General features: G+C 36.7%; 1 protein-coding gene and 1 pseudogene across 1 annotated transcript; one reads left to right on the top strand and one right to left on the bottom strand.

Annotated features, from left to right (window-relative positions):
* Positions 1-39,647: 39,647 nt before the first annotated feature.
* Positions 39,648-40,168, bottom strand: LOC123847569 (translationally-controlled tumor protein-like; annotated as a pseudogene).
* A 4,222-nt stretch (positions 40,169-44,390) lies between these two features.
* On the top strand, positions 44,391-123,283 carry TACR3 (tachykinin receptor 3). The gene is made up of 5 exons (XM_045879404.1): positions 44,391-44,926; positions 83,295-83,483; positions 86,152-86,302; positions 121,086-121,282; positions 122,971-123,283. Exons 1-5 carry the CDS (start codon positions 44,391-44,393, stop codon positions 123,281-123,283), a joined length of 1,386 nt encoding a protein of 461 aa, XP_045735360.1.
* Positions 123,284-144,179: the final 20,896 nt, after the last annotated feature.

Below are 144,179 nucleotides of genomic sequence, written 5' to 3'. Positions count from 1 at the left end.
GAAAAGCAAAGCCGGTGGCATCACAATTCCGGATTTCAAGCTCTATTACAAAGTTGTAGTCATCAAGACAGTATGGTACTGGCACAAAAACAGACACATAGATCAATGGAACAGAATAGAGAGCCCAGAAATAGACCCTCAACTCTATGGTCAACTAATCTTCGACAAAGCAGGAAAGAATGTCCAATGAAAAAAGACAGCCTGTTCAATAAATGGTGTTGGGAAAATTGGACAGTCACATGCAGAAGAATGAAACTGGACCATTTCCTTTCACCACACACAAAAATAGACTCAAAATGAATGAAAGACCTAGGAGTCCATCAAAATCCTAAAGGAGAACATAGGCAGCAACCTCTTTGACCTCTGCCGCAGCAACTTCCCCCTAGAAACATTGCCAAAGGCAAGGGAAGCAAGGGCAAAAATGAACTATTGGGACTTCACCAAGCTAAAAAGCTTTTGCCCAGTAAAGGAAACAGTCAAAAAAACTAAAAGATAACTGACAGAATGGGAGAAGATATTTGCAATTTGCAAATGACATATCAGATAAAGGGCAAGTATCCAAAATCTATAAATAACTTATCAAACTTAACATCCAAAAGAACAACTAATCCAATCAAGAAATGGGCAGAAGACATGAACAGACTTTTCTGCAAAGAAGACATCCAAATGGCCAAAAGACACATGAAAAAGTGCTCAACATCACTTGACATCAGTAAATACATATCAAAACCTCAATGAGATACCACTTCACACCAGTCAGAATGGTTAAAATTAACAAGTCAGGAAAGGACAGATATTGGCAAGGATATGGAGAAAGGGGAACCCTCCTACACTGTTGGTGGGAATGCGAGCTGGTGTAGCTACTCTGGAAAACAGTATGGAGTTTCCTCAAAAAGTTGAAAATAGAGCTACCCTATGACCCAGCAATTGCACTACTAGGTATTTACCCCAAAGATACAAATGTAGTGATCTGAAGGGGCGCATGCACCCCAATGTATAGCAGCAATGTCCGCAATGGCCAAACTATGGAAAGAGCCAAGATGTCCATCAACATATGAATGGATAAAGAAGATGTGGTATATATATACTATGGAATATTACGCAGCCATCAAAGGAATGAAATCTTGCCATTTGCAACGACATGGATGGAACTAGAGGGTATTATGCTAAGTGAAATAAATCAATTAGAGAAAGACAAGTATCATATGATCTCACTGATATGAGGAATTTGAGAAACAAGACAGAGGATCATAGGGGAAGGGTGGGAAATGAAATAAGATGAAATCGGAGAGGGAGACAAACCATAAGAGTCTCTTAATCTCAGGAAACAAACTGAGAGTTGCTGGAGTGGAGGGGGGTGGGAGGGATGTGGTGCCTGGTGATGGACACTGGGGAGGGTAGGTACTATGGTGAGCACTGTGAATTGTGTAAGACTTATGAATCACAGACTTGTACCCCTGAAACAAATAATACATTATATGTTAATTAATAAAAAAGAAAAAGAAAAGAAAAATGTTAGGTTGAAGAAGCAATTCCTTTCAGTCAGATAACCTGGGTTTATTCTGATGCTACTGCTCACTAGCTGTGTGATGTAGGAAAAAATTATTGTTCCTTAGTTTCCTCATGTCCAAAATAAAAATATGCCATCTATGATATTATCTAATATTTACCCCACAAGTCTGATAGAGCTACTAAAAGACAGAACAAATGAAAAGAGTTAGGAAAAGATTGGCACATAAAAAGTTCTCAATAAATTCTAGGTGCTATTGTTTTTGTTATTATTATTATTACCAAATATTTTTCAAGTAATAAACTTCAGTTGGTGTGCCTGGGTGGCTCAGCCATTAAGCATCTGCCTTTGCCTCAGGTCATGATCCCGGGGTCCTGGGATCGAGCCCCACATCAGGCTCCCTGCTCTGCGGGAAACCTCCTTGTCCTTCTCCCACTCCCCCTGCTTGTGTTCGTTCTCTCGCTGTGTCTCTCTCTGTCAAATAAATAAATAAAATCTTAAAAATATATATTTAAAAAAATCAAAATAAATAAACTTCAGTTGTTGATGATCAACCAATTAACCAGAATTTGGTGAGTTCTCCAATTAGAAGTTAATGGATCATCTCTGTCTACCCTTGGAAATTAAATTAGCAATTACTATTTGACTAATGGACCAGTGAAGACCAGGTAGGCTCTGGCACTCATACCTCTTCTGTCAAGAGAGGGAAGGTCTCAAGAGATTTGAAAGCACAGAATAAGTGACAAAGGAAAACAAAGTACAATGTAGCATAGCTGGATTTGAGCAGCTATGAATAATTCTAATCTTATGAATCTAGAGTACTGGCTTAAGTAGAGAGTTTGAGGAACTTCTCTCCCTTCTAGGTCTTGACAGATATCTTTGAAATCTACCAGAATCTGGTGAGCAACTTTGAAGAAGAGAGTAGAAGATAAGTAAGTAGGCTAGATGTTTTCCTATGTGGAAGCAGTGTGGGCCCTTCCCCACAAAAGTGAGAAAGACAACTCCATACCTGTGTGCACGACCTCCTTCACAATCATGGTCCAATCAGAGCCTTCAAAGCTGGACAATCTGTAACATTTCTTCTTTGGTGAAAAAAAGGCTTGCAACATCGATGGAGCAAATTTCCTTCCTTATTTGCTCCAGAGAACTACATAGGAACAAACTAATTGCAATATACAGCTACATTCCTCCAATGTTTATCATATAAAGTAAGATTATTCAAATTACTATGTCTACATAACAAAATACCTCAAAATTTAGTTGCTTAGAATAATTATTTTTTGTTCTTATGGATTCTGTGGATGGGGAATTTGGACAGGGCACAGCAAATACAGTTTGTTTTTGCTGAAAAGACTAGATGACTGACACTGATCATTGTTGCACTGCCTAGGATTGGAATCAACTACAGGTTTATTTACACATATGTCTAATAATTGATAATGGCTGTTTGCTGGGTCTTCCACATAACATTTTCATGAGGGCTGCACTTCCTCACAATATGACTGCATCAGAGTCATCAAACTTCTTAAATAGCATTCCAGAGCTCCAAAAACAAATATCACAGTGACCAGTTCATCACCTTTTCTAACATAGCTTTTGTAGTCATGATGCAATTGACTCACAAGCCTACCCAGAATTCAAGGTAAGAGGACAAGTGTCAAGATCACATTGGCAAAGAACATAAAGGATGGGATATATTAGTGTAGTCATCTCTGTAAAATATAATCTGCACAAAGATATAGAATTACAATGAAAGATTAATGAAATCATATTAAAAAGAAATTAATTGTCAAATTTTGGAGAATATACTATAAGCATCAATGAATTTCAGGAATTGCAGATATCAGTGAAAGCAACTCTAGCAGCAAATAACCTTATAGAAGAGACTGGCCCTGAATTGGGCCTTGAAAGATATGTAATATATTTTAACAATCCCTCTATACTTCAGAAAAAAAACATTAATATCCAGCTGGTCTCCATTTTCCATTTAGAACCAATTATGGTTTGCTAATTTCTTGTTAGAGTTAGTATTTAAAAGAAGAAGGAAACTTTGATATCATTCACAATGATAAATACAAGAGTAAGATCTTCTAAAATAGGCTAGAAAATAATAAAATAATAACTTTTTCCTAATATAGTTAGCACACAGGGAGAGGAAAAGATGGTAGAGGAGTAGGGGACCCTATTCCAACTGGTCCCTAGAATTGAGCTGGATATCTACCAGACCACTCTGAGCACCCATGGTATCAGTCTGAGATGTAAGAAGATATATCTGGATCTCTACAAACAATATCACAGGCGGTTGGTTTTGAGGAATGAAGGGGGGAGCTGTGATTCCATGGGCACATATCAGAAGATAAACAGAAGGCGGAGGGAGCCATGGAGATCCTACACCACTGGTGAGCAAGAACCTCCCACGCTGGGGACAGGGCATAGACTTGCAGACCAGTAGCTGAGGGGAAAGGACTTTAGGGCAGCCCTCTGACTGAAACCTGGAGCGGCAGGGCTGCCCACGCGAACTGGGGGCAGCTGGAGGTTTTAGAAGCACAAAGGGCAGAGACATGCCCCTGTGCCCTGACCTGGAGGTGAGGGCTGGGAGCACTGCTGAGGGGTGCACAACCCAGGATGCTGCAGTTTCTAGCAGCACAGACAGAAATGGAGATAGTGTGGCCTGGAGAGCTCACTGAAGAACAGACTGTGATCTCTCTGCTCTGATGCAGAGGGTTGGAAACAATCCCTTCTGCTCTCTTGGAAGAGACACAGAAAGCCCCCAGGGAAAGCCACCAGAGAACAAAAGCCCCAAAAAACAGTTTTCACTGAGCCCATTCCCCCCCCACACACACACAGGGGGCAGGGCAACTCTGCCCAAACAGGGTTGCCTGAGTAACAGCACAGTGGGCTCCTCCCACAGAAGACAGGCTGGGAGAACAAGAGGACAGCAACCCTAAGATCCCTATAAAACAGGTGCATTTTGCTTGGGTTATGGTCAATAATTTGGTCTCTGTACATTCCCTCAACCACCCCTCAACAGAAAGACTAAGGAAAGGAACCCCCAAAATAGGAAAGACTCACAGACTGTGACTTCTGCCATAGATTTACAAATGGATACAGATATAACCAAGATGTCGGAAATGGAATTCAAGGTAGTAGTTGTGAAGACAATAGCTAGAATGGAGAAATCTATTAATGGCAACATAGAGTCTCTAAGGGCAGAAATGAAAGCTGAATTGGCAGAACTTAAAAATGCTATCAATGAGATCCAATCTAATCTAGATAATCTAACAGCTAGGGTAAGCGAGGCAGAAGAATGAATTAGTGATCTAGAAGACCAATTGATAGAAAAGAAAGATAAAGAGGAGGCCAGGGAGAAACAACTCAAAATCCATGAAAACAGAATCAGAGAAATAAGTGACACCATGAAATGTTCCAATGTCAGAATTATTGGGATCCCTGAGGGAGTGGAGAGAGAGAGAGAGGACTAGAAGATATATTTGAGCAAATCGTAGCTGAGAACTTCCCTAATCTGGGGAATGAAACAAACATCCATCTTTTAAAGGCAGAGAGGACACCTCCCAAGATCAAGGAAAACAGGCCAACGCCCCAACATGTAATAGTAAAACTCACAAATCTTAACACCAAGGAAACCATCTTAAGGGCAGTTAGGGGGGAAGAGATTCCTTACATACAGAGGGAGGAACATCAGAATAACATCAGACCTATCCACAGAGACCTGGCAAGGCAGAAAGGGCTGACAAGACATATTCAGGTTACTAAATGAGAAGAACATGCAGCCAAGAATACTTTATCCAGCAAGGCTGTCATTTAGAATGGATGGAGAGATGCAGAGCTTCCAAGACCAGCAGAAACTGAAAGAATATGTGACCACTCAGCTGGTCCTGCAAGAAATATTAAGGGGGGTTCTATAAAAGGAGAAACACCCCAAGAGTGATATAGAACAGAAATTTACAAAGACAATCTATAGAAACAAGGACTTCACAGGCAACATGATGACAATAAATTCATATCTTTCAATAATCACTCTCAATGTGAACAGCCTAAATGCTTCCATAAAATGGCACAGGGTTGCAGATTGGATAAAAAGGCAGGACCCATCCATATGCTGTCTACAAGAGACTCACTTTGAACCTAAAGAGACATCCAGACTGAAAGTGAAGGGATGGAGATCCAGCTTCCATGCCAACAGACCTCAAAAGAAAGCTGGGGTAGCAATTCTTATATCAGACTAATTAGAGTTTAAGCTAAAGACTGTAGTTAGAGACACAGAAGGACACTATATCATTCTTAAAGGGTCTATCCAACAAGAAGATCTAACAATTGTAAATATCTACACCCCCAACATGGGAGAAGCCATCTACATAAGCCAACTGTTAACCAAAAAAAGGAATGATATTGATAACAATATGTTAATTGTAGGAGACCTCAATACTCCACTCTTAGGAATAGACAGATTATCTAAGCAGAAAAATCAACAAAGAAACAAGAGCTTTGAATGATACACTGGACCAGATGGACCTCATAGGTATATACAGAACATTCTACCCTAAAACAACAGAATGCTCATTCTTCTCGAGCGTGCATTGAACTTTCTCCAGAATAGACCACATACTGCGTCACAGATCAGGTCTCAACTGATACCAAAAGATTGAGATTATTCTCTGCATATTCTCAGACCATAATGCTTTAAAACTGGAACTCAATCACAAGAAAAAATTTGGCAGAAATTCAAACACTTGGAAGCTAAAGACTACTCTGCTTAAGAATGTTTGGGTCAACCAAGAAATCAAAGAAGAACTTAAACAATTCATGGAAACCAATAAGAATGAAAACACATTGGTCCAAAACCTATGGGATACTGCAAAGGCGGTCCTAAGGGGAAAATACATAGCCATCCAAGCCTCACTCAAAAAAATAGAAAAATCACAAATTCATCAACTAATTTTACACCTTAAAGAACTGGAGAAAAAACAACAAATGTTGCCTAAGCCACACATTAGAAGAGAAATAATTAAGATTAGAGCAGAGATCAATGAATTAGAAACCAGAAACACAGTAGATCAGATCAATGAAACTAGAAGGTGGTTCTTTGAAAGAATTAATAAGATTGATAAAGCACTGGCCAGACTTATCCAAAAGAAAAGAGAAAAGACCCAAATTAATAAAATTATGAATGAAAGGGAAGAGATCACGACTAATGCCAAGGAAATAGAAACAATTATTAGAAATTATTATCAACAACTATATGCCAATAAATTAAGCAACCTAGAAGAAGTGGACGCTTCCAGGAGACCTATAAACTGCCAAGACTGAAACAGGAAGAAATTGACAACCTGAATAGGCCAATAACCAGTAATGAGATTGAAGCAGTGATCAAAAACCTCCCAAAAAACAAGAGTCCAGGGCCTGATGGATTCCCTGTGGAATTCTACCAAACACTCAAAGAAGAAATAGTACCTATTCTCCTGAGGCTGTTTCAAAAAATAGAAACAGAAAGCTTCCAGACTCATTCTATGAGGCCAGCACTAACTTAATCCCCAAACCAGGCAAAGACCCCATCAAAAAGGAGAATTTCAGACCAATATCCCTGATGAATATGGATTCCAAAATTCTCAACAAAATCCTAGCTAATAGGATCCAACAATACATTAAAAGGATCATCCACCACGACCAAGTGGGATTTATCCCCGGGATGCAAGGGTGGTTCAACATTCGCAAATCAATCAGTGTGATAGAACACATTAATAAGAGGAGGGAGAAGAACCATATGGTCCTCTCAATTGATACAGAAAAAGCATTTGACAAAATACAACATCCTTTCCTGATTAAAACTCTTCAGAGTATAGGGATAGAGGGAACATTCCTCAAGTTCATAAAATCCATCTATGAAAAACCCACAGCGAATATCATCCTCAATGGGGAAAAGCTGAGAGCCTTTCCCTTAAGATCAGGAACACATTAAGGATGCCCACTCTCGCCACTATTGTTCAACATAGTACTAGAAGTCCTAGCAACAGCAATCAGACAACAAAAAGAGATAAAAGGTATTCAAATTGGCAAAGAAGAAGTCAAATTCTCTCTCTTCACAGATGACATGATACTTTATGTGGAAAACCCAAAAGACTCCACCCCCAAATTACTAGAACTCATAGAGCAATTCAGTAATGTGGCAGGACACAAAATCAATGCCTGACACCCAGGCACCCCTAAATGATTTTTAAATTTAAATTTGCGTACATTAAGATTCACTCTATGGTTGTAAATTATCACAGGTTTAGACAACCGTAGAATATCATGTATCCAACATTACAGTATCATATATATCATAATTTAACCACTCTAAAAATATCCCTTTCCACAAAACCCTGGCAACTACTGATCTGTTTACCAACTTCATGTTTTACCTTTTCTAGAATGTCATAAAAATGGAACTATATGGCACTTTCAGACTGACTTCTTTCACTTAGCAATATGCACTTAAATTCATCTATGTTTTTTATGGGCCTTGATAGCCTATTCCTTTTTATCACTGAATATGATTCCATTGTGTGGCTGTCTCACAGTTTATTTATCCATTTTCCTATGGAAGGACATCTTGGTTACTTCCTGTATTTGGTGATTATGAATAAAGCTGCTATAAACATTTATGTGCTGGTTTTTATGTTGGCATGAGTTTCAGATCAGTTGTGCAGCTACCTACGAGTGCCATTGCTGGATCATGGTAAGATAGTGTTTAGCTTTGGAAGAAATTGCCAAACTCTCTGTCAAAATGGCTGTACCATTTTCCATTCCTACCAGCAATGAATGAAAGTTTTTATCATTCTGCATTCCTTCCAGCAATTTGTATTGTTAACTTTTTGTAATGTAGCTATTCTAATATATATATGTAGTAGTTTATTTGGGGAGGATGGGATCTAGAATCTGAGTAGCTGAGATAAGTCATGTAGGTACTGCATGCTTGTGTGAATGATCTCCAGTAAAAACCAAGACATCAAGGCTCACATGGGATTCCCTGATTGACAACACTGATCATGTGTTCTCACATATCATTTCTGGGAAAACTAAGTGTATTCCTGTGTCACTCCCTGGGTAAGGATACCAAGAAGCATATGTCTGTTTTCTCCTGAACTTTGCCTCAGGTATCATTTCCTTTGCTGATTTTAATCTGTGGACCCTTTCACTGTAATAAACTTAATCGTGTATATAACATCTTTTTCTAGATCCTGGGAGTCTTTCTAGTAAATCAGTGAGCCTGAGGGTTGTCATGGGAACTCTATTACATGCCTTTAATATATTAATCATAATTATTTTGTATTTCCTTTCTGATAACTCCAACATGTGTGCCTTATCTGAGTCTAGTTCAGATGACTATGTTGTCTTTTCCCACTGTGTGTTCTTCCCTTTTTGCATGCCTTATAATATTTTGTTGAGAGCTGTACATGTTATCTTGGGTAATAGGAAATAAAGTAAATCGGCCTTCAGTGCAAGGATTTATATTCATCTATCCTTGGAGTTGGACTGTGTTCAACATATGTTGTAGTTATAGGTGCCAGAGGCCTCAAATTCTCCTAATGACCTTGTTTTTGTCTTCTGTCTTATCATAGATGCTTCCTAATTATTCCCCAGACAGAGTCTGAGCTCTTTCAATTGTAGTAATTATTATTATAGGAGAGCCCTTTTGCTATGGTGGTAAGGTGTGAGGGCGGGGACACTTTCTATAATCTTTTGATTAAACCTTAATCTTTTGGTGGGACTTTGATTTGGACTGTGTCCTTCACAAGTATGCCAGACCCTCCTCCATTTTATAGGTTTCTTTTTTTGATGTTTCTCTTCCCTGTCTGTGGCATTCCTAATTTATATCCTTAAAGCCCTGTCCCCTGTTGATTATAGTTTCTTCCCCATAGGTGAGACAAGAAAATAAGAGGGACTGCATTCGACAGGAATTCCTTTCACCCAGCTGAGATAGGGTTTCAAAATTTTGTTCAGGCAAAGATTTTTTTCCCTGGAAAGTAGGCTTTGGGAGTGTCTCACAATGGCTACTCTTCCCCTCACCCTGCCAGAGCCACAAGGGGAACTTTCCAGGATCGTTACAGTGAGCACCTGGTAGGATTCTTGGAGCAGAAGCCTATGAAAGCATGAGTCCCTCTAAGACTACAGTCCTATTCTCATGCTAGTCTAGTCTCAGTCTCAAAATTACCATCTTTCTTCAACTTAATGGCTCTATATGCTTGTGCTCCAGGTAAGCAAATCTTGGTTGCCATACTTTCTGGATAGTCCTCTTTTTCCAGATTTTGGGATGACATTTGCCCAAGACCTCAATTCTCTGATGGATCCAAATGAAGGCACCAATTTCACTTTGTCCCACTTGTTTTCATTGCCAGGATGAGAGTGAAGACTTCCAAGATCTTTACATGTCAGGGCCAAAACTAGAAGTCTTCTAATAAAGTTTTAGAGCATTTATTTCATATATTTATGCTATCTTTTGTGTACCTTCAAAGCAATGATTCTTGCTATGTATTGTTATATGTATGTATGTATTTCACAGTCTATTCAATGAAAAATTGTGTGTTAAAATGATTAAGTGAAATTAGAATAGACTACATTTCATAAGGATAATTAAAAATCAAGGCAGGTCTTCTAGAAAGTTGAAACAAAAATAGAAAAGGCAAAGTGTGTTTTAACACTTTGTTGTGTTGTTTTTGCTTGTCAAGGAAGGGAATGAGGCATGGTTGCTTAGTGAGAAATATAGTTTGCAGATGTAGGTAGTCCAGGGGGAGCAAATGGAGTTCTATTATTTGGAAAGCATGATGACAGGACTATGTCAGGTGGAAGAATGTAAGATGTAATTACACAAAGAGTAACAGGGTTAATTGCAAAGCAGGACTGATCATATAAACAAAGATTATAATGGTCAAGAAAAAAATTACATCAAATATTGGTGGATGAAACCCAGCTGTTGAAGAACCAGTATTTCAAAAATGGCCTATTGGCTAAGGCATCTTATCTGTGATTCAGCGTGCTTCAGCGTCCTTAGAATGTGTTCAGCAAACAGACATAACCATTCAATATAAGAAATAGCAATTTATGATGTAAGGTATTTTTAAGAATTGAAATAACTGGGCGCCTGGGTGGCTCAGATGGTTAAGCGTCTGCCTTCGGCTCAGGTCATGATCCTGGAGTCCTGGGATCGAGTCCCGCATCGGGCTCCCTGCTTGGCGGGGAGTCTGCTTCTCCTCCCTCTGACCCTCCTCCCTCTCCTGCTCTCTCTCGTTCTCTCTCTCTCAAATAAATAAATAAAATCTTTAAAAAAAAAAAGAATTGAAATAACTTTAGTTGTTTTATTTTTATATTTGAAACTTACTATTACTAATCTACTTAATCTACCCGTTACCAATTCATAATATGCTTGGACACTAGACAGTATATTCAGAATTGCTGTTCAGATAACAGTTTTCTTTATTATAAGCTGGTTTTTTGAAACTAATCTTTTCTAGTTTTTCAGAGAAAGAATGCTATATCTAGCAACTGATATCCAGAAAATATTTTTTTATAAAGTGAGTCATTTGTTTTGAATCAGATAGGCTGGCAGGATTTTTCATTTCTTAGGTTTTAAGTTACTTAAAGGTAATAAAGAAGTGTTCAAAAGATGTTTAACATGAAAATGGAAAATTCATTTATCAATAGTCTTTCAATGAGTAGCCTATAGTTTCCACCATTCCTTTTTTAATATATTTTCTTTTCTTTAATTTAATTTTATTTTATTATGCTATGTTAGTCACCATACAATACATCATTAGTTTTTGATGTAGTGATCCATGATTCACTGTTTTTGTATAACACCCAGTGCTCCATGCAGTACATGTCCTCCTTAATACTCATCGTGGGCTAACCCATTCCCCCTCCCCCTCACCTCTAAAACCCTCAGTTTGTTTCTCTGAGTCCATAGTCTCTCATGGTTCATCTCCTCCTCCAATTTCCCCCCCTCTTTGTTTTTCCCTTCCTTCTCCTAATGTCCCCCATACTATTCCTTGTGTTCCACAAATAAGTGAAACCATATGACAATTGACTTTCTCTGCTTGACTTATTTCACTTAGCATAATCTCCTCCAGTCCCATCCATATTGATGTAAAAATTGGGTCTTCATCCTTTCTGATGGCTGGGTAGTATTCAATCATATATATGGACCACATCTTCTTTATCCATTCATCTGTTGAAGGGCATCTCGGCTCTTTCCATAGCTTGGCTATTGTGGACATTGCTGCTATGAACATTGGAGTGCATATGGCCCTTCTTTTCACTACACCTGTGTCTTTGGGGTAAATACACAGTAGTGCAATTGCTGGGTCATAGGGTAGCTCTATTTTTTTATTTTTTGTGGTACCTCCCCACTGTTTTCCAAAGTGGCTATACCAACCTGCATTCCCACCAACAGTGTAAGAGAGTTCCCCTTTCTCCACAGCCTCTCCAACATTTGTTGTTTCTTTCCCTGTCCATTTTTGCCATTCTAACTGGTGTAAGGTGGTATCTCAGTGTGGTTTTGATTTGGATTTCCCTGATGGCTAATGATGATGAATACTTTTCATGTGTCTGTTAGCCATTTGTATGTCTTCTTTGGAGAAGTGTTTGTTCATGTCTTCTGCTCATGTTTTGACTTGATTATTTGTTTTTTGGGTGTTGAGTTTGAGAAGTTCTTTATAGATCTTGGAAATCAGCGCTTTGTCTGTAGTGTCATTTGCAAATATCTTCTCCCATTCTGTGGGTTGCCTCTTTGTTTTGTTGACTGTTTCCTTTGCTGTGCAGAAGCTTTTATCTTGATGAAGTCCCAAAAGTTAATTTTTGCTTTTCCTTCACTAGCTATTGGAGATGTATCTTGAAAGAAGTTGTTGTGGCCAATGTTGAAGAGGTTACCGCATATGTTCTCCTCTAGGATTTTGATGGATTCCTGTCTCACATTGAGGTCTTTCATCCATTTTGAGTTTATCTTTGTTTATGGTGTAAGAGAATGGTGGAGTTTCATTCTTCTGTATATAGCTGTCCAATTTTCCCAGCACCACTTATTGAAGAGACTCTCTTTTTTCCATTGCATATTTTTTTCCTGCTTTGCCAAAGATTATTTGACCATAGAATTGAGGGTCCATATCTGGGCTCTCTATTCTGTTCCATTGGTCTATATGTCTGTTTTTGTGCCAGTACCATGCTGTCTTAGTGATCACTTCTTTGTAATATAGCTTGAAATCAGGCAACGTGATGCCCCAGCTTTGTTTTTCTTTTTCAACATTTCCTTGGTGATTTGGGGTCTTTTCTGATTCCATACAAATTTTAGGATTGTTTGTTCCAGCACTTTGAAAAATGTCATTGGAATTTTGATCAGGATGGCATTGAAGGTATAGATTGGTCTGGATAGCATAGACATTTTAACAATGTTTATTCTTCCGATCCATGAGCATGGAATATTTTTCCATCTTTTTGTGTCTTCTTCAATTACTTTCATGAGTGTTCTGTAGTTCTTAGAGTATAGTATATATATATTTTTTTATTTATATTTATATATTATTTATATTTATATATTATAAATATATATATTTATATACTATATTTAGATTATATATAAATATATATATTTAGCTAACACTGAGTCCTAAGTGTGTGTCAAGCAGAAGATTTATGTGAAATAAATACAGTATCTTCTCAAAAACAATAATCTTAAAAGGCAGGTAACAGTAATGTCTCCTTATACAGATTAAGAAATTGAAGCAAAAGGAGATTGCGATTTACCCAGTGGTATACAGCTATGAAAAGTTCAGAAATAAAAGAAGTAAAACCAATGAATTACTGAAATAGTAATTAGTAAAGATTTATTGGGCACATGCCAAAAAGACAGTTTACAAACCTGGAGCACTCAAACCCAAACATTGGATGAGGCTGGGGGTATAGGGTTGTATATAGTGAGACAACAGTGACTGTTCTTCACAGTGATTTGTTATATATTAGAATTTTCCTAAATGATAAGGAAGTGGTCAGGGTTACTTCATATCAACCCTGGGAAACAGTGTAAGTTTTGCTTATGATTTCCAGAGGCATAAGCAAAAAATGACCCAGGTCAAGTTAGTCTTGCAAAATAAACTAAATTAAGCTTTGTACGACTAAACTGGTTTTGTCAACTCAGGGAAATCTCAAGACTGGTCTCCATTTATTTTTTAGTTCAACACACCTAATAAATAAGAATATCAAAATAGGGGGGCCTGGGTGGCTCAGTTGGTTAAACGCCTAATTCTTAGTTTCCGCTCAGGTCATGATCTCAGAGTTGTGAGATCGAGCCCTAAAACCGGCTTTACACTCAGCACAGTCTGCTTGTCCCACTCCTTCTGCTCCTCCCCCTCCAACCCCCACAGGCATTCTCTCTCTCTCTCTCAAATAAATAAATAAATAAATAAATAAATAAATAAATAAATACAATCTTCTAAAATAAATATCAAAATATAACTGATAAGATTATATCAAAGACTTGCACCTCTAAATTATTGTAGAAAAAATGCTACTATTGTTATTTGTTTTCTCAATTTTTAAAAATATTTTATTTATTTATTTGAGAAAGAGAGAGAGCAAGAGCACAAGCAGGAGGAGCAGCAGAGGGAGAGGTAGAAGCAGGCTCCTTGCTGAGCAGGGAGCCCAACTTGGGGCTCAATCCCAGGACTCCAGGATCATGGCCTGAGTGGAAGGCAGACGCTTAACCAACTGAGCCACGCAGGCACTCCATCAATGGTCCTTTTTTTTTTTAAAGATTTTATTTATTTATCTGAGAGAGAGAGGGGGAGAGAATGAGTGATGGGAGGGGCAAAAGGACAAGCAAAATCGCCACTGAACAGGGAGCCTGATGTGGGGTTCCCATGGGGCTCTTATGGGGTTCCGTATGGGACTGGATCCCCCACCTGAGATCATGACCTGAGCTGAAGTCAGATGTTAACCAACTGAGCCACCCAGGTGCCCTGTTTTCTCAATAGTTTTTCAATCTGTTCCCTACACACTGTTTCCAACACTTTCCATCCACAGCCATTTTCAGAGTTCAGTGCCCAGTGCTTCTCATTCAGATTTACAGTAACCTGTCATCAGCCCTCCTCACTCATCACAGCCTCAAAAAATTAAAAAAAAAAAAATGAATTTATAAATATGATAAAAACACTTGCATAAAAATGTTTAATTCTTTTAAAAAAGATTTTATTTATGTATTTATTTATTTGAGAGAGAGAGGATGAGTGCACAAGGACAGGGAGGGAGAGGGACAAGCAGACTCCATGCTGAGTGCAAAAGCTGATGCTGAGCTCAATCTCGTGAACCTGAGATCTTGACCTGAGCTGAAATCAAGAGTCAGATGCTTAAACGACTGCACCATTAGGTGCCCCAAAAATGTTTAGTTCTAATCTACCAAATGTAATGGCTCTCAAGATTTCATTCATTTCAACAATAATTATTAAAAGAATAAACTATAGCTTTTCATCTTTTAATAATTTAATGCTCAGTTATCTTGGTTCCTGGCTCACATATTTAAAAAACTAATGATTTTATATGGTACAAAAGGGACACAAATCTAATTGCCTAATGACCACATTACCTCTGAACACAACCATTTTTCTGTAAAATGGTTAAATATTGTCTTTCTCTTTTATAAATTATAGCTCATTTCTTTTGAAAGAAATAAGTGCAGTAGGAGAGAATATTATTGTCATATTTCATTAGGCAATTCGGAAATAACCATTCTGTGGTGGGTTCTTGTTTTTTTGTTTTTGTTTTTGTTTTTTTGGTTGAATATAGCTGTTGTCATGCTTTATCATATCTCTCCAAAAACTACTGAGTAGTCATTAAATAATGCCTACTGCAAGTCATGCTCCCAAGGAATCAATTTTATGATGAAGTAAATTGAAAATTGTCTGAATATAAGAAATATTTTTTTAAAAAAGAAATAATCATTTTTTAAACAATGTGTTTTTAAAAGAATACCTCTATGTGAATGGAATAATTAAACAATCATATATTTTTCTTTTTGTATGCATTTGAGCATCAATTGATCATGGTTGCCTAAATTAAATATTATATTGTGACTACAAAATGATGATTTCTCTAACCATGTCATTCCTTATATATGTATTTGTTGGCATTTTTCTGTAAAGAAAAGTCTTCTGTCCCACACCACTTCTTTTAGTATTAAACTTATGATTTCATGTATTCAGTACAGTGTATGCATTATATTTTTATGCTGATTTGGTGCAATTTGACCATTAGATGCCCCTTTGAGCTGGTTCTCTGTCCTTTTGCTATGATTCTATTAATTTTTTAGCACCTCCTTGCTTTCTCCATAATAAGACTGAATGGTTTTATCTTGTACTTTCCCTACCTTAGTTCTGAAAGCTGCTAATTCCCTAATAATTTGTGGTTTCTTTTAGTGGACAACAGTATTTAGAAACCAAGAGTTAACCTCTAGTTGTGCATATTGATAGTGGGATGTCATTGTTTCTAGGCTCCCTCTGTGAGCAGAAGGGAAGTTAAGTCAAGGGTTCACACTAAGTCAAGATACCACCAATTCAAATCCAACATTCTGAGTCCTCCCTATCTATCATTCAATATTTGTGTCTCCCATCTCCCATTATGAGAACCTTAGTTACAAATATATTTAATACTTATGGATTTTCTCTATCTTACAGTGCCTTTAGAATATAGGTTCATAATTACACAACTAATACCACTTACTAAGAGCCAATCTACTATGTAAAGTTCAAAATTCCCTTGCAGTTCTTTCTGTCCTTATAGTTTATCTCATTAATGGTTTACGGTCAGAGTCCAATACGTTGAATCTTTATTAATATTGATTCAAAGTTAGTGGAATGAAACAAAGGGAAAAATTTGATGGAGTGTATTTATTATGGCAGCAAAATCTGGAACATTTAGAACAGATCTCATTTTGCTCATCTTTGAATCTCACTTCAAGCATTTCTATTAATGTGTGAACCCAGTAACCTTCCAAAACAAACAAACCAAAAATTTTGCCTAAGTTAGAAAGAATTGGTTTTGTTGCAATCAAAGAATTTGATTCAATACAAATGAGGTACTCATAGCAGGACTAGTTAATATTCCCTAACCACATACATGCTTTTTTGTTGTCCTGCTCACTTACACTATCCCCTCCATCATAAATTTTTGTCTCCCAGTATCTAGAGAGTTAAATGTATGGTTACTGGAGCCAGACTCCTGAGTTTGGATCCTTCTTCATCCACTTAAATAGCTGCAAGTTATGTCACCTTAACTTCTTTTAAACTGAATTTTTCACCAGCCTGAATTTCACCATTATAAAATGATGATAATAAAAGCACTTAATTTATAAGGTTGTTATGATGATAGTAAGCTAATAAGTGTAATACTATCTGACACATTTATGAATGTCACAAAGTGATTATAAGCAACCGAAATGCACGACTTTCTATTTTTCTGATTCCTATTGTGACTTCTGTTAACATAAAATATATTTGGTCTTTTAATATTATATTTCCTAACAGTGCTAGACACAGAGTAGATGTTTCAAAAATACATGTTAAAATGAATTAATTTTACATTTGTTGACATAGTATTTAATTTTACTTCCCATAAGGACAAATTCTGTGCAATATGCATAATCATTTTCAATAATACTTGTTAAATTTAACTTAATAGAGACACAAAAGTGCTATATATCACTCTGGTGAAATAAAACTTTGATTCCATATAAATAGAAAAGGGTCTCATTTAACCAAAATCTGGGAGTAAATTGCTTACATTATTTAGTCCATTCTAGGCCTGAAAATTTTTACTGTGATAATCAGATAAGTTTCATCCAGTTTGATATCTGATAGACTCTTTTTATGGAAAGGATTAAAAAAAGTATAGTATTTGTTGAGAATTACTGAGCCAAATTATAGTTTTTGAGCTATATATGATCTCTTATATGTGCATATAAAATTATCAGTGGGCTCTAATATATAGCCTTTTTCTAGTCTCAGAAAGAAACAGATAATAACCCACTACCAATATGTCCTTTTCATTCCTAATGTAATCAATATAAAATTATTAAGATATTTTAACTATTTTCATAGTAAGTGCTTGAAGTCTAATGTGTATATTATAGCCACTGCCCATCTTAATTTGGACTGATGATATTTCAAGGGCTCACTCATGACAAGTAACTAGTGGCTACTATGTTGGACATGGAAGACTTAGTGTCTTAACATTTGTTTATGTTCTTGCTCAAAATAAAGCCTTTGAACACTGTTTTTTGTCTGTTTCCTTGTTCTCCCTATTGATATCTACTGAAGTTTTGCTTTAGACTAGGAAACTATCCAATTCAAGATGGTTAACTGCTATTCAGTTCATGAAATCATTTTTGTTCTGCTGAATTTCTCTGTCTTATATCTGTGCTACTCCAGTAGATGTTGTATTCTTGGCAATTGCTTTTTATCTACATGCTTTAAAAAGAAATAATTTAAATAATTTTTAGTGGAAAAAAAGAATGGCCCAAATCTGTAATAATCCTATGAAGCACTTCTAAATAACACTATTAAATATCCTCCTAGAAGAAAGTTAAGTGACATTATCTTATAATCACTTCCCAGGAAGAATAAATTTGATCCGATTTGAGCTCATCCAACTCTCCAAAATGTAAATTAATAATTTAGCTTTCTAGAATATTTAAAACAATTAATGTGTAGTTCTGACCAGCAGGTTTTGTTACTTACTCAGTCCAATTTGAATAGTCTCTTACTGAAATTGGTCACCATGACCTCTCTCATTTGAGATTAACAGACCCTCTCAAATACTGTTTTTAAACTTTAGAATGGTAGAATTTTTTTAAATAAAATATTTAAAGATGAAATCTAATCTTTGAAGAGAGAAAACAGAACTTCAATTCTCTTTCTCTTATTAATTCCCTCTGAGGCTTCAGAGAAACTCTCTATGGCATCCCCGTGGTGATGCAAAATACAGTGAGAAAATAAATAGTTTAGAGCAGTTAAGAATAAAATCACATTCAAATTTTGAATTAGGTTTCTCTCTTACTTCTTCAATCTTAGAAATTCATGTATACAAAGAGAAAATCTCCATTTTATTCCAAATCCCCCACGAGCAGTTGTAACCACATATGATATCCAAAACCAGATCCTATCCAGTTAAATATAATCTGCAGAGCTATACTTATGTATACTAACTATAATAGGAGCCATCACACAAATTTTTTTTTAAAAAAAATACTGTACAAAGTGGGGAAATAAAGTTGGCTATAACTAATGCCAATAATAACATGCGTTCTGAGATCAAAAACTCTACTTTTAAGAGCATTTATTGCTATTAATTTTCTTCACTATTTGATAAATGACTCCCTTTGGTAGAGTTATCCTAGTAAGTTAGTGGAAATATGATTTTGTTCAAAATACTATTTAGTTTCAATTCCATGGATCAAAAAAAAATCTTTAAAGAAATGTCAGATTTGTTAAAAAATAATTCAAATTAGTAAAAGATTTTTATATATTCAGTTCATGTTTCTAGGGAAATATTAAAGACTATTTTTATTCACATTATTATAGGAATTTAAACATACAAAAATACACTTAAAATATAATTTTTCATGTGTTTTTCTATCATACTTTGAAGCAAAACGTCAGAATACAAAAACTATGTGTAAATAGTTGTTTATATGTACAGGTTTCTTTGAAATTGTTAACTTGTCATAAAAAAGAAAAGCAAAAATTAAAGGGATATACATTAAATGAGGAAAAAATCTGTTTCAGGTAGCAGAGGCTTAATAAACAATTTTTTTAAATGATGAAACATAGAATGATCTTCATAAGTACTGTTTTGAAATACTGGCCTCCACAATCAATATTTATTTAGTTCTTAACATTGTATGCTGTGTATCTCCTACTGAAGAGGTAAAAAAAAAAAAAAAGGTATAAAGCTTATTCTCAGTCCTCAGGAAGATTATAAGCATATTCTTGAATTTATATTTACTTTCATATGGTGGCACTATTGAGGAAGATGTAAAGGGATTCTGAGAACAAAACTAAAAGCAGGCCTTCCTCCCTCCCTGCTTCCTCTCCACTCTCTATTTCTCTCTTGAACCAAATGGCTTCTGAGGCTGTCAGAATGAATGATTCAGGAGTTCTGGGGTCTGTTGGAGTCTCTATTGAGAACAAGTGCACTATTAACTTGTGGGAGAGGGGTGTGTTTGGAGACCACTCTGGGAGAGACACTATATTGCAAAGCCACAATTCACTGTCTGCACATGAATTTATTCCTAGAGATCTGCAGATGCCCTTAGGAATAGAATAATATCAAGCGGTTCAACCATGCCTAGTTTTTCTGACTCTAAAAAGGTAGTTAAGAATTGGAAGGAGTTACTATGTTGTTTCTGCTTCTTAAAATGGAAAGGTAGAAGAATGAAGTGGAGGAAATCGGAGGGGTAGACGAACCATGAGAGACGATGGACTCTGAAAAACAAACTGAGGGTTCTAGAGGGGAGGGGGGTGGGAGGATGGGTTAGCCTGGTGGTGGGTATTGAAGAGGGCACATTCTGCATGGAGCACTGGGTGTTATGCACAAACAATGAATCATGGAACACTTCATCTAAAACTAATGATATAATGTATGGGGATTAACATAAGAATAAAATAAATAAATAAAATGAAAAAAAAATGGAAAGGTAGAAGGAAATAGGCTTTTGCCTAGTACCTCAGTCAGCTGCCAAGGGAGAGATAAGACAGAAGAATATTCAGCAAAGTAGAGCTGATGGAAGAGGCAGCAACTTTAACTTAAGAATGAGGATGATGATGATGATGATGATGACGACAGGAACTTGAAAAAGTCTTTTTGAATCCAAAACCAACACAAAACAAAAAAACATGATTTGCCAGCTAAACAAGTCAGTGGATGAATTGAATGAGGAGATGGAAACAGTTGTAACTTAAGTTAATGGCTTGGAAAATGAAGTTTAAAAATATCTAAATCACAGAGCAAAATTGTAAAAAAATAAATATAACTGAAAAAAAAGATGAGGAGATTGGAGAATATATTAATGTCACTTAAAGTACAAATGATAGTAGTTTTAAAAAAGCACAGATGCAAAAGGATGGAAATTAAGCCAAGAATATAAGAAAATGTCCTCAAGATGAAAAGAAACATAGGTTTGAAAATTGAAATGACTCAGGCTGCATTCATGAAAAAAACCCACAACTTGTCATGTCATTTCTGAATTTTAAAAACTTCGAAACTTAAGAATAAAAAAATCGGGGCGCCTGGGTGGCTCAGTCGTTAAGCGTCTGCCTTTGGCTCAGGTCATGATCCCAGGGTCCTGGGATCGAGCCCCGCATCGGACTCCCTGTTCCATGGGGAGTCTGCTTCTCCCTCTCCCACTCCCCCTGCTTGTATTCCCTCTCTTCGCTGTGTCTCTCTCTGTCAAACAAATAAATCTTTAAAAAATAATAAATAAATAAAATCTTTTAAAAAATCATACAAGTTTACAAATATAAATAAAAAGCTTATCTATAAACATTAACCCCCCAAGTCAAATTTATATTGGAATTTTCATTTATAATACTAGCAGCTGAAAAATAATAGAATAGTATCTACAGACTACTGTGAAAGTGGAATGCAATCCATGAGACCTGATAAGGGAAGAGTAAGAAAAAATAGTGAAGACAAATGAATTTTGCAATATATATCAAATATATATCAGATATAAATATTCAAAGATACATAAGATGTATTGAAATTGATAATTAGTTTTCTGAAAACAGAGAGCTATATACATCAGGGGATATTAAAATAAAATTAAAGATCCAAATTACTAAACTATTTCATCAAAGAAGTTGAAACAATGCTGAAGAGGGGAGAGTATAGAAAGACTGCAGAGACAGAGACTGAGTCACACTTACTGCCCCAGTTTGACAGCCATGTAGCTTCTCAATAGCTTCCTAGATGATGGACAAATGATGACAGATACATGAACAAATAATATTACTACATGTTATGAAACATAATAAATACTATGTATATAGTATATATATTATATATATGTAGTACTATATATCACATGTAGTTTATCTTATATATTTATATAACCATAAAACATTTTTATATATTTAAAATGTACATACATATAGTTTTGTATATGTGCATTTACTATAAACAGGAAATTGCCTCACAGAAGAGAAAAAATCATTTTATTCTATCATAGATATGCTTAAATAAAGCAAAATATATGAATATTAATGAATATCTGTCTGCATAGACATAGTCTGATAGGAAAGCCAAATTAATTTAAGCCAAGTTATCCCTGTTGTCATGCCATAAATGTTATCTTTGGAAATTGCAAGACAGACAAAAATTTCTCGTATGTAAGATGTGATCTGTTGAATTGTGAAATAATATCATATTTAAGGACTTCTGTCAAAATGGCTATTATTAATCAAGCATTTTTTGTTATTATGGTATCCAAGGCACAATAGGTATTTCATTCTCTAAATGTTTGTCACCTTTGGTACCAAACTCAGAGTGATGATCACTGACTTTAACAAAATTTTACTTCTCCACCATAATAAAAATTCTCCTACAACATACAGTTAAAGACAAGGAAATAAGAGAGATCTAAAATTTCCATTTGATGAACTGATGAAGGAATAATAAAATGAGGGAAGGGAGAAGGAGAGGATAAAAGGGGAAAAAGAGGAAAAGGAAAGGTAAAGAAATAGTGGTGAAGTTCAGGAAAGAACCTGAAGCATTCAACATTTAGAGTCCATGAATAAGGAGAAGGTACATATAAAGACATAATGTCTCAAACTCTTAAGCGTACAAAGGTTGTTTACCAAAAAACCTCACACATATGCATAACTTTTGCTGTGATGATATACATTCATTAGAAAAGAGATTAAAAAGTTAATATCTTTCAAAAAAAGTTAACATCCTTCATTTCTGTATATTAGATGGCATTATAATAATGTCATTGCCAAATATTATAGATACCATAGAATACATGTGTTTATTCATTTTTGGGTATAACCATTAAATTTAATAATTATGAGATCATAAGCTTGTTTTTTTGGTTTGTCTTTTTTTTAGGGTCATAAAAGCAGTTTATTTCTATATCAGATTTATTCCAAAGAAGCATAAGCCTCATGTTAGACATTGTACATCAAACACAAGTTTGCCTTGAATCAAGTTGTTTATGTCATCTCTATATACAACACAGGTTGTCTTTGCATCCAATTTATTTTTTTTATTATGTTATGTTAATCACCATAAATTACATCATTAGTTTTTGATGTAGTGTTCCATGATTCATTGTTTGTGTATAACACCCAGTGCTCCATGCAGTACGTGCCCTCTTTAATATTCATCACCAGGCTAACCCAACCCCCTACCCCCCTCCCCTCTAGAACCCTCAGTTTCTTTCTCAGAGTCCATAGTCTCTCATGCTTCATCTCTCCCTCCGATTTCCCCCCCTTCATTTTTCCCTTCCTACTATCTTCTTTTTTTTTTTTTTTAACATATAATGTATTATTTGTTTCAGAGGCACAGGCCTGTAATTCAACAGTCTTACACAACTCATAGTGCTCACCATAGCACATACCCTCCCCAATGTCTATCACCCAGCCACCCTATCCTTCCCACCCCTCACCACTCCAGCAACCCTCAGTTTGTTTCCTGAGATTAAGAATTCCTCATATCAGTGAGGTCATATGATACATGTCTTTCTCTGATTGACTTACTTCGCTCAGCATAATACCCTCCAGTTCCATCCACGTCATTGTGAATGGCAAGATTTCATTCCTTTTGATGGCTGCATAATATTCCACATTGTGTGTGTGTGTGTGTGTGTGTGTGTGTGTGTGTGTATACCACATCTTCTTTATCCATTCATCTGTCGATGGACATCTTGGCTTTTTCCATAGTTTGGCTATTGTGAACATTGCTGCTATAAACATTGGGGTGCATGTACCCCTTCAGATCCCTACATTTGTATCTTTGGGGTAAATAACCAGTAGTGCAATTGCTGGATCGTAGGGTAGCTCTATTTTCAACTTTTTGAGGAAACTCCATACTGCTTTCCAGAATGGCTGCGCCAGCTTGCATTCCCACCAACAGTGTAGGAGGGTTCCCCTTTCTCCACATCCCCGCCAACATCTGTCGTTTCCTGACTTGTTAATTTTAGCCATTCTGACTGGTGTGAGGTGGTATCTCATTGAGGTTTTGATTTGGATTTCCCTGGTGCCGAGTGATGTTGAGCACTTTTTCATGTGTCTGTTGGCCATTTGGATGTCTTCTTTGGAAAAATGTCTGTTCATGTCTTCTGCCCATTTCTTGATTGGATCATTTGTTCTTTGGGTGTTGAGTTTAAGAAGTTCTTTATAGATTTTGGATCCTAGCCCTTTGGTTTTTTATTATTATTACATTTCAATATCCCAAATAGTGTCTGGCTAATAGCAGTCCCCAACAAATTTTGTGAATAAAAAAATGAACATACGACATAAAAATTCTCCTGCAAAACTCGTTTTCTGGCCTATTGTGTAAAAACACCAGAGTTACAAAAGAATGAGTAATTGTGATAAACTATTCCCTTATCAGACCAAATTGATTTTAGTGTTTTTGAAATCAAGTGCTTGTTCCCTTTTTTCCTTGTATCATAAGGGTCTGTGTGTGAAACAGTAATGATGATGGAGCTATCTTTTAGAAAGTATCAGTATTATCTCCCTTTTCTTTTTCCTTTAGCACAGCATAATGAAATAAATATTTAAAATACTCCCTTTTGGGGGAATAAGCAGACTGCTCCTTGGAAATTTTTATTTATTTTTTTAAATGTATATTTTTTTATTTCAAAAGAGAGATGGTGTAGTATTTGTAAAGAATGAGTTTATGTTCCCTAAACTTGACAAAATGAGACTATTCATTTTTCTATTATTCAGAATAAATATGATGGGTATTAAATATTTACATATATAGAAAATCCCAAACATATGTCATTTAACCAGTAGATTCTTCAAGATATATCTCTGGCATGGACTTTTAAAAAATACCACAACCATGCTACCATCACACATAGTAAAATTAACAATTATTTAATTAGATAATATTAATAATATCCAGCCCTTATCCACACAAATTGTCTCAAACATGACTTAATTTCAAGATTCAAACAAGTCCACACATTGCACATGGTTGTTATGCTTCTGAAGTTTCTCTTATTGTCTATTAGTTATTTCATTTCCTTCCCCTCAACCACCTCTTTTATTTATCTGATTGTTGGAGAACTCAAATGACCAAAAGACACAGGAAAAGATGTTCAGCATCACTCATCATCAGGGAAATACACATCAAAACTATAATGAGATATCACCTCGCACCTGTCAGAATGGCTAAAATCAACAACACAAGAAACAAGTGTTGTCAAGGATGTGGAGAAAGGAGAAACCTCTTACACTGTTAGTAGGAATGCAAACTGGTGCAGCCACTCTGGCAAACAGTATGGAGGTTCCTTAAAAAGTTAAAAATAGAACTACTCAAGGATCTAGCAATTGCACTACTAGGTATTTACCCAAGGGATACAAATAAACTGATTCTAGGGGTTTTATGCACCCAATGTTTAGAGCAGCACTATGAACAACAGCCAAAATATGGAAAGAGCCCACATGTCCATTAACTCATGAATGGATAAAAAAGAGGTAGTATACATATACAATGGAATATTACTCAGCCATCAAAAGAATGAAATCTTGCCAGTTGCAGTGACATGGATGGAGTTAGAGTGTATTATGCTAAGCAAAATAAGTCAGTCAGAGAAAGACAAATACCATATGATTTCACCCATGTGGAATTTAAGAAACAAAACAGATGAACATATGGGAAGGGGGGAAAAAAGAGAGTGAGGGAAACAAACCATAGGAGACTCTGTAAGACAGGACAAACTGGGGGTTGATGGAGGGAGGTGGGTAGGGGATAGGTTAAATCATTGTCATGATGAGCAATGGGTGTTGTATGTAAGTGTTGAATCTCTAAATTGCATACCTGAAATTAATATTACACTGTATATTAACTAACTGGAATTTAAATAAAAACTTAAAAAAATAAAAACATACTTAAAAAAGACCCATATTATAGAACTTTAGCACTAAAAAATATTTTTCTTGTCTAGATTGTTATTTTGTCTAACATCAAAATTATGACACTTAACTTTTATATTTTGTATCATTAATTTTGCATGTGCCTTGTTTATTTCATGGCTTTTGCCTTATTAGACGATCTGAATACTTTTACATTTTAATACACTGAGTTAGAGTCATTTATACTTATTGATATGACCAAATATTTGTTCTCAATTCTGTCACATTGTTTTATTTTATTTAAAGCCTACATCACATGGTATACTTTTTTTTATTTTGTCGTATCTCTTATTATGTAGATAAATTTATATTTTTGTTTTAATTATTGGCTTTATACTACTAATAATAATTATATATAATATTCTAGGTCTTCTCCTTTTGGCATACTATTTTATGATTCCTACTATCCACAATAATTAATTAGGCTAATAAAATCGTCCCCTTCTCTCCGTATTCTCCAGTATCTAATTAAAATCATATTATTTTAATTTTTATTGCCTATAAAATACAACTAGTAAACTTATTTTACTTCCATATACTCTCTCTCTCCTCTGCCAATTTTTGATGCTTCTATTATATCTACGATGTCAAAGCATATACATTTATAATTTTCTCATCATCATCCTAAACACTTAGCTTGGTTGCACAGTTGAATATACTTTATGCTTATCACCATACCTAATAATAAAACTTCTTTATGATTGTTCAGATGCCTGAAGTAATTATCTAGAAGATTATTCATAAATAGTTGATGGGAACAATATTAGTCAATTACTCTCATGTTCGTAATTGTCCATGACCTTTATATTTTGGCTGGATATAAAATCCTTGCTTCCTTGAATATCTTCAATAAGTTGCTCCACTGTATTCTATTAGGAAATATTATGTTCTAGAAGTCTTGTACCTATTTGTTTTTTTCCCCTTATAAGTAAATTAGTTTTTTTCCTGGTTTCCAAATGCCTTTTCTTAAAGATATTTCACATTCAGTAATTTTAATAGGTTATATCTTGGTGTTGATCATTCTCAATTGAAAGTCACATATAATATTGAAGTCTCCCAGTACATAGGTTTAAGTATCATTGTATTCCATAAATAGTTTCCTTAATGATAATTATTAGTATTTGTTCTAGTCCATTTCATTGTTTTTCACTTTGGCGATGCTAATCACAGTATGTTGGATCATCTTTGCATGTCTAATTTTCTCTTGAAGAGTTTTTTTTTTTATTTTTTAACTCTTACTTTCATTTTCCTTTAGAGATATTGTTATGAATCATATTTAAAAATCATTTCTTCCCCTGGAATTCATAAATGCAATCCAAGTTCCACACTATAGAATCAGGGACAGAAGGAAAAAAAATATTAGAACTGGGACAGACATTAATGCTATGTGCTTGTACTATCCCTCATTCCCTCTTCTCTATTTTCTGCACAATGTCTTAACAACCTATCCAATCATGAATCCCCTTTATATTCATATACATTAAGTTTTAACACACATTTATTCAATTTTGCAAGCCTTACTTATAACCTCCCAATGTAGTAAGTAGCTGTTTCAATTGCCCATTCAAGTTTCTAATTTTTGAATATTTTGTGGATGGTAAGATGTGATGTTTCTCAGTGCATTGTTCCACTGCACCTGCAATAAAATGAGTTCCTTCATCAAATGCTATATAAGCAGAACGTCCAAACTGAAATGTTTCCAGCTCTAGGCATTTAACAGTGTTAGAAGTATTTTCTTCAGTTGATGGATATGTAAATCTAAATTGATAACAAGTGTCTACACTGGTCAAGGCCCTTTGGTACCTACCCAGCTTTATGAATAATATGTCAATGTAATCTATAAACTATGGGCCTGCCTAGATCTACTCAAAATGCAACCATGGCTTCTTTTAGTCTCTAATGTTCCTGTTGACAAAAAAGCAAATACCGTAAGCTTCTAAGACAGTAGGACACATAGTTTTTCTATGTCAGTCAGTGTATTTCTTGGTAAACCCCCCCATGCCAACTCATCTCATGTGTCCAAGAGACCACTTTCCAGAACCATCAAGAGTATCTACTGGTTGGTTCCAGCCCCCTTCTGAATTTGAATGGCATTCTCTTGGTGGGTATCAATATGACCCACTTTCATTTCCCCCTCCTAAATCCACAACATTTTCCATAACATAGCACCCACTGAGATTCCTTTTGTCTTCAAATTATCTATGTTTCATTTTCTAGATATATTGCTGGTTCATTAGCTATTGCCCTATAAATGTTAAAAATCTATATCATATTATCAGTCAGTGCAAATGCTTTCCAGATTGTTAACCTTCCACTCTTGAGACATCTGCAAACTATGTTGCATTTTTAGCACCTTCAGATAACTGATCATTGGAAGGGGCCCATTTAGCCAGAATGTTAGGTAATTCCTCAGGAAGATCTAATGTGGAACCCAAAAAATTGCTGCTGTGTGTTCATTTATGTATCTGGTACCCTCAGTGGTTTCTTCTGTTGTATTTTCTTGAATATTTCCAAGAACCAAGAATATTTCCACCTACACTTGCTGAGGAACGTCTCTGTGCAATTCCCATCCTGCTGGGATGATGATCTGATAGAACACAGATCAAAATAGGTATTTCAGGTCTCAAAATAACTACATGCCATTCAACAATAGAAGCTTAAATTAAAACCCAAGAAGTATTTAACAATTGCTAACTGAGTATGGCAGAACACTGAGCACCAGTGTCCACCAATGCTAATAAAGTTTCTTCTTACCCCAAGCCATTTTACTTATACAAAAGCAAACGACTTCTCAACTCCTGGTGACTTAATTGCTCTACCTCTAAGGTATTTGAATTAAGTGATCTCTACAGTCCCTCTAACATAAGAGACCTTTGAATACTTAATTTTTCTCTCCTTTTCTTTCTTCTAAGCCCAGGGAGAACAGTTGGGTCTATAAACTTTTGTCTGAAGAGTCAGTTCTATAAATAAACTGCATTTTTCATAAGTTTGCTCTCTAAGATTTCAGAAACACAGTCTTAATTACAGCTCAGTAGGTAATACTTTTTATCATCAACAAATTGTAGCAACCAAAAAAGTACAGTCGTAATCACTGCAAAGGCTAAGATCAGAGTTTCCCCATTTTAAGAATGATTCATTCAGCCATTTTTCCTACCAAAATTATTACACCTGATTTCCCCTAATGCAATAAACCAAGAAAAAGTCAATAAATCTATTAGTTTAGTATTTCTAGAGAAATAATTTTAAATCTTTGGATAAAAGATTAATACCAGCTGAATAGAATGCAAGACATCAGGATTGGATTAAGGGTCTACCACAGAGTGGAAATTATAAGCATAATTTCCTAAGGTTAAAAAAATCCTTGCAGTAACCTTACTTTTCACACTACCACTAGGACTCAGAAAGGTGGCACAAACAAGAGAAAAAAATGTAGATTTCTTGTCGCGCCAGCATCTTTGTGTCCTCCTACTCTAAGCCAATGGGGGGAAATCCTCCAGAGACCAAAAGCAATGCATCTTCTCTGTGGCTGGAGAAAGCAGTGGCAGTGGGAGAAGAGACAGGAAAGGGAAGTATAGCATTAAAATCTTTTATAACAGATTTTCACCAATTAAAAATCAGTGAACACAGGGCATGCATGCATACACGTGATCATTACTGTATAATTTATACCTTTGTTCTACTATACTAATATATAGGTAAATTTTAAAATAAATACCAATAGCATAAAACAGTTAAAGGATAAGATAAAGAATAAAAATCATAAAAGTTCTAATATATCCCCCCACATCTTAATGTATCTTCTCTAGCACTACATGCAGTATATGCACCTCACTTGGACACCAATGGTATAAGGAAGAGATGCAAGGGTTAGAATCATTTATATTCATTTAGATGAAATAATGCCTCCATTTAATTGTTTTATAAATGTTATTTCTAGAGAATTTTAAACGTTACTTTCTGTCTTTTCAGATTTTCACACTACTTTATTTTATATAAACAACATATTTTCAAAATCCTATAAAAATTTTGAAAATAAAGATTAAGCTACCTTGGAAATTTTGCTTTGCCATAGAAAACAATAAAAATAATAAGATTGTGAGGGTTGTTTCTGAAATATATTGTGGGTTCGTTTCCACACCACCACAAGAAAGTGAGTATCACAATAAGGGGAGACAAATACATTTTTTGGTTTCCTTGTGTATATAAAAGTTATGTTTACACTACACCGTAGCCTATTAAGTAAGTGTGCAATAGTATTATTTCAAAAAAAAGTGTACACACTTTAAAAATATTTTATTGCTAAAAAGTGCAACAACAATGAGTTGTAATCTTTTGCTGGTGGAATGTCTTGCTTCAGTGTTGATAGCTGCTGACTGATAGGGTGGTGGCTACTGAAGGTTAGGATGGCTATGGCAATTTCCTAAAATAAGACAACAAAAAGTTTGCTGCATCAACTGACTTATTGTCACAAAAAAAAATTCCCTGTAGCATGCGATGCTGTTTGATAGCATTTCACCTACAGTAGAATTTCTTTCAAAATTGGAGCCAGTATTCTCAAACTCTGCCACTGCTTTATCCACTAAGGTTATATAATATTCTAAACTCTTTGTTGTCATTTCAACAATTTTCACAGTATCACAGAAGCAGATTCCATCTCAAGAAACTACTTTCTTTGCTCATTCATAAGAAGCAACTCATCTGTTAAAGTGTCATCATAAAATCGCAGTAATTCAGTAACATCTTCAGGCTCTACTTCTAATTCTGGCTCTCTTGCTATTTTCATCACATAGTTACTTCCTCCACTGAAGTCTTGAACCCTTCAAAGTCATCCATGAGAAATGGGATTAAATTCTTCCAAACTCCAGTTCATGTTGATATTTTGACTTCTTCCCATGAATCACGAACTTTGTTAATGATATGTAGAATGGTGAATCCTTCCTAGAAGGTTTTGAATTTACTTTGCCAAAATCCATCGGAGGGATCATTATCTATGGCAGCTTGATTCATGGATCAAGAAATCATTTCAACACTCAAGTCTTATTGAAAAAATACATTTTATAGCAGCATTATCAACAATAACCAAACTATGGAGAGAGCCCAAATGTCCATCAACTAATGAGTGGATAAAGAAGATGTGGTATATGCATACAATGGACTACTACCAGCCGTCAAAAGAATGAAATCTTGCCATTTGCAAGGAGATGGATGGAGCTAGAGGGTATTAGGCTAAGCAAAATAAGTCAGTCAAAGACAAATACCATATGATTTCACTCATGTGGAATTTAAGAAACAAAACAGATGAACATCTGGGAAGGAGAAAAAAAGACAGAGGAAAACAAACCATAAGAGACTCTTTAAGACAGAGGACAAACGGAGGGTAGATCGAGGGAGGTGGGTGGGTGATGGGTATTAAGGAGTGCACTTGTTGTGATGAGCACTGGGTGTTAAATGTAAGTGATGAATCACTAAATTTTACTCCTTACACTATATGTTAACTAACTAGAATTTAAATAAAAATTTGGGGGGAAAAAAAGAAATTGCAATGATCTGAACTTGACTTTGCAAACACAAAATCTTTAGAAGTTTCTCCAAATTTTTTCCACAAGTGGATTGATTCTGATTTATTCTGCACTGTTTCTCTTGCAAGAAACCTCTGGAGAGGTCTGTCTACCTGTCAGGTAGAGCATTTTGATTCATGAATGAATTCTCTTTCTAGAGCAAGGATAACATTAACAAATAGAAGAAAAACCTTATAGTGAAGAGAAACTTGAATTTCAATTTAAATAAAATTGTAAGAACAGGCAAAAAAAAAAAACTATCAAGTAAAATGTCCTCATAGGTCCTTTGTTTCTATGAGAAATTGATAAGAACTAATTTCCATTCAAAATATCTAACCAGTATGGTAATATAAATTAAATATAACCTGAAATATAAATAATTATAAAATATGCTCCCCTTTGCTTTCCCTTTATTTTGTTGACTTTTAAGGAATGCTGATGTATTTTTTTTTTCATTTCAGCCTGCGTATTACACTCTTTGTGATGATTTAACATAAAAAAAACACATTAGCTGTCAACGTCTAGTGCGTTGGGGTCCCTGGGTAAGGGTCTACGAAATCACCAGGACACAGGGGATGCAGAGCAAAGGCAGCACTTGCAACTGCATACTGCTGTTTATTACTCACATAGCTATATACTCGCAGTGATCAGATAAACATAACAATGTATACTTAAAGTATCAAGCCAACATCCCTGAAGTGAAATATACACGAAATTCAATAAGAACAAAATACATCCTGTTTATGCTTGCAGAATAAAGAATTCTCTTAGCCATCCTTCCTTTGGAGACAACATGTTCTTTGTCTTTAGAAAGAACACTTCTGTTTAGAAAGATACACTTTAAGCTAGGCAAGAGCCACTTCCTGCTGATCCAGGCATTTAGGACTTGCAACATGAGATAAGGGGAAGAGAACATTTTCTCCTCCTGGCCCAGGCCTGCCTGGCCGTCCTTAACCTCAGTGCAGTCCTCAAATGACCCGGGCCTGCAAGGGGCTTACAAGCCTACATCATCTCAATTAGCCTCTTCCAATTACTTTCCAATTAAACTGAGACCAAAGAGTGGTTGATTAAGGCTGTGGGGGTTGCTTTTGAAACATCTGGATTTGAATGCTGGCCCTGTCAGTTAAGTTTCAAATTACTTCTCTGTTAGTTTCCTCACTCATAAAATAGAGATGTTAACAATTATGGCACTACATTTCTATATACATTTTTGGACTATATACATGTCTATAGTTGACCCTTGAACAATGCCTGGCTTAGGGGCACTGATCCCCTACACAATCAAAAATCCAAACTTTTGACTCCCCCAAAACTTAACTTAATAACCTATTGTCTACCAGAAGCCTTACCAATAACAAAAGCAGTCAATTAACACATATTTTGTATGTTACATATATTATGTACTGTATTTCTACAATAAAGTCAGCAAGAGAAAAGAAAATGTTAAGAAAATAATAAGGAAGAGAAAACATATTTACAGTACTGTACTGTATTTATCCAAAACCATCTGCATATAAGTAGACCCATGCAGTTCAAACCCTTGTTGTTCAAGGGTCAACTGTACAATAATGTCTTATAGATGTACCTGAAAGACTTCTATTCAGGGAAAATAAATAGTTACATTTTTTAAAAAATCAGGGTATATGGGGAAAAAAGGATCAGGAACATTTCTCAAAATTTATACAATTTAGTTACAAGAGCACTATCAAAACATGCAATCAGTTCTGGGGGAAAGACTTTGGACTATTGAAACAAGCTGGTCAATATGACTGGAGGCAGCCTCAGCAGATATTAAAAATGCACCAACAGGGGGCACATGAGTGGCCAGTCAGCTAAGTGTATGACTCTTAATTTCAGCTCAGGTCATGATCACAGGGTTGTGAGACTGAGCCCCACATCGGACTCTGCTCTAGGTGTGGAGCCTGCTTGGGATTCTCTCTCTCCCTCTCCCTCTGTGCCTGAACCCTCTCTCAAAAAAAAAAAAAAAAATGAACCAACTTCCTAATAATAGAGTTATCTATCATTCCCCCAATTGTCAATCCCATGCAAACTAGCATCTACAGGTACTTCAGTATGGAGTGTTATATTTTTAATTGTTGGGACACCAAGGAACTCCAAGTGTTCCCAGGAAAGAGGATAAAACTTCCTAAGAAGAAAAAAGGAAAATATGTGTGTTTCAACCAATTAGGAAGTATATCAATACTATAAAAGTTAAGACAGCCATTTCTGAACACACCTGTTGACTCCCAACTGTGTAGGCAGCCATGGAATTAGCGGGGTTGCTAATAACTTGTTTGTACAGGTTGTGTGAGGGAAGTACCTATGCAACATTATTAATATCATTTCAAATTAATTACAGGAGAATTTTCATATCGATCACCAAATCTACTTTATGTGAATGAAGATTACATACTGAGATCCTACCTGTATGTTTAAAAACTATTGTCAATAGCTTCATCTTTCTTTATCATTAATATCTTAAATGTATATAATACATTAATGCAATAATGCAATATATAAAATTTGTGCATAAATACATATATATTGATGCTTTCTTTTCAGCTCTTGATCAACAGATGAATACTACACTAGTCAGTATATAATAGTACAAAGATTAGAAGGTAATTTGTACCTCAGAGTGTTAGCTATATTTGATTTTTTAATCTAAACCAGATTTAGATTAAACCATATAAAATGCTGGTTTGATTATAGATTATGTTCTTAGAAATCTTCTTAGAACTCTAAGAACATTTTGGAATAAATGTGTATCCAGAAAATTTTGTGCACTATTTTTTTTAAAGATTTTATTTATTTATTTGACAGAGAGAAACACAGCGAGAGAGGGAACACAAGCAGGGGGAGTGGGAGAGGGAGAAGCAGGCTTCCCGTGGAGCAGGGAGCCGGATGCGGGGCTTGATCCCAGGACCCTGGGATCATGACCTGAGCCGAAGGCAGACCGCTTGATGACTGAGCCACCCAGGCGCCCCAATTTTGTGCACTATTATGAACAAATTTTACCTATTTTCTTTTTAATATATTTCCATTCTTGTGGAGTTTATGCAGTGATCATATTTGAAATGAAAAATTATACTAAGCAAAATGAAGCATACATAAATAAAGATATCAGCTTTTCCTGTACACACTAATTTCTGATTCCTCCTTTAAATGATAGTAAATGAATGTGTAGCACAGAAATTATATACCAATCATGGAATCCTATAATTTTACTGATTAACTTTGATTTAATTAACAGATAGGAGTTCGCCAAGGAGCTCTTAATTTGAGAGCTAGAAAATGCTGAATTATCCAACTACCCCTACTCACACACACATTTAGCAGTTTTTAATTTAGAGTAATAGATACTTTAATGAGTTTTGAAAGATTAATTCTTCTCTTAATTATGTCACCTGTATCTTTTGAATCAACATGGGAATGCCAGTGTTTGTAGATAACCAACAGCTATCTGACCTACTACCCCATATTTATTTGAGTAGAACACTTTCTCCTCTTAGACAAAAAATAAATAAACAAATCTTGATGTTATTAGAATTCTTTTAATGAATTTGTATGAATATGTTTTTGTTTTTTTGGAAATTGTATCCAAATTACTTGAGGGTATAAATGCAGGTGGCAAAATTATCATCACTCTATAATTCTATGGAATTATATTATACATGCCTTTCATATTCTAAAATTCCAATAAACATACTTAGGAAATAAAGAAGGAAAGAGGTAGGGAGAAAACAAGGAAGGAGAGAAATAATTTACATTTTCAGGAAATGCTCTCCCCATTTTCTTGATTTTTTTTTAAATTTTATTTATTTATTTGACAGAGAGAGAGAGACAGTGAGAGAGGGAACACAAGCAGGGGGAGTGGGAGAGGGAGAGGCAGGCTTCCCGCGGAGCAGGGAGCCCGATGCGGGGCTCGATCCCAGGACCCTGGGATCATGACCCGAGCCGAAGGCAGACGCTTAATGACTGAGCCACCCAGGTGCCCCCATTTTCTTGATTTAGCATAGTCCCAGTGAGAAGAGGAGATGGGAGAAATGAATCTTCAACTCAGTCATTCTCACCTCTCATTGTGTAAAAGTTCTGCATGAATAAATATGATTCTAGTGTTTAAAATGTGCATTTTGTACCATCTGGACTCCAAATACAATCTAATGCTTTATTTTTCACTAAACTGAAGAAGCAGCAATAGATTCCAGTTTGAAGACTAGCTATTTTGTTCCTTAGGAATATGGTGTATGCATATATCATACTTTATAGGTGATATGGAGGATTCTCAAGGGCCACTTTGATAATGTGATTTTCTCTTACATACAAACTGTAGTAGCTACTCCTCATGTAATCTGTGACTATGTTGTGCACACATATGTTTAGAAATACTGGTAGTGAGGATACTGATCACCTCAAAGTCATCACTGTGGCTCAGACCCAACTCTGGTCCATGGCTCCAGTCTTAACTGATAGCTACTCCAGTCCACTTTTGTTGGCTGGGTTTTAGTTACAAAAAGATTATCTCTTTGTTTGGTTGCTTGCTTGTTGTTTGGTTTGTCGGAGTATTGTTTGTGTTCTACAAAACACTCAGCAGTGTTGTATCTGAGTCCCTGCATGTTTGAAAATGTCTTTCTGTTATCTGTATATTTGAAAAAGGGCTTACTTAATGGTATAAATTTCTTGGAACACATTTTTCTTTCCCGAAGGATTTTTAAGAATTCCTTAACACTCTTCCAGCAGGTAATATGTAAAATTTCAAGACCAAATTGATTTATTAAACTTACAGGTGATTTGACTATCTTTGCCTGTTGCATATAACATTATCTCCTTATCTATGAGTCCAGGGGTCTTGTAACTTCACTTGAATATGTCTTGACTTGATTTTTTTGTATAAAGGTTGATTGGGACATGATGAATACTTCTGAATTCTTAGTTCTTTGGTCTTTTTAGGAACTGTTTCCTGTTTTAGGTAAAATTTACATAACACAAATTCCACCATTTTAATCATTTTAAAGTGTACAATTCAATAGCTTTTAGTACATTCACAGTGTTGTGCAACCAACCCTTCTATCTAATTTTAGAATATTTAAAACATGCTCTTCAAATGATAGGATAAAAGTCCATCTTTGAAGATACTAGGATACAGTTTTTGGACATGCCAAAATTATTTTATGTTTATGCCTTTTACATCTTTGATCTCATAAATATAACTCCAAAATACATCCTTGTACATAAATTTTTGTCTGAATTTCTGATTACTCCTTAGATCAAATCACTAGGATTGAAATTATTGGACTTGAAGAGTGAGATTATTATCAAGATTCTTGATATATATACTTAATATCATATCATTTTTCCACTGCCATAGTAATTCATACACTGCATTGAGGGCTATTAACAACACTTAGTATTGAAGGGGGAGGGATTCATGGTTATCTTTACTCATAGTCTCTCTATTCATTGCTTCCTACCCAGCACTTGATTTACAAAATCTATATACAACAGATGAGCTGTCAGTTTCCAATTTAAAACCTTCCTTAAATATGACCCTCACTATTGTGTCCCTCTACTTCCCTCCACCAAATAAATTTAGTTCTTAATTCCCAGTACCTGTGAATATGACCTTATTTGGAAATAGAGTCTTTGCTATGTAATCAAGTTAAGATGAGGTATACTAGTTTAGGGTTGACCCTAATGCAATGACTGATCTCATTATAAGAAGAGGTTAATTTGAACCCAGAGAAGGTAATGTAAAGACACACAGGAAGAACGTCGTATGATGACAGGGACAGAATTAGAGTAATGCATCTAGAAGCCCAGGAACACCAAAGATTGCCAGCAACCAACAGAAACTAGGAAGGAGGCATGGAATAGATTCTCCCTCAGAATCTCCAGAAAGAACCAACCTTGCCCACATCCTGACTTTAGGCGTCTAGCCCCCTAAACTGTGAAAGAATAAATTTCTGTTGTTTTAAGCCACTCAGTTTGTGGTAATTTGTTATGACAACCCTAGGAAACCGATATAAATGTCAAATGCTAATGCTACAGAGAGGTCAAGGAAGTTAAGGACAGAAAATGACAGTTTAATTTAATACGCAGTCAATTGATAGGACAATGCATTGACAGAAGAGTATTAAATATTTAATACTTAAGAATATTATTGTGAGTGAGGAAGTGAAAATAATGAGTTTAGATATTTTGTTAAAGAAGCTCATGTGGGAATAGAAGGAGAGAGAGAAAAGTGGTAACTAAAAGGGAATGTGGTCAGAAAAGAGTTATTTTAATGTAGATTCTTAGATGTGTTTCAATCCTAAAGACAAAAAAAGAGATGCTGAAGAGAGAGAGAAAAGAGGAGTTGTTGAAAGAACAGGTAGCACAGATAAAAGAATGTTTTAGGAGAAGATCAACCACTTTCATCAAGATGATAACAAATAATGAAAAGATGGATGAAATGCACAGAAATGTGAAATTCATGGCCGATGTTCTTTTTTTTAAGATTTTATTTATTTATTTATAGAGCTGGGAGAAGGGCAGAAGGAGAAGGGGAGAGAGCAGCACCTCAAGCAGACTCCATGCTGAGCCCCAGTGCAGGGCTCCATCTCATGACCCTGAGATCATGACCTGAACCAAAATCAAGAGTTCGTCACTTAACCAACTGAGCCACCCAGGTGCTCCAATTTGGCTGATGTTCTGAATTTTTTTCAGATAAATTGGAAATAACTTCTGAGCAGAAGAAGGATGATGGAGAAAGAAGAAAGTTGAAGGAAATTTGGCATTTGGGGAAATGGAAACTGATAGATCCACATGAAAAGGGTGTCTGGCAGAAAACAAGTATTTTCAAGGCACTTGTCTACACAATTGAGTGGAGTTGTATCAATTGCGGATTATTGATTGGTTGCCAGCAATACTTAGTAGCCTGATTTTGTGGAAATGACCCAATGTAATTGCAAAGCAGTATGATGAAATAACAAAGGAAAAAAGTGCAAAGCAAGAGTCAAAGTGTGGACTATCAGATCTGAAATTCATAAGAAAGAAAAATAAATCTCAACACAGTGGAAACACTAACCATATCGAAACAAACTGTCAAAGAGAAGTTTGTTGTCAGAGGAATCTGGAATTTTGACAAACTTTTTCTGAAAATAACTCCTCCACTAGCCAGCACCAACACCTGAAATTCTACCCTATTATTTTTAAGAGGACTGTTAAAATAAAAATACAAGTGTGAAATATGCCATATGGTTTCATTGAGTTGTAAGGGAGAAAAAAAAGAGGAGGAGAAGGGGGTGCAGAGCATGTCATCAGTATCCATTCTATTATTATAAATTGTTAGCAAATTACTGGGGCTCATTACCAATATGTATTCTAAGCAAAAATATGGAGAACAAATAAAACTTGAAAGAAGTGTAATCTATTATAGATAATAAAATAGATAAACTTTTCTTGGTCATTAGGAATAAATAACAAACATTCATATAAAAATCATAATTTGGGGGCCCCTGGGTGGTTCAGTCTGTTAAGTGTCTACCTTCAGCTCAGGTCATGATCCCGGGGTCCTGGATCGAGCCCCACATCACGTTCCCTGCTCAGTGGGGAGTCTGCTTCTCCCTCTCCCTCTGTCCCTCCCCCTATGCTCATGCTCTGTGTCCCACTTTCTCTCTCTCTCAAGTAGATGAATAAAGTCTTTTAAAAAAATCATAATTTGTATTAATATTTATGCAGTCAAACCAAGATTTAATCACTATTATGTAAAACCTATTAACATCTCCTATGATACCATGCTTGGCTTATTTCCTAGCAGCCTCATGCTTTTGCATAGGTTTTAAATGTGCTCAAACACGTTCCCCAGGGTTTTTTTCCTTACTATATTAGTCTCTTTTTATTCTTTTGGTAATGTCATTGAGTTAACTACTACTTTTGTACGTGACGAAATGTATTAGGAGTCACTTCAAATGTTGGCACCACTATGAGCATGGTCTTTCCCTTTACTTGAACTCAGAATTAAGAGTTTTCATTCTTGTTTTTTTTCTATTCCAGTCCCAGAAGAAGTTTTCACTGTAGAAGTTATCTTTAGACAGTCTTACGCTTTCCAGCAGCAGTCCACAACCAGGCCCTAACTTCTCCAGGACACTACACAGGATCGACTTAATTATGTATTAAGCTAAGAGACATTCTCTCAAATGAGTTTAAATGCATTTTATCTTTAGCTAACCTACATGATATGTAAAAAAAAAATACGCCTTAAAAACAATGCTTCCGCTCCAAATAAATCAAGGTCAAAATAAATGAAGAGCTCAAGATGACATCAGGCCCATTTGTTTAAGTCCTGGTGTTGTGTGGATGAAGAGCAGCAGCTAGTTATGACAATAGGTGATGCATCCAAAGTAATGGCCAAATTCCTTAACATTTTTCCATTTCTAAACCGTTCTTAAAGAAACTCATATATAGGGTCACACCATTCTCACAGTAGTCCAGCAGAGCAGCCATGCCATCTGGATTTGTGTTTTCCCTAAAAAGAACTGGTAATTTTTGAAGTTAGCTAGGATTTCATAGCTTCATTTGTTCTTCAGCTCCTATCATAAAAGATTTTACTCTTTCTGGCCTCTGTTCTTTCAGTTTGCCTTTGATTGATTTCATGTAATCTTTGATGTACTTCTTGTAGGCTTCTTTTGTGAAGCTGGTTTCCTGAAAGTGATGGTCCATGACAATAGCAACATCAGTGATTACCGTGCTTCCAGTACCTTTGCCCTCAGGGACTTCAGTGGAAGCATTTCCATCATTAGTGAATCATCAATGTTACCCTCTGTCCTCCTGACCACCTTCCCCTCCACCTCCAGGCACAACCCATCTATGATCTCCCAAATCTTATAGATGTCGGAGAACATCTTATCATGGCTGAGGACGTCCTGGTAGATGATCATGAGGGCAGCTGGAGAGAGACCACTGCGGAGCTAATTTAGCCGGAGCCTAGAGCTCTGAGCTAGTGGTACAGCCTGAGCAGCACTGGCGGGCAGGAGGGAGTGGGCAGAAAAGCCACACTCCCAAGTTTTAAATGTAAGAGGATAGGATCCTTCTCCAAGAGTCACCTTCTGGTATGTTACCATTTCCTCTGCCTGTCCTCCTTCCCTCGGGAGTCCAAGACTAAGACTGTGGAATTCTTATAGTAATAGAAAGAGGAATTAGGAAACCAGCAGAGTGGACTCAGATAAGGGCAGGATTCAGATTCTGGAGCTATAATGAGTAGAGTATTCACCAAATTCTCTTAGGAAGAAGTCTAAGGAAGCTTCTTTCTTAGCCATTATCTTCTAAACCTTCCCATTTTTCAAGGCATAATCTTCTGACAAGTCTATTTTTTGGCAATTCATTTCATCCTTACAAATAAATTTTTGTTAATTGAAGTAGAGTCAAACGTAATGTTGCATTAATTTCACATGTACAACATAGTGATTCCACAACTCTATATGTTATGCTATGCTCGCCACAAGTGTGGCTACCATCTGTCACCCTACTTCACTATTACAATACCACTGACTATATTCCCTATGCTCTACCTTTCATCCCTGTGACTTACTTATTCCATAACTGGAAGCCTGTATCTACCACTCTCCTTCACCCATTTTGCCCATCCTCCCTTTTCCCGCTGGCAACCATCAGCTTGCTCCCTATATTTATGGGTCTGTTTCTGCTTTTTGTTGTTGTTGTTGGTTTCTTTTGTTTTTTAGATTCCACATATAAGTAAAATCATATGGTGTTTGTCTTTCTCCGACTCATTTCACTTATTATAATATGCTCTAGGTCCAACCATGTTGTCACAAATGGCAAGAGCTCATTTTTTATGGCTGAATAACATTCCATTGTGTGTATATATATACACACACACACTACACCTTCTTTATCCATTCTTCTATCAGTGGACACTTAGGTTGCTTCCATATCTTGACTATTGTAAATAAAACTGCAATAAACAGAGAGGTGCATATATCTTTTCCTTACAAAGAAATTATGTGAAGTTGACAGAATCCAGAATCCAGTGAACACAACATCCTCCTGTTCAGTTGAACACTCCCATTTTTCTCTTTACTTTCCTATTCCACCATCCATAACACTTGCTCTAATATCAAAAATATTTCTAGACTGCAGGCTCAGTGAGGACAGGATTCATATCTGGCTTATATCTGTAGTTTCACTGCTCCATCCTAGTACCTGGCGGAGCTCCTGAAAGGAAGTATACTCAGTACTGATGGGAGGAATGACTGAAGCAATGAATAAACAATAAATCCTCTACTGGGATACACAGACATTCTCTCTGTGGAAGGCAAATCTAAAAGGAAAGCCATGACCTGGATCCCTCTCTTCCTCTGAAAAGAAAGAACTAACTCATTAAATCCTTTTCACTGGTGGCCTGGGTGGCTTAGTGGGTTGAGCATCTGCCTTCGGCTCCGGTCATGATCCCAGAGTCCTGAGATAGAGTCCAGCATCCAGCTCCCTGCTCAGCGAGGAGTCTGCTTCTCCCTCTGCCCAACCCCCAACCTGCTCTCTCTCTTAAAAAAATAAAAATAAAAAATCATTTTTTAAATATACCCCTTTCATTGTAAATACTTCTAATTCTATCATTATCACTTTTTTTTTTCATATCATTTCCATTCAGGGAAAAATCCAATGAAGGCAGAATTACAGACCTGATACTCTATGGATAAGTAAAGCACAGAGTAAACTGAATGGATTTCTACACAACTAGGTAATTTTACAACGTTAAATATTTGATCAAAATATGCATAATTACCAAGCGACCACATGACTTATTTGATGACTGATGAATGTCATACAATTTTTTTTTTAATTCTTCCTTGATTTCCTTATGGAAGAAAGAGATTTTCATTTGCAACTCAAGTAATTTCTAAGTGGTGAATTGGCAGAAAGAAATAATCTGCCTTTCAAAAGAAAATGGTTTAGTTTAGAATTAGTAAAAAGGACATGTGGAATCTCATTAAATTCATTTATGATTTGTCACATATTTTCACAGGCCTTTCTGAGAAGAAATAGTAAATAATAACTTTTGATAATTATTATTTTCAGCATGCATTTATTTTGAAGCAGGGTTGTATCAATATATTTATTATCAGGTTGCCTCAAAGTTATTTCTATACACTACCTTGTGTGTCATAAAAACTACAAGAAAGAAAACATTATTCATTACCAGACATCCAGGTCTACTTGTATAATAATCACTGCAGAGTTTTGGAGAAGTATGTTCTACACCAGGAAACTAAAGAATACAGAATGTTCACAAATCACATGCTACCTTTTCTTGAAGCTAAAGAACTTTCTGTGCCAGTCTATTTTACCTGAAAATGTTTAGATGAAAAAAACAATGATAACAAGAAGAAAGGATGCTAACATGTATTGAGGTCTCCCTCTTGCCCCCTGTTGTTGAAAGTCTGTTGAAACTACTTGCCGCCTAATTATTCTGTAAATTAGATTTTTTTAATATTCACTTTCAAATGAGGAAACTTGTGTTCAAAGAAGTCAATGTTTTGGGGAGGTTGCTAAAATATGTTTAACTCCAAATCCCATTATTCCTGCCCCCAAGAAACTAATAAAGAGTTTCCTCTCTGGAACATACTGATAAATTGCCCGTAACATCCATCTCCAGCTTGCACTCCACAAACGCTGCTGCTCACCTGCTCCCAGCCAAGCTCAGAAGTCAGACCCTCCGGGTCTGCACAGGAAACAGGTTACTGTCACTCACCCTTATCAGAGTGTCCTCATGGTCAGCCTGAAAACTAAGGCGCCAAATGTCCAAAGCCATATACCAAATGAATGTGTTTAGATTGCTTACAAGATATGTTCACACCAGAGAAATGAAGAGATTCAAGTCTTGTCATCGTATTTCAAAAAAAAATCTGCATCTCGGGTTTCTGATTTACCCTCAGTGTGTTATGGCATTCCAACGTGAGCAGAATCCTCCAGGAGAAACCAGAGTCTCTGCCCGGGAGGAAGGCGGAGGAGACTGATTTCTGGTGACAGAGATTAGAAGAGGACAAATGGGTAGACTTCCGAAGTGTGTGAGGAAAAGGGATCTGAGAAGTGAGAACACACACACAAGCAGAAAGTGGAGCGAAATTCCAAAAGCCAGCGACACCTACCAAAGTACGCGTCTAGCTGTACCCGCAGCCTGCAGCAGGTTACACACACACATACACACACACATACACACACACACACGCTCTTGACGACAAATCTGGGATCGTGCCTCTGCTTTAGGGGTGAATGGTTTAATTGGTTTAGAAAAGAACAGCCCATAAGAAATGTCTGAGAGCAGGGACCTCAGCAAAATATCTTGAAGTTAAAAAAGGAAAAATCAATCACGTACAGATTTTATTTTATTTTATTTTTTAAGATTTTATTTATTCATTTGAGACGGATACGGAGAGAGAGAGCATGAAAAGGGGAGAGGCAGAAGCAGCCTCCCAGCCAAGCCAGGAGCCAGACGTGGGGCTCGATCCCAGGACCCTGGGATCATGACCTGAGCCAAAGACAGACGCCCAACCATCTGAGCCACCCAGGCACCCCTCATGTACAGATTTTAATTGCAACTGAGGAAGTGCAGCCCTTCCTGAGCGTCTCAACCCGCCACGCTCTCGCTGCGTGGCTACAAGTAGCGAATGAATGAAATGCGAAGGGCGCGACGGAGGAAAGGAGCGCAATCGTAGCCCGCGAAGGGGTTCGTCAGCTCCGCGGCCCCCACAACGTCACCAAAGCAGGGGACTGTACGAGACTATAAAGCCAGCTGCAGCGCCTGAACCTCAGTGCTCCAGCCAGGGCCCGGGAACCCGAGCAGAGGCAATCCCGGAGTTCTCTGCTGGTGACAGCTCCTAACGTCTCCCTTCCCTCCCATCTCATTCTTCCTGCCTGCTCGAGTCGGAAACTCCTCCGAGAAAGCGACTCCCCTGCTACCCATCACCTGCTGGCTCCAAGCATCTCATAACCAGCAAGGGCTGCGGTAGCTTCTCCACCTTGCTTCCAGGCAGGGCTGAGGTCCGCCCAGCAGCAAAGGGACCGGGAAGCGGAGAAGAACTTCGAGGGAGTCGGCTCCGGCTGGCGGCGGGGAGTGGGGAGATCCGGGGCTGCAGCCCCGTGGCGATGGGCACTCTCCCCGCAGCCGCGAACTGGACGGACGGCGCGGGCACCGCGGGCGCGGACGCCGGGAACCTGAGTGCGGCGCTCGCGGCAGGGGCGGCTGAGGCTGAGTGGCTGCATCTGCTGGTCCAAGCCGGCAACCTCTCGGCCTCCTCCTCCGCGCCGGGACTGCCTGCGGCCTCCCCGGCGCCTACGCAGCCCCGGGCCAACCTCACCAACCAGTTCGTGCAGCCGTCCTGGCGCATCGCCCTCTGGTCCCTAGCATACGGCGTGGTGGTGGCCGTGGCGGTCTTCGGGAATCTCATCGTCATCTGGATCATCCTGGCCCACAAGCGCATGAGGACCGTCACCAACTACTTCCTCGTGAACCTGGCTTTCTCCGACGCCTCCATGGCTGCCTTCAACACCTTAATCAACTTCATCTATGCGCTTCACAGCGAGTGGTACTTCGGCGCCAACTACTGTCGCTTCCAGAACTTCTTCCCTATCACGGCCGTGTTCGCCAGCATCTACTCTATGACGGCCATTGCGGTGGACAGGTGAGGAGAGAATAGGGAGGAATGGGGGGAAAGGGAGAGAGAAGAGCTGGGCAGTGGGATAAGGTTACCAAGGACATGGTGACAAGACGGATTTGATGAAAGGAAAGGGCCTGGGAAAGAGTTCTTGGAGAAAGGAGGTCACTAACACATGGGTAGTGCTCCAACTGGCTGAACCAGTTTCTGCTTCTAGGGCCTCCCTCACTCTCCCCAACCCCTGATCCCACTAAGGGCATCTAGAGGGACTGAGAAGACCAATGAGGGAGATGGGGAAAATCTGTCATTCCAAGAGGGACAAACTCAACTAGAAACAATACTAGCAAGCTTTCCCAAATGGCTTCAAACAATTGCTACAAAACTTACGTTCTCTGTAAAGGGAACTTTTTGGTCTTCCTTCTCTCTGTTAGTCACTATTCTGTCAGAGAAATGGACGATGAGTCACCCTCCACCCTTCCCCCCTCTCTCTGGTCTGCTGGTCCTCAACCCCACCCGCCCTATTCCCTATCCTTGCTCCAAGGCCAATATTGGCTTGGCCTGCCAGTCATGGAACATCCAATAGAGGTAACGATGTCTCTCTAAAAGACTGCTTTATGCTGAAAGTTTCCACAGTGACTTGGGTTAGATTTCACTTTCAGTAATCTGAGGAGGCTGGGTACACCTTGTTCCTGGAAGATTACATTCAGCCAAATGTTTCAGACGATGGGGGGGAAATCCTAAATAACGAGATGTACCACTTTATAGCTATTTAAGATGATTTTTTAGAATGTTCCCCCATCTACAGTGGGGATTCTGAGATTCTTAAACAATTAAAAGCCCGATAGACTGCCAATATTTGTTCTCATATTTAAGTTTTTAAAATTTCTGTTTGCATTTGCTTTCTCCTATGGAACATTATGAAATATGCATAATTGTGTTAAGACAATGGTAAACCCCTACTTATTACTGAAAGCTGGTTACACTAATTCAGTATTATTCTAAAACCCAACACCACCAGTTGATTCGTGTCTGTTCTGTGACTGGCAGCTGCATGGGGGATGTAGGGGGGTGATGTGACTTTAACTTCAAGCCTCAATGTTCTTAACTGTGAAAAGAAAAGAGCACTTTTTTTCTATATTAACAACCTGTTTCAAAATGAAATTTTGACTTAATATTCTTACTACATTAGCATTTTTAGAAGGCCTCTAAAACTAATCTTCCCTTTATCTCTGATCTTCCACATGTATCTCCTCCTTCACTTTTGTAGGAATAGGAGTGAGTGCAAAGAAGGAACAAAATCAGCTCCAAGTTGAGGAATAGGTGAAATTGACCCTAATTTTCTCCACCAAGATAGAAACAAATGTTCCTTTAGCTTGAGCATCTTCCCTTTTGTTTTGTTTTGGTTTCCTTTTCCTTCTTTTTTTAAATTACTTGTAAACATGTGATTTTCAATGGGATCAGGAAGGGAATTAGCGTATCGTATTATAAAATTCGCGCCATCTTCTTGAAATATTAATAATTCCTAATGAGATTTGATGAAATTTTAGTGTTGTGAAATTGGTATTTCAAGTCTGAGGGGCAAAAAGGGGTATTTTTCCAGTTATTTTCTGCCAACAGTTAGACAAAATCTGAAGTGGTCTTGGAGTTATTTTAAGATAATGCTATTTCATCACAGTCACTGATTTGAAATTAATGAATATTTTACTTCTTCTTTACTATTTCTTTAGTAGAAAACATTATTTAATCAGCAAAACAATACAAAATTTATCGAGCATGCAATTTGCAACAAAATTTGAAGCCTGCTCAGCTTAGGTACTGAAAATCTTTTAAAAAACTGTTATTTAAAGTAATACTTTGTGCACAGAATTGATAAAAAGAAATACAGACATATAGAAAAACCTGTTTAAGATAATTTTTAGAATCAAAGATCATTCAAACCTAACAGTTATTAGAATTTTCAATAGTTTACCATCCTGTGGAATCTTTCTGCACGTGTATGTTAGCAAACATGAACTGGAAAAGCTAGTCCTGTGGTATTTGCTATTACTTTATAGATTCAAGTTTGCAAGGTTTACCCTCTCTGAGAAATTTCAGGTGAGTCATGGTGCCTTTGGTTATGGTTGCATGGACTCCCCACCCCATATAGGATATAGGCAATAGTATGTACTCACAGAAATTATATTTTCCTGTATAATTAATGCTTTATTGAAATAATCATAAAGGTTGTTAGTTCCCTAATTAGTTCTTATTGATAAAGGAATACATAATTTAGACTGTGATGTGAATACTAGTCTTATTGAATTGTGTTTTCTATCCTCATTGAATATAAACTGAATTGTATTCTCCCAGCCTAAATAGAAAACATATTTAACTCACTCTGTCCCTCTGCATAAAATCAAAAAGATCCTCTGAGCTTGAAAACTACTTTAGCTTTGACTCAGACACAAATGGCTTTTCTTCAGCTAGAGCAAAATGGTTGCAATCTCCTATGAACTTGGAAATTTTAGACCTGACTATAGATATTCCCTTAGTGAACACATGTATTTTACAAATGGAGACCTTCAAGCTAACTGTCACACATTTTGTTTTGTTTTGTTTTTGTATAATTCTAGTAATTCTACCAAATATGTGCATGTGAGGTCACAGGTTCTGGTCTTATCCTGATACACGTTAACCTTCTGTCTTATCCTGATACGCGTTACCTTCTGTTTTGTTAAAAATTTCTGCAAAACTCTTTTTTATTGGCTCAGAAACCATCTTTCAGTTCTACACAGTTCCCTCTTGCCTGGAAGTCTACTTCAGCATCCCTACACATCAATACCCATACCCACACACATACACACACACACACACACACACTGGAATTATTTGCCAATCAGGTCACTGTTTCTCTTCACCATCCTTCCCAAATTTACCATTTTGAACTTTAACATTTAAACATAACATTTATTCAAAAGATGCTAAACTTTCCCAAGATCATGCAGTAGAGCCAAGATTCAAACCACTGTAACCCACTCAAGGGTCTGCTATTCTAAGCCTCTACGTTAGTAAAATGGCTCCTAAGGAATTCTGAATGTTGTAGAGTTTAATTAGACAAATTATTACCTTCATTTAAATTAGAATTTAGTGCTTGTTTATAATATATAAACTATATATCTATATATTATATATCTTAAATGTACATTTAACACATCTTACGTATATAGTACCTTTATTGTAATTGAGAATGTAGATAATAGAAAATTATTAATATAATACAAATATTGTCATCTTATTCATTTATGGCCATATACCACTTGATATGTGGGAATATATTAAAAAACAGAAAATATTTTCTTCCGTTTTCTAAGCACATTTTTGAGATTAAGTTAGAAACTCTAAGAAGGGTTTATTAATATATAGTAAAGGAAAATTTCAGAACTCATACTCCAGTATTGATTGTAATATTTAATTAGAGAATTTTTAAAATGACATTCACTCTTTCTTAACTGGAAACCTTAAGGAACCATTTCAATATGTCTTATTTAATAGTCCTAAAACATTAACAAAGACAGCAAAAAATACTTATATTCTTCAAATCCAGGGACACACCCCCAGCATGAATAGTTATAAAAAGTATTTTATCTAACTGAACTGTTTTATTTTTCATCCAAATAGATAAAAGTTGATCTTATATGCTACTCTTCATTTTTTTAAAAATTTCTTTAGGAAGATCCTTTTTAATAAAGCTGTTATGCAGAGTATTCATAGAACATCTATTTCTTTTGAAGTTTATTATGGACAAATAAAAAATATGTAGTTATAAAAAATCATGAGGCCTTGGGGCGCCTGGGTGGCTCAGTCGTTAAGCGTCTGCCTTCGGCTCGGGTCATGATCCCAGGATCCTGGGATCGAGTCCCGCATCGGGCTCCCTGCTCCGCGGAAAGCCTGCTTCTCCCTCTCCCACTCCCCCTGCTTGTGTTCCCTCTCTCGCTCTGTCTCTCTCTGTCAAATAAATAAATAAAATCTTAAAAAAAAATCATGAGGCCTCAATGTGATAAAAATTACCTAAATGTACTGTGGTTACTTTTACATCACTGCTACGAATATTATGGATATAAACACTTCAGTAAATTTTTAAAAACTCCCTCATCAGTCTTTAATTCTGGTGCCCTGAGCCAAACTCCTCATTCCTCTCTATTTTAGGGACAGCTACTATCCATGCAGGTAATATTCTTTATTAGTGTTATGGTAAGACTTGATTCAATATTTAACCCAGATGATGAATTGGATGAGTTTAGCCTAAGATTAATTGCTCTATCTTTGCTTTATTTACAAAATAGTAACTAAAACTATGTTTGGGGAAAGATTGTTTTTAGGGTATTTACTGTGAATCTTCAGCTCTTTCTACAATTTGTAGTTGTTATCTAAGGATTTTTAAATATCCCATTTATATCTACTAAAATTACTGCTGTAGTGAGCTGTGAACATTCTGTTAAAATTATAATGCAAATTCTTATAAAATTAATCATGAGCACATAGTGCAAGCAATAAATATACATTAATTGAATGGGTGAAATATACTATCATTATAGTATAAGATATAATCACAAGTGGCTCTTCTATAGCTGGCAGAACTCTAGTTGATATCAAGGTTATGTTCACCGCAATGGGAAAGACTGTTGAAAAAAAGTTTGCAGCATATTTAACAGACCTAGTGTAAAGACAAAACCTTAAAATATAACACATTCTTACACACTAATAAGAAGATACAGCATTAATATAAAAAGAACAAAAGACATAAACAGAGAGTTCATAGAAGAAAAAAATGTCTAACAAACATAAAATTATGGGCTACTTACATTCCATGTCTCCATTTCTTCACCTGCTCTTTGCTCCTCAAGCTACTCAAATCTGAATTCATCTCCCAAAACTCTTATCTGAAGATAAGTTGTGAAACCCAGTGGACATTTCATTCCTTAACTTCCTTGATTTTTCAGTAGTATTCCTATCAGGTAGCTCACTGCTTCTTGGCTTCCAACTTCCCAGGTCCCATCCTTCATCCTTGGTCTGTCTTCCATGCTTATATTTCTGATTCTCTGCCTCTATCTAGTGATTAAATACATAGGTTCCTCAATGCTAAATCCTGGGCCTGAGTTTGTCCTAACTTTACTCTCTCTCCCCAGGTAAGATCATCCAAGCCCATCACCTTATTTTTCACTTTTGAATAAAGAGCTCCCATTTTTTTCTATTATCTAATTGATTTTCTTCTGGATTATAAAGATACATAACAATCTGTGCAGTAGACAAATATAAATGAATGAAAAATTAAGACTGGAGAAAATACTAAAAAATCAGGGTGAAGTTATAACATAGACATTTAAGGTAAAGAGTTCTAATCATTAATGAAAAGTTGAGCTTCAGATATGTCTGCAACTCTTGATATACATGCAAAAAAACACAATTAGTAATATAGCTTACACCGTCCATAAAAACAGTACATACACATTCATTAAGGGCTAAGGAATTTCTGGTATTGAGTTTTAAGAAATTCTTTGTATGGGTAATAAAGAGGACACTGTCCTAACCCACACTGTCACCAATGTTTGTTAAGTGTTCCTCTGGGTGAGCTAAAGGCAGATACCAAACCAGAATTCAGTGAATGAAATCCTCAGGGTACCAATTCTCTATTTCAATAGTTTCCAGATGTTCAGGTTTGATGCACTGAAGAAATTACAAGAAGGGATAAAGTACATTTCCCCCAGAAGTATTTTTCTCACCTGAACTTTGGATATAGTTTGAGAAGCAGAGAACTCAAAGTTGTAAGTTATGGCTAAAGCCCTCTAAATCATCTTCCTTCCAGCCCCCAATCCCTGATCCTTATCTATCCTCTATACCAGTCTTTTAGTCCAATGTATTATTTCAATCATTCATTTTAAGAGGCACATATGCACAGTGTAAAAAATACAAAAATATACCTAACAATGAATCATGGATCACTACATCAAAAGCTAATGAAGTACTGTATGGTGACTAACATAACATAATAAAAAAAAAATAAAAATAAATAAATTTACATATGCTTATCCTACTCCCCACATATAGCTAGCCTATGATCTTCATATTCATATTTCAACTCTCATTTCTGTGATATATTTATATAATCTCACATTATATGTATGACATATATACACATCTCTTGTGCACAGTACATTATATACATGCATAAATGCAGATGTCTTTCCTTTAACTACTAAAATAATGTCACATTGTCATTTTTAATTTAATAAACTGTTATTAAACTTTTATTGAACAAATTATAAATCTTGGACATTACTTGATATGAGAATATAGAGATTTATCTTGCTCTATAATATTCTTTAAATTTTTAATAGACAATACATATATTTTGTTTAAAACTCAGTAAATGGCTCACAATTTAAAATCCTATATCTAAACCTTCTTTGAGCTCTGGTTATGTATATTCAATTATCTACTTGACATTTCCACTTGGATGTATAAAAAGCCCCTTAAACTCCACCAAATGCATTACTTTACCTCTAAACCTTTTCCTTTTCCAGTGTTCCCCATTTCAACAAACAGTACAAACATCCATTCAGTTGTTCAAATAGCTCCCAAATCTATTACCTTTTTTCAGTCTCTATCTCAGTTTCCCAAGTCCAAGCTACCCTCATGGTCACACAAAGAATGATGCTTTCAAAATATATGTAAGAACATGATTCTGCACCCCTGCTTAAAACCCCACGTTTCCTCATTACTCTTATGAGAAAAAGAATATTCCTTTTTTTAAAAAAATTTTTCCTCTCATACCGTAAATCAACTGAACTAATCTCTGTTCCACACACTCCTATCTTCTTTCAAGTCCCTGAACGTATGATGCTCTATTTTTGCCACAAAGCTTTTTTTGTTATGTTAATCACCAAACATTACATCATTAGTTTTTGATGTAATGTTCCATGACTCATTGTTTGTGTATAACACCCAGTGCTCCATGCATTACGTGCCCTATTTAATACCCATCACCAGGCTAACCCATCCCCCTACCCCCATCCCCTCTAGAACCCTCACTTTGTTTCTCAGAGTCCATAGTCTCTTGTGGTTCATCTCCCCCTCCGATTTCCCCCCTTCATTTTTCCCTTCCTACTATCTTCTTCTTTTTTTTAACATATAATGTATTATTTGTTTCAGAGGTACAAGTCTGTGATTCAACAGTGTTACACAATTCATAGTGCTCACCATAGCACATACCTTCCCCAATGTCTATCACCCAGCCACCCCATCCCTCCCAACTCCGACCACGCCAGCAACCCTCAGTTTGTTTCCTGAGATTAACAATTTCTCATATCAGTGAGGTCATATGATACATGTCTTTCTCTGATTGACTTATTCCACTCAGCATAACACCCTACAGTTCCATCCATGTCCTTGCAAATGGCAAGATTTCATTCCTTTGATGGCTGCATAATATTCCATTGTATATATATACCACATCTTCTTTATCCATTCATCTGTCGATGGACATTTTGGCTCTTTCCATAGTTTGGTTATGGTGGACATTGCTGCTGTAAACATCAGGGTGCACGTACCCCTTCAGATCCCTACATTTGTATCTTTGGGGTAAATACCCAGTAGTGCAAATGCTGGATCATACGGTAGCTCATTATCAACTTTTTGAGGAACCTCCATACTGTTTTCCAGAATGGCTGCGCCAGCTTGCATTCTCACCAACAGTGTAGGAGGGTTCTCCTTTCTCTGCATCCCCACCAACATCTGTCGTTTCCTGACTTGTTAATTTTAGCCATTCTGACTGGTGTGAGGTGGTATTTCATTGAGGTTTTGATTTGGATTTCCCTGATGCCGAGTGATGTTGAGCACTTTTTCATGTGTCTGTTGGCCATTTGGATGTCTTCTTTGGAAAAATGTCTGTTCATGTCTTCTGCCCACTTCTTGATTGGATCATTTGTTCTTTGGGTATTGAGTTTAAGAAGTTCTTTATAGATTTTGGATACTAGCCCTTTATCTGATACATCATTTGCAAATATCTTCTCCCATTCTGTCAGTTGTCTTTTGGTTTTGTTGACTGTTTCTTTTGCTGTGCAAAAACTTTTTATCTTGATGAAGTCCCAATAGTTCATTTTTGCCCTTGCTTCCCTTGCCTTTGGTGATGTTTCTAGGAAGCACTTGCTGCAGCTGAGGTCAAAGAGGTTGCTGCCCGTGTTCTCCTCTAGGATTTTGATGGACTCCTGCCTCACATTGAGGTCTTTCAACCATTTCGAGTCTATTTTTGTGTGTGGTGTAAGGACATGGTCCAGTTTCATTCTTCTGCATGTGGCTGTCCAATTTTCCCAACACCATTTGTTGAAGAAACTGTCTTTTTTCCACTGGACATTCTTTCCTGCTTTGTCGAAGATTAGTTGACCATAGAGTTGAGGGTCCATTTCTGGGCTCTCTGTTCTGTTCCATTGATCTATGTGTCTGTTTTTGTATCAGTACCATACTGTCTTGATGATTACAGCTTTGTAATAGAGCTGGAAGTCCGGAATTCTGATGCCACCAGCTTTGCTCCTCTTTTTCAACATTCCTCTGGCTATTCAGGGTCTTTTCTGGTTCCATACAAATCTTAGGATTATTTGTTCCATTTCTTTGAAAAAAGTGGATGGTATTTTGATAGGGATTGCATTGAATGTGTAGATCCTTGCTCTAGGTAGCATTGACATCTTCACAATATTTGTTCTTCCAATCCATGAGCGTGGAACATTTTTCCATTTCTTTGTGTCTTCCTCAATTTCTTTCATGAGTATTTTATAGTTTTCTGAGTACAGATTCTTTGCCTCTTTGGTTAGATTTATTCCTACACCTTTGGGTGCAATTGTAAATGGGATTGACTCCTTAATTTCTCTTTCTTCTGTCTTGTTGTTGGTGTATAGGAATGCCACTGATTTCTGTACATTGATTTTATATCCTGCCACTTTACTGAATTCCTGTATGAGTTCTAGCAGTTTTGGGGTGGAGTCTTTTGGGTTTTCCACATAAAGTATCATATCATCTGCAAAGAGTGAGAGCTTCACTTCTTCTTTGCCAATTCAGATGCCTTTTATTTCTTTTTGTTGTCTGATTGCTGTGGCTAGGACTTCTAATACTATGTTGAATAGCAGTGGTGATAGTGAACATCCCTGCTGTGTTCCTGACCTTATGGGGGAAAGCTCTCAGTTTTTCCCCATTGAGAATGATATTCACTGTGGGTTTTTCATAGATGGTTTTTATGATATTGAGGTATATACCCTCTATCTCTACACTGTGAAGAGTTTTAATCAAGAAAGGATGCTGTACTTTGTCAAATGCTTTTTCTGCATCTACTGAGAGGGTCTTATGGTTCTTGTTCTTTCTTTTATTAATGTATTGTATCACATTGATTGACTTACAGATGTTGAACCAACCTTGCAGCCCAGGAATAAATCCCACTTGGTCGTGGTGAATAATCCTTTTAATGTACTGTTGGATCCCATTGGCTAGTATTTTGGTGAGAATTTTTTCATCCATGTTCATCAGGGATATTGGTCTATAATTCTCCTTTTTGATGGGGTCTTTGTCTGGTTTTGGGATCAAGGTAATGCTGGCCTCATAAAATGAGTTTGAAAGTTTTCCTTCCATTTCTATTTTTTGGAACAGTTTCAGAAAAATAGGTATTGATTCTTCTTTAAATGTTTGGTAGAATTCCCCTTGGAAACCATCTGGCCCTGGGCTCTTGTTTGTTGGGAGATTTTTGATGACTGCTTCAATTTCCTTAGTGGTTATGGGTCTGTTCAGGTTTTCTATTTCTTCCTGGTTCAGTTTTGATAGTTTATACATCTCTAGGAATGCATCCATTTCTTCCAGATTATCTAATTTGCTGGCATATAGTTGCTCATAATATGTTCTTATAATCATTTGTATTTCTTTGGTGTTGGTTGTGATTTCTCCTCTTTCATTCATGATTTTATTTATCAGGGTCATTTCTCTTTTCTTTTTGATAAGTCTGGCCAGGGGTTTATCAATCTTGTTAATTCTTTCAAAGAACCAGCTCCTAGTTTCATTGATCTGTTCTACTGTTCTTTTGGTTTCTATTTCATTGTTTTCTGCTCTGATCTTTATTATTTCTCTTCTTCTTCTGGGTTTAGGCTTTATTTGCTGTTCTTTCTCCAGCTCCTTTAGGTGTAGGGTTAGGTTATGTATTTGAGACCTTTCTTGTTTCTTGAGAAAGGCTTGTATTGCTATATATTTTTCTCTTAGGACCGCCTTTGCTGCATCCCAAAGATTTTGAACAGTTGTGTTTTCATTTTCATTGGTTTCCATGAATTTTTTTAAATCTTCTTTAATTTCCTCGTTGACGCATTCATTCTTTAGTAGGATGCTCTTTAGCCTCCATGTATTTGAGTTCTTTTTGACTTTCCTTTTGTGATTGAGTTCTAGTTTCAAAGCATTGTGGTCTGAAAATATGCAGGGAATGATCCCAATCTTTTGGTATGGGTTGAGACCTGATTTGTGACCTGGGATGTGAGCTATTCTGGAGAATGTTCCATGGGCACTAGAGAAGAATGTGTATTCTGTTGCTTTGGGATAGAATGTTCTGAATATATCTGTGAAGTCCATTTGGTCCAGTGTGTCATTTAATGTCTTTATTTTCTTGTTGATCTTTTGCTTAGATGATCTGTCCATTTCAGCGAGGGGGGTGTTAAAGTCCCCCACTATTATTGCATTGTTGTTGGTGTGTTTCTTTGCTTTGTTATTAATTGCCTTATATAATTGGCTGCTCCCATGTTAGGGGCATAGATATTTACAATTGCTAGATCTTCTTGTTGGATAGACCCTTTAAGTATGATATAGTGTCCTTGCTCATCTCTTATTATAGTCTTTGGTTTAAAATCTAATTTGTCTGATATAAGGATTGCCACCCCCAGTGTTCTTTTGGTGTCCATTAGCATGATAAATGGCCTTCCACCCCCTCACTTTCAATCTGGAGGTGTCTTTGGGTCTAAAATGAGTCTCTTGCAGACAGCATATTGATGGGTCTTGTTTTTTTTATCCGATCTGATAGCCTGTGTCTTTTGATTGGGGCATTGGCCCATTTACATTCAGGGTAACTATTGAAAGATAGGAATTTAGTGCCATTGTATTGCTGTAAGGTGACTGTTACTGTATATTGTCTGTGTTCCTTTCTGGTCTATGTTCCTTTTAGGCTCTCTCTTTGCTTAGAGGACCCCTTTCAATATTTCCTGTAGGGCTGGTTTCGTGTTTGCAAATTCCTTTAGTTTTTGTTTGTCCTGGAAGTTTTTTATCTCTCCTTCTATTTTCAATGACAGCCTAGCTGGATATAGTATTCTTGGCTGCATATTTTTCTCGTTTAGTGCTCTGAATATATCCTGCCAGTCCTTTTTGGCCTGCCGGGTCTCTGTGGATAGGTCTGTTGCCAATCTAATGTTTCTACCATTGTAGGTTACAGACCTCTTGTCCCGAGCTGTTTTCAGGATTTTCTCTTTGTCTCTGAGACTCGTAAGTTTTACTATTAGATGTTGGGGTGTTGACCGATTTTTATTGATTTTGAGAGGGGTTCTCTGTGCCTTCTGGATTTTGATGCCTGTTTCCTTCCCCAAATTAGGAAAGTTCTCTGCTATAATTTGCTCCAATATACCTTCTGCCCCTCTCTCTTTCTTCTTCTTCTGGGATCCCAATTATTGTAATATTGTTTCATCTTATGGTATCACTTATCTCTTGAATTCTGCCCTTGTGATCCAATAGTTGTTTATCTCTCTTTTTCTCAGCTTCTTTATTTTCCATCATTTGGTCTTCTATATCACTGATTCTGTCCATTTATCCTAGCAGTTAGAGCCTCCATTTTTTATTGCACCTCATTAATAGCCTTTTTGATTTCAACTTGGTTAGATTTTAGTTGTTTTATTTCTCCAGAAAGGGTTTCTCTAATATCTTCCATGCTTTTTTCAAGCCCAGCTAGTATCTTTAAAATCGTCATTCTGAACTCTAGTTCCAACATCTTACTAATGTCTGTATTGATTAGGTCCCTGGGCAGTTGGTACTGACTCTTGTTCTTTTTTTTTTTTTTTTTTGAGGTGATTTTTTCCATCTTGTCATTTTGTCTAGAGGAGAATAGATGAATGAGAGAACAAAATGCTAACAGGGTAACAACAACCCCAGAAAAATATACACTAAACAAATCAGAAGAGACCTGAAACCAGGGGAACACAAAGGGAAAGGAAGAAAAAAAAAGAAAGAAAAGAAAAAGATTTTAAAAAAATGATCAAAATAATCAGGCTGGTGCATAGATCAGTGCCACACACTAGATTTTGGGCATATTTTGGTCTGTTAGAAGAAAGTGGCTCCTAAAATTTTAAAGAAAGAAAAACTTATATATGTACAAAAATAAGGGTAAATATGATAAAGGGATGGAATATGACTGTACAGATGAAAATTATAGAAGATTTTATAAAATGAATTGACAAGAACTTGGTTGAAAAAAGAAAGAGGAATTAAAAAAAAAAAAAGGAAGAGAATGTGATCAGGCAAGAGACTAGAACAAAGCCATACACTAGAGATTTAGGGTATATTTTGATCTGTTAGAAGAAACTGTATCCCAAAACTTTAAAGAGAGAACAATTTATATATATATATATATATATATATATATATATATATATACCAAAAATAATGTTAACTACTATGAATGGATAGAATATGACTGTAAAAAAAGGGATTGATAAGATGTTGGTTGAAAAAGGGAAAAAGAAAAAGTTTTTTAAATATAGAAAAAGAAAAAAAAAGAAAATTTAAAAAATTGACTTTGAAAGACTAAAGAGGGGCGCCTGGGTGGCTCAGTCGTTAGGCATCTGCCTTCGGCTCGGGTCATGATCCCAGGGTCCTGGGATCGAGCCCCACATCGGGCTCCCTGCTCCACGGGAAGCCTGCTTCTCCCTCTCCCACTCCCCCTGCTTGGGTTCCCTCTCTTGCTGTGTCTCTCTCTGTCAAATAAATAAATAAAATCTTAAAAAAAAAAAAAAAGAAAGACTAAAGAATCATGGGAAAAAAGCCATGAATTCTATGTGCAGTATTCCCCTAATGCTGGAGTTCTGCCATTCTCATTGATTGGTAAACTTGGTCTTGGCTGGCTGTTCTTGCTGATCTTCTGGGGGAGGGGCCTGTTGCTGTGGTTCCCAAATGTCTTTGCTGGAGGCGGAATTGCCCCGCCCTTGCCTGGTCCGGGCTAAGTCATCTGCTCAGGTTCGCTCTCTGGAGCTTTTGTTCCCTGCAAGCTTTCTGTTAGACTTTGGAGGACGAGAATGAAATTGGCAGCCTCCCAATCTCTGCCCCAGGGGAGCTGAGAACTTGGGGCCCCGCTCCTCAGTGAGCCCCCAGAGAAAAGCAGTCAATCACTCCCATCTCCCCGGTCTCCGGCCACACTCCGTGCTCACCCCACCTGTGACCAAGCATTTCTATCTCTGGCACTCGACTAGGTGTGGAGTCTCCAAACCCAGCAAATCCCTGCGGTGTGCTCCTGCGCCACTTCTCCCGGGAGAGGAAGGGGAGTCTCCCCGGATCTGCCGCTTGTTGGGTCCCTGCTGGAGGAGCAGTGGCCCGACTGTGCCATGGGCCACAGTTTATGATAACCCCGAGCTGAGAGCCCACGCCTCGGCTCCGTCTCTGCAGCTGGCTTCCCCGCTCCAATACCTGGGAGCTCTGCTGCACTCAGGCACCCCCAGTCTTTCTGTGACCCTGAGGGTCCTGAGACCACATTGTCCCACTAGGGTTCCACCCCCCGCTTAGCCACTGGAGCGACGTCCCTCAGCGGAGCAGACTTCTAAAAGTTCAGATTTTGTGCTCCGCTGCTCTATCACTTGCCAGAAGTGGCTGACAGAGGCCCCCTCCCCCGCCGTCTATCCTCCCAAATATCTCCTCGGATTCAGTTTTCCGCACATCCTACCTTCCAGAAAGTGGTCACTTTTCTGTTCAGAGAGTTGCTGCTATTCTTTTCTTCAATCTCCTGTTGAGTTCATAGGTGTTCAGAATGCTTTGATCCCTATCTAGCTGAATTCCTAAGAACAGACAAAATCCAGGTCTCCTACTCCTCTGCAATCTTGCTCCTCCCCCACCACAAAGCTTTTGAACACAATTTACCATTTCAAATTCCCTTCTACCAACTCCTCATTAGTTAAATGTACTCCTCTTTTAAATAATGGCTCAAATGTCACATTCACAGGTAAACCTGTGAGCCTCCCAATTTAAATTAGATGTCCCTTTATAGACTCAGCACATCTCAGTCATGGCATTTCTCATATATTAAATTTCATATTTATATTTAAGACTATTTGATTAATAATTTCCTCTAATAGACTTGTAAATTCTATAAAGACAGGTTCAATTCTGATCTTAGTGCTTTTTGTATCCTTATGCTTATCATAGTGGTTTGCACATGGTAAGGACACAATCAGGACTGCTGAATAAATGAATCATAAGAGTAATTAAACAAATGAAAATTAAAGTAATGAGATACAACTCTTTATTAAAATTGGCAGAAATTGGTAAGTATGTAATGAACAGAGCATTTTTACATATAATTTTAGATTGAGCCATATGCAATTGCCATTTTTTATAGTTTTTTTTTTTAAGATTTTATTTATTTATTTGAGGGGGGGAGCACAAAGGGAGAAGCAGACTCCCTGCTGAGCAGGGAGCCCAATGTGGGGCTCAATCCCAGGACCCTGAGATCATGACCTGAGCTGAAGGCAGATGCTTAACCGACTGAGCCACCCAGGCACCCCGCCATTTTTTATAGTTTAAAATGTCATATTTTATATCGTTTAGCCTAACAGTTGGATATATTTTGTCAAAACCTTTCAGGAGTTCAATTTGCCAATATATTCGGGGATATTTTTCTTTCCTCTTTCTCTCTTTTTTTTCTTTTTTTAGAGAGAGTGAGAAAGAGGTCGTGCACAGGAGAGAGCAGGGGATTTGCAGAGGGAGAGGGAGAAAGAAAATCCTAAGCAGGAGCCCATCACAGGGCTCAATCTCAGGACCCCAAGATTGTGATCTGAGCCAAAATCAAGAGTCAGACCCTTAACCGACTGAGCCATGTAGGTGCCCCTAAGGACGTTTTTCAAACCAAAATTAACTGAAAACATTAAAAATCCCTAAAAAAAGCAAATGACCAAATAAATGATGGGGTATCTATGAGGCCAAAATGAAATTTAAAAGTCATATGTTTGAATATATAACATCAGTCCTCTCAAGTCTCCAGGCACACATGTATAAATGTGGTAACATTAGCATAAATATCTAAATTTTTTTAGCTCATAACCTTTACTTATAAACTACTTCTTGCCAGTCTCCAGTAATTTCAGAATCCCTAGGGAGGTCTGATAACAGTTCATCAGTAGTCCTCTTTAGCACTTCTCATCTTCCCATCCCGCCCTAGGGGAAAAAGAGAAGAAAAAGCAGTGTCTTCACATTGGTACAGAGCATGACAGTTTCTCTGGAGGAGGAAGCCATGTCCTTCTCCAGATTGTTGTTTGGGGCACATTGCATCCAAATCTGTGAAACTCATAAGTTACAAACTTTATCCTTTGCTTGAAATTTTTGTGATGACTATTTGTGTTGAAAGAGAATTTAGAAGAATGATCTTGTCCCTAATCTTTCTTCCATTAACAATTTCCTAATGACCAATAGTCCTTCATCTTCTACTTGCAACTCTCTCTCCTTGGGGCTCAGCCATAAATGGTATGTCCAGGATAGGGAATTGTCCATACCTCCTCTTCCCCATGCCTCATCACTCTGAGCATAAATCATTTTTATTGAGGCTTGCTCACTGGTACATTAAATAAATGCTGCAAAATAGACAATTGGGGTTTGCAGCCCTACCACTTCATTAGACACAGAGTCTGAATCCCATTTTAGACTCAGCAGAATCTCTAACACATGAGGCATTTTTAGACTATGGATTTAACAGTCTGATATAATTCCATATGTACAACAAGGTTGATTTGCTCTGAATGGTGAGACTTTGGGGAATTTTATTTTGTTTTGTACTTTTCTTTTTAAATTATTTACAACATGCACTTCTTTTATATGAAACAAATTATTAATTAATTAAAGTTCTATAGATAGTGGTGAAGGAACATACATGTGAATGTATGTAATACCTGAACTGTACACTTAAAAATAGTTAAAATGGGGCTCCTGGGTGGCTCAGTTGGTTAAGCGACTGCCTTCGGCTCAGGTCATGATCCTGGAGTCCCGGGATCGAGTCCCGCATCGGGCTCCCTGCTCGGCAGGGAGTCTGCTTCTCCCTCTGACCCTCCTCCCTCTCATGCTCTCTGTCTCTCATTCTCTCTCTCTCAAATAAATAAATAAAATCTTTAAAAAAAATAGTTAAAATGGTAAATTTCGTGTATGTTTTACCACAGTACAAATTTTTAAAATATTGAGTATTTTTTAAAGAACCAATAGTGACTGAGATATATGCCAAACAAGTTGGGACTCCAGAACAGAACAACTTGATTAAGCTTTGTATAGACATTCTTGTGGTAGATGTTTTATGGCAACATTTTTAAACACATTTTCTAGGCTGGATTCAAATTTATGAAGAAATCTCTGGCAAAAGAGTACTGTTAACCTTATAACAGATTATTTTGTAGGCTGTGAAATCTTTTTCCCAAGCATTGTATAATAATATCTCAGATGTGTGGATAATATAAAAGCCTGGTTAAATATACAAGGATAAACTTAGTTTGGTATGTGACATAGGTTTTTAAATATTTGCTTAAATCCCCCATTTTGAGCTTTTATTATCACTTATGAGATTTTTTTCCTTCCTATCTGCCCAACTATCAAGCTTATTTAAAAGTCTTTTTTTAATGCACACCTGTTAGTAAGGAAAATATGTATATGATTTTGGGGGGTTAGAGAAGATAGTATCATTTTATTTTATTTTAAAACATTAAAGAAATTTTAATTAAAAAAATTATAAGTTCCAGTACAGTTAACATACAGTGTTATATTAGTTTCAGGTGTAGAGTGTAGTGATTCAGCACTTCCATACAACACCCAGAGCTCATCACGACAAGTGCACTCCTTAATCCCCATTGCCTATTTCACCCATCTCCCGAACGACCTCCAAGATAGTATTATTTTAAGCCAGCATTTAAGATCATAGATTAAATAATAAAAGAATAGGAAGGAATGGGAAAGTGGATTGAAAGAAGTCAAAAATCATTAAATAAGTATATGATTATATCACTAAACAAGAGCGGGCTTAGTTTTGTGCTGGAGCTGCTTTATACCAGTTAAAGGGAATCAACTGCACACATTTCTTCCCAACTCTGCATTTAGTGATGTTACTTTGGTAGCCTGAAATCATGGTAGGAGTTTACACCACGAAAATCTGCAAACACTAGAAATCAGAGTTTTGTTTTCAGTTTGATTTTTTTCTGCAGAGTGCTTGTAGTTAAACATTTACCAGCACACAACTCATTATATTTGTAGTCACTCAACAGGTATTTCGTGAGTACCTTCTAAGTACTAAACATGGTATAGGAATGGTACACATTGAGATAAACGAGGTAGATATGGCTCATACACTAATGAAACCAATTAATATATCTAGCTTGAACCCCTCAACTATATTCCAGAATCTTAAATCCAACAACTTATTCGACTTTACCATTGAGATGTCTAACAGGCATCTCAGACTTTACTGAGATTGAGGTGTCTCCAGACTTTACTGAGTTCCGATATTCCTCCAAACTTACTCCTCTTACAGTCTTCTGAGGTCAAAATCTGAGCCTCAGGTTAAAACTTTTAGACATATTCTTGACTCATCTCTTCTTTCATATTCCATATCCAGCCCATCAGCAAATCTAACACCCCTATTTTCAGAATATATATAGAACCTAATCACTTCTTAAGGTGTCTACCGTTGCCTTCCTAGTCTTGGTCAATCCATTTCTCACCTTACCTGTTTTCCTACTCCTACTCTTGCTCCTTTTTAATTTGTTCTAAATGAAACCACCAGAGTGATCCTGTTAATAATGAATCTGGTCATTTTCCCCTCAGCAAAGTCTCCAATAGCTCCTCAGTTCTCTCAGGGTAGAAATCAAAGTTCTTACAATGGTCTGTAAGAATTTGTAGTAACTGGTCCTTTGTTACTCTCTGATCTTATCTCCTGCTACTCACCACTCCACCACTCTGCTCCACCATCATTAGTCTCCTCTGTTTTAGCAATATACTAGTCATATTTCCACTTCAGGTTCTTACATTCTGTGTGAAACATGCTTTCTCCAGGTAGCCACATTTCTCATTCCCTGTACTACTTCTGAACCATGACTACTCTACTTAAAATTGCTTAAAAAAAATTGCTTTATTCTTTATCACACGTATCACCTTCTGAAATACTATATAATTAGTTCATCTTTATTGCTTATTGTTTTTTGTCTATCTGTCCTACTGAGTTATAAGTTCCATGAGGACCAGACTAGACCTGTATTTCAATTAAATGAATGAAAAATAAAGTTCATGATAACTGTAAGAACACATAGTAGGGGAAAGCACATGTGGAGTGTTAGAACAGAAAAAGACAGAAATTGTAGACGCATCTTTAAAGTTCATTGTACAGAGGAATAGAAAATATCTCCTAATAAATTAACTATGAGTAGTTAATATTTAAATAAAAATAAAACATCTTAAATACTCTATTCAGCCTAAAGCATGATTATATTATTCAGCTGAATTATATATAAAGAAAAAGACTTGGAGATTTTCAAAGCATAAGGAACAATTTTGAAAAGACAAAATACTCATAAAATTGAGTGTTTATGTTGAGTAAGAACTATTAATCACAATTCAGAATTCCCAGATGAATAAACCTATTAAGTTTAAAAGATGGCACAGCACCATGTATATTGATTTTTATACCTTCAAATTGAATAGATATATGTAGGTAGTTTTTTCCAGTAAGCTAACTACATAGTATAAAATAAATTCAAAATTCTTAAACTATGCATCATGTTTTCATTAGCTTAAAATATTTTACTCCTTAAATCAGAGTATTTTCAATATCTCTTCAACAGAGACTTACATAATCCTAATTTCATGGTGAAATATTTCAGAATCAAACAAAATGAGGATAATCCAATATTATTGTTTTAAAAAATAATAGATTAAAATATCTTTCCTATATTATACTATATTATTACTGGCAATTCTCATTCACCAGTCACAGAACCATTGCTGATAAATATCTTTAATGAATAGGAATGAAACAGAGAAACATATAAAATGATACCAATTTTATAGCTTTAGCAGCTCACAAACAGAACACCATATGCTGAAGATTAAATAGATAAATAGATGAATAAATATTTGTGTGAACAGATTGCCAGTTTTATACATGCACTTCTCACTCGGCACAAATTTCAGTTACCAGATTTAGTTATATATCAGTCCTCTCAAGAACATGGCTAAAATTTTAGTTACCAAGTCATATTAACTGTAATGTGGTGGTGAGATGTGAAGAAAGGGCACGTGTTCTTGATTCCTGTGATTAGGTCTAGTCATTTACTGAGCACATGCCTCTAGCCTGTGAACTTCTGAAGTGTTTTTCTTTTTCTTCCCCCTTAGATGGCACAGATGCCTAGAGTGGGCTAAGGTGAGATACCTCCCTTCTACTTGGAAGGCCATCTGGGGCTGGATTTGGCTATAACTTTCCCCTAGGACAGTTAGACTCTGGTAATACCCTATCTGATTAGGCTCTGGCTAGCTAGTTCCCCTGCAGGCAGACCTTACTAAGAACAGTCTTTGATGTGTTTCACTTGGTTCCTCTTCCCCTCTCCTTGCCAGAGCATGAGGGGGTGTTTCTCCTGATAGTTACCATGGTAACATGGTCAAGTTCCTGGAGATAAATCTGATAATATTGTGGGGGCTCCGTTATGATTGGGTCTCCCTGAAGTCTTTAACACTCAGATATGTCCACTCGGAGCCTCCAGCAATTCACATACTACAGCTCAGGTACTAGTTCTGATGAAATTTTTGCTTGTGAGCCTCTGCTCAGATATTTGCCTGTCTGCCCAATCTTAGGTGCAGTGGTTTTCCCTACATCCTACCCTGTCTTCCAGATCTGAGAAAAGTTGTTGATTTTTCAGTCTGTGCAACTTTTTACTTGTTAGGATGGAGTAGCAACTTCCAAGCTCCCTACATGCACAACCAGAAACCAGAAGTCCCGTGATACTTTCTTTTACAAAAAAAAAAAAAAAAACCACTTATTTTTAACATTTCTAATGTTTAAAATTACACTGTATGAAATATTAGTTTTACTATTTTTTCATTTCCTTATGTATACATAACTGAAAGTAAGATTTTTTAAATTTTTGACAGATTTTTAAAGGTCCTAGAAAATCTGTCATTTGTCTCATTTATTTTTTTTAAAGATTTTATTTATTTATTTGACAGAGAGAGACAGCGAGAAAGGGAACATAAGCAGGGGGAGTGGGAGAGGGAGAAGCTGGCTCTCCGCTGAGCAGGGAGCCCAATGCAGGGCTCGATCCCAGGACCCTGGGATCATGACCTGAGCCGAAGGCAGACACTTAATGACTGAGCCACCCAGGCGCCCTTCTCATTGATTATTAAGATCATTTTGCACAGTTTCAATTTACATGGTCATTTTGATGTTCCCATAATACTTGGCAAAGTGAGAACTGCTGGCATGGCAAGTATCACAACCTAATTGCCTAAGTTTGGTAATAAATAAATACTTTTGTCTCAGGCATTTACACACTATATAGATAGTACATATAGACCATTCTATTCGCCAAACATAATTATCATATTATTCAAGAATAAATCTTGCCATTTGCAATGATGTAGATGGAGCTAGAAAGTATAATAATTAGCAAAATAGTCAGAGAAAGACAAATACCATATGATTTCACTCATATGTGGAATTTAAGAAATAAAACAAATATGCAAAGGGGAAAAAAAGAAGAGGGGGAGCAAACCAAGAAACAGACTCTTAACTATAGACAACAAACTGATGGTTACCAAAGGAAAAGTGAGGGGGGCGATGGGTGAAACAGGTGATGGGGTTAAGGAGGGCACTTGTGATGAGCACTGGGTGATGTATGGAAGTGTTGAATCACTATATTATACACCTGAAACTAATATTACACTGTATGTTAACTAACTGGAATTTAAATAAAAACTAAAGGGGATAGTAAAAAGGGAAAAATGAAGGAGGGGAAATCAGAGGGGGAGACAAACCATGAGAGAGTATGGACTCTGAGAAACAAACTGAGGGTTCTAGAGGGGAGGAGGTGGCGGGATGGGTTAGCCCGGTGATGGGTATTAAGGAGGGTACATATTGCATGCAGGGCTGGGTGTTAATACACAGACAATGAATCATGGAACACTACATCAAAAACTAATGATGTAATGTATGGTGACTAACATAATAAAATAAAATTATTTAATAAAAAAATTAAAATAAAATAAATAAAAACTAAAAAAAAAGTACCTTTGTCAGAGATACAAATTATATAGCTGTGCAAAGAGAATTTAAAAGGAAAATGAGAGAAAGGAAGGATCCAGTAGGAAAGACAACCCAGAGAAATAGGAATTGGCTGAATACCAGAAACTATTTATATATATTGTCAAAAATAAGCAAATGATCATCTAAATGAATTTTGAAATGCATCCAAGATAACTCAATACACATTCCTAACAGAATTCTTGGTGAATTACAATATATGGTACTTTCTTAACATGATAAACAAATATTTATCCCCAAACACAATATGTGAGAACTATATGAAATAAACTTTACACACACACACACACACACACACACACACACAGGCTTGCAAATGAAGACATATAGTAAAAAAACTAAACCGTAAAAATGTAATCGTTGTCTTAAGGCTCAATGTAATTCTAGTAAAACCACAGTGGAAGTTGAATAGAATCTAAAATAGTCTACTACAGTTTTTCTGACAGTAAGTTGGTGGGACTAACCAAGAAATGTTTGTTAATAATAAAAATAATAATAAAGGGAATTGCTGATGAGAATGAGAAAGTATTATAAGTTATAATAAATGAAAAAAATTGGAACTGTTGAACAAGAACCAAGTCAGGTTGATAATATATGTAATGAAATCCCTATACATATGAGATTATACAAAGAAAATATCACAAGCCAGTAAAAGCATAATTAGTCAAAATAAGAAATTTGGAATTTATCTAATTATTTTGGGAAAACACAAGTAAGTTAGAGTCTCACTTTACACCATGTGCTAATAGAAATATCAGATAGACTAAATAGTTAAAATATAACAATTAAACCATGAAGAATAAAATAGAAAAACTTATTAAATAATCTTAGGTGGGAAAAAAATTTCTAAGCATCAGGACAGCAAAAGAATGCAGAGAAAGATATTAGTTGATTTGACTGTAAGAAACTATATAACCAAAACTTTATAGAGTTTAACCACAAAATCAAAAGTATTAAAGCATAATTAAATAGCAAGCAAACTGTTTTAGTTATTTTCAATGTAAGTGATAGACACAAGGTTAATAACTTTAACTTATAATGAGCTCCTATAAATCAATAAGAAAATATTAATGCAAACATGCAAAATGACAGTTTTTAAAGGAATAAAACTACTATATAAATAAATGAAAAATATTTATCTTAACAATAACCAAAGAAATATACATTCATTTAAAAATATTTTATGTTAATACAGTGCTGATGAAAGTTAGGAAAGCAGGCATTCTAATTTTTTGCTGGTGGAAACAAATCAGAACATTTTGAGAAATCAATTTGGTAATGTATATATTAAAATTGCTCATTCCATTAGACACAGCAATTCTAACTCCAGGTATCTATCCATAAAAAATAAGGTTGCAAAGAATGACTTTATTGGGCGCCTGGGTGGCTCAGTTGGTTAAGCGACTGCCTTCGGCTCAGGTCATGATCCTGGAGTCCCTGGATCGAGTCCCGCATCGGGCTCCCTGCTCGGCGGGGGGTCTGCTTCTCCCTCTGACCCTCCCCCCTCTCATGTGCTCTCTCTCATTTCTCTCTCTCTCAAATAAATATATAAAATCTTTGAAAAAAAAGAATGACTTTATTGTTTGCAGTTTTTTCACATCATAAAAGGTCAGAAATAGACATTCTTATGCACGTTTTAGGGTATTATGTAGTAATTAAGAATAGTATTTTGATAATATTTATATTCAAAGAGCATGCAATCAAATATTAATTGTAGAGAATGTAGATAATTATAAACAGGTACAAGATATAATTATATAATGATACATGCATAAGTATGCATATGCATAAATAAAATAGTAAAAAGGAAATGAAAAATGAACCAAGATATATAGCAATATTGTCCCTTATGGGGAATTTGTATTTTCTTTTCTTTTATTTATTTATTTGAGAGAGAGAGAGAGAGAGAGTGAGAGCAAGGGAGAGAGAGAGAAAGAGAATGAGCACAGGGAGGGGCAGAGGGAGAGGGAGAAGTGGGCTCCCCACTCAGGGAAGGATTCCAGGACTGTGGGATCATGACCTGAGCTGAAGGCAGACGTTTAACCAACTGATCCACCCAGAAGCCCCTGCATTTTCTTAATATACCCTAGTATCCTCAGTTTAATACTCTGAGGGGAAAATGTAACTTTCTATAAAGCAGGATAAGATTACTTTTCCACAATTTCATTTTGTAGAAAGACCTGAATGTTCATATGCTTTCTCATTACTCTGTTACTTTGCTAGAAGCCTGGACAATGGTTTAGCCTTTGCTGTAACCTGTTTCTTAGAACTCATCCTGAGGTTCTTTACATGTACCTGTGCCTGCAAAGCTCTGGAGTTATATAATAGGGGATATTTAATGACCCTTTGTACAATATTTTCCATTCATCTGCTATTTGGATATGATTCCAGTATTCGATTTGTTAATTTTTAGGGAAAATCACTCTGATAGGTTGTTTTAAAAAATCCTACAAGCACCACATATATAAAGTTTCAAAATAAATCAAGAGAAGTGTTGACATTGTCTGATGTGATGAACTCTCCTAAGTACATCAAGTTCATTAATCATGTTCACATCTTCATCTTTTCTAGGTTTTGTTATTGTTGTTTTGCTTTCTGTTCTATCAGTTACTGAGAGAATTATGTGATAGCCCAGCTATGATTGGAATGTATTTTTTATTTTAGTTCTGTCCATTTTGTTTTGCATATTTTAAAGCAGTGTTAATACAAATCTAGGATTTGTTATGCTTTCCTGTTGAACTTATTCTTTTTATCATTATGAAATGTCCATCTTTATATTTAGTATCACTTCATGCCTTCAAGTCTAAAGTTTGTGAAACTTATATAGTCAATCTTTTTTTCTTTTTTTAAAGATTTTATTTATTTGACAGAGTACAAGCAGAGGGAGAGAGAGGGAGAAGCAGGCTCCCTGCTGAGCAAGGAGCCCGATGTGGGACTCGATCCCAGGACCCTGGGATCATGACCCGAGCCAAAGGCAGCCGCTTAAATGACTTAGCCACCCAGGCGTCCCTTATATAGTCAATCTTTTGGGGGAGGGGGAGTTAGTGTTTACATGATAACCCTTTTCACACAAATATTTTAATACCAAGAATATTTAATATGATTAGAAATCACAAATTTGATTTCAATGATGTGTGAAAATCTAAATTCCAATTATATAACTTTATTTTAAAATTAACAGACAGTAAAATTGATTTTAATTGATGTACAAATGCAGGATTTTTAATGCATGAATAGATTCACTTAACAGCCACCACAATCAGAACACAAAATAATTTTTTCCTTTATGCTATACCTTTTGTAAGAATGATTTGTGTATTTTAGACACAAGTCCTTTATTAGACGTATTATTTGCAAATATTTTCTCCCTGTCTTTGGCTTGTCTTTTTACTTTCTTCATGGTGAATTGGAAGAGCAAAATGTTTAATTTTGATGAAGTACAATATATCATTTTTTCCCCTTCATTGTTTGTGCTTTTGTGGTCAATCTAAGAAATCATTAGTTACCTTAAGGTAGAGAAGATTCAGCTCTATGTTTTTTTCCCAGTCGTTTTATAGGTTTAGATCTTACATTTATATATGATCCATTTGGAGATAATTTTTGTGTGTGGTGTGAGCTGTGGGGTAACAATTCATCTTTCTGTGTGTGGCTATCCAATTGTTCCAGTACTGTTTGTTGAAAAGACTACCCCTCACTAAATTGCTTTGGCATATTTGTCAAAAATCAACCAATAAGGGGCGCCTGGGTGGCTCAGTCCTTAAGCGTCTGCCTTCGGCTCAGGTCATGATCTCAGGGTCCTGGGATCGAGCCCCACATCGGGCTCCCTGCTCAGGGGGAAGGCTGCTTCCCCCTCTCTCACTCCCCCTGCTTGTGTTCCCTCTCTCGCTGTTTCTATCAAATAAATAAAATCTTAAAAAAAAAATACAAAAAATCAACCAATAAATGTAAGTGTTTATTTCTGAACACTTGCGATTTCTAGATCATTGATCTATATGTCTATTTTTCTGCCAGTACTATACTATCTTGATTACTGTGGGCTCATAATAGGTTTTGAAATATGGAAGTGTAAGTCTTTCAACTTTGTCCTTATTTTTCAAAATTGTTTTGACTATTCCAGGAGACATTTCCAAATTATTTCTAGGATCAGCTTTTTAAATTTTGAAATTAGAAGAAGGATTTTTTTAAGGATTGTGTTGAACCTTTCAATCAACTTGGGAAGTAGTGTCAGCTTAGTGAGACTTCCCATCCATGGACAGTCCCTCCTTTTATTGAGGTATTCCTTAATTTCTTTAATATCTTTTGGCAATGTTTTGTAGTTTTCAATGTACAAGTCTTTCATTAAATTTATTCCTAATATTTTATCCTTTTTGGTGCTGCTGAATGGGATTTTAAATTTTTATTTTTATTTAAATTCTAGTTAGTTAACATACAGTGCTATATTGGTTTCAGGAATGGAATTCAGTGATTCATCACTTACATACAGCACCCAGTGCTCGTCTCAACAAGTGCCCTCCTTAATACCCATCACCCATCCAGCCCATCACACACCACCCTCCCTCCATGAACCCTCAGTTTGTTCTCCATCTTTAAGAGTTTTTTATGGTTTGTTTCCCTCTCTCTTTTATTTCCCTCTCCCATACGTTCATCTATTTTGTTTCTCAAATTCCTCATTGCTGAACGGAATTTTTAAAGTTCATTTTCAGATTGTTCATAGCTTTTATGTAGAAATGCAGTTGACTGAACTAGTATCCCTGTGACCTTGATGCACTTTTTATTAATTTTAATGGGTTTTGGCTTTTGTGCATTCCTTAGGATATTCAGTATGGAGGATCATGTCACTTGCTAATAAAGACATTACTTTCTTCTTTTCAATTTGATGCCTTTTATTTCTTCATTTCTTTTATTTTATATTTTATTTTTGTTTGTTTTTTTGCCTGATTGATTAACCTGGCTAGAACTTCCAGTACAATTTTTATTGGAAGTGATGAAATTGGACATCTTTGCCTTGCTCCAGATTATAGGGAGAAAGAATTAAATTTTTCACAATTAAGTATGATGTTAATTGTAGATTTTTCATCAATGCACTTTATCAGGTTGAAGAAGTTCCTTTATATTCCCAGTGTGTGGAGAGTTTTTATTCTGAAAAACTTTTGGATTCTGGATAATTATTTTCTGCCTCTGTTAATATGACCACATGGTCTTTGTTCTTTATCCTATTACTATGGTATATTATATTAACTGACTTTCAGATCAACCTTGAATTCCTCAAATAATTCCCACTTTTTCATGATGGATAATACTTTTTTTGTATGTTTCTGAAATAATTGACATATTATATTATATTATATTATATTATATTATATTATATTATATTTTGCATACATAAAATAATTTGATATTTGTGTATATTATAAAATTATCACCACAATAAGTCTAGCTAACATACATCACCACACAGCTACAATTTTTTTCTTGTGATGAGTACTTTTAAGATCTATTCTCTTAGCAACTTTCAACTATACAATACAGTATAAACTATGGGAGCAATGCTGTACACTACATCCCCATGACAGGTAATATTATGTCATTAAATGTTTAAGCAGATTCACCACTGAAATGATTTAAACCTGATTTTTCTTTGTGGGAATATTTTTGATTTCTAGTTTTATATCTGTATTTGTTATATGTAAATTCAGATTTTCTATTTTTGTTGAGTCAATTTCAGTCTTTTATTTCCTTTTAGGAATTCTTCAATTTTACTTAAGTTTTCTAATTGGTTGGCATATTGTTGTTCAGGAAAGCATGGAAGAGTTATGGCCCACAAAGAAGAAAAGTTATTAAAATAAAATTATATTTATAGTTGTGTTGTAAGAGGACAAAAAAGCAACTCTTACAAAGAAATGAATAGATACCTTTCATTTTCTCAGCGTATATCATATGTGAACTGAGTGATCACCATCTAAATGGTAGCCTCATGTTATTTTCTATCCACATATTGTGCTTTGTTTTTCTTCATAATATTTACTATTATCTATTTTGTTTACTACTATATTCATAACATCTAGGATAATGACTACATATATTTGGCATTCAATACATATTTCTTGCATGACTGAGTGAATGGAAGAAATTTTTTAAATTGTTTTCCTATCATTTCCTATCATTAAATAATTTGAGCACAAATTACCTTAAAAAGATATAATGAAAACATAATTAGAAAGAAAATAAGATATGAAAAAGCTTTCATTTTCCATCTTTATAATCCAAATTTAAAGGTTATCTATTACCTGTTTTCTTCCATTTGCACAATTAAAGAAGCCTTTACATCATCAGAACTTAAATACCCAAAGATTTAGAAATCCTCCTGCTTTATGAGTGTCATCATCTCTATGAGTTTGAAGATAATCTAGTGGAGCTGCTACATGCCACTATTTATTTCAGAAAGGAGTTTGATATGGTGTAGATCCACATTAGACAAAATTGATTCCTAGTATACACAAAGAATTTTAAAAACCTCCAAACGTAACACTGAATATTTCCATTGAATCATTGATTCATTGAATCATTGAGCATTAGATGTCCTTATTGAAGTTGCATAGAAATTTCGTTACTCCCTATATAGAAAATTGTTTCAGATGGAGAGATTTAGAAGAGAAATACCTATAGTGTTGCTACCCTTATAGGATAAGTTTGTGTTGAAGAGCTAGGGACAATATCAAAAGATGTTTTTTCAATCCTTAGATTAGAATTTGGACATAAACTTGTTTTTCTTTCCATGCCAATCACAAGTTCTAAGAACCATGTTAACTTGTTTTGTTTGTTTTTGTCTCAAACTTACCACATGAGCTGTTTTGTTTTTGTTTTTGTCCTAAGTGTTAATTTCATTTTATTCAACATAGTTAGGAATGTTTTAGATTGAGTGTCTACTGTGCCTGACATTAGCTAAGTCTCTTTGAATATACTGTGTTATTTAATGTTCTTTTAACCTTATAATCATACTCTATATTATGTTTATCATTCCCATTTAGCAAAGTTAAGAAAGCTATTCCTTTAAAAATTGTATACATGCTGAAGTCTCCATTTGTAATCAATTATTCACTCCATCCAAATATTCAACAACCATAGAAGTATTCAAGTATTCAACGTCCAAATATGTAATAACCATTTGCAGTCACTATTAAACTATCACGTCGACTACTATAGATACTTTGTTAGGTGCTACAGAACACAGAGAAGAGTAAATCAGTAATTCCAATGATCTAAAATCAAAATATGAGCATAAGGCTGTTGGAGCACTGAGAAAGTTAAAAACTAACTCTGGACAGAGAGAAGGGAAGGAATCCACAGTGATCATTCCGTAACCTGAGTGGAAACTGAAGGATGCCTAAAAGTTTAGCAGCTGTAGAACTTTAGAGTAAGGTATGAGCAAGAGAAATCATTCCAGCAAAGAAACTACCAGGTGAGAAACATGAAATTATTAAAGGCTATGTGAGCTGGACAATTTCCATTTCTCAGCTCACATTTACTCTCTACTTAGTCTACTCCATTTTTCTGCCCCTTCCCCACCAGGCTGACCATATCTGTGGACTAAATGCATGTATAGGGTCCCTTGCTCCCTGGTCTCTTCTTGGCTTTGCCTAATGGGAGACACTTGGAGGAAATGGGAGGAAGAGAGGAGAGCAACTTTGGGTTGTATCTACTACCACTCCTTCCATTCAGGATTGCTGCAAATTGGCTAAGCCCCCAACATATCTCTTGTCAAGTGCTCCTCCCCTGAGGGTTCATCTCCTCACTTCAGATTATAGCATTCTTTCATCCTTCAGACCTAGCCAGTGGGGACACCCAGTCCTCCCACTCCTTGCTATTGCTAGTCCTAGGAATGTTCATTTCAAGTTGATTTCCTATTACACTTTTGTAAAATGGGGTTTGTAAATGGCTTATCTATTTAATTTTATAAATGACCTCTTTATTAAACTCTCTAGTTTTCCTGGGGCGCCTGGGTGGCTCAGCCATTAAGTGTCTGCCTTCAGCTCAGGTCATGATCCCAGGGTCCTGGGATCGAGCCCCACATCGGGCTCCCTGTTCGGCTGGAAGCCTGCTTCTCCCTCTCCCACTCCCCCAGCTTGTGTTCCTGCTCTCGCTAATTCCCTGTCAAATAAATAAATAAAATCTTAAAAAAAAAAAAAACCTCTCTAGTTTTCCCACGCAGGTGTGCCATCTGTTTCTTCTGGAGCTCTGACTGATACAATGTAGTAAGTTTGAGTGAAAGGTAAGATATTTAGTGCCACTGTACTAAAGGGTGTGCAGAATTGCAGTTAATCCTGTCAAAAGTGAAGAGACAGTGAAATAATTTAGAAAGATAACTTTAAAGACATTGTGAAGAAAGAGTAGCATCAGGGAAACCCATTTTGGTGATGTTCCAGTAGTTCAGGAATTGAGAGTTGGAAGGGAGGACAGAATAGATTTGATGGTGTCAGAAGCTGAACTGATAAGGTTTCTGATTATGCAAAGGAAATGAGAAAAATAAAGGGGTTCAGAGTAACTCATATGTACATATGAATAATACTTACAATGAGCACACTCAAAAAAGTATTCATTTTCCCAAAATGTAAAACCTATTATTGAAATATAAACATATTTTCATATATGCATAGTAATATTCATGTTTTTTCTGAAGTCATTCACCCTGTCAAAGAGTAGATATAAAATGTTTCCATCCACTCTCATAATTCTCCTAATGTTGCTGTTAGTTAAGAAAAATGTCTGCCAAAATTATTGACTTGCAGTGCCAATTATAATATGTAGCTTTTACTTAATCAATGCATATAAAAGTCATATAAAAAGAGAAGTCAAATAATTATAAGGGGAAGCTAATAGAGGGGAAGTGAATTTGGGCTCAATACTATTGGATATATGAGTCATGCTTGTAGTACTCTGCAAATTACACAAAGTAATAAGTTACTTCACTCAATTGTCCCAATAATCTGCTTCCTGTTATAATTCTGATGATGAGGGCCTGGAACTATAATTAGTTTTCAGACAACCTCCCTCTGATGAAAATTAGAATCTCAAAGTTGTGTGGGAGACTACTTTTATCTATTTCAACAATTCACCTTACGTTTATAATCCTTTAATTCACTCAATAAATGGTGACTCATTTTATTCCTGATTCCTGAGTGCCTCAACAACAGAGAGAGAGAAGAAAAAGAGACTTATTACCACTGGAGACAATCTATTGTCCCCTAGGGAGTTGTGATTCATCTTCCTCCAGAAACTGTAGTCTGAGCTCTACCTCCTATAGTGATCTAAAACTGCTCTACTATCTACACTACAGCTCTTTATACATTTGACTAAAGCTAGCAAGTGTCCTGAGTCTTCTTCTCTTCTTAAGAAATTTCACTTCCTTTACCCGTGAATTATAATTTGACATGTCTATTGCTCCCACCTGGGAGTTTCTTTAGCTCTTACTCTAATTCCTCCACTTTGGGGCAACCTTTTGAATTGTCCCTTCATCTAAAAACTCTTTTCCTTATAAAATGAAATTAAACTGGATTGAATATCTTTTCTTATTGTTCTGAAAAGAGGTTTTGTATGCATTTTAGGAAGCATATTACCTTATAGTATAAATGGAATAGCATGTATAATTATACTATACACAATTACGTATAGTGTTTTGTGTTATCTCTATAAAATACTGAATACTAAAAATATTATAGGTCAATTTAACTTCAGATATATTTTAATGAAGGCATTGCTTCCAGGAAAATAATCTGCCAAGAGTTCAAAAGTATTTTCAAGAGGAATTAGTTTCTTAGCAAAGAAACTAATTAACTTTTTAGTACATGATCGATAACATAAAGGTGACTTTGTGAAAGCAGTACTTTCGAAGTGATATATATAGAAGTGCGTCGGTCTCATAAATTCAGAAAAGATCCTTCATTATTTTTCTGAAACGATATAGAAATGACACAAAGTGTTAGTAAATTGGACTTCAAAAAAAGTGATTTAGAGTTTTATAGTATCTCATGGATGAAATAACCTATTATGTTCTGATTTTTTAATTATTTATCATCAGAGGTAGTATAAATAACATAAGATCATCATTAGCAGTAAGTTTTATATTGTCAATTTAGAAAACCACTTCTAAATTCGTGTCCGAAATTTTGAGGAGAAATTGTTTTACGTCATACTCACTAATGAGGTAGCATTTTGTTCTAACTCATTTTGTAATTACTACAAATAGAATTTAAAGATTAAATGATTTATATATAAAGCTCTTAGAATAGCATCTGGTACAGGTGTTAGCAATTATTGCTTTTATTGTCAAGAAAGAAAATCTAAATATATATTGGATATATAATATCAGTGAAGTCATGATTAATACCTACATCTCCAGCCTCATTTGACACCTTTACTTTTCCCTCCTCTGTGCTGTAGAGAAGCTGGCTTTTTTAGTTCCTCAAATACCTTATGCTTTCTCTAACCTCAGGACTTGCTATTACTTTCTCTTCCAAATGCACCTTCATTCTAATTAACTCCTGTTTATCATTCTAAACTGATGTTGCTTCCTCAGGGAAGCCATGCCTATTAATATCTCTACCATCATTTCAACCTATACCTCAGACTAGGTCAAACTGCTTGTTTTATGTTTTATAATTACTAGGACATGTCTTCATAACATCATGGTGTACACAAGGGAGACAATTTTATTTTGCAGACTTCCCAAAGGATTATGCTAGACAGATTAGCCTATTGACAGTACAGGCAACTGGGCTAAACTGCTCAAGGCATTGTACATGGTAGGGCCACCCATGTTACATGGAGAGTTTTTTTTAAGTTACAGAAATAAAGTGAATATAACAAAGAGAGGAGAAGTCGAGTTTAGAATCAGGACAAAGAGTGCCAGTATATTCTCCCCTCCCCTAAACTCTTAAATCCAATAAAATTTTAAAATCTGAAATGCTTTATATAATTGGATTTGTTGTGGAAATCATCAGTACAATTTCACAGCCAGGTTCACAATGGGTGAGATGAATGTATTTCATATAGATTCAAGAACAGAAACAGAGGGTACCAAATAGGACAGATTGGATTTCACTTAGAAGTCATGGGGGAGGGTGCTGAACTTGCGCAGGTCATTACAATAAAGCTCCAAGGAAAGTTTAACTAAATATCCCAGAGGCAATGTTTCCTAAGCAACATTTAGGTAGTAATTTCTTAACGTATTTTGTGACTATCTGAATAATGTATATCTTCTGCGTTAGACTCTGAACTCCAGAAGAGTAGGAACTATATCTATTTCATTTACCAATATGGCCAAAGATTGTAATACAATCTTGAAAAAAAGCATTCAAGAAATAGTTGAAAACAAATAGCTGATATTCGGTTAATAAATGAATAGATAGACCTAATTGCTAAATTTAAATTGAAAGTATATATAGTGAGGGTCAAGTACTTTCACTATTCGGAAACTTTATTTTTTAAATATAATCTCCCTCAAATGCCTGTTTATAAATTTTATTTACAAAAATCAAAAAACTTGGGATGCCTGAGTGGCTCAGTCCGTTAAGTGTCTGCCTTTGGCTCAGGTCATGATCCCGGGGTCCTGGGATTGAGTTACGCGTTGGGCTCCTTGCTCAGCCAGGAGCCTGCTTCTCCCTCTGCCTGCCGCTCTCCCTGCTTGTGCTCTCTCTCTCTGACAAATAAATAAATAAAATCTTTAAAAAAATAAAAAAAACTTGATTAAGTAGTGATTTGTTTCTCGCTTGATAATATTTTAAAGTTCCTATTATATGTGTACATGTATTTGAATATATGTATATGTGTTCATTTTAATAAATACTTGTTCCTTTCAAAATTCACTAAGACAATATAACAGATTAATTGGCTCACTCTTGCTTCTTTAAAACACTTATGAAAAAGCACAAAATAAAATTGTCTACAAAATGCAATTTCAGAAAAGATTATATTTCTCTCTAGTGACTTTTCAAAGCAGAAAACGCCTTAGCACCAAAGGTCAGAAGTTGAAATTTTATGTGTCATGAACACCTATTGCAACTAATTTTTACTTTGCACAGAGAGTAGCTAGATAGCATTTTATATATGGGCTTTACGGACTAAGACATTGTCTACTGTGGCCAGAAGCAAATTGGAAAACAGCCAAACCCATGTCATTTCGCAAATATTCTTTGCATTGTTAATATAATCAAGTACCCATCTGAAGAGTGCACTCTGTCTTCATACCAAAATTTTAAAATTTGCAGAAGCACAAAAAGATCCAGAAACAGAGCTTAATAAAAATGTTAACAAAAAGAAGAATTATACCAGACAGATATCAAGAAGAATTGCAAAATGGAAAAGGCTTACTTATTGAAAAAGTTATGTCAAAATATTCTATTTTAGACATCAAAGGACCAGAAAAGACCCTTCAATTATATCAGAAAAAAAGCAAGTGGTAAAGGAATTCATTAGAATGAGAAGGAAAATTGATAAAATATGGCATTAAAAATATGAGATTTCAATGGATGCTTCTGAAAATTTCAGATTCAAAAGATAATAAAAAGTGATTTTATGAGACCGACGCACTGCCCACTGCGCCAAGAGAGCCGCTAATAAAAAGTGATTTTAAACTTGTTTAAGTGATATGCTAATTGGAAGAGTGAAGAATCCAATCTTAGCTATTACATACGAAATAATCAGACCAAGGAGACTAACATATCTGAGAATCTGTTTAGTGAGGGAAGAATGGTAGTGAGAAGCTCAGACAAAAACCTAGGAACAGCTAACGTGATCACATCAAAGATACAAATTTCTTGAAAGGAGAAATAAAAGTACTGACAATCATTTAGGTGATAATATAACTCAGATTGGATCATTTCTTCTCAGGGTCCAGAGGATATTCATGTGAATGAGCCCAAGGATCCTTTTATTTTTTATGCCTACTTTTGAGCAAATTATTATTGCTGGAGAGAGTCACAGAATAGGAAATATTGATGCCACAAAGAATTCTTAATTACCAATTTCAAATTGGTCTTGTCAGCAGTGCCTGGCAATTGTACCTACTTCTTTGGCCAATTGGCTCTCCCTTTCTACAATGTTTCAACATTCCTTTATTTTCCTCAAACCATTAACATAATTCAATCTCCCAGGTAACACCCTACTCGAAGCAGCAATCCTCTCGTCGAAACCAAAACATAGCCAAGTTACTTACTCCCCTGCTTCCATTCTTTTCCTTCCTTCAGTCCATTCTCCATACTAAAATCTGATTATTCTCCTCTGACTGATCACCTCAACTACTTGCCATAGGACAAAAGACCTACACCCTGCTGTACAACTCCATCTCAAACCACTTCCCCCACTCACTTTCTATGTTTCTGTTACAGTAGTCTTTAATTACTCAAGTGCCCAATGCTTCCCCCTCCTTATCCATTGCTTTGGTTTCCTGGGGCTGTTGTAACAAAGTAACACAAATGGAGTGACTTAAAACAACAGAATTTTACAGTCTTAACAGTTCTGGAAGCTTGAAGTCTGAAATCAAGGGGTTGCCAAGGGCCAAGCTCCCTCAGAAACCTGTAAGGAAATCCTTGCCTCCTCCTAGCTTTTTGTGGTTTGCTGGCAGTCTTTGGCATTCCTTGGCTTTTATTTATTTTTTTAATTTAAATTCAATTAGCCAACATCATTAGTTTTTTGGGGTTTTTTGTTTGTTTGTTTGTTTTTATTATGTTATGTTAATCACCATACATTGCATCATTAGTTTTTGATGTAGTGTTCAATGATTCATTAGTTGCGTATAATACCCAGTGCTCATCACATCACATGCCCTTCTTAATGCCCATCACCCAATTACCCTATCCCCCCACCCACATCCCCTTCCACAACCCTCAGTTTGTGTCCCAGAGTCAAGAGTCTCTCATGGTTTGTCTCCCCTTCTGATTTCTTTAGATGCATCATTCAGTCCTCCATCTTCGTATGGCATTCTCCATATGTTTCTCTCTCTTCCCAAATTTCTCCTTTAAATCAGTCATATTGGATTAGGGCCCACACTAATGACTTCATTTTGACTCAGTTGCCTTTATAAAAACTCGATTTCCAACTAGGGTCACATTCTGTGGTAGAGAGGTTTAGGACTTAAACATATCTTTTTTAAAGACACACAATTCAACCAATAAAAACCCATTAACACAGAAGTTTTTCACATGTCCTTTGCTCTTCCACAAATCTTCTGGCAATCCTTATTCTTCCGCCACCTTGCCTAGTCACCTTTCCAAACTTCAAGCCAGAATGACTTTTCTTAGGGAAGACTGAGTCACAATCTAAATATGTTTTTCCCAGTAAAAGCATTCACATGGCTATATGTTGCTTGCCTTTGTAACACTTGTCATATTTGTAATTTTATGTTTATTTTACATTATTTGGTTAGTATCTATCTACTTCACTGGACTGTGAGCTCTGTGAAGATCATTTCTCCTCAGTGTTGTATCACTGTAGTGTTTAGAATACCACAGTAGGCATTCAATGAATGTTTGGTTGAATGAATAATGGATCAAACCAGAAATGATAAAAATGTCAACTTGAAGTTCCTAAATTTCTATTTTCACTAAAGTGTTAGTTAATGAGAATATAAATTGATTGTTTTCATATAATTCATATAAGACAATATTCTCCCTGTCAGGAAATAATTTCTGTAATATAGAGTAAGTCACCAAAACAATCAATAAGCAACTTGCACCTTTTTTTGAATTATTTGTGTTGTAGTAACTGTAGAAAACTCTAACCCTGCTCATGTCACTCAAATTCTCTTTTTAGTCTAAAAAAATCAACTGTCTAAACATCCAAACTGCATTCATATACTTTCAGGGCAAGCAAAAAAGCCAAAGATTATGAGAGAGTTGGGAAATATTCAGTTCAGTACAACAAAATTTATTGGTAAGTGCCGTGCTTGGCTCTAGAAACATCCATTAAGCAACAAGTCAATATAATGAGAGAAATGCTGTGGTGAATCATAATTAGCAGCAGTGGAAACAGAAATGCCCAACTACAAATATTACCTTTCTATGCTTGACTTTTGTCATTAACATTGCACATGAACGCTTTTGGATTCCAAGGCAAAATGTGATTCTTTGGATGGCATCTACTTTATATATTTTTCTTTCTCTTCCACAATTCCTGACATAAGCAGTCATATTCAAAGCCACAGTCTATAAACATATGGACTTTGAAGACTGGCAGAACTGGTTTAGAATTCTAAGCCCTTCCCATCTGGGTCATTTTGAACAATTTGCTTAATGTCTTTAAGCTTCAGTTTTCTGTAAAATAGAGATAATAATATTATTTGGTTGACTAGATTGTTCTAGATATTAAATATATATAGTGTATATAATAAATTTCTTGCTCATGGTTGGCAATCAGTAAATGTTGCTATTATTCACCAACATAAGCACAAGAGGTACATTTTCAGTTTTAAACATATGCATCTTATTTTCTTGTGTGGTTTACTTAATTTTCTGAAACTATGGTACTGTTTTTATGATTTTTTTTCATACCTAACATTCACTTATACCTATTAGCTGTCATACATAATAAACTAAGGATATTTCCTTTAAGTAAATTTCAACTAAAGTTAATATTATTAGTAGTATATAGATAAGTTCCAATATATCTATTAAAGGTCCAATTCTGCCTAATAGTTATAAAACAAAGAGCAATAAGCAAATTAATAAATTATCCTTATCTTGAAACATTTATTCTTAAGATTAAAATGTTTGGGGTTTAAGTAACACTCATTCTTTGATTAAATTGTTGCCTTTGGAAATTTTGCATAAATCAAAATATATTTGAAAAACACAAAATGGTCAACAGTAAAATAATTTAAATAATGTTTTATTGATAGAAGCGCAGAAATATAATTGATTTTATGTATAATTTGTAATTAACTTTCTGCTCTATTAGCCAGAATTTGGCAGTTAGACATATTATCCAATTTAAAACTTTAATTGATTCTCCCAGACATAGTTACTATTTTACCAAGTGAAATAACTTTTGTTACCATATTCAGAGAGTTTCCAATTTCCTAGAAAGTTGCACTACAAAAACCATATGTAAGTGTCTTTTTAAGAGTCTCAAATATATTTTTCCTATAACTATTATGTTATACAGAGTTACATAGATACTGTGAAGATTTTCATGATAAACCATGAATTCAATTTTAGAGGTAACAGCAAGGCACAGCCTCAGTCAAACTGGACTTATTTATTATTATCTGAATCCTGAACTTGTATCTTGATGTTTTTAAATAAAGTTGTTGATGATATCTTTATAGGGGTTCCTCATCTTTGTCCATCATATCCATATTAGTTCTCTAGAATTTTCTTGCAAACAGGTAAACATACAGAAGAAAAATGGAGGTCTTGAGGTACAGAACTCATATTTTTAAGCACTTACTACACACTTTTCCAATCCCATTCAGCAGACCTTTATGAATTCTGATAATGTGCTAGGCACAGCACCAAATAATCAATACCTTTCACTTACATTATTTCTATTAATCTTGACTTCACCCCCTACGAGGTGGGTGTTCTTATTTCTATTTTTAAAATAATGAAGCTGAGGTTCAAAAAGGTTAAATAAGTTGCAGAATAGGATTTGAAACTTAACCTGCCTGATTCCTAGGACTAGGACGTGATTATCATTCTATGCTAACTCTACGTAAGCAAAATCCTCATTAACTTGCTTACCGGAGAGATAGCTCCTTTGAAACTCCATTTGTAACTCTGTAGCGAGAGATACAACAAAATGGTTTTGTTTGTTTTTATATAGGTATATGGCCATTATTGATCCCTTGAAACCCAGACTGTCTGCCACTGCAACCAAGATCGTCATTGGAAGTATTTGGATTCTAGCATTCCTACTTGCCTTCCCTCAGTGTCTTTACTCCAAAATTAAAGTCATGCCAGGCCGGACTCTTTGCTACGTGCAATGGCCAGAAGGTCCCAAACAACATTTCACGTAAGTTAATTCTCTGTTGCGGTTTTCAATTCAATTTATTGAACACTAGGGAAACTACAGGTTGGGAGAAACAATTAAGCAAATAAGACATAAGCATTTCCTCCCAAGGGTTCACACATTACTTGGGAAAATAGACATATTAAAATAATATAATACATGGAGAGCCTGGCTGGCTCAGTTGGTAGAGCAACTCTTGATCTCAGGGTTGTGAGTTCGAGCCCCATATTGGGTGTAGAGATTACTTAAAACTAAAATCTTTTTTTAAAAAAAAAAGGTTTAAAATACTGCAATATGATATGATCAATAAATTTTATAAGTTACAAAGGTTTCTAATAGGAAAAATTTGATGACATTTATATGGGGTAGAGCTAGAGAGTTTCCTGGAGGAAGTGATAAGATCCCTGGAGATGAAAGCATTACACAAACAAAAGCAGGGTTATTACTGATTGAGAAAAAAATGAGAAAAGAAGAACTGAAGCCCAAAGGTGTTGACTGCCCTTTTAAAATCCTGGCCAGGGAAAGGCAGTTCTGGTAGGCTCTTAGTTGTGTTCCTTTCTTTTAGCATTAAAGAAACATAAACACTAGGTTGGAATGGAAATACGAGTTCTATACGATAGAATTTGATATTTCATATTTTGGACCCATGTTCTAAAAAGAAAAAAAAAAACATAACTGGGCAACTGTTTGCATTTTTTAAAAATTTATTTATTTGAGACAAAGAGAGAGAGAGAGAGACCGGGGGAGGGGCAGAGGGAGAGAGAGAGAGAATCCCAAGCAGACTCCGTGCTTCCAAACATGGGGTTCGATCCCAGGACCCTGAGATCGCGACCTGAGCTGAAGTCAAGAGTTGGCAGCTTAACTGACTGAGCCTCCCAGATGCCCCTGTTTGCACTTTTTATTGTGATCATTTAAATTTTAATTCAGTAAAATCATGTGTAGTGTCCTATTTTTCCCTTTAACAATAACAAGAATACAAATATAATGGTCATCTTTTAAAGCAGCTGTTTTATCAAACTGGTCTATACCCAATGTCCAGATTTTTTTTTATTTTAAGTTTTTATTTTAATTCCAGTTAGTTAACATGCAGTATAATGTTAGTTTCAACTGTACAATATAGTGGTTCAACAATTCCATGTAATACCCGGTGCTCATCACAAGTATACTCCTCAATCCCCATCACTTATTTAATCCATCCTCCCACCATCCTTCCCTCTGGTGACCATCAGTTTGTTCTCTATTGTTAACAGTGTTTCTTAATTTGTTTCTCTCTCTTTTTCTTTTCTTTGCTCATTTGTTTTGTTTCTTAAATTCCACATATGATTGAAATCATATGGTATTTGTCTTTCTCTGACTGCCCAGAGTCGAGATTTTTAAATAAAAATATTAAGAAGTACTTATTGAGGGCGCCTGGGTGGCTCAGTTGGTTAAGCGACTGCCTTCGGCTCAGGTCATGATCCTGGAGTCCCGGGATCGAGTCCCGCATCGGGCTCCCTGCTCAGCAGGGAGTCTGCTTCTCCCTCTGATCCTCCCCCTCTCATGCTCTCTGTCTCCCATTCTCTCTCTCAGATAAATAAATAAAATATTTAAAAAAAAAAAAAAGAAGTACTTATTGAAGGAAAAGAAGGCAGTGGTTATTAAACCGAGTACTGTTATTCTATCTGATATTAATAAATCTTAGCTGTATAACAAAATAAAAGTAACCATGATAATAAAATTAAATTATTTGTTGACCGAATTGCTTCCCACTGACAGTAATTCAATATTTAGTAAGCTATCAGGAAACGGGAAGGCAAGGAGATTTAAGATTCTCTTTACAAAGAAACAGATACTGAGAAGACTAGTGTTCCAAATTCTTTAATTACTTTAAAGCCTTCCTAAGACAGTGGAAATTATGCAAAACTTCTACAAATTCTAATTGTGTGGTTATATTATCAGTTGCCCTCCTTTTCCTCCCCAACTGCATCCTTAAAATTTTGATTGAAAGCTATGAAGTCCTAGAATTTAGTTTGCTAAAAGTATCATGACACCGGTGTGACTAAAACATCTGAATATTATTTACCAAATTAATAATGCTATCAGATGTGTCATGACGTTGGAAAAATGCATGTCAGTGTCATTACCTGATTTTCTTAAATTACAGTCATACAGCTTGTGGATCCAAAGTGGCTTAGAGTATCTAGTTACATTTTTTATTCAGATAGAAAACAATTTATTTCAAATATGACTGTTGTTGCAGAGATATATAGAATAATTTTCCATATGAGAAAAGATCTGTCAGTTGATTCGTTTATTCTGTCTTATCTCTTTCTCTCTGATGATAAATTTAATTAGATTAGCTGAACAATTACCAAGCAGAGAAATGGCATTCATCCTGAACCTCTAGGCAGGAAGAACATGGATAGTTTAAATCAGGACTGCAATGCATCTGTAGTTTTTGCATATGAATCAGAGATTGACAAAGATCAGCTGGTAGCATTTGGATGCCTGTAGTAGACAATAACATGATATCTTGATGGATTTGGGAAATGAGGACTTGGAAAAAATGTGGAAATAATCTTGGGAATTTTCAATTATTATTTAAAAGGGAATGAATTCAAAGTTCCACATATTGCATCTCGATATGCTCTTCAGCATGTGGTGGTTGTTTTTCTTTTTTCATTTCTTGCAGTTACCATATTATTGTCATTATACTGGTGTACTGCCTCCCATTGCTCGTCATGGGTGTCACATACACCATTGTTGGAATTACTCTCTGGGGAGGAGAGATCCCAGGAGATACCTGTGACAAGTATCATGAGCAGCTAAAGGCTAAAAGAAAGGTACTGTTCCATTATCATTTTACCTAGCATTTGTGTTAGTGGCCCATCAGAGAGGGGAAAACCTAGTCATGGCATTTTAATATAATACGATTGGATGCTTTACTCTTATTTTTCTGTCTTGTTTTCATTCTTTCTATCAGTTTTTTCTTTTAATTTCTTTATGTCTTCTATAAGCACTGTCTATGTACAGTATCAGTCTGGAATACAATCAGTTTCTTATAGCAGGACTTGCACTACCTTTTGCAGAGTGTTCTCAATTACTCCACCTGAAACTTCTGAAATTTCACTTGAAGTTCCAGTGATTATATTTCTGCGGCTATAGCTACCTTTGTCCTTTATTGAACCGAATGCCTCCGATGTCCTCTAATCTTCCAGCAGCTTCTTTTATCCCAGGAATCTCTCCTAGTAGGTGCTATAATTTCCAAATACCCATCTACCCATCCCTCTCCCCCTACACATGCCTCCCCTACTCCCCCAGCCCCATCTGGTTTCTAGCCAGCCATCATGTAAACCTGATTAAAAGATGCGAGCTGCACTAATGCTCTTCTATGACTTACTGGGTGGCAAGAAAAAGCTTATTTTTGAACAATTCACATGAAACAAAAAGCCTCTAAAAATTATTATATTGACATTTTATTAGGATTTTTTTAATGAAGATTTTTTTCTACCATCACGTGACTCAAGTGAGATTTTTAAAAAATTTGTGGAGTTGAAAAGAATCTTAGAGTCATCTATTCCATCTTCCTCTCTCCAGTCAATGTGTTCCTAATACAAATCAGAGAGGTTTTCCCAAAGATGAAAGAGTCATACTGATTATGCCAATTATTATTTATTCCATTTATGATTCATTTATTTATTTATTTATTTGAGAGGGGGAGAGAGAGAGAATGAGAGAGAGAGAGCATGAGAGGGGGGAGGGTCAGAGGGAGAAGCAGACTCCTTGCTGAGCAGGAAGCCCGATGTGGGACTCGATCCCGGGACTCCAGGATCATGACCTGAGCCGAAGGCAGTCGCTAAACCAACTGAGCCACCCAGGTGCCCACGATTCATTTATTTATGTAGAATTACTAATTATTACATGGACACTTCCCTTAAAAAAAGCACTCAACGATTTAAAAACCACTTACCTACAAATTCTCACTTAACAAAGATCAATCACGTTTTAAAACCTAATGTAGCAAATTGATTCCATTTTAGTACTGTTATGTTTTTCCTGTTATCATTAAATAATGGAAGATAAGATTTATGTTCAGTTCACATTTTATCATGGTCTCTAGTATTTGAAAACAAAAAGTAGCATGAACTTCTGCACATTAATTTAGTCATTTCAGCCTATAATATGGATAAAGTTATAGATTTATTTCTCTTTCAAAGAAACTTACCTTAAAAATGAAGTGCACAATTAAACTATGCCTTTAGCACAAAACAACAACAACAAAAAAACCTAAATCTAGAAGAACAACAATAACACACATCTTAAATGAACAGTTTCTCTTTCTACTTTGTAGTTTCAGCTCATTTTCCAACATCGTGCTCATATTGCAGAATACTTTTGAGAGTAATATTTTTTTAGCTATGTTTTAGGGGTCATCACATTAAATAACTGATAGCTATTTCAGAATAATGTCTGTGTCTATAGTACCCACTTAGTTTCCCATCTTTTATTTCTTTCTTTTGGTTTAGGCATCTTTTTTTTTTTAACATTTTTTTTTCTTGTTCACTCCTAAACAAATTAAAATAAGCCCAGTAATTGTTGATGATTGTTCTCTTTTTCTCATATTCATGTAATATTGTCTAGCAAGAAATGAAAAGTTAATGTGAGTGTTCCGTTTTATTTTTTATTTGAGTCCCAGAGGGAAGAAAAGCAAGAGGGAATATTTTTGTCTTTGCACTTCTATAACTGATGAGAACAAGGCATAAATATCTACTTTTTATTTCATTACTCTACAATTTCAAAGTATAAATACCAATTCAAACTGAGAGAGTGACCCTTCTAGAACATTTCAAAAAAGTAAGACATTTAAAAGTTCCAGTCCATATTTCTGTCATATTGTGTTCTGGGCTAAAATAAGACAAAATGATATCCATGACATGGACTTCTCATAATAAATCACCTTGCCCTTGGATTTCTTTCGCAGGCATGTATTTGAATGATCATCAGTATCTCAGAAGTAACACTCATTTTGTCTAAAATTTTTAAATTTCAAAATAGAGCTGGCTTTTCTCTTAATTTCTTTATTTGTACCTAAAATTAAAATATTGTCTGATATGGTCTGGGATACAGTTATTTATCTAGTAATCATATGTTTTTTATATTTTAATATGACAACTTAGTTTAAAGATGTAATCCTACTCTGGATGAGCACTTTAATTATATGCTATCATTTAAAAAATACATCCTTGATAATACAGATTGGACTTCAGAGATTAAATAAGAGGGAATCAGTTATGACAGTACAGATTCATGATGACTGTGGGGAAAGAAAAAAACTCCATAAACAACTCTGAGTCAGCCTCCTAGTAATAAGAGAGTAGTGGAGCCCCCAAAAACACATGAACAAGAATAAATGAAATTTAGGCAAGTCACTGAGATCTCTGCCACCACTGAGAAGCATTACTTCCATTTCTCTTTCTCCCACAATCTGCAGGAATTATGCTCAATTTAAAATATTATACATTAAGGGGCGCCTGGGTGGCTCAGTCGTTAAGCGTCTGCCTTCAGCTCAGGTCATGATCCCAGCGTCCTGGGATCGAGCCCTGCATCAGGCTCTCTGCTCGGCGGGAAGCCTGCTTCTCCCTCTCCCGCTCCCCCTGCTTGTGTTCCCTCTTTCGCTGTGTTTCTCTCTGTCAAATAAATAAAATCTTAAAAAAAAAAAAAAATTATACATTAAATTCTCTGAAGAACAGCCAGTAAAATAAATTACTATGTCTAAGCCATAATGAATTTAGCAACCTAAAAATTAAACTAATATGAAACTTTCAGATAATTAAGGATTAACTTCCTCACTCAATCTTTACATATGACCTGCCTAAGTATATATATAGTTTGAAAATAATACCAGTAGTTCCAGCCAGCACCAGGTAAAAAAAACAAAACTAAACTAAATTATTAGTCTTGAGGAATAAGTTAATACCTCTAGAAATACTTCCTCATCATTAAAATTGGAGTGTTGAAACTGAAAACCAGTATTAAAATTCGATGGCTCTAAACAGCTCACTAAACTCTAGGAGGTAATAGGTAGGATTGTCTGACATTTGAGTCACATATATAGAACCAGTCTTCCAAAAATATGTTAGCAATCACATTAATAAACTCTTATGTAAGTGTATTTTACAACTTCACAGCACTTTGTTTACCTCATAGCACAATCGGGTATCCTTAATTTATAGCAAATGTGCTAGATTTTAAAATATTGTATGTTATATACCCATTGGCTTTCAATATAAGTCTATTTAAATATGCATATTGAAATAATAATGTACCTTTAATGTAACAAAGTGGTTAACTTAAGAATCCAGGCACTTTAAATAAGATTATCTTCAAATAGTAGCAAAATATAAAGTTTCAATTAATATCACAGAATCCCCAGAGTCTTAGCTCTCACTGGTTCTATTTTTTTTTTTTTTTGGTAGTAATTGGTTAATATTCTTGCCAAAGCTCTCCTTCAGGAAATGTGCATTATTTTATTCACTGCTATAATATTCAAATTGAAAATTGAAATTCTAATATTTTTATACATTTTTAAGAGAATGCTTTTCTAACATTATCCTGTTTGCTGAGCCTGTTATACTAATGCTTACATTCCAGTGTAAGAATAATTTAGTGTCCAGGGCGCCTGGGTGGCTCAGACAGTTAAGCGTCTGCCTTCGGCTCAGGTCATGATCCCAGGGTCCTGGGATCGAGTCCCACATCGGGCTCCCTGCTCCTTGGGAGCCTGCTTCTCCCTCTGCTTCTCTCTCTCTCTCTCTGTCTCTCATGAATAAATAAATAAAATCTTTAAAAAAAAAAAAAAAGAATAATTTAGTGTCCAGAAGAAAAAGCTGATCCTGTTTATTCTACTTACTGGTAGATATATATAGTCACAGATTTTGGCTACCTGTGGTTGAAACGCTATGCATGAAAGCAATCTACTTGAAGTCATAACAATTATATGACAAAATTTGAAACTGTATCTCTTTATGTTGGCATATAAAAAGTCAGATTTTAAATATCTAGTGGTCAACTCACAGGCTGATTTTAAAATACATTTGCAGTTTAAAAAATGTATTCTAGAATGACAGATCTGATCAGAACTTAAAATTTCATGAATCCCTTGCTTACTGCTATTATGGATTAAAATCAAATGCAGTATAAGGAAGAAATGAGTACGGGGTGCTAACATCTCATATTTAGGATGTTTTGTTAAAAAAAAAAATCAAGTATGTTCTTTGATGTTTTTTCAGTCCTGTCAATATTGTTCCATTTCCTTAAGTATCTAGAAATAAGAAAACTATAGATACTGTCTCAGAAGCCATTGTAATGCTTATCTGAGTTAGGATCTTATCTACAACTAAATCTACACAGCTACAGTTTGAAAGCTACACTTTGGAAACAGAGAAGAGTTGCTATCCATCTCTCCCACTTAGTATTCTCATATACTGACTACTTTCTTGGCAATGTGGGTGAAAAAAAAAGTAGTGACATTCTTTTATAAATGATATTAAATTCTTGGCAATGACAAAATATATCCCAAAATATATGTGAGTCTGCTGACATCTTGGAGTAACTATGTAGAACATAAATTCCAGAAGACCAGTGATAAGCAAGATGGAAAGAAAATAAATTATGTTTATTAATAGGCATATGAGTTGGACATAAAACATAGCTTAATACTTTAAATAATTATAATTATTAAATTCATCTATCAGAAAAATAAATGGTGGCTAGATAGAGAATGAAAACAATGGTAAGAACTATATCAGATCAACTTTAACTCATTCATCAAAGGTGATATATTAAAAGTTCCTATTGTAGAAATACCACTGACAAAGTTTGCCTGATATCAGAAAAAAAATTGCTATCTTGTAATATCCTTATAAACCAGATAAAGAAAAATGGCCTTGTTGCAAATCATATTAGTATTGATTGAATTTGGACACTCCGTGTGTGCTGATGAAAAGAATGATGTCAGTCTAAACAGAGGCTTTGAGGGGCATGCCACAGAGCTCTATCCTCGGTACTACCTCATTCAAAACTGATCAATAACAAGAATATCAACTCTGTGGCCATGATAAATAAATCTACACATAGAGACAGAATATTAGATGACTGAATTAAGATCTAGGAAGGCCTAGAACACAGTGCCATGTGCATGATAGGTTGTGCATGCTGTATGGTCTTGATCCGTTGGCTGACCAAAAAGGGTGGGGTCTTGGATGTCAATGATCTCTATTCTTTTTTTTTTTAATTTAAAGATATTTATTTATTTAGAGAGCAGGGGGAGGAACAGAAGGAGATAGAGAATCTCAAGCAGACTCCATGCTGAGTGCAGAGCCCAACCTGGGGCTCGTTCTCATGACCCTGAGATCATGACTTGAGCTGAAACCAAGAGTTAGGTGCTTAACCAACTGAGCCACCAGATGCCCCACCAACTGATCTCTATTCTAGTTACTGTCCTATCAGTGTGATCTTAGACACATCTCTTTAACTTTCAGAGTCCCTGTTTACTTAAGACTGTGGAGGTTTGAGGGCGCCTGGGTGGCTCAGTTGGTTAAGCGACTGCCTTCGGCTCAGGTCATGATCCTGGAGTCCCAGGATCGAGTCCCGCATCGGGCTCCGGGCTCGGCAGGGAGTCTGCTTCTCCCTCTGAACCTCCCGCATCTCATGCTCTCTCTCTCTGTCTCATTCTCTCTCTCAAATAAATAAATAAAATCTTTAAAAAAAAAAAAAGACTGTGGAGGTTTGAGAAAGGACCTTTCGTATTAAAATTCGGTGGTTCTAATGCCCAGCATCATGCCTTTTACAAAGCAGGCACTTAGTTCCTGTTGCTATTTCCCTCTTCTTGAGCCATTTTCTACCTTTTTCAATATGGAGAACATAAAACTGAATGCAGAACTCATGCCCAAACATTAATATCTGACTCTCACTTTACTCCTTTTAATAAATCAGTGATTTGTGTTTAATATGGCTGTAGACTTTATCAAGACTTACAGTTGAGATAAATTACATTAAAGATAAAATCCATTTCCAAGCGGCCTAGAGTTGGTTTTTTTTTCTATGCATTAATTTAACAAAAAATATAAATGGAAAATCTCCTGTGACTACATTTAACCAAAGTAACAACAACAGCTCAACCACAAGGGGAGAAAGAGTTACTTTCAATTTTTCAGATTTAGCCTATAAGCCTCTTAGTCTTGGAAAATATCGTTAAAACAAGGTGAATCAATAATTTGATAGCACATTTCCTTTTCTGTGTTTTAATATTTACATCACATTTTATGCTATTAATGTGATTTTTTTTTCCCTAGCAATTGTCTTCCTTTAGCTACCCAGCTGTAGCAAATAAAGTAACACAGCATGTGCATCTTTTTCTAAAAGAGAGCTCACTGTGCAATGTCAGCAGTGGAAGGCGTTCAGATTAATTGGGAATCTGCTGAAATGCTGGCTTTGTGAATAAACTAGAAGTTTTGTGTCTGACTCTTCCCCATAACCAGTTGTTCTATCTTTATGTACTTCACTTTGTTGCAGTAAAAAAAAACTTGATATTATCTATATGATTTCGATTTCAAATGCTAATACATTATGTAAATGTACAAGCGAGTATATAATTCAGTGTGATTTTCCTATCTTTGTGTCCCTTCCTCATTTCTGTGTCTCCATGACACATTTCCACTTATTTCCATGCATCTTTCCCCAATAATTTGGCATAATAATATTATTATAAATATTGTTAATCATAAAACCATATATCCCTTTTAAAATCTCTATATTTTAAGAAATACATATCTTCTCATGTCTTCTTTCCTTTAAAATGTATACATTTTAGGTATAGGTATACATATATATATATAGGTGTGTGTGTGTGTGTGTGTATATATATATATATATATATATATATATATATAAACCTAAAGTTTATACAGGTATAAAACCAATATTTTAGTAGTAGATTTTCTAGGGAAATGAAAATAAAGAACTATAAAATATCTTTTTAAGTTTTTGTCATGTATCACAAAATATCTCCCCCACAAAGAAAAATAAATATTGTAAGCACTTTTATATAGAAGTTCATGATAATTTATCAACTATTTTTCATTCATATATTTTGAGAACAGTTTGTGTTTTGGCTGATGAATCAATGAGCATCATTAGAACATATCTGCTTTTTTTATTTTGAAAATTATATAAATACTTTATTCCATCAGGATATGATGAAAATTTATATGAATTGGGTCTTTAAAAACCTTGATGTCTTCAAGGAAAAGAACTGAGATCAAAACAAGGCAAAAAATACCTGAAATTTATGATAGATAGGAATAATATTACCACGAAATCCTTCTAATTGAAATAGTGAAGCTTAAAGAAACTAATAGCTGCTCTGTCTCATTAACTTCTACCCCACCGGGGACTACAACCCACAATTAGGAGTGCCTCCTACACCAGAGCTTTGCATTGACTGCAGATGCCACTTAGTTGCAATCTTCTCCCTCCTCTCTATGGGTGGCACTGAATGGCAATCATTTTGAAAAACCTAGAAAAGTTTCTGTGTATTTCTTTCTGGTTTTCCAGAGGTACTCAAGAAGAGGAGGGGTTTACTCCTTTTTGAAAAGATAGCACTTGTGGAGGAAATGTCTGCAGCCCTTCAGTGCTTGGCAATTACTTGAAAAGATTCCTCCATGGATTACCCATTAATAGTTTTCATTCTGCAATCAGAGGTGCAGAGAAGATTGGGACCAGGTTCAGAAATCGTGGAATTCTCACAGGAAAATTAAGCTTAGCATATGAAATCTATAACAAGTGCTACAAAATCAATATGCAGGAATCTGTTGCATTTCTATACACTGATAACAAACTATCAGAAAGAGAAATAAAACAATCCCATTTACAACTGCATCAAAAAGAAGAAAATACCTAGGAATAAATTTAACCAAGGAGGTGAAAGGCCTGTACACTGAAACATTGATGAAAGAAATTGAAGACAACACAAATAAATGGAAAGATACTCCATGCTCATGTATTGGAAGAATTAATATGTTAAAATGCCCATACTACCCAAAGCAACCTACAGATTCGATGCAATTCCTATCAAAATTCCAATAGCATTTTTTACAGAAAAAGAACAAACAATCCTAAAATGTGTATGGAACCACACACACACACACACACACACACACACACACACACACAAAACCCAAATAGCCAAAGCAATCTTGAGAAAGAAAAACATAGCTGGAGGGATCATACTTCTGATTTCAAACTATATTACAAAGCTATAGTAATTAAAACAGTATGGTATTAGCATAAAAAACAGACACATCAATCAATGGACCAGAAATGACAGCCTAGAAATAAACTTACATATTATTTTACAACAAAGGAGCCAAGAATATAAAATGAGAAAAGGACAGCCTGTTCAATAAACGATGTTGGGAAAACTAGACAGCTATATAGGAAAGAATGAAACTGGACCACTGTCTTAAAATTCTCAATACTTCAGGACACACAAACACACAAATGCACACACAAGAATGGTATCAATTATTATAGGTTTTACAAAATCACCATATGGATAGATGAGATTGAATCAAACTCTTCTACTGGTTTTTGTGTGTTTGTTATTTAAAACTTAGATCTATCTGAAGTTTATATAAGTTGTAGAATGAGAAAACAGTTTTATTTTCTAGATGCTCTTCTGTTGTACCTGCCATTATTTACTGCATAAGCCATCTTTTCCAACACTAACTTAAAATGTCACAATTATCATATCCTAAATTCTTAAATGTGTTTGAGACCCAGGAGACTTTCTATTCTCTTCTGTCTGGCTGTTCATGCATTATCACCATATAGGTTAAATTAATGAAACTTAACGTATTTTAATATCTGACAGGGTGACTCTCCACTCCATTTATATTTTTTCTTTCCAGAATTTTCTAGCTATTCTTACATGTTTTTACATAAAAATGTTATAAAATCATTTTGTCTAGTTAAAAATGATTTTTGATTTTGAAATTAGATAACATTTATTAACTTTGAGAGAACGGGACCATAAATATTTAGTAAGGGAAAAAATGGAATGGGTTGATGAATGGCTAAACCAATGGCATTCTTTTACATTACTTGAGACAATTGAATGTAATGACTGGGAACAGAGACTCTTAGTGTGCCAAGTTCAAATGTTGATTCTGGCACCTATCTTGGGCTATATACCTACCTGAACCTCAGAGAGGTTACAACCCTTACAAAATGAAGGAAAAATAATAATAATGCATATACATGTGGCTGTATAGAGATTAAATGAGGCAATGAATGTTAAGTACTCCAAAGAGTGGCTAGCAAATAGAACTGTTCTCAGTAAATGGTACTTGTTAATGCCAGTACTTTACGGTAAATATATATGCCAGTATTGTAGAGATCAGAAAGCATCATGTGATAGCAGAGTAAAGAGGTATAAAATTGGCCATTTATCTTTTTAAATATAATATTGACCTACATTGTGTTTGTGTGTACTCTTAATCCCCTTCACTTATTTCATCCATCCCCCTACCCACCTACACTGACTTCCCTTCCACATATATATTACTTAATTCTCACAATATGTATGTGATTTTTTCTTGCTTTACAAAAAAATGAAACTGAGTCTCAAACTTATAAAATTAATAGGTGGCAGAACTTGGACTTGAATCCTGAACAGAAGTTTTTAAGGCTGTGTTTTTTTAGAGAACTACTTAGTTCAAATAACCAGTTTTCAGGATGGTACTTTATGTCTGAGTATTATTTGTATTATACAAGGTGCATTTTTTTTAAAGATTTCATTTATTTATCTGACAGAGAGAGACACAGCGAGAGAGGGAACACAAGCAGGGGGAGTGGGAGAGGGAGAAGCAGGCTTCCCGCGGAACAGGGAGCCCGATGCAGGGCTCCATCCCAGGACTCTGGGATCATGACCTGAGCCGAAGGCAGACGCTTAACGGACTGAGCCACCTAGGCTCCCCTACAAGGGGCATTCTTATATACTGTCTGTACTGAGCTTCATAATTTCCCTGAGGAAGTAGGCCTGTTGGAAGGTGTTTTCTTCCACTAACAAACTGAAGCTCCTGGAAGGTGAAAGTGTCCCAAACTTACACAGCTGGTAATTGTATACGTAGAGTCCATTCAGTACTATGGAATGCAAGATGACCATTTCTTCCGTTATATTCAACTGCAAAGAATTGGCAGCTACCCTTAGCCAGTCTTTTGTGCATTAAAAATTTCTTCCTGGTCATTCCATTACACATCCTGATTTACTCTAGACTAGTGCTGTCTGATAGAAATTTCTGCAGTGATGGAAATGTTCTGTATCTCGACCGTCCAGTGGGATAGTCATTAGCCACATGCACCCAATGAATGAACACCAAGTACAGCCACGATAACAAGAAATGAAAATTAATTTACTTTATTTTATTAATGTACATTGAAATTTAAATGCCACATCTGGGTAGTGACTACCATATTTTTATCAGTGCTACTCTAAAAAGGCATAAAAGCAATAAACCATCTAGTTATTTTACAACTAATGTTTACTCTCATTTACTGTGATAATGTAGTAAGAATTGAAGAAAATTAATAATCCTACCATGAGGTTCATAAAAAACTAAGATTCCTTTACTTTAACATTTTGCTCGTAGAATTCTGGTATTTGAAATATCTTTTCTCTATTCTTGATTCTTATTACATGTTATCTGTATTTTAACTATCTTGTGTCACATATATACACTTATTTTGGCTACTAAGTTTCTTGAGCCATAAGTAAAGATTTCTTTATAAGAAAAGGGCCATCATGACTTCCTTACATTTCTGACATCATGCCTAACACAAATACATGTAACATATTTGTACAGTGTTAATGGGGAAAAAACAAAACAAAACATGAAATGTGGAGTCCGATAGGCTGGTTTGATTCCTGGATTATTGGCTACTGGTTCTCTCACCCTTAATCTCTCACCCTCCATTTCTCACTTATAAAATACCAAAATACTATTTCTTTTCTTGAAACTTTTTGATGAGGGCTAATCAAGATAATGTATGTATTAAAGTGTCTGGTACCTAATGCTCATAAATATGCAATTCTAATCTACACTTACTTTCATCTGTTCATGAGACAAAAATAAACCTAATTATGATCACTAATAAAAATAATGCTTACGATAGCTTTATAAAACCAACAGCATTTATTATTCTTGTTATGTACCAGACACTTGATTTCGGTGCTTTAAACAGATGAGCCAATTGAATTCTGACAACCACATGAGGAAAGTACTATTATTATTTCATTTTACAGATGAAGAAGCAGTCAATAGATGGGGTAAGGAATTGCCTAGTCTACTGAATGATAAAGTCAGGATTTGAACCCAGCAAATCTGATTCTAGAGAATGTGTTCCTTTTTTTTAAGATTTATTGATTTATTTTAGAGAGAGAGTGCACACGCGCATGGGGGGGAGAGGCAGAGGAAGAGAGAGAATCTCAAGCAGACTCCCCTGCTGAGTGCAGAGTCTGATGCAGGGCTTGATCTCAGGACCCTGAGATCATGACCTGAGCCAAAGTCAAGAGTCAGATGCTTACCCGACTGAGCCACCCAGGTGCCCCTAGAGAACATGTTCTTAACCTCTCTATTATACTGATCATTTCCATACTTTGCTCCAAGTATGGGGGCGGGGGAGAGTAAATAAGATAAAAGAATTCTTCACTTATTTTTCAATTTATTTAATTACCAATAATACAATTGAATTATATTATTGTATTATTTATTGACATATTCTGAATTAAAAGGCTTTTGAAGATTAAACTAACCAAAATACATAACATTGTTTTTAAAGAATAATTATTTCCCAGTACTAGCAGTCAACTTAAAATTTATTTCCAGTGGGCGCCTGGGTGGCTCAGTTGGTTAAGCGACTGCCTTCGGCTCAGGTCATGATCCTGGAGTCCCTGGATCGAGTCCCGCATCGGGCTCCCTGCTCGGCAGGGAGTCTGCTTTGCCCTCTGACCCTATCCCCTCTCAGGTGTTCTCTCTCATTCTTTCTCTCTCAAATAAATAAATAAAATCTTTAAAAAAAAATTTATTTCCAGTATCAGCAATCAACTTAAAAATTAATTGTTAGAAAACAATCCATCAGTAAACTAAGACTGCATGTATTTACCAAACTGAAGAGGCGTCTATTTTAGATATGCAAAAATGTGCACTAAAAATGTGTTACTGATCATTAAAAATTGTAAGTCAGCTCAATATATAGTATTACTTTGTTTTTTGTTCAGATCAATTTTTAACGTTCTAAAGCTCCTTTTAATACCTAAGAAATAAAAACAACAAGCCCCCCCCAACAAACTGCCCGTAGTTACTATAACATCCTAAAGCACACTGATATTAATTAATGGTTTTGCAGTAACTAAAGCAATTTCACAATAATTACACTGCCATTGCCAAATATCAGTAGACAGATATAAATACAACTGTTTCTTATATTTGGAGAAAATCTAGATTTGTAAAGCCAAATAAGCACAACATTTTGTGTGTGCCAGACAGCAAGATGAAAAGAGAGGGATTAAGGGAAGGAAAGAAAACTAGGAAGGAGAGTGATACACATGATCTGTAACAAAAAAGATGAAAGGTTTTATAATACAGTGGAAGGAAAACTGGGATTCAGGACAGCTGAGTGCTAGACCTGGTATATTTCAGCATTCTCTTGTTTGAATCACCACTTTTCTCTGGGCTCATTGTCTTATTTGTAAAATGAGAAGATTGAGATATATCATCTCTAAGTTCTCTTCCAACTATAAATATCCATGATTGAGGTTCATGAATTATTTATTCAACATCGAGTGTATACTAGGCATTGTGCACAAGTGATTTTATTTAACCTTACAAAATCCTATAAAAGAGGCTATATTTCAGGTCAGAAATATTAGTAGCCCAAGCTCACTGGAAATTTTCTAATGGGTTCTGTGCAGTTGATTTTGCTTACACACCAAAGTGTTTCCTCCTATCTCTGACCTCACTCAAGCAACCAAAGTCACACATATTATATTAATGTCTGCAAGTGATGTATCATGCAGGAAATACAGATGGGAAGACCCACACTTAAGGTCAGTTCAGCATGGAGTCCCCTCCACTCAAAAATAAAATTTATTCTTCTAATTTGTAGCACTTCAGTCCCTACATTTTTTTCTCTCTGATCTCAGCCACCCCTCCACCTCCACCTCCTACCCCCAGCCCTGTCTAGTTGAGGGGAAGAAAAATTATGTGCTTTGACATATGCTTAGGCAAGTGTTTCATAGGAACACTAATGGGACAGAAAACAGGAAGGAAAATCACAGGAAACATTAATACTTAGAGTATCAACTTATGCTTATAGTGTAAGGCGGTGTTGTTTATATGCAGTAGTTCTGTGTCCATTACTTATATAAATATGTATTCATATAAAATATACATAATGTTTTTCTATGCACTGCAGCAGTGCACTAGATGATGAGGTAAGGAAGCAATAATGGAGTCTGAAACTAGCTCAGAATCTATGATGAAAAAATTTTCCAATTCCATAACCCTTATAACACACAATCCCTACATTATTTTACTTTACGCTCACAATAATGCTCCAGGATAGATAGGAAAGGTTTCATCTTACTTTAGAGATACATAAGCAAGAGAGTCAACAGTAGAGAAGGTAAAGGTGAAATAGAAAGAGATCAATGTGAAAAACTTAAAATAATCATCAGAGTTTGGTGACTGATTAGATACGAAGACTGAGAGAGAGGAAATTAAAAGTTCTATTTAAAGACTCAATTGCTGAGAAAATTGAGATGCTTGTGACAAGAAATTTGCCTGTGAGCAAATCCAGCAATTTGGGGTGAAGATGAGTTCACTTTTAGGAGAACCCAGCGAGGTGGAAATGGTCCACATGCAACTGGAGGTGTGTTCCAGCAGAGGGAACGCTTACTCATGCTAGGGAAGATGACAGCTCATATTACAACTGCAGAAAATGTCTCACACTTCTGTAATCTAACACCACAAGTTTCAATCAATCTATTCTGTACTGTGATTAGAAATTTTCATAAGAAGAACATTCTATCCCACCCTCTGAAGGACATAATAATTGTGAATATAGGTGTACCACCTACTGAGTATCAGGAACACAAATTCCTCTACTCATGTCCTCTGCTCATGTCCCTTCCTTCCTCCCATTCTCCACACCATCAACCTCCCGAAGCCCAAGTCAGAGGAGCAGAGAAAAATTCTTTTGCCAGAACTACCTGCTTCTATTTATATTTATTTCATTATTTCTATTTTTTATTATTTCCAATTCTGTTAAAAAAGATCTTTCAACCCATGCAGAAATTTCCATTGATAGAATTGTTCCTCTTTACTAGAGGTAACCAGTTAATAATAGGTTAGTAAAATATTCTTTGAAACAGATGAATGGCTAACTGACCATTTTTGCAGCTATTCTTGTGCTCTCAAAAGTAAGAGAGTGAATATCACCTGTCTTCTTCTATTCCTATTTAATTTTGCATCATCATCATACGGCCTGTTTTAATAATAATGTGTAGTCTTCTGCTTGTGAAGTCACCTGATGTGACTTGGTAAAAGTCAAAATCATGAAAGGGGGGAACCAGTTCTGGAATTTAGACTTCCTGAGTTCTACCCTGGAACTCTGCTCCTTGTCCCAACACACACAGGAAAGATTTTAGTCTAAATCTGTGGAATAAAGTGAATGTTTTCAGGACTATATTAAAATCCTCAGCACTAGAAATGAAGTCTACTGATCTATTGCTGAATGAGTTAAACTGTTCTTGAAAAGTTTCCATATTTCATTAAATAAAAATATTTCTTAGCCCTGCCACAAGTAAAATAATATATAAGACTCTCCCTATTGTATAGATTCGTGATACAGTATTCCAGTAAGCTAAAAAGTCTAGCCAGTAAAAGGAGTTTATATGCATGCATATAATATTCATTATACAATTCCAAATTCCTTTAACACCAAACTGTGCTGAAAAAAAAAAAAGCCTCCTTTCTTTCATAAAGGAGAAAAATACTTCAGTGTTATGCAGGACTAACTTTATGAATATCAAACATAAATTGCCTGACCATGTACAATACCTAACAGTTTCAGCTAACAGAATGATGGATCGCAGAGGGTATACTCTTAGGCTTACGTATTGCCTATCCCCATAGCAGGTTTGCCATCCTAGCAAACATTTCCACAAACCTCCCATTCCACCCATGCCCTCAGCTGGTAACATTAGTCGTGAAGCTTTTTCTAAAAAGAAAACTCCCGTCCAAAAACCCAAAGAATATATGAAGAACAAGCCTTTCTTTCTTAGTGTCCTTTTGGTTGACAACTAGGACACAGGAGTTGACAGAATCAAGGGCTCTCTCTGCTGGAGGTAACCAGTAAGAGATACCAGATTAAATTAGCCATTTCAGCCCCAGGAGCAGCTATGTGAACTGCACATGTATCAGCTTTACTGTGGATCTATCTAGGTTAGGTAACAGAATACAAATATCAGTTGTATTTCATAATACCGGCCACAGATGATTTAGAAGTGGTAAGGGGATGTGAGGAAGAAAGGCGGAAAGAAAATGTATGAGTTTGTTAGAGAAGCCATAGCAAACAACCACAGACTAAGGGACTTAAAAACAGAAATTTATTTTCCCGAAGTTCTGGAGGCTTAGAAGATCAAGGGGTCGGAGCACCTGGGTGCCTCAGTCGTTAAGCGTCTGCCTTCGGCTCAGGTCATGATCCCAGGGTCCTGGGATCGAGCCCCACATCTTCAGAACATCTGTTCTGGAGGACCGTCCCATGGGTCACATCTTAACACTTCACCACGCCTTTTGTCTGTACAAACATTCTTAAATGGATTTATATTTAAGTCAAAATTGCAGGCCTGCTTATGTTAACCACAGGTTAGCAAATTAAGATAATATCCTCTGGAGTAGGATGCGGGAAAAATTTCCATAAAAGCATCAAAATGTAGGGGCGCCTGGGTGGCTCAGTCATTGATCCCGGGGTCCTGGGATCAAGCCCCTCATCGGGCTCTCTGCTCGGCTGGAAGCCTTCTTCTCCCTCTCCCACTCCCCCTGCTTGTGTTCCTTCTCTCGCTTTGTCTCTCTCTTTCAAATAAATAAATAATCTTAAAAAAAAAAAGAAGAAGAAGAAGAAGATCAAGGGGTCATCAGGGTTGGTTTCTTTAAGGTCTCTTTCCCTGGCTTGTAGATGACCATCTTCCTCCAGTGTCTTCATGTGACTTCCCTCTGTATATAAGGGCACCAGTCATATTAAATTAGGGTCCATCCATAGGACCTTCACTGTACCTTATTTAGCTTTTTAAAGGCCCTGTTTCCAAATACAGTCCCACTCGGGGGTACTGGGGGTTAGAATTTTAACATATGAATTTGAGAGGGGGACATAATTCAGCCCATAACAAAGGTGTCATTCCTAATTTTTAGAAAGGAACCCTCTGATTAAGTCACTTCAGGGTTCTGGCTGCTTGCTGTCACCAAGGAGTGTTTCTGCTCTGTTATGAAGAGGCAAATCCTTAACAAGGGAGAGAGAGTGCACTAAATGAGGGCTAGGGTAGTGCTCCTCTCCACTTCATTCCAACAGGCTTATCTTCAGCTGAAAGAAAATTGAAACCATTTTTCTGTTTGTTTGACTTGAATGTTTTATTCTTTTTCATCCCTAGTTGGCAGTTTGCTTGTGAGAGCCCTTTGCACTTCACCGTTCTCCTCCAGTCCTCTTTTTTCATTCCTGCCCTCAAAGAAACTGTTCCTTTTGAAATGATTTCACCTTCCCATCATTATGTAATCTCTGCAGTCCTGTTAAAGTGCCTGGCCTGATGCCCGAGGCCCCCAGCACAGCGCTCTGTGAGTGACTCTTACTCCCCACATGTTTAATGACAGCCCGTTCCCAGGACTCTCCGTATTCATTTATCATTAGTTATGTGACCTGGTTTTTAACTCACTTCATACATATCACTTTTTTCATATGTCCTGAATGAAAAATGTAAACTCTCTCGAGGACTTTGTAGTCAAAAGAGAGAATTTGCCTCTCAAAACATAAAACTCCTTTAGCATGTCTTCTCAAGTCAGCAACCAGGTAATTATGTCAGTCTCTCTCCCTCTTCACCTTCTCCCTCCCCACCTTTCCTTCCTGCAGCCCCTCCTTGATCCATTTCTCTGTTCCACAAAGACCCTGCACCCACAACTTTCAAGGACAAATTTAGTACTGTTCCTAGAGTTCCAACTATAGTACTGTTCCGATAATTCAAATAGTTCCAAACTTGCAAATTCTCATCTATATCCATTACCCTTCTCAGCAAACAATATATCCTCCTTATACTCGATTTCTCTCTCTTTTCCATGTCGGGAGAGTATTACAAATTGAAAAATAATGTTGTTGTTGTTGTTGTCGACATTGTTGTTTTCTGTCACACTATGTTGACAGACCCTTTATGTATGTGATTCTAATTATTTGCTCTAAGTCTTTTTCAGGTGTCTTTGTGCTCCTGTTTTTATTTTATTTCATTTCTGAAAAGATTTCAGAGACTTTCCTCTCCTACTTTGCTTAGGTGGTCAATCCTAAAGGACTATGATTCTCGGTACTTCTATATGCTTTCCTCAGTGTATTTCCAAATTTATGTATTTTTCAAATCATTTATATTCCTTCCAAACCTATCTTTAATCTGTTTTTATTTGGAAATATTTAGAACTGGAGAAGTAATACATTGTGAATTCTTCTTACATTTTCATTCTCAGGTATTATCCTCAGATTATTTCTGCCTCATTATTTCATCATTCTCCAACATGATCTGGCAGCATTATACAAATCTCTGAAATAGGAATTTCTAAAGCCTTTTGCCACAACCATCTAAGCCCAGATGAGAAGAATGGTTTTCACTGACACCTTAAAGGAACACATACATGCTTCACATATTAAATCTGTAAAGGAAAAGATCATCTTAAAAGAACTGAAAACAATGGATAAAATAGTAGTTGCGTACCAAAAAGGAATTCAGTATTAATTAGAATAAACAGGTCCTTCAGCGTTATCCATGCTGATTAAAAGGCAGAAGATCAAGTATGAGATAATAATTTCCTTTATATTAACAGTGCCTCACCGGAAATTGAAAACGCATGATTGATGGCCATAAGCTCATATACCACATTAATCCAGCTTGAACATCACAGACCAGTTTATTTTAAAACAAGGCTTCATGGAGAACTAGAAGACACTACTTCATTCACTTGACTGAGAAAACAAACCAGGTCTCCATCATCACAACCCCAGTCTAACTTCTAGCCAGGAGATTTCATGGGACAGCTCATAGAACATTTCATTACCAGACTAGGGATTTTACTAGCAAGGACTCTGTACAGAGAGCTCTAACTCCAGGGCTGGGAGACAATTAATAAATCAACTTGCATTTACTTGGGGATCACCTGTAATACGTTGAGTGGGAGACCGCAGACCTTACAACTCGGTTTCTGTTGTTCTCCTATCTTCCTATAAGACATCTTAGAATTTAGGCAGCTTTGAGAAAATGATTCATATGTGAAGGTTTTTACCCGCACCTTCCTCAAGTCCCATGGCCCAAAAGGGCAGCATGGTTCAGGAATGTTTTGCTATAGTGATTTCATTTTTTAATACATATATGGCATACAAATGGCTGTTCTATTATATTCTGTGATGACAAACCAAAAAAATATTTTGCCGTAAGCAAAAGGAACTATTTTCCAGCACATGAAATTGTTAATATTTTTTAAAGTTTTGTAGGAAAGTCACAGAATCCATGTCTTTGGGTGATTAAACAACATAGATCAGATTCTCATCTCCCTGAAATGTGTTGCTTCACACATAATCATTCTTTTCTCATCCAGCTACAGTACCAAGTTATATTAGTTGGCTGGAAAAAAAAAAAAAAAGCTTCTAGTTGTTTTTTTAGCTTCTAGTTTTGTTTATATTAATTTTAAGGAGAAAAGGATGAATCTATTTTGAATCCTTTTTCTAAGACAGTCGTAGGTATATTCCAATTTGAGGACAGGTAGATCCAGCAAATGACCTTACAGCATTCCCATTGATTTCTGTCCTCCAATTCATTCTGATTCAAACTTCACTATGCATTTATTTTAATTCTGGGAAGTGTGGTTCCTTAAAGCTGGTGAATGCCCTTCCCCAATGGCCTTAACAATGGTTGTCACTCCTGGGTCTTCTTGCTCCATGCAACTGAGTTCCATGACTCCACAGCAACCCATCTGTTCTGCAGGATGGGACTATATATATATATATATATATAGTTATAGTTATAGTTATATATATATAGTTATATATTTGCTATATATATATATATAACTTGTGTGTGTATGTGTATATATATAAGACCATATATATATATATACACATACACACACAAGTTATATATATATATATAGTAAATATATATAGCTGCCATATATATATATACAAGTTATATATATATATATACATACAAGTTATATAATATATTAATGTTTCTTATATTGGAAACATCTTTATAATACATCCTGCCCTTTATCTTTGATTGTACATTTCTGTGTAGTGACCCACAAACTGGTACTAATGTTTCACTTCATATTGTCTAATATCCCACCTTGGAGTTTCCTCTAACACAAGTCATTAATTTCTGACATTACTGATCTGAGTCCATATAATTTAATTTTCTGAATCACTTCCAATTTTCCTGACACATTATGGGGAAGAAGAATTTGCTGTTTTAAAATATATTTCTGGAATCGTTAGAGCAGAGGATATCAGTCTTTCCCAGAAATTACTCATGCATCTAAAGGAGTAGATAGATAGGTTATTTTCTTTTTTCTCAGATGAACTTCACAAGCCAATTGAGATCTTAAAAACTAATAGAAAAAATCCTGAGATTATAAGCCTTGGATTAATTTTATGCTCTACATATTACAATTAAAAATTAAATGGCCATGACAGTCTAAGTGTTCTTTAACTTTTTAAAAACTTTTCTGATCTTTTTATTGTTCAATTAATATTTTATTAACTAAGTTTCACATTGCTAATTTTCCAGTGGTAAAGCTAAAAGAAATATCAAAAACAAAACATTTATTATTCTTTTTCTTCCTGGTAATATAATAGTTTTCTTACATAGGAAAGTTTTTTAAGGAATACCTGTTATCCTGTTGTTTTATAGAAATATGCCATGTTGGAGAAATGACAAAGCCACTGTAAGTATATAATAATTGGGCTTGTTGTTTTTTTATTCTGTAATGGAAACATGGATTTGATGTTACTTCTACTTTCTGTTTCCCTCTCTCTCACTATCTCTGTCTCTATCATTCACAATCACAGACACACACATTCACACAAAGATAGTAGGACTATGATTGAAAAAGAGCCATTCTTAAAATTCCTATTGTCTGCACAATTTCTGTTACAAAATTTGACAAAATTTCTTGGCTTTCTAGTACTCAATTTGCATTTTACCCATTGTCCCCCAGCCTGCCACCATAGTCTTTCTTTGCCTTTACAAAAGGCATGTTTGCAATCAACTTACATGGTACCAACGATTTAAAATTTGCTTATAAATTAGTCAGATTGGGGAATGAAGTGAAAATGAATATCTCAGGATGCCCAGAGTATCTGATGAGCCTGGCATCCACACTTCCATTTAATCTTCACAGTCCCTACGTGGAAAGTGTTCTTGTCTTTTCCTCACTAATAACGCTATTGATATGAAGAAAGATTAAGTAATTTTCCTAAGGTCACGTAGCTGTTTATGAACAGGCTTAGATTTAAATCAAAGTCTTAGAATCTAGTGCTCGTGATACTGTAGTACATCTCTGTGCAATGAAGGCTTCAAGTCTTCTAACTATTCCAGAGAGTGAATGCTTAAAAACACACCACTGGGCAGCCATGTGATGAGCCATTACAATTTTTTTTTGCCTCAACACTAAATAGAACCAAGTTAATAATGTCTTAAAATATCAGGGAAAGAATTCCTCTCAACAACTCCTTAAAAAAGTTGTGTGTCTCTCCAAATTTGGACATCATTCTTCCTAGGCCAAACAGTGAATCACAGTATATTAATATAAACATTAAAACTAATATCAAAAGAAAAACATTACTTTCTAGAAAGCACAATAGATAATTGGCAACTCAAAGGAAAAGTCTAGGAAATAAAGGAACTAAACACATCCTAAAATGAGCACTTGAAAATATATTATCCTACATTTATCATTGCTAAGGACAAATTGTGTCCCCCCCAAAATTCAGATTTTTGGAGCTCTGAACCCTAATATGATTGTATTTGAAGGTAGGGCCTATAGGGAGATAATTAGGGTTAAATGGGGTCATACGGATAGGGCCCTGGTCCAAGAGGAAGAATGTTCTTATAAGAAGAGACACCAGAGAGCTCACTCTCTCTCTTTGTGAGCACAGAGGTCCTGTGAGCACACAGTACGATGGTGACTGACTACAAACCAGGAAGTGGACCCTCACCAGAAACTGACCATGCTGGCACCCTGATCTTGGACTTCCAGGCTTCAGACCTGTGAGAAAATAAATGTCTGTTATTTAAGCCATCTAGTCTATGATATTTTGTTATAGCTGTCTGAGCTAAGACAGTTACTATTTTATTATTAGCTATTAAAATATAATAGCTTTGGGGGCACCTGGGTGGCTCAGCTGGTTAAGCGACTGCCTTCGGCTCAGGTCATGATCCTGGAGTCCCGGGATCGAGTCCCACATCGGGCTCCCTGCTCGGCGGGGAGCCTGCTTCTCCCTCTGACCCTCCCCCATCTCGTGCTCTCTCTCTCTGTCTCATTCTCTCTCTCAAATAAATAAATAAAATCTTTAAAAAAATAAAAAAATAAAATAAAATAAAATAAAATAAAATATAATAGCTTTGGGAGTTTTCCCCAATAAGATGCTTAAAAGCATTATTTGAAATAATCTTCCTGCCAATCCTATGTAGGGTTAGTCTCATTTCACATTCGAGAAAGCCTAGAGTTCTACCTTCTCGTCTACAACTTGCTAATTCGCCTGAGTGAAGCAGCAACTGAGATAGGACAGTGGGCCAAGCTCAGAGGGGTGTGTGAAGCCCAGGGGTGCTGCAACCCAGGAAACAAAGGCCCAGGGTTTTACGCATCAACCTCATCATTCCTGAGACTGTGAGAATGTTAATGTTCCCACTAGGTCCACGTGGGGCAGACTGCTTTTTGCATCCTCCAAGAACACACAAGCAGATTTGCTGCTTGAAGAGAACACTTTCAGTTTATCTTTATAAGCAAGGATGAACAGGGCCTGGAGTTGGACAAAAGAAATAAAAGCAGGGGCCTCTGGCTGACTCAGTCAGTAGAGCATGCAAATCTTGATCTCCAGGTTGTGAGTTCAAGCCTCATGTTGGCTGTAGAAATTTTTTTTAAATCTTAAAAAAAAAAAAAAAAAAGAGGGCACCTGGGTGGCTCAGCCATTAAGCGTCTGCCTTAGGCTCAGAGGGATCAAGCCCCACTTCGGGCTCCCTGCTCAGCAGGAAGCCTGTTTCTCCCTCTCCCACTCCCCCTGCGTGTGTTCCCTCTCTCACTGTCTCTCTCTCTCTCTCTGTCAAATAAATAAATAAAATCTTTTAAAAAAATAAATAAATGAAAATAAAAAAGAAAAGAAGAAAGAAAGAAAAGCAAACCTCAGGGAACCCAGCTGCTAGAAACAAGACAAAGAAACAGAGCGCCTAGAATAAGCTGTAGTTCATGAACTAAAACACAAAAGATAAGATCACTTAATTATGGTAGAAAAATTATGAGACTAAATACATGATTTTTAAATGTAAAACTCCAGTTGTTAAAAAGATGTCACCATTGCGAAGTGAAGAAATATATCAAAACACAAATATACAAAATGCTTAAGGATCATGAGGGAACAAGTAACAGAAGTTTAGAGGAGGAGTCTAGGTTAGTGATATGAATTCATTCACTTGAAAAACGAAGAACTCACTGTATAGAAGAATGTTTTATTTACCTTTATGTCCAGAATCAGCCTCTTCTACTTCTTGACAACACTCCTTGTTAGAAAAGAAATGCATGTCTAGTTAACTGTAACTGAAACACAGTAGGGCACCTCCAATATGTACCAAGTGCATCAGTTAGAGCGAGGTAACACACAGAATACATGTAGCGCAGTCCTTTGCATAGAACAGGTCCTCAACAAATTTTAGTTTCCCTTCAACTTATTTGTCCTTTGCTTTTTGAAGTATTTATTTATTTATTATCCTCTTTCTTATATTTATATTCTTATATTCTTATAAAACCAAATGCACCTACATGTTAGTACCGCATTCTGAGTTAATTTCTTACAATAAAAAGTCATTTCTTTCTTTATACCATTGCTGCTATTAGGAGAAGACAGTACAAGCTTTTAGAATATATATCTTGACTTATATTTGCCTTAGGGTGTAAATAAATCTATACTGACACAGGATCACACTCTACAAAAGGAAGTTTGTGTGTGGAAATAGTTTCTGTAGCCACCATTGAAATAAAATACAATGTACAATACAGACATGTATCTAACCTGCCTTTTATTCTTCTGTCTGTACATCCTCTAGGTTTCAGCTTAAATAGTGCTTCCTCAAACAGACCTTCCATTGTATTCTACAAATCTACATGTGATTATCTTTATCTATAGAATTTACCATAATTTGTAATGTCGTATGTTTTCTATACTTATTATTTAACAAATGTCTCCTTGAGAGGATATAAATGCTATGAAAATAGGTAACATTTTTTCTTTTTTAATTTAGCACTGTATCTCTAGAGTCTGGAGCCTTGGTTTCTTTAGAAAAATGGCATTATTGTAAAACAGTTGTTACATAAGTGTAAAATAAATTAAGTATGCAATAATAATTGACTTCCTTCTTAAGCCTAAGCCATCACATGGTTCAAATATTCTTTTCAAACTTTGTGCTAAACACAAAAGTCAATGGCAATAATAATTATCTTAATTTAGATATAAGATATTTAAATATATTTTTGTTTTATTCACTTAAATAGTATTTTTGAAACAGAATCAGACCTATAAATATACAGAACAAACTGATGGTTGCCAGAGGGGAAGAGGATAGGGGTTTGGACAAAATGGTTGAAGGGGAGTGGGAGATACAGGCTTCCAGTTATGGCCTGAATAAGTCATGGAAATAAAAGTCACAGCATAAGGGAGTAGGGGGAGAAGGAAAAAAAGAAAAAGAAATTCTGCCTTCCTAATTCAAAAATGTATATTTTTTAAATCTTATTATGTGCATGACAGGGCAAAACACTGGTAAGACAAAAATAAATGATGCTTCTTGCAGTTAAAGTGTTCATAAAATGAGTGAGAAAATTCAATACCTTCAGTCAATGTCAAGAACTGTGCTAGGTTCTGGAGACACAAAAATGAATAATGCATATGCCCATATTTGGAAGGAAACAGAAACATGCTTGACTATAAACATGTATCTGTGTTACAAGATGTAAGCATGATTTGCTAAATCTCATTAGGAAGTATCTAACAATACCTGCAGTAAGAAATGAGGGAAGCTACTGAGAGAGGTGAACTTGAGGTGACCTCCCGAAAGATGCATAGAGAATTTTACAGGGAAAGATATCAGATCGGGGCATTCCAGAGTGATAAGCATGTGCAAATCACATAGGTTTATTTCAAGGTAACTACAAATCAGGACAATAACATTATTTATAATCCACGCCTTATCAGATTGTCATATATCATAGAGAAAAATATTAATATTCAGTGGCTGATCTTATTTTCTACCAAATTTAGTGCAGTAAAACATATTTTTAAGTATTCTAGATTTATGCTATTTCAAAAAGCAATTAAGGTATACACACCTTTAAGACAAAAAGCCAACTGCAAAAGTACTTTAAGACACTGGCTTACTTAATATTTCAGACCGCAGTATATTAATAACAGCGTACTTTTAAAAGGACAAGTTATGTCAACATAGAGCAAGACATAAAATCTCTTGGTCGGGCAAATGATGTCAGCCTAGCCTTTCTCACCTGGCCAGGCACACTCCCGAGATACCAGATCTCCCCCAGCAACTCCGGGAACAGAAAAGGAAGAACTGACCCCATGCCATGTTGCCAGCAGGCTGGCAGCTGATTGCAGCTGTTTGCTCTTTCGCACTCACTTCCCCACGAAGGTAATTGAGGCAGAAATTCTCTTCGCTCACTCCCCTTTTGTGAATGTCAAAGGATCTTAAATCCCAACAGTAACTATTTATTTGGGACTAAAGTAATCCTTTTCCGCAGACCTGCTTTATGGCTACTAGATAAAAAGAATATAGGAGATTGTCAAGAATTTATGCTTCTTGTCCATTTGTCTTTAAACATGCTCAACATAAATGAAGTCTGTGGAAGTAAGTGGTGCCACATGAACCCATAAAATATCTGAAGTTCTGAGTCCCTATTTCATAGTTTCAATGCAGATAAATCTGCCCATATTCCCATAGCAATAGATAAACCAGATTCCAACTTCAAGTTCCCAGCCCACTCCACCATTCCAACTTCTTTTCTCACTCTTTGGTCTTCCAGCTTTAGGAAAAGATCTCATCTTACATGAAGCTCAAATGGGCAATTCCTTGGCAAAATAAGGTTGTCTGACTACCCTTCACTTAACCATCCCCTGATCATATTAAATGAGGAAAGAAGCCAGGACTACTTCTAAAGGTCTTGAGAAGGAGAATGTATGCAAAATGAGCCCTTAGCTAATGAAGAATTAAGAGATCCAGGAATCCTAGCTCTGAACCTACCTTTGGGATGCTGAGAAAGCACCCCATCTCCTGGGTTTTAAGTCTTTCACCCATAAAATGGAGAAGCTATACGGTCAAAGGTTTGTCATGAAGGTCAGAGAAGTTCATACATTGGAAAGATTATTTTTCAATGATTATAAAAAGCACTAAGCTTGTTACTAAAGTCAAAAGTGAATACCACTCCACTGAGTCATCCATCAGTATCACCCTCAAATGCATCTGCTGGCCTTGCCTCACTCAAAGGACAATGTTGCTATCAGCATGCTTTTCCTTTGCTGAGCCTCAAAAGGAGTGTTAGAACTACCGTCCCGATGCATAGAGTGCAGGACGTGGGCTGAACGTTGCATTCTGTAGCAGAGTCCGTGGCACCAGAAACAAGCGCAGGAAGGTAATGAGGGAAAAGGTAAGGGAATAGAAGCTTTGGAAGGGAGGATGAAATAAGTAGAGCACAGGATATATTTGAAAATACTGCTATACCTTCTAGAGTTTATAAAGGAGAAATCTGAAATGCAGAGTCAGGAATGGGCTCTTCACTGCACTCCAGTTAAAATGTAACAACCCAGCCCCTCTCCCTAAGAGCACAAATACTGATCAAAGAATTTCAAACTTCATTCCCATTACCAGACCACTATCTCGTAGTCCATTATGAATTAGTATTATGTTTTGTCAACATGTTGTGAATTGTAGTCTTGTATTACATTTTTGTGTTAATTTGCTAAACATACACTTTAAAGTAATCCACGCTTTTTAACCATACTCTGACATTCCTTTCCATTCTAATAAAACAGAAGCCTCAAAAACATGACTTTGTCCCAGTATTCACAATATGTGACAATTCCTTTTCAAAAACTCTTATTAAAATTACTCTTGATTATTTGGACACCCATGAAATGCTGGTAAATAAATCTACTTCTACTGTTTTTGTAAACCGTAGAAATTGTTTTCTGGCTATTTTCTATTTTAATTTTCTTCCTCTAACCTAACAAGCCATAACAGCTCTACTCCTTCAGAGGTGAACACCTAAGTGTGATAACAAAGAAGGCTTTTGCTTTAATCAAGGGGACCACTCTTCAGTCTAAGCTCGAGTGACAGATTCAATTGGATTTTTGAATTGTATAACAACCAAGAAAAATCTCTCATCTCATTTAGCAAGCAAGCTTTCTATATGCAGTGTCATTATTTCCGCTGCAAAGGAATTAACCATGGAAAACAGTGCTCCTGAGGAAGACCGTATATAACCCAAGTGAGGCTCATCTGATGCAAATGGAGATCCTGGTCTATTTCTGATATTGCTAAAAGCAATTCTACCGGCAATCCAAACCCCTCTGGAAATCTCCATTTTCTGGGACCCTGTAGGGTATTTGCCTCCTATTTTGCTGGGCATGAAGCCATATCATCTAGTGCCCTCAGCATCTCAAAACCTGTTGCTGACTTTTCAGGTGGCCATAACAACATACGATAGGCTGGTGGTTTAAACAACAGACATTTATTTTCTCGCTGTTCTGGAGGCCAGCCATCTGAGTTGAAGGTGTCATCGGAGATGGTTTTCTCTACGGCTTCTCTGCTTGGTGTGCAGGTGGCTGCAAACCTCTGTCTTTCCATGGTCTTCCCTCTGTGTGGCAGTGTTCTAATCACTTCTTCTTTCAACAACAGCGGTCATACCGATTGAGGCCTCCTCCTAATGAATTCATTTTAACTTAATTACCTCTTTCAACACCCTATCTCCAAATTCAGTCTCATGCTGGGGTACTGGGGATTAGGTCACCAACATGAATTTTGAAGACTGACATCAGCAAGATGACAAAATAAGACATCTCTTGTCATCTCCCTAATAACAATGTGGCGTGCATCCACAGGCAAAAGTGCCTTTGTAGGAGCTGAAGGATCCAGATAGATCTGGCGCAGTCCAAGAAAGAGGAAAGTCATTTTGAGAAGGCAGGCCTGCATCCAGGAGGCTAAAACAAGGTCCCAGCTATAGACCCAGAAGCAGCTCTATACCCCGGAGGATTTGGCTCTTGCCTCATTTGGCTTTAGCTCTTTCACCAGCACCAAACACCAAAGGATCCAGGAGGAATCTCACCCACCGTGAGTCGGGTAATGGACCTCCATGCAGCTGTGGACCCTACCGTGGCACATGAACCAGCTCTAGCTCCTCTCAGCTACAGTCCAGGAGCCCTGGACAAAACTGATTTAGATAATCACCCATGGACCAGAGAGCCATGTGGAAGTCCAGGAGCCTAGCCGAGAAGTTCCAGCACAGCACTAGAGAAAAGAAAAAATGTGATGCAGATGCCCTGGAGAGGGTAAGAAGACAGTTTGACTGCCCCCACATCACCTCTCCCTGAAAGTGACACATCTCAGAGCCAAGAGGGTCTTTCTCAGAGGTGATTTCTCCCAAGGGGGGAAATGAAAGTATGTGAGTGAGTGAGTACCCACTGCCCCAGCTCTGCAGGGTGCTGCCAAAAAGGCCCATTTCTCTCTCCCTCCATCCAGAGAACTGAGTCATGAGCTGCTGAACTAGGAGGCAGGTGAGTGGCTGGGAAAACAGCAAGCAGGGTAAATGGAACCCAGCAGAAGGACCTGGATTCTACTAACCAGCCATGGACTCTACAGGACGCCAGTCCACAAGCAGCTGGGGATGCCTCTCCTGCAGGTCTCCCACTGGCCCAGTTATAAGATGAATACAGTCTGAGGATCTGATGTGAAGGATGGGGACTATAGTTAACTATACTGGATTATATATTGGAAAGTTGCTAGTAAATTTTCAATGTACTCACCACACACACACACACATGCACAAACCAAAAACAGTAATTATGTGTAAGCTTATTGTGTTAATCATCTCACAATGCATACATACATCAAATCATCACATTGTGCACTTTAAATGTACACATTAGAGATCAATTATATCTCAATAAAGCTATAAATAAATAAATAAACAAGGCTTGTAAACTTAAAAAAAAATGGGGGAACACAATTTGGTCCATAAGAAGACTCCATACATTTTTGTCTCCAACCATGATCCCATAACATCAGACCTTATTCATCTTGCTTTAATGTACTTCCTTTTCTAATTTCATCTCATCTTCCCTTTTGTGGCTGCTTTGCTTTCTTTGGCTTTAGACCATCATAAGCCTAAAATTTTATGATGCTCTCAAAGTCTAAGTTTTCAATGGAAAAAATGAAAATACACTAAAAACGAAACATGTAAAGAAGGAGAGTCCAAATACAACACTGCACACACACACACACACACACAGAGAAATGTTTTCCACACTTGCACTCACACACACACATAGGTTTTTTTCGTTTGCTGGGACTTGACATAATTTCTCACAGGCGTTACCCTAACGTTAACTGCGGGCATGTGTTACTTGGAACTGGCACCAGTGTCACATGTCTTGGATGACACTGACACAGTGCGCCCGTATTCTCATCTAATTCTAAAATCACTAGCAAAATTCAACTCGGCTTCTGGACCATGGTGCCCTTTTTTTCACAACTATTATTACCGAGTTCTTATGTTCTCACTCAAAACTGAAATTTTTAAGCCTACTGAATGTAACTGAGGCCACGAAAGCTCAACCTAAATAGCCCATGAAATGGTACTTTACATTTTGATGCGCTTTTTTTAAAATATTTTATTTATTTATCTGACAGAGAGAGAGACAGCAAGAGCTGTCTCCTGCTGGAACACAAGCAGGAGAAGTGGGAGAGGGAGAAGCAGGCTTCTCGCAGAGCAGAGAGCCCGATGAGGGGCTTGATCCCAGGACCCCGGGATCAACGACTGAGCCACCCAGGCGCCCCTACATTTTGATGCTTTTATGGAAATTTTTCCCGCATCCTACTCCAGAGGATATTATCTTAATTTGCTAACCTGTGGTTAACATAAGCAGGCCTGCAATTTTGACTTAAATATAAATCCATTTAAGAATGTTTGTACAGGGCGCCTGGGTGGCTCAGTGGGTTAAGCGACTGCCTTCGGCTCAGGTCATGATCCTGGAGTCCTGGGATCGAGTCCCGCATCGGGCTCCCTGCTCGGCGGGGGGTCTGCTTCTCCCTCTGACCCTCTTCCCTCTTGTGCTGTCTCTCACTCTCTCTCTCAAATAAATAAAATCTTTAAAAAAAAAGTGGTGGGGCGCCTGGGTGGCTCAGTCGGTTAGGCGACTGCCTTCGGCTCAGGTCACGATCCTGGAGTCCCGGGATCGAGTCCCACATCGGGCTCCCTGCTCGGCGGGGAGTCTGCTTCTCCCTCTGACCCTCCCCCCTCTCATGCTCTCTGTCTCTCATTCTCTCTCTCTCAAATAAATAAATAAAATCTTTAAAAAAAAAAAAAAGAATGTACAGACAAAAGGCGTGGTGAAGTGGTAAGATGTGACCCATGGGACGGTCCCCCAGAACAGACGTTCTGAAGAGGTTCTAATCATAGCAAGAAGCTTCCTGTCACATGACGTTGAAAACTTCCAGGTCAGACGTTTAGGAAGAATAAATCCTACACTGAAGAATTTAATCTTAGACATTTGTTATGGTTGGCACCATTTTATTTCATTTCCTAGACTTACTTTTTTTCTCTTTTATGACCTACACCTCAAAATCGTACCTCCTACACTAATTTAATATGAAAGATAAGAACAGCTGCAGGCATTCCAGTCTAACCTCTATAGGATACAAAAATCAAAGATTTTTTTTTTTTCCCTTGATACACAAACAAAAGGTCCCCAAAGCTTATTTTCACTTACCAGGACATGCATTTCAGTCCCGCCTATGTGAGTAAAGTGGATGCTTAACTACTAAAGCAGGCAGTAGAACTGTATGAGCTACATCACTTTTGTCCCACCTCCCTTCTTCCTCCTGCTAGTAAGTGTCTGTGCCAAATACGGTGGGCAGCCACGACTGTCCTTGTTGCCATGGAAAATGGAAGATAAATCCCATTGCCTCAGAAGTGGGATGCATCTCAGATTTATGAAATACCCGACATCAATCAAACTTTAAATCAAGTTGTAACACAATTTGTTAAGACATGGTGAAAGATGTGAATTGTCTCTATCCCAATCTCTTATCTTGCCTAAAAATTTCAGGATTTTGAGGAAGTCTACCAAACTAAGTCCTTTCCCGCTTAGTATTCATGTGCTAGTGCCATTGCCCAGCCGTGAGACACGGGGGGACTGTTCACGGCTTTTGCGCATCTATCATTGCTCAAGGTTTGTGCTTTAAAGTGCTCTTTTCCTTAGCAATTTAAAGAGTAGGATTACAATTTCATGGTTTTGGCACTTCACAGAGCGATGCAATTTCTCCCACCTACGACCCTGCTTTTGCATTTGTGTGACACCTGGGGTCCTGAAAGTTGGATATCTGAAATGATTCCACAAGATTCTGTGAGCAGAGACTGAAGCTAACAGTTAAAATGTATTTTATAGAAATAAAAAAGTGAAGCATATTATAACCATGTTTCACTGTAAAAGATATTTTCTTTGAGTCTTTTAGTGTTCCTTATTTTCAAATAAGTTTCAAAGTGTTTTATAACAAGGTCCATAAGGCCCTATATCTGTGAATTAGAAGTTATCTGAAACTTCTGTTCCAGAGGCATTTTCATTTAATTTAATTTTCCACATGCACTTTAATTTCTCCACATTATGGATGGTTGGAATTCACTTAAAAGATTCGGATAGCCTTTGTAGGTCTTTAACTACTATTGTTGGAAAACAACTTCATGCACAGGGAGTTTGTGGAGAGCCTGCAAAAAGGCATTCAGAGAAGCTTTTATGCATATTTGCTGATACTGCATTTATCAGAGTAGCCTGCACCATGTTCACACTGTCATAGATTTTTTTTTTGCCCTTAACATTTATTCAGAATAAAATTTAATGTTTTCATGCACCTAAAATAATATATTGGCTATATTGTTTGTACACGCATACTCTTTTGAATTTGTTTGCCTAGAAAAATGAAATAGCAATAAAACATCAGGCTCATTTTATACATGCATGCCCATTTTAAACTTGGAGGACAAATGATACCAGTAATTAATGACCAAGTAAAACTGGGGACATCTCTTAACCACCTATATGACTCTTCATTTCTTTTTTTATTCACTTCCATGTATTTATTTAAATAAATTTTTGAGCATTGATTATGTATGAAGTCCAATCTATGTGCCTGAATCCATCAGCAAAAAACAAAGCAAGCAGAAGATTCTTGCTCTCTTATATTCTAACATGAGGAGACAGAAAGTAAAGAATAAACATAACAAACTGAAAATAAAGAGCAAGCTAAGGAGTTTGGTGCTGGAAGGGCAGACTGCAATTTTAAACAGGCTGGTCAGAATGGGAGTCACAGAGAAAGTGACAGCTGTGCAAAGGCGTGAAGAACATGAGGGTGGTACCCCGTGGGAATAATTGGGGGAAGAGTGTTCTGGAGGGCAAATAATTTGGGGCAGGAGCTTGCCTGTCGTATTCAAGGAATAGTCTGATGTTCGTATATTCAAAATAAAAAGGCAATAAAACTTGTTTCATTCAGTCTTCTATCCCTGGGCTACAGTTACCATGCACCAGATCATTCTTGCTTATAATAAACTAGTAAGTTCTCATAAATATTATTTCAATTTTATATGCACTTGTTTATATTCACCACATTTCCATGCATTTTTTATCTACATTTTTTCATTATATTGTAAGCTTCTTCAGGATAAGAAATGGGTCCTCTACTCATTATTTTTCTCTATTCTGTTTTCTAGACCCAAGAGACATTCAACAAATGTTATTAACTGTAGACAGGAAGAAAAAAGATTTAAGAATCTTAGTTTTAAAACTCCAGCCATGGGGCGCCTGGGTGGCTCAGTTGGTTGAATGTCTGCCTTCGGTTTGGGTCATGATCTCGGGGTCCTGGGATCGAGCCCTATGTCGGGCACTCTGCTAGGCGAGGAGTCTGCTTATCCCTCTGTGCTTTCCCTCTCTCTCTCAAATAAATAAAATCTTAAAAAAAAAAAAAAAAAAAAAAACAACTGCAGCTTTGTTTCATGAATCACAGTGGTCAAATCTTTTGGTCTTTGCCTTAGTTTCCTAAAGCACAATTGAAAACCAACTAATAAGTTGTTAAATACATGAAACATTGTATAAATGTGAATTAAAATATGGTTCTTATTTATATTCCACAAAGATATGAATAAGAAATCAGAGAGATAAATGCAGAAATCTGAATACAGCTTTTCAGGAAAAAAAAAATCAGCTTAAAGAACATTGAGAAAAAAATGCTTTAGATGGTGTGGCCAGTGATGACATTCTGTGACCTATTGACCTAGATCTTCAGCTCTGATGAAGCTCAATACTAGTTACCTCGATGGTACGGTGATTAGGCCCTTGGGAAAGCTTTGCCTTCCACATTGATCCACTTCATGCTTTGCCTTGTTCTAGAATCATGTCTCTCCTCACTCTTAACCTTGCCAACTTTTCATATGAATCCCAAACTTGCAGTGAAATGATGAGTACAGTCCATAAATATTGTATTTTCTTAGTTCTAAGATGCCTCATAGATCACTGATGTCGGGACTCTCTCTGATTTGTGTGCTGATCTGACTAGGGATAAACCCCAAAATTATTTTATTTAACATATATCATTCTAAACATTTTACTATTTCCAAATTGCCAAAAGAAGTATGGACAAATTTAGTAGACAGACTGCTGGTGAGAAATATTAAATGAGGTCATCATAGAATATTATTTCCTTTTCCACACAAAGCCAAGCTGCTTTGAGTCTACCTTTCTTATAGGCACAGACAATGGACAGATTTTATTTCATTTAGGGACACATAAAACATCCTCCCATTCAACCTACTATTGCAAATTGTACATTGTCATTCATTATTCATTCATTCCATATCTAATTTATTTTCAGCTATATACTTTGGATTGTGCTAGATGCTGGGAATATTAAGATAATTAAGACAGTCTCTCTGCCTTTTAGGAACTTAAGGCCTAGTGGTGGAGAAATAAAGGTTGATAGGCTACTTTGGCCAGGGCTTTCTAGAATATTTTGTTTCAAAGGTGTGGAAACCAAGGAAATGATCCATGCTTACCAAATTCATAAGACCTAATGTAGAAACCAGTTGATTGCCTATTTACAAATGTAAAGTTAATGATATTGCCTCAGACTAATGTGAATACTCATAATCACTATCCAGAGAAACCTTTCCCAATACCAGATTACAAGAGAAACCAAGTTGATATTCAGAAGGTGGCCTGGTGAGCATGGTATTAGAGTAAAGAAATCTGAATGCTCTTAAGCTATAGTCAGGCTATAGTAAATACTGAGGAACCAGCCCAACCCTTACAGCCTAAATTACCCCCACCATGACTCAACAGTCAGTTTCTCTAGATATAATATCTCTGCTATTTTACTGTTCAGGCTAGCACAGCCAAATCTTGCTCCTCTCTCCCCTAAGCTCGTTGGATGTTTGTAAACACTTATTTTCTTCAGGCCAATTAATATATATTTGTTTCTGTTTGAGTTAGTGCCATCCATTCACTTGGGGTAGGCAACAAAGGCATGGTGCGATCAGCGTGCTTTCTTGAGACTTATCTTAGGCAGCTGTCCCTGGCTTACCTCCCACTTTTTAATACTAATCCTTAGGCATGCTATATGTATTTAACTATATTGGCAGAAAAATATGATTTGCAGTAAGCTACTGCAACTAATACGTTTCATGACTTTTAAATTTTCCAAAACTGACCTCTTTCCTTCTTTCCTTCTAGGTTGTAAAAATGATGATAATTGTTGTGGTGACATTTGCCATCTGCTGGCTGCCTTATCATATTTACTTCATCCTCACTGCAGTCTACCAACAGCTAAATAGGTGGAAATACATCCAGCAGGTCTACTTGGCCAGCTTTTGGCTGGCAATGAGCTCAACCATGTACAACCCCATCATCTACTGCTGTCTGAATAAAAGGTAGACACAAAATTACCAAGCCCAAGTTTCTTGTCACTCCTGGCTTAGCTGAAAGCATATCATTTTGTTCCAGCTCCTTGGTGCAAATTAAAAATGCAAATGGAAGGAAAAATTTAAAAATTCACTGAGAGGAGTACAGAGCTTGATTTTTTTTCTAGACTTCCTCCTACTTAATGAAATAAAAATCCCACCTTAACAATTACGTCCTCAAAACAGAACTTAGAAGCTCTAACTGGGAAATTTTTATATGGCCTAAATTCTCCCTCCAGACCCTTCAGAATTTTGTCAGCTAAGAAAAAAAAAAAAATCCATCATGATTGAAGGAGGTGAGTTGAATATGTGCTCAAGTCCTCAGAGAAATGAAGACACTTCATAAAAATATACAGATAATTTTTATAAGATGGGGAGAAATGATGGCATATGTGAGTGGACTCTATTAACAAGGATGTCTTGTAAATAGACTTCAAAATAGCAGCTGTTGCTGTGAGGGTTATAGAATCAACAGTAAGGTGAGGAGAATTCCAATCCTCCTGCCTGTACAATGAGGTCAATGAGTAAGACAGGGTGCAGTCTCCATGGAAACGGGCTGTGAAGAAATTAAAGTGGTCAGGGCAAAGCTACTTTTATAGTAAAGTTTTTAAAAGGCAGTATTTGACTATAGTCAAATTTAAGACTGGAAAGGAAGGTAAAATGTTTCCAGATAAAAACACCTTGATTGTATGTATAAAACACACGGAGGGGCAGGGTTAAATTTCATAAGATTGGTAATTCCCTGAAGAAACCAATGTGTTCTGAGCACAACTAGAAATAGAACTTCATGTAAGTAACTGTAAGCCAAATCCTAAACTCTCTTTCCAGTTGGGCCTCCACTACACTGTGCCTAAGTTTGTTAAACACTTAATTCTTCCTTTTTTTTTTCATTAATTGCATAAGCCATATATCAATTCAAGCTACCCCACAAGCAGTACATCTGTTTTTAATCAACTTCACTTAATGGTTTACAAAGCAAAGGATTTTGTGCTTTCAGATATAATTAGACAAAAACCGTCAAGATTAGTAATTAATTCTAACATTAAATGAGACTTTAATGTATAAATGTGTAATCATTTCCGAAAGAAGCTATTCTGAAATATGTCATTTTTAAGTGCCTTAACCACCAAGCCTAATTCAATCACACTTCTGCAAACGTATAAAATTACTGAAGAAGTATACACTGTTTCTTTGGCATAAGGATTACCTGACGCTGTGCTTTTGCTCTTCCATGACTTGCTTCTCATTGATAGGAAACTAAAATTCAAACCAGAAAGCTTAAAAGACTAGTACCAATACTGTGGCATACATTTAAGAGTTGGAAATCAAATTCAAAACTTGATTTTGCTTGGGACGCCTGGGTGGCTCAGTCGTTAAGCGTCTGCCTTCAGCTCAGGTCATGATCCCAGGGTCCTGGGATCGAGTCCCACATCGGACTCCCTGCTTAGCGGCGAGTCTGCTTCTCCATCTCCCACTCCCCCTGCTTGTGTTCCCTCTCTGGCTGTCTTTCTCTCTGTCAAATAAATAAATAAAATCTTTAAAAAAAAAAAACAAACTTGATTTTGCTGGATTGCCTTAAGTAGGGCTTTCTGTGGCAATTGAAGGACATTTCCACTTGAAAACATGACTTTTTCTTTCTGTGGCCTGCTTCTCTTCAGATTTCGAGCTGGCTTCAAGAGAGCATTTCGCTGGTGTCCTTTCATTGAGGTTTCTAGCTGTGATGAGCTGGAGCTCAAGACCACCAGGTTTCACCCCACTCGGCAAAGCAGCCTGTACACAGTGATCAGGATGGAGTCCGTGACAGTGGTGGTTGAGCCCAGTGAGGCAGACAACACCAGATCCGGTCAGAAGAGGAGAGCGACGCCAAGAGATCCAAGCTTCAGCGGCTGCTCCCGCAGGAATTCCAAGTCTGCCTCCACCCCTTCAAGCTTTATGAATTCGCCCTATACCTCTGTGGACGAATACTCCTAAATTCATTTCCTGAAGTGAGAGAGTCGTGTGAGGGCATCATGGTGTCAGCATAAGCCCCTATTCTCGTGTTTAGCAGTCCTGTCCTACCTACTCTCTGGAAACAGAGGGCAATTTGGGGCAGCTGCGCTTCAACTGAGGCAGGTAGAATAGAAAGGTAACAGAGACACTATTCAGGTATTTGTCCCCTCAAAAACAAAATGGGCTTTCCATTTATTCTTTGAAAACTCTAAATTATTACATGCAACAAACCAACAATAGATCTGAAAAATACTTCTAAGGTGTTACACTTTTCTCATCTAAACATTGCAATTCTTTTTTTTTTTTTTAAGATTTTTTTTTTAATTTATTTATTTGACAGAGAAAGACACAGCGAGAGAGGGAACACAACCGGGGAGTGGGAGAGGGAGAAGCAGACTCCCTGCCGAGCAGGGAGCCCGATGCGGGACTCGATCCCGGGACTCCAGGATCATGACCTGAGCCGAAGGCAGTCGCTTAACCAACTGAGCCACCCAGGCGCCCCTATTTAAAGATTTTTATTTATTTAAGAGAGAAAGAGTGAGAGAGAGAGAGATTACGAGTAGGGGGGGAAGGGTCAGGGAGAAGCAGACTCCCTGCTGAGTAGGGAGCCTGAAATGGGACTCAATCGCAGGAACGTGGGATCATGACCCGATTGGAAGGCAGACGCTTAACCGACTGAGCCACCCAGGCGCCCTAAACGTTGCAATTCTACATTTATGACACTAAAGTGACATATGATTTCTCCAAGAGATTAAAGAAACTTTAAAAACATAACGTTGTAAGTGAATAAAAACAAAATCTATATAAATGAAACATTTTCATCTGTAGCCATAAAACAGAAAAAAAGTAAATGACTCATTTTCCCATTGGAATGAAGGAAAATTGCCTCAACGAGTAGGAATTAATGAAAATCTTTGCTCAAATGAAAATTGTAGAATGAAAAATTTTAAAGATTTAAAGAGTTTCTCCATGAAATGTAACTGGAAAGGAAATCTAGCAAAAGTATTAGATAGCGGTACCTGTCCTTCTCTTTATTATTTTCTCCGAGAAAATGGCTTCAAAAGAAAAAATAACCCTTTACTTTCTGACCATTATATAAAGTACCAAGCTAAGAAATAGTCAAAGTTAGGACCTTAAAAGGACAAAGCAAATTCCTATGATCCTCTTTACTTTATTTTTCACAAATATTTAAAAATTTTTAGCAAACAGGCAGATTATAAAACATTAAAGATGCCTTCTAATGAGAAGGGAAGAAGCCCATTTGTCTCTGAAACTGGCTACCAATTTTTAGGCAAGAATTAAAGATCGTAATTCATAATTCTGATGGCAGGCAGGAACACCTACCAGCTCCAAAGGAAGAAGTGTCTCTCCCCATAACTCAAGGAAAAAGCTTAAGATGGACATCGACTTTATCAATTGTATAGTGTCCTTCTCCTACCCTCTCCCTGCATTGAAAAAAAAGCAAGGACTAGGGGAGGTATCAGAAAATATACTCAAATGCAAATCCTTAGAAAAGTAACTCTACGTACCACCTATATGTACTAATAAACATCTGTAGAAAGGTGAATCAACTTTTAGAATAGAAAGCAGAACAAGAGTGGATATATGTGAACTACTACCAGGCAGACGAGAGTATAATGCACACCTTTCCACAGAGAGCTTTCCTTTTGTCTATTTAAATAATTCAGGGCGCCTGGGTGGCTCAGTTGGTGAAGCGACTGCCTTTGGCTCAGGTCATGATCCTGGAGTCCCGGGATCAAGTCCCGCATCGGGCTCCCTGCTCGGCAGGGAGCCTGCTTCTCCCTCTGACCCTCCCCCCTCTCGTGTGCTCTCTCTCATTCTCTCTGTCTCAAATAAATAAATAAAATCTTTAAAAAAAAAAAATAAAATAAAATAAAATAAAAATAAAATCATTTTCTTAGGGCGCCTGGGTGACTCAGTTGGTTAAGCGACTGCCTTCGGCTCAGGTCATGATCCTGGAGTCCCGGGATCGAGTCCCGCATCGGGCTCCCTGCTCGGCAGGGAGTCTGCTTCTCCCTCTGACCCTCCTGACCCTCCCCCCTCTCATGCTCTCTCTCTCTCTCAGTCTCTCTCTCAAATAAATAAATAAAATCTTAAAAAAAATAATAATAATAATTCAGACATCCCCCAGAAAGAAATGAGCTAATGGTCCAAAAGAAGCATCTGTTTACTATAAAAAAATTTACTGTCATATTTCTAAGAGCCATAACACAAAAAAAGTACACTTTAAGTGTAGAATTCAGTGCTATAATCATCTTTTTTTGAATAAAAATACTGTCAGTTTTGCTCCAAAAAGCAGAAACCTGAGAATGTGTATGTACAATACAAACTTTTCAAGAAGTTTAAAATATTCAGTTAGATTTTTTTAAAGCTACCCAGCTAAACTAATTACCTGTAATGTTTTACTGGATTTTTATGCCTCCATCAACATAGAACCAACTATTGTTTTGAAGAACAAGATAAAAGCAATTATTCAAAAGCAAATCATGGTCCATTGCTGCCACTACATTAAATTTTCCAGTCCTCTTTCCTATTTTGGGCCCAAAGCCAGAAATAACTGATTATTACAAAGTGCTAAAAAAAAAAAGTCTATACAACTCCACCATGTGTTTAAGCTGATTTCTTCTGATTGTACCAATAAACAGACACACATATATACACTCACAGGTGTGTAAATACAATCATTCTAATGTATGTAGCAGCTTCAAAGAATTAAATTCAAAATTGAATGCCAAAATAGTAAGTGGTTATTACAGAGTTGCCACAAAAAGATCAACAAATTCTATGAAGCTTGTGTGCATGCTTTGGATAAGCAAATTTATCATTATTTATCATTATTTAGTATTTAATTGTTGAATATAATTTTTTAAATGTTCATTCCAAAACATGTAAATGCTTATCATACAATGTTAAAGTGTCGAGAAAAAGTCTAATACTTTAAAGCAAACATTATCTTCTTAAATTTACAGATGATTATGAGAGTAGCATTAACATTCTAGATACATGGGGCCATATTCAGCTGCAGAACGTGAATGTGAAGTTTGGCCCTCAGGTTCACTGTAGTCAGCCACCACCAGATAGAGTTTGAAAAACCTAATTCCTGGCCTTCATATGTTAGGAAAATTTAGTATAATTTGCTAGGACATCTATGGAAAAACATCGCTTCAATCCGCTGTTTTGTTTGGTTTATTTTGGTTTTTGTTTTATGGGGGTTTTCCAGTAGATTTGTTGTTGCTGTGCTTACCAAGTTTCATCTTTTGAGTGTGACAGAAACACCTTAGGTCCAGATGGCACCAGGAAAACTGACATCGTTAACTCAATATTTATGACCTTAAATGAAAACTTATGAAGCAGAATTTTTAAGGTCAAAAGTTAAAAAAAATAATATTAAAATCAGAACAGTGTGAAAGAGAGAAGATTTTAGTCCTTTAGTCTGAATTGACACTGAGAATTATAGAATAACACATATGAAATCATTTTCAATAGAGGTGACTTTAAATAAAGCTATGCTGATATGTTCACATTTGTCAGGGCTTGGAATAATTTACCTCCAAAATTCACCCTACTCTCTGATGTTAAAGTTTACTCCAAATCTTTTCCATTCTTTGAAGGTAAAAACTGACTAGAAATACTAGGCAAATGGTTAAAACATCCTAGGATATTTTGGATTTAAGTCAGCAACAGAAAAATACAAAATCTTTTGAGAAAAATCTGAGGGAATCAAAAAGACTTGCATCATTTTAAATATTTTTTTAAAAGACCAAAGTAAATAAATAATGAATGTTGTATTTTCATTATTTTGCATCTGGAAAAAGTGTTTTTGAAATTACCTGCATAGGAAAAAATTAAAGCAAACATGATTATTGTAGAATCTTATCTAACATCTTTTATTTTTTAGCAAGCTCAGTATGCTGCTGCAGTTTTCCATCTCCCAACTTCATGATGGTGACATTTCTGACCCAGCAGCCAAATTTGTATTCTTCTCCAGATCCTGCCAATCTCTTATCAACAGAGATCCGACCAACTTCAGGGTGACCTCCATGCTTACCAAGCACAAAGAAGAATGCCAAGAAGCTTAGCATCAAACCTCAGAAGTACAAAATAAATGTGAAAAATCAATGCTAGCCAGCTCAGATTTGAACTTGAATTTTGTTAATGCAGAATTTCATCAAAAAACTTCTGATTAGTGTCTGGTAAATTATTCCATCAAATGCAGTCAGGAGAGTTACAATTTCTCACACTTTTAACAGTAACAAATTGAGATCCCACTTGTTGCTGATAGCATTCTTACAGTTAAGGAAATGAAGCATGACACTGGCCATGTAGAATAATGTTGTAATAATTTCCCTTAGGGCTAAGCAGGAATGAAGAATAAAGTACAATAGCTCTGTACAAGGTCAGTGGTTGTGTGTTATAAAATAGCTTGGCAAAAATTCTGTGTATATAAGAAATAAATGAATATAAAGTTTGTAGCTAGTGAATAAAGTATTTTTAAGTTGTTCTAGTTATACTGAATAGTTTAATACATTCATACCCTTTGTATATGTGGTAATATGTGACAGATTTGATTTTGCTTTTTTCTTTAAAAGTATTAAAAATAATATTAAAAGCAAAAGCAGTCCTAATATTTTCCTCCTGGCTAGCAAAAAAAGGTCCTAAGTTGTCTGAACACACTCACCCTCAGAACTATATTGCGCGTTGCTTTCTTCCTTAGTTTTCCTCATTGAAAATATCTAGTTTTCCTTAGTTACCTTGATGCAGGAGAAAAACATCTATGGAAAGAAAAGTTATCAAAATGTAGAAAATACCCTGTGTGGAGAGCACATGAACTGGAATATAGAGTATAGAGCATAGCATTTTAGAGCTACAGCATCAGGTCTCTAACAAATGACGGACGAGTTTAAAGCTAAGCCTCACCAACTGAGAGCTGGGGAGCCTGGGGCAAGTGGTTCTGCTCTGAGCCTCATTTTAACTCATCAATAAAAAAAGAGAAAATAAGGGGCGCCTGCGTGGCTCAGTCGTTAAGCGTCTGCCTTCGGCTCAGGTCATAGTCCCAGGGTCCTGGGATCGAGCCCCACATCGGGCTCCCCGCTCTTCAGGAAGCCTGCTTCTCCCTCTCCCACTCCCTCTGCTTGTGTTCCCTCTCTCACTGTATCTCTCTCTGTCAAATAAGAAAAAAAAAAAAAGAGAGAGAGAAAATAATAATTTCTTAAAAATGCCCATGTGAGAATTGAATGAGCTTATGCATGAATAGCACAGGGCCAAACATTAAACACATGTTCAAAACTTCATTAGTATCATTATGTGCATGGGGAGAATATTAAAGAAACCTTTTCATGCCTGTATCAATCTGCCCCCATCCAAAGCTCTTTGAGGCATGAGTAGCCATACAGCCTCCTAAGCCTTAGCCCTGGGCTATTTTCAGAGTCTGCAGCAAGATCACATGGATTACATATGCGTTTTCTGGGAATGTGCTCTCTGGCCCTGGGCCCCCATGTAGGGGAAAGCTGTAGAGGTGAAGGGTTAGAAATGGCCAATTAATAGAAATGGCTTTGGACATGTGAAGTTAAACTCACTTCTCAAGAAAGATGCAGCCATTTTAGGTTGAAGAATAAGAATATTCAAAATAGGGGCACCTGGGTGGCTCAGTCATTAAGCGTCTGCCTTCGGCCCAGGTCATGATCCCAGGGTCCTGGGATCGAGTCCCGCATCAGGCTCCCTGCTCTGCGGGAAGCCTGCTTCTCCGTCTCCCACTCCCCCCGCTGTGTTCCCTCTCTCGCTGTGTCTCTCTCTGTCAAATAAATAAATCTTTTAAAAAAAAAAACTTGGGGCGCCTGGGTGGCTCAGATGGTTAAGCATCTGCCTTCGGCTCAGATCATGGTCCCAGGGTCCTGGGATCAAGCCCTGCATCAGGCTCACTGCTCAGCGGGAAGCCTGCTTCTCCCGCTCCCCCCGCTTGTGTTCCCTCTCTCGCTAGGTCTCTCTCTGTCAAATAAATAAAATCTTTAAAAAAAAAAAAAAAAGAATATTCAAAATAAAATAGATAAGGAAGAGAATGCAGAAATTTTCTTTTCAGGGCTCCTGGGCAGCTCTACAGACTGCTTTCTTGGTGTTCCTCCATGTGTCTGAGAAGAGTGCCCAGAGACAATTCCACGTCAGGTGTCAGCAATGACCCTCATTGCCTATCCATTTCCAACAGCTGTAAAGACATCTTCCTTGATCTACTTCCTCAACCCCACTCAGATACAAGCCAAGTATCCTCTACCCTATCTTACCAACTTACCAATAAAGGGAAGAGAAAAAAGAAGCAGGATATCTCCACCGGCCCACCACACATCCAAAGCATCGGGACAGCCTCTAGCTCTTAAAATATACCCAAGGTTCAACTGATACACACCATGTCAACCGCTACAAACCTGGTCCAAGCACCATCATCTCCTACCTGGATTATTGCAAAAGTCTCTACCCCATGCCCTCCCAAAAATTGATTCTCAATAAAGCAATTGGAGTGATTCTTTTAAAATAACTTCACATCATTTCACTCCTTTGCTCACAATCCTCTCAGGGCTTCCCACTTCACCTAGAAAAAAATATTTTCTTCAACCACAGTGGAATGAAACTAGAACTCAATAACAACAACAAAAAAAAGAAAATTCATAAATATCTGGAAATTAAACAACACGCTCAACTAATCAAAAGATCAAAGAATAAATCACAAGGGAGATTAGAAAACACTTGAGATGAATGAAAACAAAAATACAGGGCACTTGGGTGACTCAGTCATTTAAGCATCTGTCTTCTGCTCAGGTCATGATCCTGGGATCCCTCATCGGGCTCCCTGCTAAGCAGGGAGCCTGCTTCTCCCTCTCCCTCTGCTGCTCTCCTGCTTGTGCTCTCTCCCTCTCTTTGCCAAATAAATAAATAAAATATTAAAAAAAAAAAAAGAAATATGTATTTGGCCCTAGGTCCCATTTCTAACACAAAGCTCTTAAAACTCTTGGAATTTCCTAAATTCTGAGAGCAATAATGAGTTGTTATGTTAATGAGGTGACTTTTGGACCCTGCCTAAGGATTAGGATTGGTTGCCAGGAGAACTAACCCTGTGATGAAAGGGTTGGAACTTTCAGTCCCACCCCTTTACTTCTAGAGAGGGGTCATGGAATGAAGTTGAATCAATTGCCAATGGCAGTGATTTAATCCATCATGCTTGTCTATGTAAGGAAATCTCCATAAAAACACAAAAGCACTGGGTTCAGGGAACTTCCGGGTGGGTGAACACATGGAGGTACTAGGAGAATGGCACACCTGGAGAGGGCATGGATGCTCCACACACTTTCCCCACACCTCCCCCTGAGCATCTCTTCCATCTGGGTGTTCCTGAGTTATATCCTTTTATCATAAGCTGGTGATCTAGTAAGTGAAATATTTCTTTGAGTTCTGTGAGCTACTCAAGCAAATTAAGTGAACCCCAGTAGGAGGTGATGAGAACCTCTGATCTATAGCCAGTTGGTCAGAAGTACAGGTAAACAACCTGGACTTGCAATTGGCATCCTGAATTGGAGAGGGTTGTTGGAACTTCCAATCTGTAACCAAAGGGTAAGAAACACACATAACAACCCTGGCTTCAGACTGGCATATGAATTGGAGGTAGGCAGGGAAGCAGTCTTATAGGATCAAGCCTTTAACCTGCAGATTCTGAGACTGTCCAAATTGAGTTAAATTCTCAGACACCCTGCTCGTGTCTGAGAATTGCTTGATGTGTGGGAAGACCCCCTGCCCGACTCCCCCCGCCCCCCATACACACACATACACACGCCTTGCAATTCGGTCCAGGAACCCAAAAGACCCTGAAAGGGAACATAAGAATGTTTTTCAGAAAACCCTAGCCCAGGGGTAGAATTCACCCTAGACTCAGAAGCATGTTGCAATAGGATTCCAATCATATAACAAAAAGTAATCCGCTGATTCAGTGTTTCTGGTTACAAGCAATAGAAATGAACTCAGGTACTCCTAGAAAGAATTTTATAATACACGTTAGGTATCTAACGAACTCTGAGAACTGGAAGAACAGGCCTGGGGCAATGCAGTCACTGGTGACAGACAAAAGAACATCTCAGAGCCACGAAAGTAGCAATACTGCCACCAGAACTGCTGGGCGCAATCATTGTTCTTCACAAAATTTTCATCCCCCAAAGCAGGCAGCCAGCACGGCTGAAGAACCGCTGCGGCTCTAGCCTCTGGAAATTGCACCGCCTTCGCTGGACTGAGTCTTCTGCGTCTCTGCTGCTTTGCTCAGCCGCTTCCAACCCAAAGCCCATGGCGGCTGCATCCGATTGGGGTAGCCTACGCTGGGTGCACGCCCTCAGCTCCGGGCCCAGTTGAAAATGAGGATTAGATTTCCTGCTTCTAAAATGGGAGCCAGGCTCTGCCTCATAGGTGGAAATTCCCCAAACACATATGCTACGTATTCAGTAAGGATGGCAGATGTTTGTAACAGGTGCCTTGGGGAAAGGAAATATATTTAAGTTATGTAAATACCTTTAGTTAGTAGAAGCACAGTTTACAATTTTCCTTTTATTTTTGTTTTAACCATATTTTCCTTAACAAGCAAATACTGTATAAGTTATAAAAATTTTCAAGAGCATTATTCTGCAGGAAAAAAAAGTGAAGCTTTCAATTTTAATTGAATTCATAAGAAATGTGTCCACTTTTTTTCAAGGTTATTGTTACCGTGGCTTGCGAACATGAAAAACAATTGCTACAGTTTTTGGAGGTTAGACTATTTGGCTACTGATTGGCAGATGACATCGCTATTAGGGGAAATGAACATAATTACTCTCTAAATATCATGTCACATTCATAAACACATGTATAAATTAAAGTAACTCCTGTGACTCTGACAAGCCAAACAAGGAATGATGAATGATGACCCCATCTCCTCCTAAGGACCTTGAAATTGCCCAGTCTGCGATTTCAGGAGGACAAGGTGAAGACCTCTTTTGATTAATTTATATTTTATTAGCAATAAAATGGTCTTTTCAATTTATAACAAGACATATGTAGTTCCTTTTAAAGTATATTGGAAAAGCTATAGAAAAAGATCCTAGCGTATGAATGAAAAGACATCAGAATATGGCCCTGTGTGCTAAATCAGAATTCTCATTTGCACCGGAGGTCTCAAATGTTGGGTTCCATCTTCCTCCAACCTCCGAATAACCTGAGAGTGGATCTGTATGGGCAGCCCTCGGTGGCCTGAAAGGACAAATGCATTTTAACAAAATGCACAAAACATGTAAACATGTAAAGCACAAAAACACGTAAAGCTTCAACTTTGTGTTTCTAAAAGGCAGACCCCAAAAGTACATGACTCTTTAACACTGCACCATTAAGTCTTAGATAAGCAAGTATAGTGGGTGGAGAGAGTTTGCGGGATGCACGGTTGAACTAACTGATTTCAAAATAAGCAATCACAATAGCAACAAATTCTGAGCACCCAAGAAGCTACCGAGAACCTGAACTAGGCAAAGAGAGACCAAGTGAAACTGACCTAGTGGGGAGTACAGTGGGGACCCTGGATCAGTGAAGAGTTGTCTGATGGTTTTAAGCAAGAGAACCTGACTCAGAAATGTTCAGTACTAGGAGAAGAACCCAGACATCTCAAACAATTTTGCATAGTTAAATATATGTTTGTATATTCGTAGAATTCATGCTAAAATGACAATCTTGACAAATATGGCTCATTACTAAAAAATGAAGGAATTTGGCTGAAATTAAACTTTCTCTGCTTATATGACAAAGGTACAAGTGATCAAGAGCATAAATTTCCTAGACAACACTCTTCACCCTTTCATTTCAAGGCCTCATGAGTATAGGTCAGAATAACATTGTTTCTTTACTTAAGAATAGTCATCCAGGGGTGCCTGGGTGGCTCAGTCGTTAAGCATCTGCCTTCGGCTCAGGTCATGGTCCCAGGGTCCTGGGATCGAGCCCCGCATCGGGCTCCCTGCTCGGCGGGAAGCCTGCTTCTCCCTCTCCCACTCCCCCTGCTTGTGTTCCCTCTCTCACTGTGCCTCTCTCTGTCAAATAAATAAATAAAAATCTTTAAAAAAAAAAAAAAAGAATAGTCATCCAGACTAAGTGGTCGAAAAAATTGTGAAATTTAATAGCTGTCCTGGTTCTTATTCTAAGCCTGAGGGTATCTCAGGGTTGATTCCAAATCGGGAGAGTTAAATTATTTTAGCAAAACTGACAGGAAACTGGAGAAAATACCAGAATGTTGGCTAACTAGCACACTAACATCCTACATGGAAAAACAATTATTCAGGAAACTGAGGAACATGGAATCACAAGGGTTATTATATAGTCATTTTCTTTTATTGGTTTTCTCTATTTTTTTTCCTTGGACTATAATTCTTATCTGTGACTAAGACACTGTTGACAAATATAGCATCTATCCTTGTTGAATCTATCTTGTTGAATCTTCAAAATGTTAAGCTCAGTTGCATTTATGAACAATAATTTCACTACAACATGGGACACCTGGGTGGCTCAGTCATTAAGCGTCTGCCTTCAGCTCAGGTCATGATCCCAGCGTCCTGGGATCGAGCCCCGCATCGGGCTCCCTGCTCAGCTGGAAGCCTGCTTCTCCCTCTCCCACTCCCCCTGCTTGTGTTCCCTCTCTAGCTGTCTCTCTCTCTGTCAAATAAATAAAATCTTTAAAAATAATAATAATAATAATTTCACTACAACATAATAAATGATTAAGAGATTTACAGTAAGGCAGCATGGGAACAGACTGGGGAGAGCACCTCTGCCTCCCTGGAAAAATTGCAAGGAAAGAAATGCATAGAGAATAATTTTCATAGATGATGTTTGAGCTGAATCCTGAAGGATAAATAGGAATTCTCCAAAGAGAAGAAAAGTCAGTCACAGAGAACAGAGTGCACAGAGGCAAGAAGGCCTAAATAATCCACAAGTTTTTTTTTTTCACTAGCTGTTAAATTACTTTCAAAGTTAAGAGTAAAGAAAGCCAATACTAAAATTGTCTTGAGGTTTGAATATGCCAAATAATAGATTACTTCTGCCAGCTTTTATAATACCAATTTAGATTCACACAACCAAAGAAGTGCTCACATCCCCTCACATTCTCTTAGGTTCTTTCAGCCGTGCATCAAAGTCATATGAATGACACTAATCTCATTACAAATGACCAAGGCCTTTCCTGTCTGTAACATTTCACATTAAACTCGGTGTGCAGAGAATTTCCTGAATCATTGCAAGCAATGAAAAGAATTTTTTATTATTCTATGCTATTGGTTCAAGCTGTTGGATTTATTGGGTACATAACATTTTATTTTGACCCAGAAACATTAATGCAATCATTTTTTTTATTTCAGGAAGACTTTAATATGAAATATTCAGCTTTGTTTTATTATCATACTGTTTAAAATAGACGTGTTCACTCCATGTCTGAGACCAACCTCTTAAGGTCAGGGATGAAATGAAGGAAAAGATGAGGGTCAAGTATGAGTGGAGAGATAAATGGCTTAGGGTGGAATAAAGAAATATATAGAGGTCAGAATGGAGTGACATCAAGTTCAGAGTGAGTCATGGCCGGAGTGAAGATCATGTATGAAGTAACTCTGAGGCATTACTTAATTTTTTAATAAAATCTTCCCATATTTGTCATATGTTAATATTTAAGAGATGTATGCAATATAAGAATAACAACATAGATGATAGATCGATCAATCAGTAGATAGAATTATTTTGCTACAGAACTCTATATTAACTAGCGTGTCCCTCCTTAGAATTATTATTATTATTTAAGTCAATATGACAGTTCAAACTTCGAATAGATTTTTTTAAGAGTGAAGTTGAACACAGAAACTTATAAGTTCAGTAATACTAATATTTTTTTAAAAACTATTCCAATAAGCTATCCTAGGCATAAGATAAAATTAAAAAAACAGCTGAAATTGGTTTTGTTTTTATCCTTACTGTTAAACGGATCCCTTCTACTTCCACTTATGACTGAGAAGAGAACAATCCAAGTATTTACTGTTCATTCACACTATACAAAGCCTTGTGCCAAACACTAGAAATATGATTAAGAACAAAATAGAGGGGCACCTGGGTGGCTCAGTTGGTTAAGTGGCTGCCCTCAGCTCAGGACATGATCCCAGGGTCCTGGGATCGAGCCCCATATCGGGCTCCCTGCTCAGTGGGGAGCCTGCTTCTCCCTCTCCCTCTGCCTGCTGCTCTGCCTTGTTGTGCTCTCTCAATCTCTCTGTCAAATAAATAAATAAAATTTTTAAAAAAAGAACAAAATAGAGATCAGGATGTCTTAGAACTTATGGTCAAGTAAAGAGATAGTACTCAAATAATTACCTGGATATGCATTTAATTATGATCATCAGAATTGTAAAGGAAAAATCCACAATGAGAATACATAGCAAGGAAACATAACCTAACCTGAGAGGTCAGGGAGGTTTTCCTGAGAAACAGACATTTAAACAGTACCTAGGATGATCCTGATTATACAGAAGAAAATGAGAGATTGTTTTTTCAGGCACAGATGAAAGCACATGCAAATATTCTGAAGCAAGAACTTGTTTTGTTTGTGAAAACTAAAAGGCTAGCCAAGCTTCAGCATAGGTATTGAGGGAGTGTGACTTTACACAAGGCAGGGCCATGTGGTAGGTGTGTATATCTCTGCCTGTTGCAATTTCTCGGGGGATAAGTACTTACCCTATTAGATAAGAAACACCCCACAAATTGTGACATTGGCCTTTGAAAGACAGATAAGGCTAACTTCCTATGGAAAAAGAATGAATGCTTCTTTTTTTGTTTTAAAAACTTATCTATTTATTTTATAAAAAGTACCGGGTGGGGGTTGGGGGGCAGAGGGTGAGGGAGAGAAGCAGACTCCCCACTGAGCACAGAGTTCAGGGCTCAATCTCAGGACTCTGAGATCATGACCTGGGCCTAAACCAAGATTCTAATGCCCAACTGACTGAGCTACCCAGGTGCCCCCGAATATTTATTTTCTATATCTACATGCCTTAGATTCCATAGGGGATTTTGTTGTCAAAATCAAACAATAACTAAACGCTAGAGACCAGTAGATACCACTGGTTTCAATGAACTATAAATGGGGACCAGCAAAAAATGTCCAATTTCCTCTCCATTTCCCACAACTCCACAAATACCCTCTGCTCAAGGTTATCAGGTTGTAAATCCAAAGATTACTTATCTTACAAGACAACTCAGGAGTATTTGTCACATATGATCACTTCCTTCTTGAAATGTTTCTCTTGGATCATGATACTTTATCTCCTGGTGTTCTCCCTATCTCACCAGCTACTCTTCCTAGTCTCTTTGATACTTCTCTCAAAGTGGAAATATATCCAAAGCTAAGTCTTGAGCCCTCTTCTCTTCTGTATCTATGTACTCTCCCATCCAGGACTATGACTTGATATATCAATAGCTCCTAAATCATCACCTCCAATTCTGACTCCTCACAGTTCTAGATGTGTATATCCAACTTGACAACTCCATGTGAATGGAATCTTCACACAAACCTCTATCTCAAATATACCATAGCCAAAAGAACTCCATGTCCCCTCTGTATTATAAGATTTAGAATTTCAAGTGCTGCCCTGACATCTTTGAGCCTCACAGGGCCCCACATTCTAGCTGTGAGTTCCTCTGCTCTTGCCAGAAATGCTCCTACCCAGTGGGAAAGTTTCCCCATCTGACTACTTCCCCTAATCAGCTGGACCAGTGGCACCCACCCCCAAACTGATCCTCAACCTAACAGATTCACCTCCCTGCCAACCCACAAAATTATTTAATCATATCCTCCTGCAGAAACTAATGGGCACTGCACCCTCCTGTTACTATAAGGCCTGCCTCCCCACAGCCCTTCTGGTTCACCCAGCTTCCAAGTGCAACACCTGTATGGCCTACCATAGCATGCAGTGTCCTCTTCCTCTGCGCTGAGAATGCATGACTAATAAACTGCTGTCAATCTCATCTATCCAGTATCAGGTGTTGTGTGTTTGACCATCTCCTATATTTTAGGGCACAGGATCCTTCCTTCACCAATGGAATGAATCGGAGGTGGTCATAACATCGTCTGATCTGCATCTCAATACAAAGTGCTACCATCCAACAAGTTGTTTAAGCCAGTAAGCTATCTTTGATTCTTTTCTTTCCTCCTATGCAATCTAATCAGTTTAAAAGTCCCGTCAACTCTGCCTTAAAAACTGTTTCTTTCCATCTGCATTACCTCCTATGTTTAGCTAACATTATCTTTCACCTATATCACTACAGTGACCCCCTCAAGCTGGACCCTTTGCCTTTACTCTTACCATAAACAATTCATTATTCACACAACAGCCAGTTTAAAAATCTCCAGTGGTTTTCCATCACACTTAGAATATAAATTCTTTTGCTAGTTTACAAAGTCTTAAATGATTTTATTCTGCCTGCCTCCTTGATTCATCTTGCCTTCTGCTTCACATCACCCACTCTGCTTCAACCACATTAACCTTCTTCTGTCCCTAGAACTAGATTCTTGCCTCTGGGCTTTTACATTACTTGTTCTTTCTGCCTGGAAAGAGTTCCTTCTGATCTTGTCATGGCTGGCTAATTATTGTCAATCAGATCTCAGTTAAAATCAGTTAAAATGGTATCTCCTCTTAGATATATTCCCTGATCTCTCAGTCTCTACCATATCACCTTCTTTTAATTTCCTTCATACATTACCACCATCTGATCTCTTTCTTGCTTATTTATTTGCTCATTTGCTTTATAACTGTCTCGGCTACCAGACTGAAAGCTGATGAGAGCAGGAATCATGGTTGTCTTATTTACAATCTCAGTATCCAGGGCCATGATTGACATATAATAAGAAATTAATGGCTAAAAGAACAAATGAATAAAACAAAGGAATGCAATTGTTAAAGCATAAAGTTTGGATTCATACAGGCCATTGTTCAAATCCCAGTGTATGATCACTCTGAATCTTAGCATTCTTCCGTTTCAAAAGTGGTTGCAGTCATTTATACTCCTGTTTCCAGTTGTTCCACGTCCTCAACAACTTTTGGATTATCTGTCTTTTTCACATTAGCTGTCCTGGCAGTGGTGCATTAAGTTAGATTATTGTTTTAATTCTTTACTTATGACCAACGAACAAAGTTGAGCACCTTTTTAAAAATATATTGGTCAGGGGCACCTGGGTGGCTCAGTCAGTTAAGTGTCTGCCTTCGGCTCAGGTCATGATCTCAGGGTCCTGAGATCGAGCCCCACGTCGGCTCTCTGCTCAGCAGGGAGCCTGCTTCTCCCTCTCCCTCTGCCTGTTGCTCTGCCTACTTGTGCTCTCTCTCTCTCTATCAAATAAATAAAATCTTTAAAAAAATGTACTGGTCACATTAATCTATTCTATTATGAAGTGCTTGCTTGAGTCTCTTGCTCAATTTTTTATTGGATTATTTGTTTCTTCTAATTGACTCATAGGATATCTATGCATTTTAAATATGAGTGCCTTGTCAGATATGTACATTTAAATATATTCTTCTACTGCATAGCTTGAATTTTCTAACATTTGATTAATATCTTTTTATGAATAATAGTTCTTAATTTTAATATACTACTATTCACCAATCCTTCCCTTTATAGTTAGTGCTTTCTGTGTCCTTGAAGAAATGGTTGTCTACCTTAAATTTAGGAACATAATCTCCTTGGATTTCTTTCAGAATCTTTTTTGTTTTACTTTTGACATTTAGATCTGCAATCCATATGGAATGATTTCTGTGTATGATGTGAAGTAGGTGTCAACATTTTTTTTTTTTCTTACATATGTCTAATTGCTTCAGCACCACTTCATTGAAAAGACCATCTTTCTCCCACCTCACTAAATTGAAATGCCACTTTTTGGCAGTATGAATATGTGTAGCTATTTTTCTGAATCCCATTCTATTCCACTGGTCTGTTTATCTTTCTGTGTGACTCTCTTAATACTATAGCTTTTACTAAGTTGCTAGGTGTAGGTGAAACCCCTCCAATTCTTTTCTTCCTTTTCTTCAAGACTGTCTTGGCTATTCTAGGTTCTTTGAAGTTTTGCATTAGCTTGTCATTTTTAACAACAAAATCTGTTCATCTTCAAATGAGATTGTAAATATAAGAATAAATGAGAGGAAAGTTAATATCTAAACAACATTGAGTTTTTAATTTATGAACATATATACTTGCATTCCTTTAGGTTTATTTTATTTTTCTCAATAACTAGTAAGCTTCTGCTTAGAAATCATTGGAATTATTCATAAATACCAGATGTTTTAAGATACTATATTAATGGTATCAATTTTTAAATTTATCTTATACCTATATGCTTCTGGTACAGAAAAAACTTATTGTTTTTAATAAAATTCTTGTGATTACATTGGGCCCACTGAGCTAATTAATGAATGGATGAATAGAAGAATGATGGATGAATTGACTATCATCCCCCAAAAAAGATTTCATAAATTCCAGGCACAACTCAGAAAGGTTTTTAACTACAGAGAAATGTTGGCACAACAATTTCATCCAGAAAAAAAAAAAAATTCTTTTTGTTTATTTTTTTAAAAGATATGGCCAAATTCGAGAAGGCAAATGATTCCTTTTACAATTGTGATTAGCGCCAGATCACAGGGATATAAAAAACCCTCGTCTTTGTGGTAGGAGTAGGGACAGTTGGAAGAAAGTAAGCAAAGGAAACAGTTGTTGAAACTTTTATCACCATTCTGTTCAAACATACACTAGAACTATGTTGGAAGTTGTTAATTTTCCATTTAAACCTGTAATATTCCAGTCCTAGCTATATACCTGAGAAATCTACACGTGTGTACCAAGAAATGCATTCAAGAATGCTTATACCAGTACTATTCATAATTGCCCCAAGCTAGAAACAACCCAAATGCCCACTAGCAGTAGAATGGATAAATCAATTGTGGTATATTCATTCAACAAAGTACTGCAAGAGCAATTTTGCAAACAGCAACAAAAATGAACAAACTATTGAGAGAGAGAGAGAAAGAGAGAGATGCCTAAGGACTCCCAGCTGTTTCAGACCTCAGCTGTTTGAATCTCCCCAGACTAGGCCCCAAACACAAGAGTGAATAAGCCTTTGAGATGACTCTAGCCCTAGGCACTATCTGGACACATCAGCATGAGAAACCTTGAGTGAAACAGCCTAGGTGGGCCCAGCCAAGCCCCACATTCATAAGCAAAATAAACTATTGTGGGGAGCCTATCTGGCCCAGTTGCTTAAGCATCCAACTCTTGATTTTGACTCAGGTCATGATCTCAGGGTCATGAGATGGAGCCCCACATTGGACTCTGGGCTGGGTGGGTGTGGAGCCTGCTTAAGATTCTCTCTCCCTCTCCTCTGCCTCTCCAGGTCTTTTTCTCTAAAAATTAAATAAATAAGCTATTTTGACTATTAAAAAAACAACAACAATAACAAACTGGGCAAGAGAGTCCTAAGGGGAGTACTCAGTGGATTGCTTGGTGGCCATATTCCTCCTGCCCTCAATGTGTAATAATGTCCATACCCTCTCCTAATGATAAGAATCAATTACCTCTGCCAGGTTGGTGACTCCTCTTTCTTCGGGATGGTTGATGAGCACAAGGAGGACAAAATGCACAAGAGGAATTTATAGCTTTTAATTCAATAACCTGGAATTCTAGAAACCAGGCACCCAAATTTCTCCAATCTGGTCAACTGGAATAATGGCAAGTGATGGTCCTGCTTATACGCCCTTGTTTTCCAGATCCACGTACTATCCTTTTGAGGACCAGAACCATACAAAAGTTTTTTACTCATGGTGTATACTGAGGCCTAGAGAATGACTCCCAATGCTACTGAAATATTGACTTGAAACAGAACTTCACCTGGGCCATCAGCAATCCATTCTAATTCTCTATTAGGCAGCAGCTTCTGGGTAGTGCAAAATGTCATATGACCAGTGAATTCCATGTTCATGGGTCCACTTCCATGCATTGTTGCTATAAAGTGGATCTCTTCAGCTGATAATATTTTTTCTGAGAATTCCATGACAGTGGATCAAAACAAATACGTGTAGTGTCTAGTGTTTACTGCAATCTTTTGCAGTTTTCAAAGCATTTTTATAAAAACAATTATTTTGTCTCTTCATAATAATCATATGTAATAGGTATTAGTGTCTATATTTTACATTTAAGCAAGTCAGAGTTCATGAAGGTTAAGTTCTTTGAAATGTACAAATAGATACTAATAAATATTTAAAATACACTTTAAAGATACGATTCAGAAAAGGACTTGGCATTTAAGAAGTATAGATGTGATGCCTATCTTATATGTAGATTGAGAGTAAACAGTTGACCAGGATTAGGAGCAGACAGTTATCAGAAGTATGATTTCTTAAAAACTCATGTGGAAAAAAAATAATATAAGCCACTATATTTGTCAGGGTTCTACTGAAAAAACATAAATTTGCTCTACCTAGTTTGAGCAAAAAGCAATTTAATTCCTTGAACTTTCTAAATCATTAGAATGCCTTGAGAGGTAGGCCCTGGGCAAGCCTCTAGGCAGAGACGCCACCTGCCCAGGATGCCACCTGCTCTGTCTTTCCAAAGTCACAGAGGCCAGATGATTCTTCTTCATTACCCAGTCAGAGTTCAAGATTAGTTGTAATCTTTGGGAAGACTTTGCAGAAACCCCCCAAATTTATGGCACCTCTGTAACTTATATGATATTAGAAAAATGCAGTTTCCATTTGCATTCCATTCCATTTGTTTCAATGTGCACTTTTCCTTCTAAACTCAGTTCTTAAGGATGTGTTCTCTTTTTAGCTATATCCCAAATTGTTTATCACAGGCCCTGAATTATAGTAGGCCCTCAATAAATTTTATTAAATACTTATTTCATATCATGAATTAACTTATTTGATATTCAAAATTTCCTTGTGAGGAAGGTCCAGTTATTATCCTCATTTAAACCTAGGCAGTCCAGATCCAGAGCTCACATCCTAACCACCATGCTACCTTTCCTCGTTGAAAGGTAATGGCTCCCAAAGAAAGCAGTTTCGGGAGATTAGACGAGAAGCAGTTTAAAAAAAAAAAAAAGGAATATTGGTGAATAAAAGAACCACTGAAGCTCCACAGATTCAATCAAGTTATAGAGACTTTGAACTAATCTGATGGAACTTCAATGAAAAGCTTTTTGAAAGCCATCTATATTGGAATAAATAATCTATCACAGTTTATTGCTTTTTGCAATTAAAAAAAAGTAAAGCTAGAACCTGTTTATAAAGGCTTTAAATGTGACGTTCTATGACAGAATTCAGATATGGTAAATGATGACTTAAGAAAGAGCTCACCACTCCCTGATCTGAAGCTTGGCGGGATAAAGTGCATTGTAGATGGAGAGTTTTGTGACGAGAGTTTTGGGGAAACGTGACTAAAAAGCACAATGTGGGAAGAAAGGGCTAATGTATTTTAAGAACCCTTAGTTTTTCAGTAAATGTTGGATATTAAGTTTCCAATTTTCTCTTTCTCCATTGAAAGCATTATTTCAAGAATATATATCTGGGGGCGCCTGGGTGGCTCAGATGGTTAAGCGACTGCCTTCGGCTCAGGTCATGATCTCAGGGTCCTGGGATCGAGTCCCACATCTGGCTCCCTGCTCGGCAGGAAGCCTGCTTCTCCCTCTCCCACTCCCCCTGCTTGTGTTCCCTCTCTCGCTGTCTTTATCTCTGTCGAATAAATAAATAAAATCTTAAAAAAAAAAAAAAAAGAATATATATCTGAAAAGGCATGCAGCATAATAAAGAAGGCAATGTGAAGATCCTGGACAACCTGGAAATTGGATAATCAGGCCCTTGGAGGTCTATAAAACAGAAACTACTGCTTTGCAGTAATTCATATTAATTGTTCATTTCAATGGCTTTTTGGGGAATAGTGCAAAATTCCTATAATCCATTCTTTATCTACTGAAGGAAAGGTGGGTTAGATGACTCAAGACTGCCCATAGCAAGACAGTGGCAGCTCTGAGACCATTCTTTCATGCCCATGTGTCAGCTCTCTACTATGTCTGGGGAGAATTCTCTCCCTCTTAAAGGAACAAACACCACACATAAGAACTGCTTAACATTCCAAAACCCAAATTAAAATACTGTGAAAAGAATAACTACTTCCTGAAGCTTTTTCTAAGCCAATCCTCATAAATATTTTATTCTGTTTCTGTTCAAGATAATTGCATTGGTCTTTAGCCACTAGTAGAAAAAAAAAAAAGAGATAAACTGTATCAAGTCTTTGTTCATTGGCCATCTCTGCCACCAAATATACCTTTATTAAGATACAATCTTAAATATTTTTCTTCATAAGACTATCAACATAATTCGTGTTTAATATAACACATTTAGATATAACCAAAATAATAATAACAATAATAAGTTATTGGACTAAAGATTCATTCTCATACTTCTGATCTTTTGTTTTCATAAAGGGCATGCACCTGTCTTGTATGTTGAGAATTGTTGTGAAACCTGTGTATAGTCAAGAGAATATACTAATAATAACTACATGTAATTTAGGGCCAGATAATGCTTTTGAATTCCATTGTATATAAAATAGATTCAACTATGTCAAAATGGATGTATAGAAATAACTTAGTTACTGAGTGAGCCAACCAAAATTTCAGTATTCAAATCTCATCATTGCTTAAATGTTGCTATTTATCATACAAATTCAGCAACCCTCAGAAATGTAAACTTTACTGAGTATTAATGTGTGAAATGTATAAGCTACAGAAATATTCACAAATTTAGAA

The sequence above is a fragment of the Mirounga angustirostris genome, unplaced genomic scaffold (assembly GCF_029215605.1).
Source record: "Mirounga angustirostris isolate CCGP_5_RB_7025 unplaced genomic scaffold, mMirAng1.0.hap1 SCAF_2, whole genome shotgun sequence".
Taxonomy (NCBI): domain Eukaryota; kingdom Metazoa; phylum Chordata; class Mammalia; order Carnivora; family Phocidae; genus Mirounga; species Mirounga angustirostris.
This window is presented reverse-complemented; position numbering and strand designations above follow the sequence as displayed.

Coding starts and splice junctions, on each gene's coding strand:
- TACR3 (XM_045879404.1), top strand. CDS start 44,391: ATGGGCACTCTCCCCGCAGCCGCGAACTGGACGGACGGCGCGGGCACC. Junction 44,927..83,294: donor ACGGCCATTGCGGTGGACAG/GTGAGGAGAGAA, acceptor GTTTTTATATAG/GTATATGGCCATTATTGATC. Junction 86,303..121,085: donor AGCTAAAGGCTAAAAGAAAG/GTACTGTTCCAT, acceptor CTTTCCTTCTAG/GTTGTAAAAATGATGATAAT.